Source organism: Mus caroli, unplaced genomic scaffold, assembly GCF_978045245.1.
Source record: "Mus caroli unplaced genomic scaffold, Mus_caroli_1 scaffold_9, whole genome shotgun sequence".
NCBI lineage: Eukaryota > Metazoa > Chordata > Mammalia > Rodentia > Muridae > Mus > Mus caroli.
This window is the reverse complement of record NW_028227264.1, coordinates 68,457,739-68,601,917: the sequence shown is the minus strand read 5'-3', so window position 1 is coordinate 68,601,917 and position 144,179 is coordinate 68,457,739. Positions and strand designations below refer to the sequence as shown.

At 45.4% G+C, this 144,179-nt stretch overlaps 3 protein-coding genes and 1 pseudogene across 9 annotated transcripts in view; 1 reads left to right on the top strand and 3 right to left on the bottom strand.

Moving 5' to 3' along the window:
* Positions 1 to 40,925: 40,925 nt before the first annotated feature.
* Slc16a9 (solute carrier family 16 member 9) lies at positions 40,926 to 82,903 on the bottom strand. Of its 3 annotated transcripts, none has more exons than XM_021174718.3 (6): positions 82,616 to 82,903; positions 71,852 to 72,084; positions 61,102 to 61,245; positions 51,699 to 51,794; positions 43,689 to 44,597; positions 40,926 to 43,012 (listed from the first exon to the last, which is right to left on the bottom strand). In XM_021174718.3, exons 2-6 carry the CDS (start codon positions 72,045 to 72,047, stop codon positions 42,831 to 42,833), a joined length of 1,527 nt encoding a protein of 508 aa, XP_021030377.1. In that variant the 5' UTR covers positions 72,048 to 72,084; positions 82,616 to 82,903; the 3' UTR covers positions 40,926 to 42,830. The 3 variants fall into 3 exon arrangements, with proteins under 3 accessions (XP_021030377.1, XP_029338754.1, XP_085698996.1); XM_029482894.2 differs by lacking the exon at positions 82,616 to 82,903 and adding an exon at positions 81,470 to 81,509; XM_085842870.1 differs by lacking the exon at positions 82,616 to 82,903 and adding an exon at positions 72,156 to 72,199 and having other exon boundaries at positions 71,852 to 72,035.
* A 27,359-nt stretch (positions 82,904 to 110,262) lies between these two features.
* Mrln (myoregulin) lies at positions 110,263 to 125,583 on the bottom strand. Of its 3 annotated transcripts, none has more exons than XM_029482178.2 (3): positions 125,158 to 125,583; positions 112,695 to 112,921; positions 110,263 to 110,492 (listed from the first exon to the last, which is right to left on the bottom strand). In XM_029482178.2, exons 2-3 carry the CDS (start codon positions 112,913 to 112,915, stop codon positions 110,333 to 110,335), a joined length of 381 nt encoding a protein of 126 aa, XP_029338038.1. In that variant the 5' UTR covers positions 112,916 to 112,921; positions 125,158 to 125,583; the 3' UTR covers positions 110,263 to 110,332. The 3 variants fall into 3 exon arrangements, with proteins under 3 accessions (XP_029338038.1, XP_021029205.1, XP_085699482.1); XM_021173546.2 differs by having other exon boundaries at positions 112,695 to 112,810; XM_085843356.1 differs by lacking the exon at positions 125,158 to 125,583 and adding an exon at positions 113,068 to 113,130 and having other exon boundaries at positions 112,695 to 112,810.
* Positions 125,584 to 134,561: 8,978 nt separating this feature from the next.
* On the top strand, positions 134,562 to 134,882 carry LOC147002668 (signal recognition particle RNA; annotated as a pseudogene).
* A 1,652-nt stretch (positions 134,883 to 136,534) lies between these two features.
* Ccdc6 (coiled-coil domain containing 6) overlaps positions 136,535 to 144,179 on the bottom strand; it is a 95,497-nt gene continuing 87,852 nt past the window's right edge. For 2 of the 3 annotated variants that reach the window (XM_021174832.3, XM_021174833.3), the window contains exons 8-9: positions 141,947 to 142,071; positions 136,535 to 140,662 (exon numbers count right to left, since the gene is read on the bottom strand). In XM_021174832.3, coding sequence (XP_021030491.1) covers positions 140,462 to 140,662; positions 141,947 to 142,071 — 326 coding nt within the window. In that variant the 3' untranslated portion in view covers positions 136,535 to 140,461. Of the gene's footprint in view, positions 140,663 to 141,583; positions 141,825 to 141,946; positions 142,072 to 144,179 lie in introns of those variants that run through there. The other variant, XM_029482560.2, reaches the window with a different exon arrangement.

The following is a 144,179-nucleotide window of genomic DNA, read 5'->3' as shown; positions in this document are numbered from 1 at the left end:
AGGTTAAGGCCCCGTTCTTCTAGAAGACCTGAATTTGGTTAACATTATCACGTTGTGGGGTGCCCACAGCTTTCTGCAGGAATTGGGTCCCTAAAAGTTTCCTAACAACTTCACCATATTTGCCTGATGGCTGTGTGATTCACACTATGCCGTGGTTTGAATATGCTTGACCCAATATTAGGAGGTATAGCCTTGTTGGAGGAAGTGTGTCACTGTGGGGGCTGGGCTTTAAGACCCTCATCCTAGCTGCCTAGAAGTCAGTCTTCTCCTGTTTGCCTTCAAAACAAGACGTAGAACTCTCAGCTCCTCCAGCAAGTGCCATGCCTGCCTGGATGCTGCCATGACTGAACCTCAGAACCTATAAGCCAGCCCCAGTTAAATGTTGTCCTTATAAGAGTTGTCTTGGTCATAGAGTCTGCTCACAGCAGTAAAACCCTAACTAAGACACACTTTTAACTAATTATTTACATTGTTCCTTGAGCTCCCTACCTCCAAAAAAAATTTAAAAAAAAAAAAAAAAGGGGGTTTTGGTTTTGGTTTGATTTTTTTTTCTTTTTCTTTTTCTTTTTCTTTCTTTCTTTCTTTCTTTCTTTTTTTTTTTTTTTTTTTTTGAGACAGGTCTTACTATGTAGCTTGACTGGCCTGGAACTCTGCTAGGTAGCCAAGCTGGCCTCACACTTAAACAGATCGATCTGCCTCTGCTGCCTAAGAGCTGAAATTAAAGGTGTAAGTCACCACAGCCCCCCAAAAGTTTATAAAGTGTAACCCTCCACCTTTGAATTATGATGACATTATAATGATAATCAGGGTAAGTGAACGGCAGTGGTTTGGGGGTAAGTTTCCTGACAATAATAATCTTGGAGGAAGCTGGGTGTGGTGGCGTACACCTTTAATCCCAGCACTTGGGAGGCACAGGCAGGCGGATTTCTGAGTTCAAGGCCAGCCTTGTGTACAGAGTGAGTTCCAGGACAGCCAGGGCTACACAGAGAAACCCTGTCTCAAAAATCATCATCATCATCATCATCATCTTGGAGGAAACTGATGTTTCCAGTGTGAGGCCCCCAATCTCCCTTCAGAAACCACTTGGTATGATTCAGTCACATCTTGGAACCACCCTGAAAAACCTGAGTCAATTTTGCAAAGTTGTGCACGTACCTCAGTGCTAAGCACGCTGTGTCTGGGAAGTGCAATGGCTGACATGCCATGCTGTAATCTGTTTCTGAAGACATTGGTGTTTGATGGAAGGTAACGGCCCAGTATCCAAGTATGCTTTCTATCCCTGTGATAAGCACCATGACCATCAGCAACTTACAGAGGAAAAGGTTTATTTCATCCAACAACTTACAGTCTATCATGAAGAGAAGACAGGGCAAGAACTCTATGGAGTGTCCAAGGCAGGAAGTAGAGCCGAGGATATGGAGGAACACGGCTTACTGCCTTGCTCCATAAGCTCACATGTGGACACTTCCCTTAAACTTTCCAGGACTTTCCCAGAGGTGGCACTACCCTCAGCAGGCTGGTCCCTCACACATCAACCATCAATCAACAAAATGCTCCCAAGGACTTGCCCACAGGCCAATCCGATTGAGGTGTTTTCTTTTAAATTGAAGTTGCCTTGTTTCAGATGATTCTAGTTTGTGTCAAGTTGACAAATTAACCAGACCACCCAATGTCTTAGTTAGAGTTCAAGTGCTATGAAGAGAGGCCATGATCACAGCAACTCATAAAGGAAAGCATTGAACGGGGGTTGGCTTACAGTTCAGAGGTTTAGTCCATTGTCATCGTCGGCACATACAGATCTGGAAACGTAGCTGGGACATTAACTTCCAGATTGGCAGGGAGCAGGAAAGAGACACTCTGGGCCTGACTTGAGCATTTGGAACCCCAAACCCACTCCCAGTGAAATGCAGGCCAATCCAATTGAGGTGTTTTCTTCTCAGTTGAGGTTTCTACTCCTCAGACAACTCTAACTTGAATCCAACAAGACCACACCCCACTCCAATAAGGACACAAGTTGAAATAGTCCCAACCTATGAGCCTGTGGGAACCATTTTCATTCAGACCACCACGCTCACTAAACGTAAATGCTCAGTCTTTCTGGGGAGCGCCAACTGAAAGCCTGGCTTCTCAGTTCCCAATGCCAGCTATTTGCACCCAACTGTATGGCCTCGGACAAAGTAACTGGTTGTTGTGTGTAGCCTCCCTCAGCCTTGAAGCAGGCTGATCCAGACTTTGACCTTGCTGCCACTAAGAAGGAGATTAGAGCCTTCTGACCTAGATGGCTCTATTGTTCTGTCACCTGCAAGTTTCTGTCAAAACTCGTGGGCCTTGAGCAGAGAAATTTTTGTCTTGGCTTCATTATCTTTTCTCACAGTCTAAGTCTCTTTCAGTCCCAGCCTGCCTTCCAGAAATACCCGGTTCATGTAAGTCACAGGCCGGTTTACAACAGTTGTGCTGAAAGAACCTAGTGGGGAAACCCCTACTCAACTCCCTATTCGGGGTGCACCCAAGAATCATGAACAAACAGACCCTCTTGATGTAAAAACATGAGGTAGTTGAATGGCGTAGCTCAGGTTCGAAACGTATCTCACACAGGAGACAGTGGGTTCGACCATAAGACTTGGAAGCTAGGGATTTTTATAGAAAGAGGGGCTGGGACTGGGGGAGGAATTGGCGTGGTTTCACATGATTGGTCCATTTAAACATCAGCAGACTGTACATGCAGATAACATTTAACTTAGGTCAGAAGGGCTGGAGATAGGGAGGCGCCAGGCCAGTCCGGACATGTCATTCTCTTTATCTTTATGACCAAGCAGCCTCAGGAATGTCTTAATGACGGGCCTGCCCAGGCATGTCCTGGACTGTTCTGCTATGTTCTCAGCCCCAGGTTTCAAAGCTCACAAACAACTCTTTGGGCTATTTAACATAAATTGCATGAATCACAGGTCTCAAGTTTTATTTTCTTTCAGTGCTTCTAAGTTTTGCCACTCTGAGTCATGGGGGATTGAAAAGTTTCTCTAACATTCCTTCCATCTCTACAGCTGTCCATAATCCCAAACAAAAAAACTGATCTTGCCAGCCTGGTCTACAGAGTAAGGTTCAAGGATAGCCAGAGCTATACAGAGAAACCCTGTCTCAAAACAAAACAAGAACAAAAACAAAAAGAGGAAGAGGAGGAGAAGAAGGAACCAACGAGAGAGAGAGAGAGAGAGAGAGAGAGAGAGAGAGAGAGAGAGAGTAATCTTTTATGAATGCAGAACACAGAGTAAGGGAAGCCTACAGGTGATGGTTTCATGGACTAGAATGGTTATTGTCACATGAAACGCATGGCCCTGTTGGAGTTGAGGCTCTCCCTTCCTCCAGCCTTCATGTCTTTGTAGCCACAGCCTTCTGGTCTAAGAATTTACATCTTTGTCACATTAGTCAAGATGCCCATTGTGCCTTTCCCCCAGCCTTGAGTAGGCCAAACAAATCCAGGATGGTTTTACAATCTAGCTGGAGTGGCCTGGACTCCCTGCATTTGCAATTTCCTACAGGAGCTTTGAGGAGCTGACCACCTGCTGAGCTTGCTTTGCAACTCAATCCAGCTGAAACAAAGGATGGGTCTGTGGGCTATTCCTATATAAACCCAGTGCTAAATATTAAACTTAGAGCCTTGATCAGAAACTTTGTCTTGGCTTCATCCTTCTCTTCTCTCCCCCCACGCCCCCAATCCTTTTTCATTTCCAGCCTCCCTTTCAGGTACCCAGTTCATCCTCAGCTGCTGGACAGCAACACCCCAACCTAAGTATGTTGGCTTTTTATTTCGAAATTGTACTTGCTGAGGCTTGACTTCCTATAATGCTCTCCTCACCAACAACTCAGATGCCCTCAACCCATATGATGACTGATCCAAGGACCCTTCCTGACCAGACATAATTTCTTGCACTGAGGGTAGAATGGCCAGGTAGTGAGAACTGTGCCCATGTGACTAATACAACTTTCTCATTAGTCCAAAGTGAACGACACAGGGACCTGGAATTTCAGCCATATTTTCTGAGGATTCCTATTGCAACCTAAAAATGAGGAATCTAAGGTCACCTGCATATCCTGAACCCTAAAGCTCTCCACTATGAAGGTCTTTCCCTTCAACAATCAATTACTACAGAGAGTTGTACTTCATGCATGTGGTTCCTTACCCAGCCCTTACCTTCTCCATGGTCACATCGTCAACAGTGTCCTCACATCTAAATATTACCTCACTTCCTATCAAGTTCTGCACAATCACAGCCCCCTAACCCACTACCATCCCACCTCCAAAGCTATGACCGCTATTTTTAACACCCACCATGATCACCCTCCTGCTGCCTGCTTGTCTCTGAGACACACCTGAAGGTGTCACGTAAGCTCTGACTTGGGACCTCCCTGCTGCCCCTGGGCCATCAAGACTTCCAGCCCTTAAACAGAAAAGGAGGAATTGTCACAGACTCTCATCCCACGGTTGACATATAGAAGTGAAGGGACAGCCTATGAGGAATCCACAACTCTGCTGACTGCCTTTGTCCTAAACTTCATTGGCTCCTGTTTGCAGACATAGTATACTTTCTGCTAAAAAACGACACCTGTATGATGACGTCAGCAATCAGATATCTGTACTTACCTCATATGGCTCCTGTTTGCAGACATAGTATACTTTCTGCTAAAAAACGACACCTGTATGATGACGTCAGCAATCAGATATCTGTACTTACCTCATAGAAGCTGGTGGAGACCCTCATGCATCTGACCCTCAGCTGCCTTTAGGGACAATCATGTGGCCTTCAGAGAACATTACATTGTCCAGATGATTTTGAACTTAAGAGGAATTGTGCTCAGTGGTTAAAAGCACTGATTACTCTTCCAAAGTTTCTGAGATTAAATCCCAGCAACCACGTGGTGGCTCCCAACCATCCATAATGAGATCTGATGCCCTCTTCTGGTGTGTCTGAAGACAGCTACAGTATACTTACATATAATAATAAATAAATCTTTGGGCTAGAGTGAGCAGGGCTGGAGCAAGCAGAGGTCCTGTGTTCAATTCCCAGCAACCACGTAATGGCTCACAACCATCTGTATAGCTACAGTGTACTCATATACATAAAATAAATAAATCTTTATTTTTTTTAAAAAGAGGAATTGTGCTTTTGTTTAAGCATCAGTTGAACCTGAGCACAAGAGAGTCATCACACACACACACACACACACACACACACACACATGCACGCACCAGAAATGAAGACCACAGGAATCCAGCCAGGCAGAAGATCTAGAAACTGAGAACACAAGCTATCTAAGAATTGTTTGGGGTGACCTTGCTCTGATTTACAGGTCAAGTTCGGCATGAAGAATGCTTTCCATCTTCAGGTACTTCTGAGAAGACAGAGAATAATGACTTTGCCCCACCCCTATCAGGGAGGGGACATTTATAAAGCATAGAGCCAGTATTTTTCTTGGTCCCCAAGGTCAGAGCCTTTCCAGGGCTCTGCAAGCCTCTAGGTAGAAGACTGTGATTTGCTCTCTGCTCCAGAACTTCCATTTGTTCTCTTAGAGAGGAGGAAGGTCAAAGGCAGCTGTCTTCTGTTCACAAGGCTCATGCCTCAGTAACATCTGGATGTGCTGACCCACCCTGCAGCTCTCTGACCATTTTCTTGTGGCAGTTTGGGATACATGAAGGAACAATGTGAATAGACCTAGATTTCTGGCAGACGCAGGGTATTGAGAGGGGAGACCAGGAAAACTTCCAGGTTTGTTATGTTGGGATTCCCATACCAAGGTGTGATGGTTTGTATATGCTTGGGCCAAGGAATGGCACTAATAGGAGGTGTGGCCTTGTTGAAGTAGGTGTGTTACTATAGATGTGGGCTTTAAGATCCTAGTGCTAGCTGCCTGGAAATGAGCATTCTGCTAGCAGCCTTCAGATGAAGATGTAGAACTCTCAGCTCTGCCTGCACCATGCCTACCTGGATGCTGCCATGCTCCTGCCTTGATAATGGACTGAACCTCTGAACCTTTAAGGCAGCCCCAATTAAACGTTGTCTTTTATAAGACTTGCCATGGTCATGGTGTCTGATCACAGCAGTAAAACCCTAACAAGACACAAGGTTAACCCTGAGAAGTGATGAGTGCTGTCTCCCCTCCATCTGCAACCCATTTCCATGGAAGTTGGTGACTTACCTACCATGGTTCCCTCTAAACCAATGGTTCTCACCCTACGGGTCTAGACACCCTTGGCGGGTATCAAACTACCCCTTCATAGGGGGTTGCCTAACAGGGTCCTGCATATCAGATATTTACACTGTGATTCCTAACAGTAGCAAAATTACAGTTATGAAATAGCAACAAGAATAATGTTATAGTTTGGGGTCACCACAACATTAGAAATTATACTAAAGGGCCACATCACAGAGAAGGTTGAGAACCACTGCACTAAGCCAACACAAAGTAGGGAAATGAGCAGAAGAAGGTCAGGTCCAGGAGCACAAAGAGATAGAGAAGGGAAGCTGAAGTCAGTCCCTCATCATAAACAGCTATATCGGTTCTAGGATACAATGTAGCTATGCCGAAGTGTGCCCCTTCCTGCTTCTGAACTACAACTACAGAGACAAATGAAGTTAAATATCTCTTGGGTCCTGATTCGGCCAGTTTTGCTTTTGGTGAAACTGGCACGAAATAAGTTGGACACACAGAGGGTGTTTTTAAAACCAAGCAGTCTCAGACCCCCTTAGGAACCTTTAGCATTGAAGGAACAAGCACCTTGCCAACCAGCTGTCTGACCTTGAAAACTGGCAGAGGTGGGGATCTTGACAGGCACCTGTGAGCATCAAAATCACTGGGAAGAAATGGTTTTCAGAAATGTTTTAAGATACTTGCTTTATAGGTCCTTCCTTCCAGGGTCCCTTTTTTTTTTTTTTATGAACATTGGCACCTGTGGTGGTTTGAGTATGCTTAGCCCATGGGAAGTGCCACTGTTAGGAGGTGTGGCCTTGTTGGAGTAGGTGTGGCCTTGTTGGAGTGCTACTGTGGGCTTGGGCTTTAAGACCCTCATCCTAGCTGCCTGGAAGCCAGTCTGCTTCTGTTTGCCTTCGGAACAAGATGTAGAATTCTCAGCTCCTGCTGCACCATGCTTGTCTGAATGCTGCCATGCTCCTGCCTTGATGATAATGGACTGAACCTCTGAACCTGTAAGCCAGCCCCAATTAAATGTTGTCTTTATGTTGTTTTTTTTATGAAGAGTTGCCTTGGTCATGGTGTCTGCTCACAGCAGTAAAACCTTAACTAAGACACCACACCATTGATTCTTTTCCTCTGTGTGTGTTTAAGAGAGAGAGAGAAAGAATACAAAGTTAGGTAGGCAGGGAGGATCTGGGGGGAGCTGGGAGAGGGGAAAGACTATGATCTAAATATATTGTATGGAAAACATTTTAAAGGCAATGAAAATCAGGATTGGTATGGCACATACTTTTAATTCCGGCACTCAGAAGGCAGAGGCAGGCAGATCTCTCTTTGAGTTTGAGGATAGCCTGATCTACATAGCAAATTCCAGGACAGCCAGGACTATATACTGAGACCCTGTCTCAAAAACAACAACAACAAAGACATGCTGCATATCAGAAAAGAGATTCAGTTTTATGATGCACGTTTCCCTCTGGGTAAGTTTATATCAACACTAAATACTCACTGTTTATTAAATTACCTATTTGATAAATATACCATAATCTTGCTTTGGGGCCTTTCAAGCTCAGTGAATTGATTTGTCAGTTTCTTCTGTAGAGTCCAGGAGAGGTTGTTGGATCCCATAAAGCTGAAATTACAAGGTAGCCAGTGTGGCTGCTGAGACCTGAACTCGGGTCCTCTGCCTCAGCAGTATGAACTCATAAACACTGAGCCATCTGTCCTGCCCAGCATTGTTGGCTGTAGGCACAATACTCTGGGCTTCAGGCATCTCCTGCCTCACTGGGGACCATCTTCCTGGTATAAAATGTTTCTTCATTGGCATCTCAATGCTTCAGGTGTTAGGAGACTCCACACATGCCTTCCATCTTTTATCTGCCCTATTTTTATCTTTCATATTTATATTTCATATCTTTTCTATTTCAGCATGTGAAGCTGGGATCATAGTGGAAGATAAGGGCTTACCTCAATACTTCCCCGCCAGAAGGGTGAGGGGCTGGGGTCCTGGCTCCATTCAGTGGCCTGCTTCATTAGCACCAAGTACTTGCAGTGAACATTGATGCTCCAAAGGAGAGACATCTCTTTAACATGGGGAAGAGGAAGAAATCCAGGCTGGCTGACATTCATCCTCTTCCAATACCCTTCCTGTGGAGGGCAAGGGGGACCTCATTATCTTCAGCCTAGTGAGAAGGAAGTAAATCTAATAATAAATAGCCATTTTTTTAAGATTTATTTATTATTATACATAAGTACACTGTAGCTATCTTCAGACACACCAGAAGAGGGCATCAGATCTCATTATGAATGGTTGTGAGCCACCATGTGGTTACTGGGGTTTGAACTCAGGACCTTCAGAAAAGCAGTCAGTGCTCTTAACCTCTGAGCCATCTCTCCAGCCCCCTAGTTATCCATTGTTAAGTAAGCATTTTATTTCATGACCTTTGTCCCTTAGCATTAACAGGGAAAGAACACCTAAATTGTTCTTGTTTGTGCCTTGTTCAAAGTCACATTAATCACCAGAATAGAAGGAACTAGAATACAAATCCTCTGATTTATGGCTCATTTTGGCTTTCCTTCCTTGTGCCCTGTTTGCATTTTTTTTTTCAATGTAAGGGCACATTTTGGTTCCTTCTCCCAACCTTGTTTTGCAGGAATAAGGTCTTGGTTATTAGAAAGCTTTACAATATGAGTTATTCATAATGTCATGGCTTTAACTATGCATAAGGGTTAGCCCCTTACAGTTCCACCTTCTTCTCCCTACACTTCAGAGACTGCTCTGTTTATCTTCTATACAATGCCCAGGGCCTGGGATGCATTTAATAGTTAGGTGAGAGGCATGGGCTCACCCCATGCCTGAACAGAAGACCTTATGGTCCACTGTTTAAATGCTGAGTCCACCCTCCACCTTTCTCTGTCACTCTGTATCCATGGGGCATTAGCTAATTCGCTATCGCTGTGATAAAACACTATGGCAAAGGTAATGTATAGAAGGAGTTTATTTGGGCTTACAGTTCTTCTATCAGCTTAGAGCCTGCAATGGCAGAGTGAAATCATGGAGGTGGGACCAGAAAGCTGAAGAAGGCTCACATCTTGAACCACAAGCATGAAGCGAAGATGACAAATTCAAGATGGCATGAGTCCTTTACACTCTCAAAGACCACCACCTTCCTCCAACTACTTCCTCCAACAAGGAACAAGAATACAAATCTTCTGGTTTGTGGCTCACTTTAGCCTTCCTTCCTCTAGAATCATTCTTTATTATAGACCCCAACAGTTCAAGTGTTTATTTGATACTGGCGGCTCAACTGGTGTTTGAAGCTGGCTTCAACTCAAAAAGTTTAAGAAGTGCTCACATATGAAGCCCCCACCTCTCATCTCTTTTTTTTTTTTTTTGCTAAGGCCCAAGAGGCAAGATTTTCTTCTGTCTTCCCAGGAAACTCTTATGTGCAGTCAAGGAGAGTAACCCCTGGTTTTTATCTTCTTCTATGTAAAATAATTAGATGTAATATAAAGTTTCAGTGGGCTTTGCTGGTCATGATGAGGAGAAATCACTGGAGATAAACACTGTCTGGCTCCTTCACAGCAATGCCCCAGTCCCAGTTGTGTGGATTCTAAGGTGCGGGTGCTTTGTTGCTTCCCCAATGCATTTATGACGAAGGAAAGGTTCAGAACGGGTTCAAGGGAGAGTGATAACGGATTGGCCAGCAAGTCCTATACAAGTGAGTTTGCAGTTACCAAATGGAGAGAGAAGCAGACAGACTGGGCTCAAGCCTTTGATTTTTATCACTGTGGTCATTGCTACAAGACCACAGCAGCAATCAGGAACACAACACTGACCCCTAGTGGCAGAAAATGTAATTCTACATTCTGTGTTCCCCAGAAGTGAGAGAGCTGTGACAGGAGGGAACAAAACCACAGGGCTCTGAAGAGATCAAGCAGTCTATTGCCGTCATCATCTTTGATGAGTCTGATACAATAGAGCTGGCTAACCAGGGGGGTGGCTGCCTTCACCTCAATATCCCACAAGGCCCCCTGCCCACCACCAAAGCAGGTCTCATGATCAAAGCATGTGAATGAGTCATCATTTTTAGCTTAGATGGAGGTGATCTGAATAGTCTGGGGGTAGGAGATAGAGAAGCGCAGTCATCGGCCCTAGACATTTTTACCAAAGTACTATAAAGAGAGTTTTGTAATTGGACTCAAAATTTTTTTCTGGTTTAGACTTTGAGACTAGGTGTTGAAAAGGCGAATAGAAGACATGAAAGAAATCCTGAAGATCTAGACTCTTCCCGAGGTGCCTCTCCATCACCTCTTGGCCTCCTAAATATGTTCGCTTACTGCTGTGGCTGATGAGATTTCAGTGCTGCGGTGCTGGAAGTCATGCAAGATGCAGGATAGCTCAGACTCGGAGCAATGCAGACTGGGGGAATCCCCGAGGAACCACAGAATTTCCATCCTCTGAGACTAAGGCTTTGAAGTAGAGGATGACAGGTAGGGAGACTGAGTCTGTTTAGCTATGGGCACAGGGAGCACAAAGGAAGGCAGAGTACCAACAAGGGCAGACTTCCAGGCCTTTGAGCCCCACCCCCATCCCTCATTCCCCCCAGTTCTCCAATCATCTTAAAACCGCAATTCTGGTTTGGCCCCCTTGGAATATTCTTGCCTATTATCAATATTCCTACTTAAAATATCCTCTTGTCTCTTTCTATCTGGGTTATTTTATAATCACTTGAAAATATTCGTTTGCACCAGACCTCTTGCCAACCACCCCTGGTTTCCTAGGAAATAAATGACGGGCTCTGTAGCTGCGCTTGCACCGATAGAAAAGTGCCCTTTGCTGCGATTTTATTTTTTAATTGCTCCTTGTACTTAACTCAGTTTAAATTAACTAGGGCTTGATTTTCAAATTAATTTCTCAAGAGGAAATGTATCACATCATGGTTTTTTTTCCCTTAGAAAACCACAAGATCCACATTACCATCTCAACAGCCATTCGGATACTAAGTGGTAACTTGTGCCTGAATCCAGGCCAATGACAAGGGAGGAGAACCTTCTTTACAACCCTAGCCACAGTGGTGACTTCACCTACCCTGTCACGGCCTGGGCCTATCTTCTGACAGTGTTGGGAACAGCCATTCAGGTGCCACCCACATAGCTATGACCTCGTTGGGCCGGCAGGATCCAGACTCTGACCCCAGACATCACCAGTACCAGCATGGCGCTTCCTGCCGTTGATATTTCGGATTGGCGTGTGCCTCCTCAGTTTAAAATGAGTGTCTCTCTTATTTGGGGAACAGATTGGCTCGGGGAAGTATTTGGGATGGGGAGCTATGCGGAGGCTTCTGGGTGAGAATGGTGCTCCCCTAAATTCAAACGCTGGGAATGTAATCCCTCTGCAGTAGCGTGGAAATCTTTGGGAGATGTTTGTATTGTCGATGGATTAATACCATGTGGGAACAGGACTGAGGACAGGGGTGGGGCTAGAGGTGACAGAATCACATGACAGATGCCAGGAATCCGACTCCCGAGACCAGCAACAGGGTGCAGATCTGAGTTAACTGCACAGCACATAAACTCATATACAGTGTTGGAGCCAATCCCAAGCCCTTAAATCTTCAGCCAATCGATTCTCACCACACAATCACCATGCTCCAATGAAAGCCCTGCCTGATGAGGTAACTCAGAAGGAGCAAGGGGGTGGGACTTCCGTGAAGATGGGGAGGGTAACCATCGCCCTGGTCTCCATTCCTTTTTGCTGTCCCCACCCCACCCCCACCCCACCCCCACACCCTGTGTTCCAGAAGCTATCTTAGATCGAATGCCGTGTACAGCAGATCAGGACTCTTGGAGGACTCTCAGGAGCCTATAGCACCTCGTTCTCCATCCCAATTTTTCCTGCGCAAAGTTTATCTCATACAATACCATTATAAAATGGCTCGATAACGAAGCCAGCCCACTTCCTTGACTTTCACCTTCCACCATGTGAAAAAACAAAACAACAACAACAAAAAAAAACCTGAAGGATTCTCTAAAGCTAGGATACACATGCGGTTGCATACATACACATACAGGCCATACACATACAACGTAAGAATTCTTAAAACGGTGGTCGCGTTTCAGTGGTCACCAGAGGCTCCACCTGTTCCTTACTTACAGATGGAAGAATTATGAACTTCAAGAGACCTATGAGCTTGAAGGGATCTTGAAGCCTGGGGGCTATAAGGGAAGAGGAAGGGATGGAGGGACGGACGGCAGGAGGCCAGGAAGCAGATCTTTAAAGTCGACCTGCGCAGATCTTGTCTGCTGAACTTGGGCGCTGAGGACCTGAAAGAGTCTGATGCTGTAGTATATGTGAATGTAACAATTAATGATTCAAGGAAGGTTGTTTTGACTTCAGAAAAAAATATCAGAAAAACATGTAAATAAATGCCAATAAGCAGATGCTAAATATTAACAGAGCAACCCTTTCCCAGAACTTTCTCGGGACAACCTAGTTTAAACACAATTGTCTGGCACACAGGATAGACTACACCCAGAAATGCACAAAAGCAAGGCAGAAGGCCATATCCAGATTCAGGGTACACTGAGCAGACTGGGCACCCACCTCAGGAGCCAGGGACAAACTCTGCGCAAGAAGAAAGGGCATTGGCCACCATGGCTCCAGACAGGAAGATGCGCAGGAAGTATGAGGTGGCATCTAGTTCCGCTTCTAAAAGAATATTCTCATCCGAGGGAGGCGTGGGCAGTACGTTTTTAATATTATTGGAAGTGTCAGAATGTTCTCATAAAACTTGAAGATGTGTGCCGCCAGGGCCCGCAGAGAACATACTGTGCCTGTTTGGACTATCAGTCCTCCTTAGGGGACAGTAGGGAGGGTGATCCTTCTGGCTGGGCTCCTCTCCCTTGGCTTTTCTAAGCTGCCTTCAGGAGGTACTGTCTCACACCCTTCACATCCCATACCCAGTTTGATTCCTGGCAGCTGATGCCACTACCTGCCCATACACTAACAAGCCATGCCCCTGGTTCTCCTCCATCCCACAAGATTTAAAGGGGCGCGTGTCCACAGTTGCTCTGTCTAAAGAGCTTGCCTCCCTAGTAAGCTGACAATCTGAACCCCCTTTAGGACTGGTTAACAGATGTGAAGGAGGCAACGCTAGCCTGAAGTCTGGGAACAAAATATCAGCAGCTATAAATAGTATGTAATTGTTTGACACAAGAGGCACAAATTGCATACAGGTCAATCACCTATCTCCTTCCCCCGCCCCCTCCACTTCCTTTTCAGCAGTCCCAAACTCGCCCTTGCTTGACTCAGCAACTTGCCTGCCTTAGTCTATCCTAAGAAGCCAAGGCTCTTCGAACCGCAGGCAGCAGGTAGCAGCTCAGCAGCCTGACTCCTGACACCTGGCCTTCTGCAGATCCAACCGAGCCTCACTTGAAAACATTCTAGAAATGGTCCTCTCTCCTCCCATCCCTGCTGAGAACACAGGGCGCCCTGAAGTTGTTGAGACAAGACAGTCCACTAACCCAGCACAACATTGGGACACCCGATCCGCTCCAGTTCCCACTCATGGCCTGCCTTTGTCAATTTGTCATTTTGCATGACGCTGCCAGAGAAAGTCCGTTTTCTTTTTGTATCAGCGTTAGAAGAACTTGGGAGATAGACATCCAAAGTCTCCTCTGATAGAATTTTACCCCGTCCTTTCACGTCCTTCGACAGTATCATTAATACCAATTTATTGTTCGCACCCAACAAAAAGATTTCCAGTATGCCCCTTCGCTGTAGAACCTGAAGCTTACAGGGAAGAAAGTGGGAAGGAAATGGACGTAAGGACAGAAGGGAAGACACACCGACTGCTTTTAATTAATTTTTACCTACTCAGTGGGTACCATTTAGGTGGTCCCTAACCTGTGATTGGGACACTATTGATCCTAGGAGAGGATCCTGAGACAGAATAGATCCACAATGAAGCCAAGACAGCAAGTGATGGGCTGGCATTATCACCCTCCCCAAGGACTCTGCGTGCCCCCTCCTCTCCCCCCACCCCACCCCCACCCTACCCCCACCCCTGCCGAGGCTGCAGGAACTCTTTGCCTTCTCCATAGCCTCCATGGGCACCCAGGAATCTCAGCATTCACAAGAGGGCTCTGGCCCCCAAACCAGGAAACATTAGTGAGAGAGACTGCAAGCAGACAACTCTATCTAGCTCAGGGCGTCTTGACCCAGAAGGCAAACTCACATCTCCTGGATTCATGGGTTAAAAATGGACACCAAGCCTTACTGGGTTCCCGTCCCCCCACCCCACCCCCGAGAAAATGCAGAGGTCCTCTGGTTCCTTGTCCGCTGGTCTCTTGTGACACAGATCGCCTGAGCCATCTTCGTTCAATTTATTGCTACATTAGTCCCAAACCTGGTGAGGGAAACCCATTAACTTTTAATAACACGCCTTTGATGAGTGTAGAAAGCCATCCCTGCCAGCTCCTTCCCAGTGTTTATCCTTAAAAATCGGGGAGAGTGGGCAGAAGGGCACATTAAATCCTGTGTCCTCTGCAGCTGATAGAAAGGAGAAATCCAGAATCCATGAAGGGACTTAAAAATACATATTTAGTGTTTGGTGATCTGCTGGAAGCATGGGGTAGTGAGCAGCTTGGTGTTAGCAGCCTTCGGAGACTAGGTATAGATTTACGCAAAACCTCAGGAAGCCAGGAAAGGACTTCTCTCAGGATTCCTTTGGGAACTACTCCTCCGGATCATAACTTGGCTTTCCAAGGTAGGGAGCAATTTTTGTTTTGTTGCTGTAATAAACCTGAAATCAATTCAAAATCTAATCATACCAAGAACTTGGAGAACCCACCCATCATCAACAACAAATGTTGGCAAGGCATCTAGGACACCAGATGCTGGCAGGGCCAAGAAGTCTGGGCACGTCTTCCCTCTCCAGAGGGAAGAGAAAGGCAGGAAGAGGGGGCAACATGGGACAGGTATGGGGACCACTGCCTAGAGGGCACAATGCTAGCGAAGGAGGCTCCAGAGGCAGGAGCATATACTTCTGAAAGAGGAGCAGTTTGCAGCAATGGGAGCTAGTGGGCTGCTATCGTGTCTGCTAGGACTAGGGTGTCATCAAAGGTTCTAGAGCGAGGGATGACAAGGCAGAACACATCTAGGAAGACCTCTGTGGGCATGCACAGTGGAAGACTGGACAGCATGAAGACAGAGAGTCTCTTAGAAAACGGTCCCTGGGATACTAAGGTGGGGAGATACAGATGCCAGACTTTGCCTTTGGGATTATGAAGTCAGGGAGGGACATTGTAGACAACAACAAAAGAAATGAGATGCCCACCCTTCCCCTATGCACACCTCCCCAATTCTTGGCAATCTGCTGCTTCTCTTCCTACCGATGACAATATACTGACAGGCCAGAGGGGGAACGCTCCACCTTTCTCTCCTGACTTCTCCCCTTGACAATAACTGTCTTCTGTTTTGTTTTTTGCTTGTTTGTTGTTTGTTTGAATTTTCTACCATGGAGAGCTCATTAGCTTCTTTACATTTTATCAGTTTACATTTTATAATAGTCAGGGTTTCATTGTTCCGATCAAACACCATGACCAAAAAGCGAGTTGAGGAGGAAAGCCTTTACCCTGCCAGATCACAATTGGGGGAAGTCAGGACAGGAACTCAAGCAGAGCTGGAACCTGGAGGCAGGAGCTGATGCCGAGACCATGGAGGGGTGCTGCTTACTGCCTTGCTACCCTGGCTTTTTTATAGAACCCAAGACCACCAGCCCAGGAATGGTATTACCCACAACAGGGTGGGTGGAGTGGGGTGGGGTGGGGTGGGGTGGGGTGGGGTGGTCCCTCCTCCCCCTTTGATGAGCAAATGCCTTACAGTTGGATCTCAAGGAGGCATTTCCTCCATGGAGGCTCCTTCCTCTCTGATGACTTTAGCTTGTGTCAAGTTGACACACAAACCCAGTCAGTAAGTACATCCACGTTGGTGAATTGGGAAACTTTGGACACTCTCATTTCAACACGACACCTCCTCCAAGGAACTTTGTAATGTTGGGGGTATCACTCAAGTGTTGGGATTTTTGTGAAGAAAGACGTAGAGGACAGAAGACCATAAAGGCAAGGCTGTTTCTAGATGTCATGAAGCTGGTATGGATCTCCTGAACGGGCAACCAGAATGGCTACCGTTGGGCATCTGAGAAAATGGCTGACACTAGACATCCAGGGGCCCCAGAAACAAACAGAGATGTAATCGGTTCATAACTGTTCCTGGTAGAATGCTACTTTTGTGTGATTCTCTAGAAATATGCCCTTGAGATCAGATGTGAATGTCTTTGCCTGTGTCTGCAGGTGTGCCCAATGTGTGCCTATGTGTGCCCTGTGTGTGCCTGTGTGTGCCCTGTGTGTGCCTGTGTGTGCCCTGTATGTGCCTGTGTATGCCCTGTGTGTGCCTGTGTGTGCCCTGTGTGTCCTATGTGTGCCTGTGTGTGCCCTGTGTGTGCCTGTATGTGCCCTGTGTGTGCCCTGTGTGTGTCCTGTGTGTGCCTGTGTGTGCCCTGTGTGTGCCTGTGTGTGCTTGTGTATGCCTGTGTGTGCCCTGTGTGTGCCTGTGTATGCCTTGTCTGTGCCCTGTGTGTGCCTATGTGTGCCCTGTGTGTGCCTAATGTCTGCCACTGAAAGCCCAAACCTACTCCATCTTGGGACCTGTTTCCATCTTAAAAGAAAAAGAAAAAAAAAAAAAAAAGCCTGAGAACTTGACCTTCAGCTGCACCCAAGATGTATCCAAATACCAGGAAGGACGCCATGGCTTGTCCTTGTCCCATACCCTTCATAAGAGTTACTCCTTAGACAGTTGTTTCAGATGTACTTCCAGACCTCTGTGATTGTTCCTGGTCTTACTTCAGAGACCTTACCAGTCTACTTACAATAGTCATTCTAATAGATGCTTGCCAGGCTGGGCACCCCCTCACTTGCTCCCAATTCCTATAAAACCCTGTTCCAGTGAGGGTTCGGGGCTGCTTCACCAAACTGTCCTGTGGGTGAGTAAGCCCAAACTTGAGTTTGTAATAAAGAGGTCCTAATGTGATTACATCAGAGTCAGCTCCTTGGTGGTCTTTGGGGGCTCACAAACACTTCCCAGCACACCACCACATCTGTCTGCTCAGTGGCCTCTGTCCCTGTGAATTTGGTATGACCTATGTGCCTGTGACTCCGGATTCTAAACCTCCTGGTCTCCTGTGACCCTCTTCCATTCCTATCATTGGAGCTTGGACCTCACAGATGCTGCCTCGGGAGCACTGAGCACTGCCCCAGCAGGCTTTGTTGGTGCTGTTTGCAGCACACTCATAGCCTGACCCCTTCTCACTAGCACAGTTGTCTCCAGCCAGCTTTTCTACAACCACCCGAGGTTTTTCTTGGTTAGCCTTCCATGTCTTAGTTAGGATTTCCATTTACAAACCATCATAACCAGGGCACCTCTTAGAGAGGCTAATATTTAATTGGGGCTTGCTTACAGTTCAGAGGTTTAGTCCATTATCATCATGGTGGGAAGCATGGCAGCATTCAGCAGGCATGGTGCTGGATGAGCCAAGAGTACTACATCTTGATCCAAAGGCAGCCAGGGGGAGATTGAGTTTGTTTCACACTGGGAATAGCTTGAGCATTTAAGACCTCAAAGACCCAACTCCATAATGAAAAACTTGTGGTAACAAAGCCACACTTCCTAACAGTGCCACTCCCTAAGGGCCAAGCATTCAAACACATCAGTCTATGGGGACTGAACCTATTCAAACCACCACATCCCATCTCTTTTTCTACCAAAAAACCAGAGAACCTTCTAACTCTCTGCAGGGCAAGGAACTCTTCTGTTCAAAGCCCTCTCTGTTGAGCCATGTCCCTCAAAGTGGAGGAGACCCAAAGTCCTTACCACAGACTTGTCATCGTATTCTTCATCCTAGTTAGTCTGCTCAGTTGAGGAGTTGTCTAGATCGGATTAACCTGTAGACATGTCAGTGGGATAGTTTTTTGATTGTTAATTGAGGTAGGAGGGCCTGCCCACTGTGGGCGTCACCGTCCCTAGGCAGGTGGTCTTGAAAGCTAGCTGAGTATGAGCTGACCTAGAAGCCACCTGGCAATCATCATTCATCAGGATTCCTGCTTTACTTTGGGATCTGTGAAGTGAGTTCTCCAATCAGAGGTAATATCATGTGGTAATAGCAAGTGGAGCCACCTTCAGGTTCCTGCCTTGACTTGCCTCAGAGATAGACTACAGTCTGAAAGTACACACCGAAATAAATCATTTCCTTCCCAAAGTTACTGTTGATTATGGTATTTTTCACAGTAATGGAATGAAACTAGATTAGTATCTCTTCCTAGTCCCTACTTTGGGGATCACCCCAACCCACATTTTGAATAGTAGGAATCAGGTCCGATTTCTATCCTCCATTCCACGAGAAACCTACCTTCTGGAACCTCGGGTGTAGTGACTGACATGAGTTTTGGAATTTTCTGAACCGTGGACATCTGAATTTGTGCACCGGTTATGCTTGCTGCTAACTGACAAGCAGCAGCTTAAGAGGTGAATGGTTTGTATTGGCTTACAGTTTGTAGAAGGGTAAGGTTCATCGTGGGGGCAGAGAGAGACTCGGCACAGGAGAGTGAAGCATTGGTCACATTTGGTCTGTAGCCCAGGATCGCAGAGCAGGAAATGGAGCAGAGCTATAAACCTCAAGGCTCACCCCCAGTGACACATTTCCTCCAGTAAAACCCCAACTCCCAAAGGTTCTGCAACCTTCTAAAGCAGGTCTGACAGCAGGGACCGAGCACCTATGCATATAGATATATAGTTTAAAAGTTTATAACTGGAGGCTTTTTGTTCTTGCAAAGGACCTGAGTTCAATTCCCAGCACCCATATAGGGGCTCACTCTTTCCTCAGGCACCAAGCATGCATGTAGCACACAGATAGATATGCAGGCAAAACACTCAACTACACAAAATAAAATAATACTTATTTTTTTTAAGGCTGGGCAGTGGCACACCCCTTTAATCCCAGCACTGGGGAGGCAGAGGCAGGTAGATCTCTGAGTTCAAGCCCAGCCTGGGCTACAGAGTGACTTCTACGACAGCCAGGGCTACACAGAGAAACCCTGTCTCCCCCTCCCCTCTTACCCCCCAAAAATAAATGTCTAACAACTGAAAAATGAACATTGTTAGGAATATTAGGAAATGCATCCATCCATACTTACACATCATACATCATAAAATATATACTAACCCAACTAACAAATTTGCCTTTTGTTGTCTTAATTTTCACAGAGAAACCCATAAAAATTAACTTTCCATGAATTGACTCAAAATGAAATGTTTCAGTTCTGTCAGAATTCATTCCAAAGAAGAGATGAGTGAATCTGTAGGTACTCTTCCTGTCAGGAACTCTCTCCAGACTTTCTCCATCATGGTGTTTTCATCCCGATAGCCTCGTATAGAGGACCACGCTAACGCACAAAGACATTGATTTGCTTGGTGAAGGTTACCCAAGTGCAGGGATGCAGAAGAAGAAATCTTTAGATTCCAAAGCGACAAAGTCATAATCATTGTGGGATTTCAATTCACCAATCATAATTCAAAACAAATGGGCTGTTGGCTGACCTTGAAAAATGTTTTACAATAAAGACAGTTCGTGCGGTGCTCTTTGGTAAAACGGAAGGAATAAATTACTATCCGGGGGCGGCTTATTAATAAATAGCTGCAAATCACCAACCAGAAAAGACCCACAGTGAGATGACATTTTAAAAATTGAAAGCTTGCGGGTGGAAGGAAAGATAACATTTCCTTTTTTTTTGGCTCCTTGTTTGTTCTAGGTCACAATAACCATTGTATTGCCTCTTCCAGGGACAGAGACGCAGTGCCAAGGGACCACCAGAGAAATAGGTGTTCATTCCGCTGCTATTTTGCTTCTGTCTGCTGTGTCTGTAAGCATTGTTGCTATGCTGCTCGGAAAGGTGAAGCAAAGATTGCTGAGGGGGAATTGAAATCACCAATAGATAAGGAAATGGTGAACAGGAGCTTGGCCGCTTCTAAATGAGTTTCAAGCCTGGACAAAGAACGAATCCAGGGGACGCAGTGAAAGCTGCCGAAAGCAAGGTGGTCTTTGAGGAATAGGGGCGTACAATTACAGACCCCATCCTCACAGAATAAAGGAGTGACTGCGTGTCTGCTACCGTGCCTGGAGTTTAAAGGAACAAAGAGAGAGTCTAAGGAATACTTAATGCCATCTAGAGAGGGTAGTGGTGCTGTGGCCGCCTGGGAGGTAGCACAGGAAATGAGCCAGTTCCTGCTCTCGTCCAGTGAAGAGCACTTCCCTGCTTAAAGTAATAAGGAAATAACTCTTCACCTTGTGGTTTGTTTTTTGAGGGGGTGGGGGGGAGATCCAGCACTTTGAAGCAATAATCCATTGATCCATGAAATGGCCTGGGTGGAGGCCCTGAGGTCCTATGGAAAGCGTATCCTATGCACTCAGACTAACTGAAAGGGAGGAGGGTCTAGACTGTGCTCAGACAGGAATAAAAGAGGTGAGAGTCCCAATCCCATCCCAGGCATGGATATAGAGACTTGAGTGGGAGGCGGCTGGGGCAGGGACAGCATGCAACACCAGAGGAGGCTCGGTAGTAGCACAGATGTTCCCCAAATCGTCCCAGCTTGGGAGTGCATCTCCAGACACATCGGCAAAGACCATGGATCCATCCCTCCAAAATTCTGGCACGTAGAAGAAAATCACTGCTGTAATGCGCCGAGCGTCTAGTGTGCACCAGGTGCTACGTCTGATACAAGCTCCCTTAAGCGTCCGTTGTACAAAGAAGCCAATCCCTAGAAAGCTAGCCAACCTGCTCCACAAAATACAACTGGTTAATTCCAGTCAGGATGTGAACCCTGCTCCACATGGCCCCCTCAGTGAGTACTGCGTCCCTTACATTTGATGAGACTTTTTGACAAATCGTTATCTTGTCTCTACCTGTGGCCCATCTTTGAGTCAGTAGACAATGAGGGAGGACCCTAAAGGTGGAATTAACACCGTGGTTAAAGATAGAGTGGGGTGTGGTGGGGTGGGGGTGGGTTCCTGCATTCAGAGGCAGAGGCAGAGGCAGGTGGATGTTGTGAGGTCCAGGAAAACCTGGTCTATACAGTGAGTTACAGGCTAGCCGGGGGAACATAATGAGTCCTTGCCTAAGAAAAGAAAGAAAGAAGGAAAAGGTGGGGATCAATGTGTATGCATCTGTGTGTGTCTGTATGTGTGTCTGTTTGTATGTCTGTATCTGTGTGTCTGTGTTTGTGTATCTCTGTGTGTGTCTGTGTCTGTATCTGTGTGTGTGTCTGTATGTGTATCTGTGTATGTGTGTATCAGTGTGTGTCTGTCTGTATGTCTGTTTGTGTCTCTGTGTGTATCTGTGTCTGTGTGTCTATGTATGTTTATATCTATGAGTGTGTGTGTGTCTGAATGTATGTCTATGTCTGTGTGTGTGGACAAGCTGTCTCCCTCCCTCCTCTCTCCTCTCCCCCATGTTGGCATATAACTAAGAGGCAGGGCTCCCTATGACCTGGTCATGCTGGCTTTTCTAAATTCAGATGTCCAGCCTCTAGATCAGTAAGAAAACCCTTCCTGTTGCTGCAGCCACATCCTTCGAGGTACTCTTCTGGCAGCCTGGACTGATTACGATTACAATGGTCTATTGAAGACCCAACACAGCCCTAGAGAAACAGATGCAGTCACTGGGCAGCTTACAACACAATCTTAGGCTTGCTAACTGGTAGGCTATTCCTTCTTGGGAAAATTCCCCTCCTGCCTCTCGCCTATCCGTTTTTTATTAAGGTCATTTAGCCTCAGGGTGTCCCCATCCCAGGCAGGGAGAAATGAAAATGTTCTGTTCTTCTGAAATGTGCACTGAATTTTTTGGGCAAGATGGTGTGGTTTCTGGGCTTTGCATCAAAATAATCTGAGGAAGCTGGGGCAGGAACTGCTAATATTTACTATAAGTCTTAATCAGTGTCTTAGTCAGGGTTTCTATTCCTGCACAAAACATCATGACCAAGAAGCAAGTTGGGGAGGAGAGGGTTTATTCAGTTTAAACTTCCACATGGCTATTGATCACTAAAGGAGGTCAGGACTGGAACTCAAGCAGGTCAAGAAGCAGGAGCTGATGCAGAGGCCATGGAGGGATGTTCCTTACTGGCTTGCTTCCCCTGGCTTGCTCAGCTTGCTTTCTTATAGAGCCCAAGACTACCAGCCCAGGGATGGCACCACCCACAATGAGTCCTCCCCTCTTGATCACTAATTGAGAAAATGCCCCACAGCTGGATCTCATGGAGGCATTTCCTCAACTGAAGCTCCTTTCTCTGTGATAACTCCACCTTGTGTCAAGTTGACACACAAAACTAGCCAGTACAATCAGCATTAGAGCTAAATAGATAGCTATCCTCTATGCTATTAGAATCAACTTTTTTATCGCTAACCCCAAATTAATACTTACTACTTACTATATTTTATCTGGGCTTCTCTTAACTCCAATTGGCCAGCCCTCAGCGCCACATCTTCTTCTTCCTCCTCCTCCTTCTTCTTCCCCTTGGGGGTTCACCTCTGACCCCTAGACCAGGAATTTTAAACCCTGCCTATGTTTCTTCTGCCCACCTGTTGGCTATCAGCATCTTTATTCATCAATCAAAAATAATTTGGGGACAAGGTCACTCAGTATCACTTGGGTCTACATGCAAATTTTCTCCTCTCAGGGGCAACCATGTCTTGGGGGCCCAATATTAGCATTAGAATACAAGCAGCTTCAGATCACAGCAGCAGGGGGAGCCATGAGTTCCTGAGACTATAGGATGAAGTTGTTCTATTTAACTGCTTGAAATTCTCTGTTGCTCTTATAACATCTTCATTTGAGTTTGTGGGAAGCCGCAAACGCCATTACAAGATGGCGCTGGCTACCACTGGCCACCACCCATGATTATGGGTAAACAACCAATGTGCGCATGTGCATAAGAGTTTTTTGCCAAGTCACTGCCTGGCCCAAGGCATATTAATGAGGTAATGGTAGCATAACCAATCAGGTATGGACACTTCACTCCTAGGCCTATATAAGCAGCGCCATTTCTGGGCTCGGGGTCTTTTCGCCTCTGTAATTGAGCTCTCCCAATAAACGTGTGCAGAAGGATCCTATTGTGGCGTCGTTCTTGCTGGCGAGTCGGGCGCTCACATGAGTTAAAACTTTTAAATTGAATTAAATTAAAAAATAAATTTCAATAAAAATTAAAATTATTAAATAAATAAAATTTAACAAAAGCACTAATACTTATTAAGTAAATAGAGTTTGTATTAAATACATCTTAAATTTTGATAAAAATTAATATGGTATTAAATAAAAATTAATAAAAACACTATTCATTAACAGATAACACTAAGATTTCCATTTTCATTATAAGTAAAATTTAATCAAAATTAAAGTTTTATTAAATAAAAATTTAACAGAAATTTGATTCAAATAAAGACGTTATAACAGCAGCAGAGAGTATGGAGAAGTAAGAAGTACAAGGTGCCCTAAAACTCACAACAGGGAGACCAACCTTAAGCAGGGAATTCATATGGCCACCCTGAGTTGGGGACACACTAAGGCTAAATGACCTTAGTGACATGTGAGGGAGAGAGTGTTTATCTAGAAGGAAAATATTTGAAGGCCCAGAGACAAAAAAGGGAATGCACTGTTCAAGGGACAGAAGGAACTCTGTCTTGAGTGATGGGCACAAGATGGAGACTCTGCCAGGAGCCTCCGACCTGCGCTGAGGGCCACTTCATACAGGACAATGGGGTGCTGCTAACTCAGGACTGCCACCTCTGTCCAGATGAGGGGTGCAGCTTGGCCTAGAAAGATGGTTTGGGGTGAGTGGAATAGCCCGTGAATTCAAGAGACTCCGAGGTGGCAGAAACTATAGAAATAAGCGAAGGATTGTGTGGAGGGGGATGGGAAGGGAGCTCTGAGCGTCTATGTCTTCCCCGAACGCAGATGACAGGCCTTTGAGAGAGAGTACACTGTATGTAAATATACACGTTTAGTTGAATCCACTCTCACCTTTCTACCATATAGGTTTCGGGATCTGATTTCCCATCATTGGGCTTCATAGCAAGCGCCTCTGCCCCACTAAGCCATCTTGTTGACCCCCCAGCCACACTTCTGAGCGTTGTGATGTTGTGCCTGTTATCAGCCTCTGTGCCTTCCCCCTCATTCTGTGGGTGTTTGAGGCTCAGGCATGCATGTGTGCGTGTATGGTCTCCTATCTGAGTACGGCATGTAAGCACGTCTTTAGATCACAGATTATGAAATAGCCCCTTCTCTCCCTCCTGGGCCCTCTTGGGAGAGATTACCAAAGCATACAGGGGCCTAACTTAAAAGAAAGATTAGATTGTCTTTAGGTGTCTCTCTACCTGAAGGCTACCCAATGGTTGGAAGCCAGAAAAATGTATTTAGACTTACTGTAAGGAAGACGTTTCCATCGCCCCCTTCTGACCTCCAGGGGTACTGCATGCACATGATACACAGATACTTGCAGTTGATGCTCATATACATTAATTAATATTTAAAAAGGAAAGAAATGTGATCTTCATGACTGAGTTAAGGATGGAATCAAGTAGTGACCTCGAGTCTGTTGTCTCCCAGCTCCTATGACATCAGCATGAGTTAGGTAAGATCTAAATATTGTTATAGTTTGATTTTAAAAGAATAGTAGCAGCCGGATGGTGGTGGCACACACCTTTAATCCCAGCACTCGGGAGGCAGAGGCAGGCGGATTTCTGAGTTCGAGGCCAGCCTGGTCTACAAAGTGAGTTCCAGGACAGCCAGGGCAATACAGAGAAACCCTGTCTGGAAACAACCCCCTCCCCCCTCCAAAAAAAAAAGAATAGTAGCAACAAGCTCATAGATGCACTGTAAACTTCAGGGAGACCGCTGGGCCTCTTGGGACTATTTTGTCTTACACGCTACCTCAGAGGACCATGTAAAAGGTTGCTGATATTTGAGTAATGGAGAATTAAACTCTTATGCCCACCATCCAAAGGAGTTTAGCTCTGATGACACAAATATGCTCGCTGCAGAAAGGAAAATAAATGTCGCATTAAAAGTGACTTTTTCAGTGGTCTCTTTATTCTGCTCAGAAATGAAGGATTAGGCTTATAAATGACTGTGTGTAGTTCTAGAAGGGAGGCCCCATTTCTCTCGTCACCTTAGATCACACAGTTATAAAGCTTTTATCTCTCTGTGGTGAAGAGACAATATATAGGTTCAGAGGCCTAATCTTTTTTTTTTTTTTTGTGGTTTTTGGTTTTTCGAGATAGGGTTTTTCTGTATAGCCCTGGCTGTTCTGGAACTCATTTTGTAGACCAGGCTGGCCTCGAACTCAGCAATCTGCCTGCCTCTGCCTCCCAAGTGCTGGGATTAAAGGTGTGCACCACCACCGCCCGGCGAGAGGCCTAATCTTAAACTCCAGTATGACATTTGTGTGTTCTTTGCCTCTCAAGTCCCTCTGCAAGGTATAAAGAGCAGCACCCCTCACAGGACTAGAAGGTCAATGCGGTGACAAAGGAAACTGTTGGAGTAGTGTTTGACACAGGTGTTTTACACACTGGGCAGGCAGAGAAGTTAGCAACACACACATACATATACATCATTTAAAGCTAATAAACCTTGGTGGTGAACGTTGGCACCCACCATTAATCCTAGCATTTGAAGGCAGAGGCAGGAGGCTCTCTGAGTTCAAGGACAACCTAATCTACATGGTGAGTTCTAAGCCAGTCTACAGAGTGAAACCCCGTCTGAAATAACAGTAATAAATAAAAGAGAGCATTTCCCCTAAGGTGCCCATGGTTTGGACAGAAGCCCCGGCCTTGTGTAGGCCCTTGTCTCTGTCACACCCGAGGTAGTCCTTAGCTCAGTGCCATTCCCAAGAAAGAGGAAGAAGCTATGCTTGCCCCTACAACTGGACTTGATTTTGACCTAACAAGATTCCATAAAAGCACATTTTCAACTCTTAGTCTATTACTCCAAAACATACATGTCTTTTGAATGCAGAAAATGACCTTTGCAGGGAAACAAAATGCTCCCAGAGGAGCAGAGCTATCATAAGCAGAGACAGTGGCTGGCCTTTCTGTCCTTCCCCTGCCTGGCATCAGAGATGATAATTAAACAGGGAGTGAACTCAAGAGTCAACAAATTCATTACAGGAAAAACACTCAATTATGCACACAGGGAAAGGGTTTTGCGTCAAAAGAACACCTTGGTGGAGGAATGCTGCAGAAAATCATACCATGCCTCAGACCCCATGCAGGAGATTTATTGGGGACGGGAGAAGCAAAAGGCAGCCTCTGAGCAGGGCTGGGGAAAGAGAGAGACCAGGAGGTCAGAGCATGCACACAGGGAAAATACAGGAAGGTAGAAACCCATCACATTGATGGTTAAAGGCAGAGTGGGGGATGGGGGAGCTGCTGGTCCTGGAATGTGGGAGGTTCCTAGTTAACTAATACCCAGAGGCCGGTGTCCCTTGTCCTCTGCGTAGCTCCCTGTCCTTAAATACAAACAACCCTGGCTTCAGTATTCTTGGGAAGAGATGAGGGAGGCTCTTCCCTCTAACTCCTAACAAGAATCACATCCTGGAGCTGGAGAGATGGCTCAGTGGTTAAGAGCACTGACTGCTCTTCCAGAGGTCCTGAGTTTGATTCCCAGCAACCACGTGGTGGCTCACAACCATCTGTCATGGGATCTGATGCCCTTTTCTGATGTGTCTGAAGACAGTTATAGTGTACTCATATACATAAAATTAAAAAAAAATCTACACACAAAAAAGTCACATCCTTTATGCTTTAAAGGGAAGTTCTGAGGTTTCAAAACACATTTCTGGAACCTTGCTAAGATGGTTTGAAAGAGAAGGGCCTCCACGGGCTCATACATTTAAATGCTTGGTCCCTAGTTGGGATGGTTTGGGAAGGATTAGGAGGTGTGGCTTTGTTGAAGAAGGTGTGTCACCGGGGCGGGCTTTGAGGTTTCAGAAGCCAACACTACTCCTAGTTAGTTCTCTTCTTCTTCTTCTTCTTCTTCTTCTTCTTCTTCTTCTTCTTCTTCTTCTTCTTCTTCTTCTTCTTCTTCTTCTTCTTCTCCTTCTTCTTCTCCTTCTCCTTCTCCTTCTCCTTCTCCTTCTCCTTCTCCTTCTCCTTCTCCTTCTTCTTCTTCTTCCCCTTCCCCTTCCCCTCCCCCTCCCCCTCCTTCTCCTTCTCCTCCTCCTCCTCCCCCTCCACCTCCACCTCCCCTTCCTCCTCCTCCTCTTCTTCTTCTTCTTCTTTCTCTCTCTGTGTCTCTGTCTCTCTCTCTGTCTCTCTGTCTCTGTCTCTCTCTGTCTCTCTCTATGTCTCTCTCTGTCTCTCTGCTCTCTCTCTCTGTTTCTCTGTCTCTCTGTCTCTCTGTCTCTCTCTCTCTCTGTGTCTCTCTCTCTCTCTGTCTCTCTCTCTCTGTCTCTCTCTCTCTGTCTCTCTCTCTGTCTCTCTCTCTGTCTCTCTCTCTCTCTCTCTCTCTCTCTCTCTCTCTCTCTCTCTCTCTCTCTCCTTCCTGCCCATGGATTAAATGTAACTCTCAGTTGCTGCTCCAGAGCCTTGTCTGGCTGCCTGCTGACCTGTTCCCCTTCAAAATAGCCATGGACTCACCATCTGGAACTGTATACCCCAAACTAGATGGTTTCTTTTATAAATTGTCTTGGTCATGGTGTTTTGTCATATGATAGAAAAGTACCTAAGATACCTACCAAAAAAATACCACTGCTGGGAGGGGGCCATAGATAAAGACTGGGTGACCATCACAGAGGACACATAGGCTGCAGCTTGGCACAGCCTGCACCACTGCTTCTGCAGTGGAAGGGGAGGAATGAGCAATGTAGCTGTCCTTCAAGACTGTGCCCTTTGAGCCAGACTGCAGGAAAACTGACAGCCAGCCCACTCTCTCCCATTTTTGTGTGTTCAGTTCAACAACAACCAAACTGATATCCTAGGAAGGGAATAGAGTAGAAAACAGTAAAATACAAATAAGTTATTTTCTCCCATGTGGCCTCAAAATGTCCTTGGGCTAGTTTGTTTGAAGCCAAGATCTCACCACAGAAAATGATGCTATCTTTAATATCGATTTTCTCTCTTCCTTTTTCAATCTAGTTCAGCCCTCAGGGTACGTGAGAGTGACAGCCTTAGTGATCCCAGAGAACATTACCCATGGCCAGAAATGTCTTTGTTGCTCTGTGGTATACCATTTTTTAACTATTCTGTTGCAGCAGATGTTTAGTCTATCCAGATGTGGTGGATCGCACCTGTAATTCCAGGACTCAGAAGGCTGAGGCAGGAGGTTGGGATTCCAAGGTCAGCCTGGAAGAAGACTACATTAAAAAAAAAAAATCCTATCTTAGAGGAAATGACAAGTTCACATTCCATACTTCAAGGGTTCAAGTTGTACCACATCAAGAGTTGTGCAGTGTTTAGCGGTCAAAGATAGCACACCCACATCCTGTTACTATGCCCTGTGGGAGTTTGAGATTTCCCCTTCAGCTGCAAAAGATTTTTAACCATAAATTGACCCAGGAAGGACTGGAGTGACACTGTTTTTTTTTTAATGATCCCCAAAGGCGTGTTTTTCTATGTCTTTCTTTAAATTCTCTGTCCCCCTCTGAGCCTCCCAGCTGACCATAGACACTTTCCTTAACCCTCTGGCTAAGATAGCTGTGTAGGACGGCACAGCCTTCCACCTTGTGCTATGAAGGATGTAGGGAGCATGATCGGGCCACCTCTCCATGAACAGTCGCCTCCATGTCTGTGTGCCTTAGGAGGGTGCTATTTGAAAGGGTAGCATGTGAAAACCCGGGAGATAGATGAATACCTTCCTACATAGGATCGTGAAACCAGCCTAGGTCAGATGGTTGTGAATGGTCACATGGGTGCTGGGAACCAACCCTGGGTCCTCTGGAAGAGCAGCAAGTGCTCTTAACTGCAGGGCCATCCACCCTGCCCCACCTCCACCTGTCCCAGCTCCCTCTGTGAGGAGGCCTTACTTTCCAGTGCTGAGTTCTGTGAGTCACTGGCTGATGCTGCCTCTGAGTCTGCTCCCACACCAGGATGGGAACTTGCATGTCCCGAGTTAGACATCTCAGCTCCCAACTTCTCTCCTGATGCCAGGACTAACAGAAGATCTTATGTACTGTTCAGAAGCTCAATACCTTCTGCCCATAAACCTCTAACCTCTGTCCCTCAGACATACGTGTGTAGACATATAGATGCATAAAGCTACAGATGGTGCACAGACATCTGACCTCCTGAAGTGCCTCACGCTGACATACCCTCGCAGAGAAAGGACCAAATTCCATCACTGGCTCCCATTGATGAACATCTCCCATAGAACCCACATAATGAGAGCTTTTATGCTAAGGTTGGGACGTCAGATAAAAGCTTAAATTGCTTTCCTACAAAATTGGACTTTTAAGGCTTTTGATGCCTTAACAGAAATGAGAAATACACTTAAGAACTCTAAGTGCTGGGGCCACCGGGTGGGAAGGACTTTTTATTTCTGAGGTACTCTATTTACCAAGGCCTCCCAAAGCCACCGTGGCCATGGGGAAACTTCTGCTCTGGCAGCCATAAGCCTCAGTAAAAACTTGAAGCAAAGAGCAGACTCAGCTTCACAGGGTCATCTCTCCTGCAAGACCCGGCAAAGTCAGGGTCTGGGGCTGATTTTATTTCCAGTCTGAAATTGCAGGTGGCTTATGACTCGGGGGACAGGGGTATGCAGCATACAGAAAAATCATTATTGAGGAAGAAGGAGGGGGCATGCGTTGCCCAGCTCTGTTGATGAAAACCACTGTTCCTGTCCCTGGTTGGAACACAATTGAAGAGCTTTCTGGCTTTCACACCTGTCTGTGTGTTCACATGTGTGTCCCCATGCATAGAAGCCAGAGGACAACTTTGGGTGTCATTACACAAGTGCCATCCATCCACCTTGTCTTCAGAGACAGGGACTCTCCTTGGCCTGGAACTCACCAAGTAAACTAGAGTGGAATCGGCTTGTCTAAACCAACCCAGAGTTGGGATTACAAAAATGTCCCCATCCCCAGTGTGAGTTCTGTGGTTCAAACTCAGGTTCCCCAGCTGCAAGGCTTGACTGACTGAGCCATCTCCCTAGCCCTCACACACCTTCCTTGATATCAGGGATTTCCAAGCATATATGGCTTGGAATAAGACAATATTATTATATTGTCAAGCATAGTAGGCTGCAACCACCAGCCTCATCAGACTTTATTATCTTTATTTACATATTTGCTTATTTATTTTTGTTGTTTGTTAGTTTTGAACTGGTCGTGGCCAGAGCTATCTCCAATAGACAGACAACATTAAGGCCACATACATTTAGGCTTAGTTCAGGATTCTGTCTAAACGACAGAGGAGCAGCCTGGAATTTATGCTTCCTCTTAGTTCCGGCTGTAGCCACTACAAGCGTCTGAACTCTCCGCAGGCAGCTCGACCCCTAGGAGACGGTGTATATTCAGTAACAAATCTCATTTCCTCTCAGACTAAAGGCGATTACAAGAGCTAGCTGGTCCTTCCAGGCTGTTCGGCAAGGTGAGACCTAGATGCGGGAGGCCATTTTCGGATTTTTCTCCTGCACCACAGGGTGGCGCAAGAGTACAGGGAATAACTCTTATGCGACCAGGGCTCGCCCTATGGAGAAGACGGAAGGAAAGAAGCCCCCATCTCAGGTGGCTCGAAAAGGGGCCTGGGTAAGGCCTCAGCTCACCACGCATCTCAGCCTATCCTCAGGAACCCAATGGCGCCTGTGTTCTGGAGCTCAAGGGTGCAAGTAAACTATGCCTGAGTCTTCAAGGAAGCTTTAAAGAGGAGTAAGGCTCAGCTTCCATGGCCAAGGCAGGGCTAATAGGCCAGGTAACCAATATAATTGCACCGAGAGCTGAGCCAGCTAATATGATTTTGGCACAACCTGCACATGTTAAAGGCTGGGAAGGTTGACAGATGAGATGGGTGGGGCGGGAGTTGGGGGGCGGGGCACCAACAGACAAATCCAACAGGAAGTTTCCAGAAAAGAGGGTGGCTGCTGCTCCCAAATCCCCAGAAAGCTGGGGAGGGGAGAATGAGAGAGAGAGAGAGAGAGAGAGAGAGAGAGAGAGAGAGAGAGAGAGAGAGAGAGAGAGAGACCTTCCTCATAGGCCTGTGGGGAGGGGTCACCACATGTGGCCTCTCTGTGCTCTCTGGATTTTGAGATAGACTAAAAAAGTCAAAGTCTCTCATTAATCATCAATCTCATTAATTAGTCATATACTGATTACATGTTTAGCATTTTGTGCCTCCCGAGCAAGATGAAACAGCAAAATTAATTTCTCCTGTTTCCTTTTTTCTAAAAAATGTCTCGCTGTATATTTGGTACATGTATCTTCTTCAGATGCTGCCATTCAATGGTGCTTGAGAAATACTGAAGTGCTTCTTGTCCACTGAGGAAAAATATAGTCTTTAGTCCCTTGGCTCCTGTGTCCCGACTGCCTGCCTGAAGTCCTATCCAGCTAGGTTGGGGGCCTCTTGGTTCCCTGTGCCCATTCCAAGGTGCCCACAATGTCCTGGACCCCAAAGAGGTTGACATTCTTTTTATTTGGGGGGGGGGGTGTTTCAAGACAGGGTTTCTCTGTATAGCCCTGGCTGTCCTGGAGCTCACTTTGTAGACCAGGCTGGCCTGGAACTCAGAAATCTGCTTGCCTCTGCCTCCCGAGTGCTGGGATTAAAGGCGTGCGCCACCATGCCCGGCTGAGGTTGACATTCTTGGTGGTGGCAGCAGAGCCCTGAAGACAAATGTCAGGCTCTTGTTTGGGACACCTTCCTTAATCTCCGAGACTACGGCAGAGGTAGTGGTCAGCTTTTCCTTGCTGGGATGAGATTCCTGAGAGAAACAAGTTGGTAGCCTAACAGTTTCAGTGCCCTTGGCACCCTCCCTCAGATTTCACAGGGCACCCCTGGAGTGCACACTGCATTCTGGGACTCCACACAAAGCCCACCTCCATCCCCAACCTCTGCCTGGCACTCTTGGACTCCTGGACTCTGCTAACCTCTCAAATTCAGAACGGCTTTCTCCAAGGAATACTGAGATGAGTGTCCTGGTCCTCGGGTTCCCCACCAGCAGCAACACCTTCAGGTTAGGCTACAGAATGCAGAAACGGTAACAAGGATCCCAAAGCTCATTTTGACACACACACACACTTCCTTCAAGACCACACCTCCTAATAGCACCACTCCCTATGAGTTTATGCGGGCCCTTTCAATCCACCACACAGAGCAGTGGGTGAGGTGTTATAGACGTGAGCATGGATAACCTTAAAGGAGCCATGCCTGAAAGCCTATATCCAGCAGGGATGCTGGCTTTCCCTCTGCTGCATAGATAGAACCCCTCCTCTCATCCTTGACTTCAGTTAGGGCAGAACTGGATACAGCCGGCTGAGAGGCAAGGCCCAAGCTCCCGTGACCTCCCCTACCCTCTCCTAACACACCCAGCTGTGATGACCTTCTCCCAGCAGACCCAGCTGAATTCCTGAAGCTATACAACAATATACACTTGTCTGTATTTCTGCCTCCAGGAAGGAATAGGAGACGGGAGAGAGATTTGGTGAGCTAGAGGTTTTCAGTGTTGGCCCTGAGTCCTTATGGGAGTTGGATACTTTCCCAGCTAAGCTCCAAGTGCAGCCTCTTCCTCCAGGCAGGCACCTACACCTTCAGGCTCTTGGCTCCCGCATCATAGGCCTGCCCTTAGATTTCTAGGAAGCAAGGTAGACAAGAGGAGCTTGTGGGTAGATTTCTGAGAGACAGATGGCAAGACAAGTGGAAAGGCAGGTCACTCAGGAGAAGCTGACCTAGGGAGCAATTCAGTGAGCCCCCCCCCCCCGCTGGCACTTCAGGGTCCCTTAATGGTCCCAACTTAGAGGAAGGGTCTGAGCATGAATGTGCTGGGCCCCAGGTAACCCAAGGCAATTCACAGTGGGAGGACACAATTGCTATTCCCAGGCACTGAAGAGAAGATCAGGGCAGAGCAGCCCCACAGGTGCCATGGCTTCCCATTGCTGCTGGTATCCAAGTGTGGGACCTGCCCCACCCACCCTGTATTCACAGTCCACCCTTGATGTCATAGTCTCTGATGTCACAGTTACCTGCTCAGGGGTAAATTCTGTTTCTAGACAAGATCCTGACTCACAAAGACACCCTCACATGCACTCTCATATATACCTCTCTCTCTCTCTCTCTCTCTCTCTCTCTCTCTCTCTCTCTCTCTCTCCACCCACACACACACACCCACACACACACACACTTCCCTTAATCTATCTTAAGCACAATCTGTATTTACCACATCCCCCAATTTCTCCTGTTTTCCTCATGGACTCTTCAGCAGCTTTAAAGGCATGTGACACCATCATGGCCATTTATCTATCATGTTTCTTGGGTCTTAGGTTAGTGGAAACTGGTGGTCTGCTAAGTTAAACGCTTCTGAGAGTTTTGTTTTGGAGTTTTGTCTGTCTGCCTATTGTTTGTTTGCTTTTGGTTTGGTTTGGTTTGGTTTTTCCAGACAGGGTTTCTCTGTGTAGCCTTGGTTGTCCTGAAACTCACTCTGTAAACCAGGCTAGCCCTGAACTCACAGAACTCCAACCTACCTCTGCCTTCAGAGAGTACTGGGAATAAAGGTGTGCGCTGCCACTGCTCAGTCTCTAGAGGTTTTTATTTACTAACACGGGGTGTTAGTTCAGACACAGAATGGGGCAAGAAGTGGCTGTCCCAGAAGGCTAAAACTAATAAGATAAAGTAGCCTCTGAATCTACAAAACTCCAGTTTCTACACACTACTGAGATTCCAATTGGTCCATCAGTCTCTGCTGACGTGGGGGTGGGAGGGGTGGTGGTGGGGTTGGCTTGATTTGCTCACAGCCAAACACATAACTTCTTTTCAAGAATTTTTATTCACACCTATGAGCACAAACTGAAATCCTATCTGTTAGGATGCTATGTCATTTCATCTAACTCTTTGATCTCTTGATTTTAAAGGGAGCCACATTTGATTCTAATAGACCTGGTTAGGATCCAGTATCATTCGGTAATAGTTACAGTTAAATCTTAGACAAATCTGAGGTATAGCCTGAGGAAAACAAACAACCAGAAGAGATCAAAATGAAGAGACAGAGAGAGCTCAGACTGACTGGGCGGGGTGAAGCTGCCCAGGGCTGTTGACTACCTCAGACCGAGCCAAACATCTTTTCCCTTCCTGTTCCGAGAAAGACTCTTCTCGGCAAAGCCAGTCCCAGCCACTGCTCTCTGGAGCTAAAGGCACCGGGGCTGCACCCGCCTCCGAACTGAACAGTCTTCCCAGCAGGAGACAGGAGGAGACCAGGAGGCAGTCCCTTAGACACAGGAATCTTTAGTTTCCTTCTGTGTTTCCTCCAGGGGAAGAAGGGTGGTAGCATCATCTGCTTAGTCTCTGTCAAGGTTGCTATGGAGACCAGATGAGAGAATGGATAAGAAAGTGCTTCCTGGACCAGACCAGTCAGAATCCAAGGGGCTGTTTGTTTCTCTAGGCCCTCTTTGACAAGTGGCCTCCTGGCAGATCCAACTGTAATCCCTTACCCATTTGACTCCAAGCCCAGAAGGCATTTTCCATAGGATAAAAAGGCCAGAGACCCCTAACCAGTCAGTCTTATCTGGGAATGAATTTATAACTGTCTGTCTACACTCTCCCAGGCCAACCCCAGCGGTGGGTACCATGGGTGGTCAACATCAGGAATTTTTTTTTAGTCAGAAGCCAAACAAGCAAATGGCCCCGGAATTTAAATCTCAAAATATCTCAGCAGATAAAGGACCTGGCATAGGAAACTGTATGTCATTACCTGGTCACCGGAAGCCAATGTTGGAGCCTGCTCCTGACCCACCGGGACTGGGCAGGGAAATGAGTCAGATGATCATGGATTAGCAGTGACCCCCACTAATGCCTAGCAAGGGCTCTAGGAGGGAGCCCCAGGCTCCCACTCGCTAACCGTCACCCGGGAGGGTGCCATTTCCCTTCCTCAATGCACTGCTGTCTTCTTGGTCAGCCTGTTGACCTACCGTGCCTGCCGGCCACTCTGTCCGCCAGTGTACCCCAACTCTAAGTCATTTCTAAGCACCAGCATGGATGAAGGTAGAGGGCTGGCGGGCTGGTGTCGCAGGAGGGTAAGCTTCTGTGTGGAGGTAGCGCCCTCTCCACAAGCATCTTTAGAGGAGAGTGGCTGCGTTTAGGATTACCGAATCGCAGCAGCACAATGGCAGGAAATACAAAGGATTGTGGGGTAACCCCGGGTGCTTTCCAGGAGGCAAGTGTGCCGGTTAGATTTTATTGCCAACAGCGCCACCTAACTCGGGAGGAGGGAACTTAAGGAACTGCCAAGATCAAATTGGCCTATGGCCACTTTCTGAGTTTTGTTTGGTGATGGATGTAAGAGGTCCCAGCCCACTGTGGGTGGCACAACTCCCTAGGTCTGGGCTGTATAGGAAGGCTAACTGAGCATGTGCCTGCAACCCAGCCAATGAGTGACCAGTAAGTAGCTTTCTTCCGGGATCCTGCTTGAGCTCTTGCCCTGACTTCCTTTTGTAACAGACTGTGACCTGGAAATATAAACCAAGTAAACCCTTTCTTCCCAAGTTGCTTTGATGACGATGTTTGTTCCAGCAACGGATAGGAAACTAGATCACCACAGTCCTGATCATCTTTAACCATTTTTAACTCTTGTCCCCGGGGGATTTGATACCCTCTTTTGGCTTCTGTAGGTACCAGGCAGGCACAGAATCCACAGACATATAGGAAGATGCAGACCATAGATAGATAGATAGATAGATAGATAGATAGATAGATAGATAGATAGATAGATAATTTAAAAAATCAAAGGCTTCAGTAAATAAAAGCTGTTGAAATGCAAACCTGTCAACCCGAGTTCAATCCCCAGAGCCCACAGTGGAAGAAGAGACCTAATTTCTAAAATTGTTTTATAGCATCTACATAATGTGTACATGTGTTCGCACACAAACACACAGGGATCAATTCAATTATCCCTAACTGCCTACAAGAAAAAAAGAAGATTCGGTGCTCAACTGTAATAGAAGAAATATCCTATAAGGAAATCACGATAACACAAATACACTTAAGTGGCAGGAAGTGAGTGGCTTTGTCACGCAGACGGCCTATTTTCAAAGATGCAAACCAAATCCGGTCAGGTCATGCTAGGGACATATGTGCTACAAAGAAGTGTTTTGCAATCATGCCTCCAGAAATAATGGTAATGTTACTTTTCTAATGCTACAATCTGGGCACAGTAAGACAAACAAATATGTCACTGTCGTTAGACAGGTGAGACTTTAAGTCACAGAGAGTTTTGGTGTAAAGTCAAGTATATCAAATGTGAATTATGTCAATTAGAAATGACCAGAAGGAAATAACCCATTATGACTTCTGTTTAAAAAAACAAAAAGTACGAGTTGTTAAAAAACAAAACAAAGCCGGGCGTGGTGGCGCATGTCTTTAATCCCAGCACTTGGGAGGCAGAGGCAGGATTTCTGAGTTCGAGGCCAGCCTGGTCTACAAAGTGAGTTCCAGGACAGCCAGGGTTATACAGAGAAACCCTGTCTCGAAAAAACAAAAACAAATCAAACAAACAAACAACAAAAAACCAAAAAGTACTTACTATACAGAAGCATCCCCCAATGGATTGTCAGTATCTTTAGCATCCACTAATGGTCCAAGAACCACGCCCAGGAGATTCTGGGAGGAATGGCTAACTCCAGATCTGTCCGAGAACACACACAAATGAGCCTAAAATATCTTATCGGGAACTAGGGAAATAATTTGAGATTGCTAGATTCCTGTCTTTAGTGAGGTCTTCTGGCGAGAAACAACCCATCAAACAGCTTGCCCACAGGAACTGTGAGCACCATTCTCCTTTATAGCTGGGGTCCTGAGTCACCTGTGGACAGCATCCCATTAAAGCTGAAGATCTTCAGGATTTTTCTGAGCCCAGCCTTGGAAATAGCAACTTCTATTATCATTGTCAAGAACATTCCACAGGAAGAGGAGCCAGGGGTGCCTTTTATTGAAAGAGATTGCATAGTAAAGCATTCAGAATACAGCTTAGAGAAGAAAAAAAATAATGAAGGGTTTAAAAATATTTATTTCTATTATACTTCTCAGATTTATTCGTTTTTAAATGTTTTATGTGTATGTTTGGAGGTGTGTAGGTGTGAGTTAATGAACCCCGTGTTGGTGCAGATGACAGCAGAGACCCGAAAAGGGTATTGGATCCCCGGGAACTGATAGGCAGCTGTGGATAAGAACCAAATCGACCGCCCCTTCCAGGGGAGCACGTGCTCCTAACCGCTCAGCCATCTCTCCAGCCCCCTTTTTTTCTTCTTAAAAGGAGGAAGTATAAGATAAATGAGTTTGACAAGCAATGTATGTGGTAGGAAGCAAACTCAGGCTGCTGAGAGATAAATGAATCCCAAAAGTCCTGGCCTAGAGCTATACTCACTCCCTCAACAGTAAATCACAAGGCGTCCTGGAAAGGAATAAAGGAATGGTGTGTGTGTGTGTGTGTGTGTGTGTGTGTGTGTGTGTGTGTGTGTAGGTGCTGTGTTTTATAAAAAGAAAGCAGGGTATATTTTGTAGAGGTGCGGTATGGTGAGAGGGTGCCCCTGCGGGCCCATGCTGAGGTATCCCTTCCCCCTGAGGTACCAGCCATAAGACCATGACATATGACATATAGTAGAGAACAGAGTTTATTTAGTACATGGGAAGGGGAGTTGAGAAAGGACAGATGGGGGAGGGGGGAGAAGTGGGGGGGGAGAGAGGAGGAGAAAGAGGAGGAGGAGGAAGGGGGGAAGCGCTGACCAGGTACTCATGGAGAGAGAGGGAGCCAAACTGTTAGCATTCTGTCTAAGCTCCTCCCACAGTTACCTAGCAACAGCCAGGTAGGTCTGGTTCACTATAAAAGGGGCTGCTTGCCCCTTGCTCTCTTGCCTCTCTCCCTATTCCCTTCCCGCCTCTCTTCACGTGGTCGTTGCCGGCCTCTACTTCTCTACTTTCTCTCTCTTTCTCTGCCTTTCTCTCTGCCTCGACTACCCTCTTAACTCCCCTCCCCATGCCCTGAATAAACTCTATTCTATACTATACCAACGTGTGGCTGGTGCCTCATGGGGAAGGGATTGCCTTGGCATGGGCCCGCTGAGGCACCTCCTTCCCCCACCTCCCCATAGAACATATTCCCCTTCTCTCTTTGGCTTTTTATAAAACACATCACAAACAGCCCCTTTATTGTAAGCCAGGCCCATTGGGCTGTCCCCAGGTAACTGATGGGCGGAGCTTAGAAGGAATGCCAACAGTAGGGACAGAGCTGAAGGCAATTAGCTCTCATAAACACTCAGATCATTTTCCTCTCTGCCCAGTTCCGGGCCCACCTTCCGGGCAGCTGGCATGAAGGCTTTCGAAGAAAAATAAATAGAAGTCCAGGCTCCCACAGCCATTCAGCTTACACAGCGGATCCAGTTTGATTCTGGGAGGAACGGCCTTTGGTTTGGTTTTCTTTGCTTTGACGTGTGTCAGATCTCCTGAATGGCAACGCCAGGGAAATGTGCTGAGTCACAGTTCCCTTCTATGGAGGATTTTGACCAGAGCAAGCTTGGGGGAGGGCGAGAGCTGCGGCAGTTCTACAAACAGGGGACAATAGAAGGCTCCTTGTCCCTTTTCCAAGTGAAACTGCAGCATAAACATTACTCACCTGTACCCAGGGACCCTGGCTGCCTCCCACAGGAGGAGCCACACTCTTGAGAATAGACACAGAAAGAATAGACATAGTGAGCAGTAACGGGCATCTAGGGCTTGCCAGTCACCTCCATGTGTTCTCTCCTTTCTCAGGATTGCCCTGAGATGGAGTCATTTATAAAAGTGGGAAGCAGTCTCTGGAGAAGCCAATAATGCGCTCATGGTCACCCAGACACAGAGGCAGAGCTAGACTGAGCATGTGCCATCTGGTCATGGACGATAAGGATGTAGACGGTACCCCAAATGTTATCCCGTGTCCACTGACTTCTGGTTCCTTTCATTGGCTGCCTGCCTCAAAGAGGGATCTCAGAGGTGGCATCCTTCAAACCCAAGGACTAGATGACAAAAGATACCGAGAGGCAGTGATTATATCCGAGAAAATGCACTGTGGATGTTGACTGCGCCCCTCAGGCACTCCTAAGGGAGGCATTCTCTTCTTCAAAATGGATCTCTCCTTCATTCTCCAAGCCTCCAGTCTAAGGATAATCCTGTGCTGATTGGTGGCAGCTAAGACTCTCTGAGGTGACAGATCTTCTACACACACACTCACACACTCTCTCTCTCTCTCTCTCTCTCTCTCTCTCTCTCTCTCTCTCTCTCTCACACACACACACACACACTGGGCTATGACCTCACTGTGTTGTTTCTTAGGGGTTGTTCCTCACCAGTACTTTGAACACTGGAGACTGAAGCATCCCTCCTGATAACAGGACTCCCTGGAGAGAATTAGGTCAGCACCTGACTCCTCTGAGAAAGCAAAGGTGAAGACTTGCAAAACACTACTAGGAGGTGCATAGCAGGCAAATTCCCCGGGTCCACACCCGTCCCACCTCAGCTCTTGGCATTTCTAGTATCCAGGAATCTATCTCCAGTCACAGAAGACTTGCTTCTGGTCGGTGTCAACTTATTAAGTTCATTTTTAATGCTCATTCTTGCCGGGTGTTCCTATTTATATAACTTCTCTGCTGAGACCTTTGACTTGGCAGAGACTCTCCTGACTAGACACCTTTTCCCATCCGAGTTAGGAATCAAAGGGACAGCTTTGGTCTCTTCAAAGAGAGACCTCTTTGGAAATTTTTGCTCTTGGAAATTACCTTCCTGTGCTTTTATGCGAGAGTGATCATGTCGGGACAGTTGCATTTTGTATTATAAAATCAGAGTCGTGGTTACCACATCACAGGATTGTGAGAAATGGGATAAGCTTGGAATGCTTTGAGCATTCTACAAAGGATGAAGCTGGACATAGTGGTACCCACATACCAACCACCTCAACTATTGCACAGACCAGCCTTGGAGTGCAGACCAGCCTGAGCAACATAGCAAGACCCCAACTCAAAAGGAAAAGTTCTGTATGGTTGGTGAAGTCATTACTGTGACTCCTCCTTCCTCAAGGCCAGGCTCCTGCAGTACTGACACACTAGCTCTGCTAACCCAGGGGTTAAGGTAGTTCAATATGTTGACTTTTAAGTCTGCTTTGGTCCAATCTAGACCTAAACTATATCCAATAACTTATATATTTAAATTCATCTGGAGTGTTACTGTATCAGGGAAGAAAAACAATAAGTTGAGAAAAAAAAAACTAAGCCAAAATATTTCATCATAACTTAAAACCCATTCCCTAGACAATGGCTCATGCACACATGCGAAATATCGATGAGAAAGGACACCTCCACATTGATTGTCAACATTGATGGCTGCAGGCATGTCAGCAAAATCAAACCTCTCAAGTCACCAGGAATTTTGGACACACTATTGACTAAAACAAGACTTGGAATACAAACGAGTATAATTTTTATTTATTTATTTGGCTTAAAAAAATCATAGCTCTAAATTTTAAAGACATCTTTTTATTTTTATTTATGTGTGGGAGTATATATATAATATATATATATATATATATATATATATATATGTATATATATATATATATATTCCACCAATACACAGGTGGCTGTGTGGGGGACAGAAGAGGGTGTCGGATCCCCTGGAGCTGGAGTTAGGCTTTACTTACTAACTTTGATAGACTGAAGAATGAGGTACAAAGAACTTTCCAGAAGTCTGAGTGTAGAACACAAGTCTCATGTGCTTGGAGCCCCATTATTGCATTGTCACAGGACTGACTATGCGATGGAATCTTTCTACTTGATGACACAGGATGCAGTTGCACCTCTGGGAGGTGCTATCGGGGATGTGTAATAAAGTGCTTCAGGTGTCCCCAAAGGAAGGCAATGTAGTCCTGCAAAATCATTTCACATATTTAAAAAAAAAAAAAAAGGACAATTTTGGCACAACAGAAAGGGAGCCCTTACTTAAAGAACCCTTGGCTGTTTGTTTTATAATACCTGACTTCATGGTTTATCTTTTTTTTTTTTTTCCTTTCATTCAAGAAAAACATAGTACTAGCCAGGAAAGGTGCTCCTACCTTTAGTCCCAGAACTTGGGATGCAGCCGCAGGTAGATCTGAGTTCAAGGCCAGACTGGTCTATACTGCAAGTTCAGGTCAGCTAAGGCTATGCAGAAGAAACCCTGTCTCAAAAAAAATAACGCAAAGGAAAGCAGCATAGTAGCACACATTTAAGTTTCCACAGGGGATTTTCAGCCATACCAAACTTGAAACCCATTTCTATAGAGGAAAAAAAAAAGCCCATTTATTAAACATTATTTTTCACCCTCAAACATTGTTCTTGGGATTAAATACGGTTGGGTGAGAGTAGCGAGTTCTCTTTACCTTGTCCTTTCCCACATCTTATGGACCGAGAGCATCTTTTTTTTTTTTTAGCACTGTCCACAAATCGAAACGCAGTAGTGGAAAAGCCCAAGAGAAACCACCACGGACTTCATTTGGAAGACATGCAAGCAAGGCCTTGCAACCCATTCTCGAGGTGCTCAAAGCAAATGGGCGCTTCCCATTGGCCAGATTTCGGAATGGTTCAAAGGTCTATTTCCAAGGCGGAAACCGGCAAACCAGCAGCTCTTAGGAGCCATCAGCAGAGTGGATGCCAGTCAACACCAGCGAGCGAGGTCCAAGGAGCCGGCCATGCAGGCGGACTGCTGGAGGAATCGAGCGAGTTCGTAGGCAGTGGACACCAAACACAGTACTTCATCGAGCACAGTAAAACAGAAAATGGACGTTAGACATCTGCGATTTAAACTATCTTGTCTAAGGTCTTCGACGGCTCAGTGATGTTGCAACCGCTTTCGTTTCCGGAAATGAAACGGCTTGGTGTCTTCTCTGGACTTGCAGGTCTGACATCGAGGAGACAGTCATTACTCCTTCACACAAATCCAATTGTGAGGAGCGCACAGTTTAAGACAGGACCCACTGAACACCTTAGAGAACTCACGGGGAAAGCAGAGACTTTAAATTTCATCCAGAGAAAACTGTGTGAGGCTAATCCTGAACTCATGAGCAACAAACAACCATGAAACATAACAGAACAGTCCCACTTCTCAAGGGGTGGGGGAGGGGAAGACAAGGGATCAAGGTTATACAAGGCACACAAAAGACAGAGTGTGCATTGTCCTTCAGAGTCAGCCAGAGAAGTTTTGCTATAAGATCGTGACTCTAGAACCTGCCTAACAATTTGTTATATACGTATATTCATACATACATACATACATACATACATACATATATACACATATTGCTGTATGGTATAAAGTAGAAAAATAGAGAAAATAAGGCCTTTTAATGTCCCTCTAAACATTAGAGGCAACTTTGTAGAAAAAGGTGGTTGGCACTGCTGGCTTGGGTAGTCTTTTGTTGCACATATCCCAACAGGGCAAGATGGCGAGCAGCAGGATGAATCCCCCCAGCAGGACACAGAAGCCACTGAAATAAAAGGCGATGTCATAGGTCTGGGTCCAGTCATAGAACCAACCTGAGGAGAGAGTGGTTAAAACAATGTAAGTTTCACAGAAGCCGGGCACATGCTCCCCGCCCGCTTCCAACATGGCTGCCAGTGGTTTAAGAGAGAAATCTGTTAAATAGTTGAAGCAGGTATTTTTAGTTTCTTCCAATTAAAGAATAGGCACAAAGTCAGAGGAGGTAGATCCACTTATTTGTCTCTATTGCAGGGTGTGTGCTGAGTGTGCATACACGTGTGTCCACATGCATGTGTGTGTGTGCATGCATGTTTGTACATCTGTGCACACATGCATGCATACATGTGTGCTCGTGCATGTGTGTGTGTGCAAATGCATGTGCATGTGTGCATGCATGTGTGCGCATGTGTGTGTGTGCTGGCCTAAAACTCACCATATACCAAACATGAGCTTCAACTTCACCCTTTAGACCCTCCCAAAGTGCTAGGATTACCTAGCTACCACACCTGGTTTTAGACAGAACTGGAGAATAGACCAAGGGCTTCCTGCATGCCAAGCAAACACTCTATTGACTGGGCTACATCCCCAGTCCTACCAAAAATCATCTTGAATAACTACCGGGAAGTAATCCATTTTACTTTGAGCGGATCTATGCTACCACTGAGAACTTCTCTATCTGGAAATTTCACAGAGAGGAACGAGGAACTGAGCTGACTTGAGTGAGCACCTTACCAACTATGGGTGGCCCAAGGCTGTTCCCAAGTCCAGCAAAGAACATGAGTATTCCATAGGCGTGGGCTAATTTGTCAATCCCCACAGTCTTCGTGGTCACATAGGGAAAGATGGACCAGTTACCAGTAAGAAAACCCAAGATGCCAGAAAGGATGGCCAGCGTGACATAACTCTTGGCAAGGGGGATTGCGCACAAGGCCAGGCCAGTGATGATCAGGGTAGCTACGTAGAGATACAGGGTGTTGATCCACTTGAAGTCAGCCAGGATGCCCAAAAGAAGCTTGCCCACGGCTGTCATGATGCCGAAAATGGAGATGAGAGGCATGGTAAGATCCTCTTCCCTCACGTGGTAACTTCTCGCGACATCCTCCATGAGCAGCGATGGTGGAAATCCTCCGATGTCAAAAAGCAAGATGGCGATGAAAAGCGCAGAGAAGACTTTGTTTTTAAAAAGAGAAGCGGTCTCTCCGCAGTAGTTCCTATACAGCTGCCATTTCCTCTTGGCAAGTTGCTTGCAAAAATTAGTCTGTTCCACGACCTTCTTTTTGTACGTCTCGGGCTCCTTGGTGTGTGCAGCGATGGCAGGGCTTTTAGGAAGGGAAGTCTCCCGTCCCCAGTCTCCACTGGGCAAGCATTTATCTTCACTACTGTAGCCCTTGTCTTGGAAGTTCATAGTCTCTTCCTGGTTCTTCTCTTTCTCGTTATACATGGAGTATCTGTCTGGAACATTCTCTGGAGTTGACTTTTCAGGAAAAGGACAGTCGGAGGTTTGCAAGGGCCTCATCAGGCTGCCACAGGCTAGGATGTTTAAAGCTAAAGCACCAACGATGAGCAGGCACCCATCTAGGCCATAGAATTCAATCAGCATCTTCTGCAGAGCTGCGTAGATGAATAGACCCACACTCGAACCTGCGAAAGAGTGAGACTGTTCAGTCTTGATCCCTTTTTTTTTATTTAGGTATTTTCTTCATTTACATTTCAAATGCTATCCCAAAAGTCCCCCATACCCTCCCACTCCCCTTGATCCCTTTTTATAACCTTAGAACATGTATTGGTGGAATTATTATTATTATTATTTAAAAGATTTATTTATTATATACATGAGCACACCAACATTGCTCCCTTCAGACATACACCAGAAGAGGGCACCAGACTCCATTACAGAAGGTTGTGAGCCACCATGTGGTTGCTGGGAATTGAACTCAGGACCTCTGATAGAGCAGTTGATGCTCTTAACCACTGAGCCATCTCTCCAGTCCCAGTCATGCTTATTATTTACACGGGTGTTCACGGGGTCTTTATATTAGTGTCACAAGAACACTCAGATGACAGACATCACATCAGAAAGGACAGGACACCCTTCTTCAGCCTGATGTTCAAAGACCTTGTTTGCATTTAGGACTTAGTTTATTTTTTTAAAGGATTTTTAAATTTTTATTTTATGTGTATGCATGTTTTTCTTGCATGGTCATATGTGTGCCACGCATATACAGAGCGTAAGGGGGCCAATAGAAGGTACTGAATCCCCTGGAACTGGAGTTTATAGACAGTTGTTAGCTGTCGTATGTGTGTGTGTGTGTGTGTGTGTGTGTGTTGGGAACCAAAGTCAGATTGTCTGCAAGAACAGTGCTCGTAACCACTGAGCATCTCTGCAGCCCCATTATTTGTGAGTGACGTGTGTGCATGTGTCTCTGTGGAGTGGGTGCCCACAAAGGCCAGATGAGGGCATCAGATCCCAGGGGCTGGAATTATAGGTGGCTGCGAGCTGCCTGATGCAGATACTGTGAAAGCCATTAATGCTTTTTACCTGCTGAGTCAGCTTCCCAGCTCCCTGTTGGGCACTTTGGATACTCAATCTTCTTTATCATTTTCAGTGGTCCTATTGAGAGCATCCTACTATAACCCCCAATCCACAGAGGAAGTGAGGAAGGGCTTGAGAGCTTGAGATTTTTACCACAGATTTCAGAGCTGTATACAAGACAAGCAAGACTCTAGCCAGCCAGCCTGACTCCAGGAACCCATGGAGTTTATTTTTTTAATTTTAAAATAACATTTGTTTGTGTAGTGTGGATTTTTATATGGCCGTGCACTTTCCAGAGTGTGAATGTGAGTATGTGTGTCTGCCTGTCTGTCTGTCTGTCTCTATGTATGTCTGTATCTTTGTGTGTGTGTGTTTGTTGTATGTTAGTGTGTCATTGTGTTTGTAAGTATATTTATATGTGTGTTTCTGTGTCTGTCTCTATGTGTATCTGTCTCTGTGTGTGTGTTTGTATGTATGTATGTGTTAGTGTGTCTCTGTGTCTGTCTCTTTGTGTGTGTGTGTCTGTTTCTATGTATGTCTGTGTCTCTTCGTGTGTGTTAGTGTGTGTATATGTGTCTGTGACCGTGTCTGTCTCTATGTGTATCTGTCTCTGTGTATGTGTTTGTGTGTGTGCATTAGTGTGTCTGTATGTGGGGGTGGGAGGGTGTCTGTCTGTCTCTATGTCTGTCTCTTTATGTGTCAGTGTTTCTTTGTGTGTGTTAGTGTGTGTATGTGTGTGTGTGTTTGTCTCTATGTGTGTCTGGTCTGTCTCTGTGTGTGTGTGTGTATGTCTGTCTCTTTGTGTGTGTGTGTCTGTCTCTGTGTGTCTGGTTTGTCTGTGTGTGTGTGTATATGTCTGTCTCTTTGTGTGTGTGTGTGTCTGTCTGTCTCTATGTGTGTCTGGTCTGTCTCTGTGTGTATGCATATATGTCTATCTCTTTGTGTGTGTGTGTGTGTGTGTGTCTGTCTCTATGTGTGTCTGGTCTGTCTCTGTGTGTGTGTATATGTCTGTCTCTTTGTGTGTGTGTGTCTGTCTCTATGTGTGTCTGGTTTGTCTCTCTGTGTGTATATATATGTCTATCTCTTTGTGTGTGTGTGTCTGTCTCTATGTGTGTCTGGTCTGTCTCTGTGTGTGTGTGTGTATATGTCTGTCTCTTTGTGTGTGTGTGTCTGTCTCTATGTGTGTCTGGTTTGTCTCTCTGTGTGTATATATATGTCTATCTCTTTGTGTGTGTGTGTCTGTCTCTATGTGTGTCTGGTCTGTCTCTGTGTGTGTATATATATGTCTGTCTCTTTGTGTGTGTGCCTGTCTCTATGTGTGTCTGGTCTGTCTCTGTGTGTGCATGTATGTCTGTGTGTGTGTGTGTCTGTGTGTGTCTGTCTGTCTGTCTGTCTCTATGTGTGTCTGGTCTGTCTCTGTGTGTGCATGTATGTGTGTGTGCGTGTATGTGTGTGTGTGTGCATGTATGTGTGTGTGCGTGTGTGTGTGTGTAGGTCAGAGGACAACTTTTAGGAGTCAGTTCTTTCCTTCTATTATGAGAGTCTCAGGACTTAAACTCAGTAAAGTGCATTTACCCACTGAGTCATCTTGCTGGCTCTTATATTCTTAGCAAAAATCTTTGACTGCATTTTGCATTTAGTATGTAGTGAGCTCCAAGCTACATTTTATAGCCTTTGTAAAAGCAAATTTTTACATTTCATCTTGAGGATGACTGCTATTGGGTTAATGTTGGGATATTTATATTGGTTTGATCACTTAAATTCACTGCAGACTCACCAGAACATGTGATTTATATTCTTAATGCATTAATACAAGTATTAGAAAAGGCTGAAATGAGATTTTATGGAGTATTTCAATTATAGTATACATCACACAGGGGCACAATGCCCCCTCTTCAGCATCCATCTCCCTAAGCTCACTGCAATGCTGTTTAATTTATGTTTTGTGTATGGGTGTTTTGCTTACATGCCTGTCTGTGTACCACATGCATGTCTGATTCCAGGAGAGGCCAAAGGAAGCCTTGGATCCTCTAGAACTGCTGTTACATATGGGCTCTGCCCTCCCACGTAGATGCTTGGAACTGAAAGAAAAATAGCCATCCATGTTCTTAACCACTGAGCCATGTCTCTAGCCCCTCAGACATGTTCTCAATGTTTTCAAGTTCTGTCTTGGGGGCAGAGAGATGGATCGGCACAGCTGAGGCTCTGACTTGAATACCTGTGCCTCACATGGTAGAAGGGAGACATGTTCAGCACGCTTTCCTATGACAACCGTGTGATTTGTGTGTGGCAAGTAAGGGTCCATTACTTACCTGTGAATGCATGCAGTGGATGCATGCCGTGAATTTGTGCACATATACACACACACACACAATCACACACAGGTACACACGTACACACGGATAAAGAAATACAAGTTAAAAGTTCCAAGTTCTGCTCTGCTCTTAAGTTGAAAAAGAATTGCCAAATACTAGCAAATACTATTAACTGCTACAATGTACCGTGTGACCACGCAGGCCAAATTCGGTATCTCAGCCTGTATCTCATGAGAACACCATGGTGACTTAGAGAAGATCCGGGAATTCTTTGGGGCGACAGGAACCGATCTCAGGGTTTTCTCGTGGAGTTTTGGAAAATGCAAAGCTCTAATTTTTAATCGTCTACAGGAACATCTTAATTGAAAAATAGTCGATGTATAAGAGCAAAGTGAGAGAACACAGTAATTACGCTTTCATAGGAGTCTAGATCTTACACGGCTACAGACAGGAAAAATAATTGGTGTTTAGGGGACCTCGAACAGTAAGAGGCACGCATGTGCATTAATTAGCTCAATACCAATTGCTTCAGGCTTTTCCTTAAGAGGCCAGAGAATAAATATTTACGACATTAGTCATCGAATGCCGGTCTGTCCTCAGTACTGAATTCTCCCGGAAAACACGGAGGCACCAGACAGCCAGATATTTTTGGACACTCATCACTTGGTTTCCCCCAATGTTTACACACCATGAAATGTTATTTTCACTTTTTAAAATATGGCTGAAAAGAGAAAGGCCAAGCTTATACAATGCATGAGAACAGAGAGTAAAGCAGACTAGACCAGAGGCCAGTTTCCTAACCTCTGTTCACTACTGAGGAAGATCACAGCCCACCAACGTCGTGGTTTTGCGGCTGTTTGTTTTGATACAGGCTCCACCCAGGTACCCAGAGCTGAGCTTGAACTGGAATTTGCATTTATGCTTATATGTCTACATTTTACCCTTCTCAACCGGGTGGTCATGTTTCAAGAAATGGGCTCGTGGTTTTTCCTTTGAAAAATTCTGACTGTGACTCTGTTTTGCTGAGATGTCCTCAGAGGAAGGAGAATCATGCCCGGCTTTGGAACTCACTCTGTAGACCAGGTTGGCCTCGAACTCAGAAATCCACCTGCTTCTGCCTCCCTAGTGCTGGGATTAAAGGCGTGCGCCACCACTGACTGGTCCCCAGCTTTACTTTCAAATTACCTGCCTCCCGTAGGTTCAAACTGAAAACCCCTTTTGGATTTGCTGTGCTACAGTGCAGGTTCTCTGCCCTGCCCTCTCCGTGGAGGGCAAAACGAGAGCCACACAATGGCAGGATATCTTCAGTAACTTTAGCATCGGTGAATTTGAACAGGATGGGATATTTTGATCACAACTACAATCGCTGGCTCTCCTACAGTCTATGTACGACTTTACAGTCCCCAAAACCAAGCGCTGTGTCTGATATTACTATTCCCATTTTACAGTTCGGAAAATGGGGGCCAAGAGCAGAGAAGTATCATGTCCAACACCAACCAGGGAATGACAGAAGTCTAGCTTCAGGGGGCAGCTAAAAACACTTCCTTCAGCACCAAGAGAGGAAGTGGAACAAGCCACGCCCCCACCTAGCAACACCCCCACCCCCTAGCTCTAGCTCCAATAGATAACCACTTGCAAAAGAAGAATTAGTGTTCTCTAGCAGATGGCCAACACAAAACAAACTCAGTAGTACTTTTGGAGGAGTTTCCAGGTGATTTCTATGCACACTAATGCGTGTGTCTCTGAGTCTATATATGTTTCTTGGGCTCTTTTTTTTGGTTCTTTGATTTTTGACTTGTCATATTCAGGGTTACTTGCTTTTATTTGATCTTATTTTATGATTTTTTATTTATTTATTTTCTTGGATGCCTGTTTGTTTTCTAATGAGAAAGGGTGTGGATTTGGGTGGGTGGGGAGGCAGGGAGACTTGAGGAGGAGTTGAGGGAGGAAGAAGCCATCATAAAAATATATTGTAAAAAAAAAATCCATTTTCAATTTGAAATAAAACACTTTCTGCTCTTGCAGAAGCCTTGTGTTTTCAAGTTTGTGGAGAACTTATGGGCTCTTCCTGCTCCAGGGGAATCTGACGCCCTCTACTGGCATCTGAGGGTACCTGCACTCACATGCACAAACCCACACCCAGAGAAGTCTTTAAGAAGTCTGGCTCCAGGATGTGTGATACCGTGATACCTGCTTTTTAACTACACACACACACACACATACACACACACACTCACACACTCACATACACACCCTGAGGTAAGGCCTTTCCTTTATCCTTCAGGTTCCTGAACCACAATTACTTCCCACTTCTGGGTGATAGTGACAGGTGTTTTAAACTCCATCCCCACTGCTCTGGATTCCCAATCATCTGCTTTTGTGTTCCTTCTCTGATTTCCGTCTCAGCCATCTGCTCGGGGTCTACCCTCATCTCCTCCTGGACCACAGCTCACACTTCCTACCTAGTACCTGGGCTTCCTTAGACAAGCTGGGTCAGTATCCAACGTAGTTCTTGGTTCTCTTGTGGCCCCTGGCTAGCCTCATGAACAGGTGTTTCTGTAGATCCGAGTGCCCCTTCATGGCTGAGGTCTGGCAGCTTGGCTGAGCTAGACCTGCCTCCCCTCAACTCTCCCTTCTCCAACAACCAGCTTGGGTAAACTGATACTTGTTGCTAACTTAGCAGCTCATCCCCTAAACCATTGGTTCTCAACCTTCCTAATGAGGCAACCCTTTAACACCACCTCCTGAGGTGGTGACCCCTCCCCCAACCATAAAACGGTTGTCATTGACACTTCATAACTATAATTTTGCTACTGTTATGAATCATAATGAAAATACCTGATACACAGGATATCTGATCTATGGCCCCTTTAAAAGGTAGGTTGAGCCCCCAAAGGAGTCACATCACGACCCCCATTGGTTGAGAACCTCTGCCCTAACTAGACAGATAAAATACTGGCCACAGAAATTGATACTACCCTAACTTTCTTTTTTAAAATCCATCTAAAACATGATATCTAGAGGGGCCCAGAAATTATATTAAATCTTATATATATTTTTCTCTGTTTGAGATAGGTTCTCTCTACATATAGCCCAGACTGGCTTCATGGTCACAAATCTTCCACACCAAACACAAGTGTGAAATGAAAGAGATGTTTGGTGCTATCTCACCCTGGCTTAAGATTTATATCTAATGCCTTGGGGATCATCTGTTAGCTAGGAGTGTGTGTTGCTTGGTGTGTAGCTAAATCAGTGAGTAAGCTCTGGTTAGGGATCAAGCCCTTAGCAGGTTGTGAGTTCCACATCAGGTGGCAAGGCTGCCCTCAGACTCTCAGACAGTGGCTTTGGGGAATCTTTGTTCCATGTCCTTCCAATCCTTCCTTCTTCTCAGAGCAGGATTCTCTGCTCTTCATCCAAGCCCTTTCCTGAATATAGTTGCCAACACCCTAGGCCTGGAAGTTTCCTCTACGTACATCACACTGAAGTCAAGTACTCAGATTCGCCATTTACAGATCTTGGCAGCAGATGTGTGTGTGTGTGTGTGTGTGTGTGTGTTGGGGGTATGGGGTTGTTTTTCTAAGACAGGGTTTCTGTACCTCTGGCTGTCCCTGAACTTGCTCTGTACACCAGGATGGCCTCAAACTCAAAGAGATTTACCTGTCTCTGCCTGGGATTGAAGCCACCAGCTCCCAGCTTGGCTCTTGGGGTTTCTGAAAGCTAGTCCCATAGTTACAGTAGAAAATAAAACTTTCCTTCTAGAAGTACTGTAAAAGCCATTTTGGTTTCTGGTTGGCAGATGGCTAGAGGTTGGTTTATACATATGTGACTTATACCTCTTCACCTGGTTTAGAGCATTAGCTTGGGACAATAGTCTGCTCATTTTTGAAAAGGTACCTGTTGAAATCAGGCCGAGGGCGAGGCCTCTGCGGCTGTCAAAATACTGGCATGTGATGGTCACCGTCGCTGTGTACAGTAAGCCACATCCAAGACCTGCACACGAGAAGATAGCGGGAATTCAGACAGGTGCACAATTTCAATGCAAAAGAAGAGAACGCAGGAGTCCCTGTAAGAAGCTGTGGAACTGGCTGCCTAAACTTCAGGGTCCTGAGACGCCACCATGTCAACATTGTGAACTGAACAGACATTTGGAATAGCATCCATTTGGGGAAAAAAAATCATTTTTACCCACCCCACATTAACATCAGGGTTTTAAAAAATATCCCAGTTTCTGAAGTATACAAGAATAATTCATGTGTGACTGGAGACGCAAGGAGGAGACAGGACATGGTGAAGCCATCCCCCGTATATCAAAACTTAATTGTGACCACCGTAGGTCAGCTCTCCACCTTATAAGAATGATTCTGTTCTTCCTCCACAGCCTCTACACACACACACACACACAAAACTTACTTTTATTTATGCGTATGCACCCAAGCCCTTTCCTGAATATAGTTGCACCTGTGTGCAAGTGCCCATGGAGGCCAAAAGAGAGAACTGGATTCCCCTGGAGCTGGGGTTGTAGGTGGCTGTGAGTTACCCAACATGGGTGCTGAGAATGGAGCCCAGGTCCTCTGGAGGAGCAGCCTAGAGCTGTTAACCACTGAGCCATCTCCTTAGCCATCCTTGAACAACTTAAGTTCCTCCCTTCTTGCCCCAAGCTATTCTGCTGGAGTTTTTCTTTTTTCTTTTCCTTTCTCTCTCTCTTTCTCTCTTTTTTTTTTTTTTTTTTTTAAGACAGGGTTGTCTGTGTAGCCTGGCTGTCCTGGAACTCACTTTGTAGACCAGGCTGGCCTCGAACTCAGAAATCCGCCTGCCTCTGCCTCCCAAGTGCTGGATTAAGGGCATGCGCCACCACTGCAAGGTTGGAGTTTATCTTTCACACATCAGCCACCAAAACAAAGGCTCTGGAGGGGATTGGCTGAGATCTCAATCAGCTCCACAAGGCGTTTTTTATCTATAAATCCCTGTGTTTAGAGATGCTCAGTGGCCTATTTAACAGCAAAATACAAGTGACTGCTTAGTTTCAACTAAAGTAACTCTCAAGAAGGAAAAAAAAAAAGGACACAAATTAATTAAGCTACCCGCCCCCCAAGTCTCAGGCACGTGGGTCTCTGCAATGATATTCTTACAATGAAAATCTTCCTTTTTTCTGTAAATTTGAAATTTTCCATGATCAAAATCAGTCTTGCGGCTACCTTTGTTTCCTTGACTTCTCTTGTGGTCGTTTCTAGCTTGTTGGCTCTGTTGCTTAATTTCTATCGTTACTGGGAAACTCTGGCCCACTCTGCTTGTTTCCCATTAGCATCTCATTCGGCTTCCAGGTATTTACTTCTTACCTTTCTCTTTCCACTCTAGGAATAACACATGTATTGGCTGGTTTTGTGTCAACTTGACATGAGTGGGAGTTCTCACAGAGAAAAGAGTCTCCCTTGAGGAAATACCTCCATGAAATCTAGCTGTAAGGCATTTTCTCAATTAGAAATCAAGGGTGGGAGGGCCCATAGTAGGTGGTGCCCTCCCTGGGCTGGTAGTCCTGGGTTCTATAAGAAAGCAAGCTGAGCAAGCCAGGGGAAGCAAGCCAGTAAGGAACATCCCTCCATGGCCTCTGCATCAGCTCCTGCTTTCTGACCTGTTTGAGTTCCAGTCCTGACTTCCTTGGTGATGAACAGCAGAATGGAAGTGTAAGCCGAATAAACCCTTTCCTCCCCAACTTGCTTCTTGGTCATGATGTTTTGTGCAGGGATAGAAACCCTGACTAGGACAACACATAAAGCCACTCACCAAAAATAAGCCACAGGTTTATAGAGTGCACTGAGATGATTTTCATTACGTAACTGGAGTGGCACTGTTTGGAGGTGTGGCCTTGTTGGAGGAAGTGTATCTCTGTGGGTGTGGGCTTTAAAACCCTCCTCCCAGATGCCTGAAAGTCAGTCTTCCACTAGCAGCCTTCAGATGATGTAGACCTCTCAACTCCTCCTGCACCATGCCTGCCTGGATGCTGCCATGCTACTGCCTTGATAATAATGGACTGAACCTCTGAACCTGTAAACCAGCCCTAACTAAATGTTCTTATAAGAGTTGCCTTGGTCACGGTGTCTGCTCACAGCAGTAAAACCCTGACTAAGAGAGATGGCATGGTTTTAACAAACATACATATAAGCACTTTGGGAACTCAGTGCTCAGCCACACATTTCAAGACTCGGTCTGGCCTCAAACTTTCAATCTTCCTGTTGGAGTTCCGAGTCGTGTCCTCAAAGTTCCAATCCTCCTGAGTTCTGGCACAGCCAATACACACTGCCCTACCCACTGAGTTGGTGACAATAATAAAAATGGCTTTGAGCGATTTATCATAAAATGTGTTAGCGTTTTAAGGTTCTTTTATTTATTAGAGAACCAATATTTTTCAAACAAGCAATGTATGGTGTTATAGAATCAGGTCTGGATATAGATCTTCTCCACGCACAGAATAAACCAATGGATCCCACAGCACAAAAGATGGAAATATGCCTACCCGGCGTCAGGTTCTGCATTACAGTGAATCTGTCTCCTACCAAGTTTTGCTGCAGCATCAAAGACAAAGATCTATATTAACTTGAAAAAAATAACCTTTTTCCTGAGGCTGGAGAGATGGTTCAGCTGTTAAGACAGCACACTGCTCTTGCAGAGGACCTGGGTCCAGTTCTCAGCCTACAACTGCCCAACTCAGTCTGCAAAGCATCTTACTCTCTCTGCTACTCACTGTGGGTACCTCCACTCACATGCACAAAATCACATACAGATGTGTGTGTGTGTGTGTGTATGTGTGTGTATGTGTGTGTATGTGTGTGTATGTGTGTGTAAAATATGTGTATGTGTGTGGTATGTGTATGTGTTTGGTATGAGTGTGTGTGGTATGTGTTCATGTATGTATGTGTGTGTATGTGTGTGGTATGTGTGTGTATGTGTGGTGTATGTGTGGGGTGTGTGTGTATGTGTGTAATATGTGTATGTGTGTGGTATGTGTGTGGTGTGTGTTTGTGTGGTGTATGTGTGTGGTATGTGTGTGGTGTGTGTAATAGCTGTATATGTATAATATGTGTATGTGTGGTATGTGTTTGTATGTGTGGTGTATGTGTGTGGTGTGTGTATATGTGTGGTGTGTGTGTATATGTCCATATTTTCCTCCCATGCTTCAAAAGTACTCCCTGCAGCAGGCTGAGTAAAGACAGACTCAGGAGAACACATGTCTTTTAGGAAGCCAGACTCAGGAGGTGAATCCTGACTCTCAATTTGATTGCAATCTGAAGCACCCAAGGGAATAGTAACGCCCACCTCTGGGCATGGCTGTGTGGGCCTTTCCTGAAGGAAGACCCAGCCTGAATGTGGTGGCACACTCATAGCTGGCCATCAGATGGGAACAAAAGGAAAGAGTTAGGAAAGTCACTGACAGAGAATGCGCTCTCTGCTTTCTGGTCTCTCCAACCAGGATGGGCTGACACCTCTGAAGATGGGAGCCAGAGGGAATCCTCCCCTGTCTGTGATGCTCAGACGTTTGTCACAACTGTGATAAACTAAAGTAGTTTGTGAACACAAGGACAAGACCACTCGTCTCGTGGATAGGAGATAACTTCCTTAGCGTACATGCATGGGGCTACATTCAACTCTGGCACCCCCAAAACCCTTCACACAATACAAACACTACTGTCACTAAATTTGTTTTGTTTCAAGAAATAGAATTACTTTTTGCAATAAATCTGTTACCATACACTGTCAACATACACTGAGTCTGTGACCTTTAAGTGGACTGCTAAACAAATGCTTTTCGATTTGTCTTTTAAGTGGGTAGAGAGATAGATGATTCAGTGGTTAAGCACTTTAGTGCTTTCACAGAGGACCTGGGTATGGCTCCCAGCAGCCCCATCAGACAGCTCACTCTAATTACAGGGAAGTTGACACCCTCGGGCCACCACAGGCACCTGCTCACAATAAAGACAAATAAATAGCCGGGTGTGGTGGTGCACGCCTTTCATCCCAGCACTTAGGAGACAGAGGCAGGCAGAGCTCTGTGATTTCAAGGACAGCCTGGTCTACAGAGTGAGTTTTAGAACAACTGGGGCTATATAGAGAGACCCTGTCTGGAAAAAAAATAACCTTTTTTAAATGAATTTATCATTTAAATTTGTATTTCTTAGTTGTTAACATTTATTTTATTTTAAATGTATGTGTATTGTGTGTGTTTGTGGTCTCTATGTTGGTATATGGTGGTAATGCTATGTCTGTATAACTGCCTGAACCCTGTTGTCTGTGGAGGACAGAAGAGGGCAGCCAATCCCTTGGAGGTGGAGTTACTACAGGCAGTTGTGAGCTGCCTGCTGAGAGCGTTGGGAGCTAAAGGTGGGCCTTCTGCATGAGTAACGTGTACTCTTAAATGCTGGGGCATCTGTCTCCTCAGCCCTGAATTTATCATATTTCATATGTAGTATATTAAAGCATGATATAATATGTAAATATATAATCCATACCATCTAAAGTTCCTTAGAGGTCTAAGTAAGAAAATTAAAAAGTCCTAAAGGTTCTAAACTATTATCTTAAAGCACTCTCTGGTGGTCGATCAGCTTTGATCAAATTCTAGCAGTGAAAAATGTCTAAGACACAAAATACTTTTAACACCAGATAACCATATTTAGGCAAAGTCAGCTGATGTCAGGAGCATCGTGTTTTCTCTCAACTGTGGCATCTAGACTCTAGAGGGTCTAGGAGACTAATGGGAGGCAGAGGGGAGGGGCAAGGGAGAGGAGGTTGAAAGGACTGCATAATGTGTGTGTATGTATACACATATACACATATGCTGTGTGAAAGTGGAGTCCAAATAGAGTCATTTTTATCTAGCCATAAAACAAAACAAAAATACACACATACATATATACATTCATACAAATATACATGCACACATATACACACATACATATACATATATATACATGCACACATATACACACATATATATACATATATATACATGCATATATACAGTCATATAGACAGACAAACAGCCAGACATCCAGACAGCGAGAAGCTGTGAAAAAACAAGATCTCAGGCATATGTCCCCAAAAGTGAAAGCTGTCAAGAGCCTTTTGCAAATGACTCTACAAACCATGACTTGCACAAAAGCCACTGTAAACACACACACACACACACACACACACACACACACTTCCAACAAGGCCTTCTGCCAAGCTACAGTTTCATTTTGGACCAAGGCCACCTTAGAATAATAGGTCAGTGTGGCCAAGGATGTTTGTTTCAATACACCTTATATAGTTCTCTTTATCTCACCTTTACAGACTTTAAACACACCCATCATTCCCTAAGGTGTGTACTCAATGTACTCTCTTCAATTGTTCAAAAAGATGTAGATGATCTCTGAAAACGCTCCAGTCGTTATTCAGTGAGCTCTGTAACTCAGCCAGACGCTAAGCTCCACTTCACACCCACTGCAGCTCCCAGTTTACCTCAGCATTTTTCTCTGACCTCCTGAGGTCATGGCAACTCTGACTTCCTCGTAGCTCCCTGAACCTTTAGCACAGTTCCTGTCTATCTAAACTGCGGTGTGCACCGCTCCAAGTTTCTGCAAGAAAAAATGACAGAAGATGCAACATTCCCCCAACAGGCTGCATCTATCAGATGCTTTGACATATCTGCAGACTCTCAGATGACACGTGTATTTCTTTTAAAAATAAATATGTAGGGAAAGGCTGCTGCTTGGGACTGGCACTTTGCTGCTCTACTGGGGCTCCTGAATTTGGTTCCTAGTACCCACGCTAGCAGGGGCTATGACGCCCTCTTCTGGCCTCTGCAGGTATTGTATGCATGCATGCACGCATGCACGCATGCACGCACGCACGCACGCACGCACGCACGCACGCACCCATCTACCTACGCACGCACGCTATCCACCGTATCCCTTTCTGAGTGTTTGGCTCTGTGCGTCCTCCGCTACCCTCCTTTCTCTTCTGGTCTACATCCACGGGCCACAGCCCACCTGTGCTTAAAGGTCACACAGCAATTCCTCAGCCAGGCTCTGCACACATACCCATAGCTCACCAGCACGGGGCACTGGTTTCACTTCGCCATTAGCCTCACTTCTGCTGTGTGGCAACTTACACATTTATCAGCCTGTCCTTCTACCTAGATGACCAGCAACTTGACTCACTGATTCTCACTTCTGACCTTTAACACAATCACATAGGATTTAAAGACATTAAAGGTGTAAGTATGCATTATCTATATACAGTATATAATACTGAAAACAGCCCTGGTCTTGGTATTAGCTCTTATTTCTCATCTGAGTCTATGGCTTATATATTACAGATGCAGACTTAATTTAAGTATGATTAAATTAAGTATGATTAAATTATGATGCAGACTTAATTTAAGATAAACCAGAGTAGTCGAACTATGAGAAAAGTTAAGTGACAAAATATAGATGTAATAATTAGATAACATTCAAAGTAAGCAAAGACAAAGAAGAAGAACAAAAAGATATATATATAAAGAGAGAGACATTATATGAGATCTCTATTACAGTTAGGAAACAAGAGCAAAGAGAGATAAATGACAAAGACTACACTTGCTAATAATGCTAGCACTTAGAAATGATCTGTAAGAAATAGGGAGCCAGAAAAATTTTTAAAGAAAGATAAGAGAAATAAAATGCTGGCCACAAAAGTCAGGGAAACTAGAAAACTTAGTACCTGGCAACAAAAGAAAGCTTTTAGCTAAAGCCAAGGTTCAGAGTGCCAAAAGCAATAGTGTCAGATAATGGCCCTGCTTTGTTGCCCAGGTAAGTCAGGGTGTGGCCAAGTATTTAGAGGTCAAATAAAAATTACATTGTGTGTATAGACCTCAGAACTCAGGACAGATAAAAAATTAGTTTAAAACTCTAAGACAGACCTTGACAAAATTAATCGTGGAGACTGGCACAGACTTGGTGTTCCTTCCCTATGCCCTATTTAAACGTACTAGAAATACTCCCTCTTGATTCAGTTTTACTCTTTTTAAGATCCTTTATGAGACTCCTATGCCCATCATAGTCTTAAATGATGTGTTTAAACCTATGTTGTTATAATAATGATCTGTATGCTAAGTTAAAAGGCTTGCAGGTGGTCTGGTCACAACTGGAAAGGATCGGACTGAGTACGTGGACGACATCGCGCCAGGGATCCCAACAGCCGAGACAGTGAGCGAGCTGGGTACCCCAAGGACATCTCACCAGTTCCAGCCAGAGATCTGATCTACGTGCACCTACATCATGCCCAGACCCTCAAGCCTCGCTAAAAGGGCCCCTGCCTAGTTCTGTTTACTAATGCTTCTTATTCTGTTTTTGTTCCCATGTTAAAATAGAGTAAATGCAGTATTCTCCGCATAAAAATATAGACTTCTGAAATTCTAAGATTAGAATTACTCACTAGAAGGAGTGGGGAATGAAAGAGGAAAATTACTGGACACCTGAACTCTTCAACTCATAGTCCTCCTACCCCTCCCATCTAGAGATTGTTCCCGGAACACTCCTGAACTTTTTACCCCAGAGTACATTCCTGAACTCTTCACCCCAGAGTCTGACCCCCTCCCAAATGAAAACTGTTCCAGGAACATTTTTTAGATAAGGGTCTCCTGGAACAAACCTAGTCCTACCCCTCCTAACTGAAGACTGTTCCAAGAACATTTTTGAGATAGGGGCCTCCTGGTACTACCCCAGAATGTTCCAATAGATCGGGTACATTGCCAAAATATAGGACACGACCCCTTGGTGACGTAAAACTTGTACTTTTCCCCTGGCTTTTTCCTATAAAAGCCTGTGAAAAATTTGGGCCGGGCGTCGATTCTCCTCTACACCATGCTGGGTGTATGAGTTTCGACCCCAGAGCTCTGGTTTATGTGCTTTTTATGTGCTTTCTTGTTGTTACTTTATTAAATCTTACTCTCTACATCTTAAGTTCGGTCTCAGTGTCTTCTTGGGTGCGCGGCTGTCCCGAGGCTTGAGTGAGTGTCTGCCCTCCGGGGGTCTTTCAATAGCCAGACATAGAGAAGCGTACGTGCAATCCCCAAAGTGGGGAAACTGAGCCAGGAAGATCGAGAGTTCAGGGCCAGGCTGGGCCATATTAGGAGACGCTGTTTCAAAACAAAACAAAACCAACCCCAAATCACAGCTGCTTAGCACAAATGTACATCCATGAGAATCAAGATCGTCTTTGGTTGAAACTAGTGACAGATACCTTTAATCCCAGCACTCGGGCGGCAGCCCATCCAAGGCTTTATAGCAAGGGCCTATCTCAAAGTGTGTGGGGGTGGGGAGTAGGGAAGGGATAACTATTTTTGATAACAAAACTATTTAAATAGGGGCTGAGGGAGACGCTATGACACTGCTCTTTCCAAGGTGAGTGTACAGGAAATGATCGTTGTTTAGTTTGCATAATTAAAGTAAACAGGACCTGATAGAAACTCGTCTAACTGTCGTCTAGTGATTTTTAGCATCGAACACATTTAAATACAGTATAGTACACAGGAATTTTCAGGGTTAAGACTCTACTCTTCGCACATCAAGCATCCCCAGTATGCTGCCGTCCTAACTCTCGTGCCTTAGTTTTAAAATCCACTTTGTGCATCCACTCGAACTTCTGGATTAGGGGCTAGCAATAAACTGAAACTCTGTCCACTGTTGCTGAAGGTCCCAGTAGCAAACGGACAAGTGTCCAACGTCAAGAACGCCCGAGCTTACGTTTTCCTGCCTCAGTTTCCCTTGCCGGAGCTAGGTAGAGATGAGAGCTTGACATAGCTTCCTTGAAGTGCCCCCTTGAAGAGGGCATAAAGGAACTGTCGAAATGTGCTCATCCCGTGCTAGAGAGATGGATCTTATCGCTGAGCCATCTCTCTCACTGGCTGCTCTTCCGGAAGACCTGGGTTAATTTCCCAGCATGCACTTGGCAGCTCATCACTGTAACCCCAGTTCCAAGTGGTTCCTTTAGCGTCTTCCAACTTCCAAGAGTGTCAGGCATACGCATGGTACACGGACATCCAGGCAGGAGAAACACTCATACACATAAAATCATTAAAGAACCACAACAAAAAATGAATGTGCCTAGCTCTTCTGGCCCTTGGGTTTGTTGGACCTTTCCTAGAGCAACAACTTTGAGAGAGGTGGCCACGGAAAGGAAGATAGCAAGAAACATCCTCACTCCTCAGATTAATTTAAGAATAAACATCAGTGAACTGATGTGGACCTGGGGTTAGAATACTCACGGAGACCCGGCTCCTTACCTACAACGATGCCATAGGAAAAAAACAGAAAGTAGATATTGGGGGCAAGACTGCTCAGCATTAGACCGCCAGCCACCAGGAAGCCACTGAAGATTGTGACGGGTCTTGCTCCGAAAGATGAGACGAAGAGACTGCACACAGGACCTAGAAGAAATTGAGACCTTCATTTATGTAGCAGTGACCCCTTTCTTATAACCACACGATCTATCCATCGTTTGTTCGAGAAGATTCCATCACAACGCCGAAAGGCCCGGTTTATAGTTCTGAGCATGCGCTGTGCGCTAGCTCGTACAACAGACACTCCATTTAACAACCGTGCTCCACGTCCATCTTACTGCAGTCCTGGGATGTAGATGCTCTTATTTCCATTTCTTGAAAAGAAATTAAAGAACGGTGAGTTCACTGTGGAGAAAATTGAGTGTCTGGAGTCAGACTTGGCTCGGTTTTGGCTTTCCCTTTTACTGAGTTGTCGGGTCTCTGGCTTAGTTTCCTCATCTGAATATTGAGATCAAACACTTGGCACCTCTGGGAGCTGTGAGCTAGCACTTGCTCACTTACCAGTCGGAGTGATTCGTGCCTGAATTTGTTCAGCCCAAGAAACCACTGGATATGAAACGGGTCTTGAGACAGATTGTGTCTCAGGGGCGCTCTGCCAGGGGAAGTGTCCAGAGAAAGTACCCAGAATCACGGAACCCAGCAAATTGGAAAGAAAGGGTGTTGGGTTACTTGGCCCAATAAACTGATTTCACATGGAAGGATCTACCTATTAGATATTCACATTAAGATCCATAACAGTAGCAATGAATTAAAATCCATGACAGTTATGAATTAGCAACGGAAATAATTTTATGGTTGGGAGGGGGGCGTCACCACAACACGAGGAACATGAGGAGTCCAGTATTAGGAAGGTTGAGAACCACCGCAATAAATGGAGATCTAAACGTGATGGGGCCTTGAAGGCGACATGGGGCTTCCCTTTAAAACCTGGAGAGGCGGTTCATTAGGGGGGAGGGGAAGGAAGAGGGAGAGGGAGGGAGTCAGAGGGGGAAAGAGGAAGGGGAGAGGGGAGGGGGAGGGGGAATGGGAGAGATAGCAGTCAATACTATGAGGACATGGGAGGCCAGAGAAGCCTCTTTAGAAAGCAGCTTCCAAGGTTAACTCCCCAAGTCAATTCACCTGTGGCCTCTGGGACCAATCTGTTCAACACAAAAAGAGATCTGACTTTTTATGGCCTCTTGTGGGTGGCGGGAAGATTTCACATGGCATGATTTTAGTTCAGTATAGCTTATGCGACAAAGGCCATGGAGGAGCCAGGTACCGGTTAAGACCATAAGTCAGGGGCTGCTGTTAAGTCACCTCTTGGACAGCTTCTTAATTCTGTGTCCCAAGGAGAACTACCGGAAGGACAGGCCTGATGCCTTCAAGCTGTGGGAATTTGGCTTTTTTTTTTTTTTTTTTTGGTAATCACTGTCTTTTAGGGTAGGCCCTTGTTCTAACAGGTTTCAGTCCATGGTCGGCTGGCTCAGTGAGACACAGCATTATAGCAGAGGGCATGGGAGACAGAGCCAATTACCTCACAACAGCTGGAGAGTAGAAACAGAACGGGACAGAGAGAGGGAGAGACAGAGTGAGAGAGCGAGAGCAAGAGCGAGAGAGCAAGCATCCAAGGGCAGGATACCCTTGAAGGCATGGCTCCACTGACCTCATTCCCTCTCCTAAGGCACCCCCCTTCAAATCTCACATGTACCCCAAAATAGACCCCTTCACCTAGAGACCAATCCTTTAAGATGTGAGCTTGTAACCTTTCAAATCCAAACCATGGTAGGTAAGCCCAGTGGTGAGTGCCTTTAATCACTGTACTCTGGATGTGAATTGCTGTGAGGCAGGCAGATCACAATGAACTTGAGGGCAGCCTGGGCTACATAACAAGTTCCAGGCCAGCTAAGGCTACCTTGTGAGACTCAGTCTCAAAAAAACCTAAAACTAAAAACAAACCAATAAACAAATAGAATATATAGCTTTAAGAAAGAAATTATGCCCCTTGGGGAAAATGGTCATTATATTTCTCTCCTGGCATCGCTTGCTCCTAAAATATTTCTGAGGACCCAAGAACCAAGGCCGGCCAGGTCTGCTACATCAAAGCCATAAGTTAGCCAGCATACAATGAGAAATAATACCATGGTAAATGGGTAGACCCTGTGTGCAAGGAGAATTTCCTACTAGAAGGATGTGAGTGTCATGTGAGTGTCTTGAGTCTTCCTCAGTAGGTAGGAGTCTAGTGTGGCTGGCTCCTCCCTCTTTGCTGCAGCTGACATCACGGATCTCAAACTCACTCGAAGAAAGACAACCTTTGATCATATAAGTATTGGTTGACTTTTGCTGGCTGGTTGCTTTCAGGTATTTGTACATAATGGTATGTGTGGGGGTGGGGGGGGGCAATAACCAAAACCCATTTAGTGCCAGTCCAAAAAGGCCTGGCACATGGGAACTCGCCTATGCCACAGACTCCCACTGAAGGATGCAAGTCAGTCCTCAAAGGAGTTAAGGGTACTTTGCAGCTCAGGGCTAATTCTTATCTGCAGCCCTGGCAGCGTTCAAAACACGTTGAGCCAGGGGACCTGCCTGCAGCGATTTCGTTGGCTACTGACTCATGGTGGCACATGGAAAGCTAGAGGAATGAAAACCAAAACTGGGAGGTAGGGGGACTGCTAAGTCTGCCTTGAACCTCAAACTAGAGGACCAGAGAGTCCCCCATTGTTTCAGTAACAAAGTTGGCTCCATTCCCCTCCTTGTATTTGGAGAATGGCATGTGGACAGGGTAGGGGGTTGGGGAGGGTGGAGGGTGGGAGTTGGAGACTTGGGGGGCTGCTTAAGCACATCTCAGAGTTCTTCTGGCCATGGCAGTCATCTGCTTCAGCAACCTACTACCTGTTCTGTGCTCCTCTGAATCAACCAACTGCAGAAACAAAACCGACAGGAAACACACTGGGAAATGTATTGCAAGGGCTCTGTGGGCTAAGGGCCATGAGATGCTTGCCTAGGTAAGCAAATCTAAGATCAGCAGGGCAAGCCACCAGGAGAGGCAAGCTGGGACTCTCAGGCAGAGCTGCTTTTTTTTTTTTTTTTCTGGGAAAGTTCCATTCTTCTCTGGAGTCCACCCAGATTAGGATAAGCTCTTTCTCTGAAAGCCGATTGCATTCTTAAAGTCCTCAGCAAACCCAGCTCTGCCAAGTTCAGGACTTAAGTAACCAGAGAAGGAATGTAGCTTAGTCAATTTGACAAAGAAAGCTAACCATCTCCTCTCCCAGCATAAGCCTTCTTCTTCAGTCAAACTCATCTCACCAGAAGGTGTCATGAACCGTGCACACTCTGGGTCTGAGCCATCCAAAGATTCTTCAAGGCCTGCTGGCTCCCTGCCTGCCTACCCATGACAACCCACCTTCCTGTCAGCCCACCTCAGACGATCTCAATAAAACCAGTCAGGAAAAAAAAATGGAAATAACAACTGATGCGGTCATTCCGTTGATAAAGTACTTGCTTTGCACGAAGACCTGAGCTCCTCTCCAGAACCTTCTAGAAAGAAGGGTTTGGTGATCTAGGCTGGAATCTCATTGCTGGGAGATAGGGGACTGGAGGTTCCCTGAGGAGTTCCCCAGGACTCACTGTCTGGGTAACCTCGCTGAATCTGACAGCCGGAGGTGTTGTGACACCTGAGGAAGGACTTAAGGTTGATCTCTAGTCTCTTATCTACATGTGCCCAGATGCGCATGCACTAATGCACACACACACACACACACACACAGAGCTCTGGGGGAAGACACTGAAAATAGAGGGGGTAGGCTGACATCAATCACACTACAGGTAACACCCGTACACAGTGGAACTTTTGAACAAGCTCAGACACACTCACCTCAGTTACACACGAACCTTCCAAATACTGTGAAGCTTATCTGACCTTCAGTACAATGGACCCCCCTCCCTACGAAGGACCCAGACTTTGCCTTTCTTTCTAGACAGCCTGATTGTCCGTCCCCCACCCCCCACCTCTGCACTAATCAGAACGCCTGACTCAGAAGTCACACAACTTCTAAGCCCTTTGCTATGAATAAAGCTGCATTCTGGGAAACCCCGGAGCTTATGTGTAAGGCTGTCTTAGGCCTGCCTGCTCGGATTACAAGCTCATTAAGCTTCCAAATAAATACAACTTTCTTGGGTTTTGTCTTGGTTAATTTTATCCAGGAATCTCCAGAGATGACCCCACTCCTGCCAGTAACCTTGGTATTTAAGAGGTGTGAGCTCTCCAGTTTGCATGTCTACACCCTGAGACTACAAGACCTATAGTAGGCATGTATTTTGTAAACTCTCTTGGCATGCCCGCGGGGATGGGCTGTGTCCTGTTCTACAGGACTTGACTCCACCCTGTATAGTCATCTTGCTTTGGCCCCAAGTGACTCCTTATAAAACCGAAATTTGCTCCATCTCCAGGGCAAATGCTGAGAATGGATTCTACATCTTGTTTGTGCGGGCCAACAAAACCCCATCCACTCCCTTACAAGTTAACCCAGCTGAGTCAGGCACAGGAAGCTCGATCGAGATCACCCCAGATAAACCATTCCTGTAACGTAAAAGTGAAGGTCACCAAATTTGGGGGTATAGAGGCACACACTGACATGTCATCAGACAGCAGGTGTGGGTCATAAGATCAACTGTGTCCCCCCTGCAGCCTCAACTACTCAGTGTGTTCCCTCTGCTTGAGGCAGCCCCACTTGAACTGCTATTTACCCAGGCAGGCCCAGCTCTGCACCTTGATACAGCTGGGTGCCTTGAACTAATTGTACGAGCAACTTTGTACTCTCAGGACAGCTCCATGACAGGGTTCATAGGTTAATAGCCACTCACCTGCAGGCACTCTGTGTGTGTGTGTGTGTGTGTGTGTGTGTGTGTGTGTGTGTTGGCTCTCTGCTCTCGATTTCAGTGAGGATTCAGAATTCTATAGCTTCTTGAAACACCCCTCCCCCTTTTTAGAATTACTTAGTTATTTTATGTATGTGAGTACACTGTCACTGCCTTCAGACATACCAGAAGAGGGCATCGGATCCCATTACAGATGGTTGTGAGCCTCCATGTGGTTGCTGGGAATTGAACCCAGGACCTCTGCAAGAGCAATCAGTGCTCTTAACTGTCAACCAGTTAACTGACAGTGCTGAGCCAATTCTCCAGCCCTTTCTTGAACCTCTTTTCAGCCATACTGGCTACTGGCAGATAGAAAAGTAGAGAGACAGACAGACAGACAGACAGACAACTGTGTGACATGCAATGTGTCATCTAAGAGGTAATATTAGCCTAAGTAAGACCAGAATGTAAGACTCCATGCTTGCCCACAGCAGCAACTACTGAGTGAAATCAGTCTTGTATGGATAATTAAAGCCAATGAAACACACGCACTTTGCGAACTTGTCATTCAGTAAGATCTGAGATCATGGAAACCATGGACATGAGCATCTGTGCTTCCAGTCTAGCTTGCTCACGCCATCACCCGCACAGACGGGACACCATGATTGAATCATGGCACTGAGTTCATTTGTGTCTTGTAACCAAGGAAGGAAGAACTAGCCAGCTGGAGACTTCTGAATTAATTAATGGTGAACAATTCATTCAGGCAAGTTGGAGAAGTAGTTTGAGAGATACTGTTTCGAAAACTGTTTATGAATATATATGCAGTCCATCTTTTAGTAAAAGATGTATGAATTATGTAAAATTATACACACATGTTTGAATTCATCTTTACCAAAAGAACACCAAGATGCTTATTTATTTGGGTAGGATTTGGACCACAAGAGCCATACCAGAATCAGAGTCGTATGATTTCTCATGATCTAGTGGTATAAGCAAAGTCATGACAAAGCAAGAACTTACAGTACAGTCCATCTTACAAAAAAAACCCATGATCAAGCAAATTACACATCATGGTTATTTCACAAGTGCAAGATTAAAATCTAAATAGATCTCAGCATGGTGGTGCAGGCCTTTAATCCCAGCACTCCAGATGCAAAGGCAGTCGAAGATCTCTGGGAACTAGAGGCCAGCCTTGTGTAAGTTCCAGGACAGCCAGAGCTACATAGAGAAACCTTGTTAAACAAACAAAGAAACAAAATTCCAACAAAATAACAACAATAATAACAATAAATAAAATAAACTCTAAATCCAAAGGGCTCACAGAAGTGGTGGTTCCTAATTTAAACTCACTTGTGAGACCTCAGGGGGAACAATCCTTTGGCTGCAGGTAGCAGGTGTTGCATTATGCAGCATGCACAAAGAATGACCTAGGTTTAAACCTGTCAAATTAAAGAAAAGGAACAAAAACAAAGCAAAAAATCCTGAGTCTGGGCCTCCTCTCAGGGAAACTTAATTGGAATACCTGAGAGTCAACAGCTAAGCAATTATATGCTATCATGATTCAAATTATCTCCCTAAGTCACCAACCAGTCCCAAGATCATGACATAGAGCTTGGCTGTCAGATACAGTGAGACCAAGGCAAACAGCAGGAGAATAAACAAGAAGAGAAATCAAAACATCCAGAAATGGCTTCGGGTTGAAGGACAGTGAGCTGCAACTGCAGGCTGCATGTATAGCCTTCTGATTTCTGATTTGCACCACAATATGACAAATGTCACATTGTGCTCCTTGTCAAGCCCAATTAATGTCATACTTCACACACACACACACACACACACACACACACAGATTTAGCAAGAGAGAAGGCTATAAGGCAGGGCTATCTAGGAAGCCCACCCTGCCTCTTGAGTGTATAGTTCTATTCTGTAATAAGACCTCCCAGACCATTGTGGAGTGGTACAAACCTTTAATCCCAGAACTCTGGAAGTAGGCAGATCAGCTCTCTGTGAGTTCAAGGCTAGCCTGGCCTATACAATGAGTTCCAGTATAGCCAGAGCTACATAGTGAGACCCCGTCTCAAAATGTGTATACATGTGTGTATATATAATATAACATGTATTATACAATATAAATATATAATTATATATAATATAAGCTACTTATAAATATCTATGATATTAAAATATATAATTTTAGTATATGTAAATATTATATAAAAATTACAATTCGTATATATGTAACCTCCCCAGGATGATTTCTCAATACTAACAAAAACCGGGAAACACTAGGTCTCTGTTTGGCTTCTCTATATCTGAGACCTCCCAGCCTTCTCTAGCAACAAAAGATATGCCAGCTGATTTTCCCAGAACAAAGGCACACAGGCAGGTGGATGTGGTTCTGCAGTGAGTACTGTGCACATACACACACACACACACACACACATAAATACACACATTCACACACACATATACACACACATTCACACACACACATACACATTCACACACACACATACATACACACAAACACACACACATATACCCACACACATTCACACACACACATACACACATACATTCTCACACACATACACACATTCACACACACACACACTTCCAGAAGTATTTGCTCTCCCTCTCTTCCACCATGTCTTTTTAATGAGTTCCTCACTAAAATGCTCTCAGCTCTTCTCCTTTTTTATGCTCATTCTCAAGAGCTTTGAGCTGCAGGTTCAAACGCCTCCTCATCTGGTAGCTGGTGTCAGGCTCCAAGAAGATGCATGGCCTGCCCAAGGCTGCCTGCCTAAAGTATGGTTGAGCCAGGACTTGAGTTTGACTCAGGCTATCCCAAGCGCCTTTGAGTACAGGTTTTCATCCTAATTTTGTTAATGTTTCTAATTCCATATATTTTAGGTTTTTCTTTTTCTGTTTTTCTTTTTCTTTTTCTTTGCTGGAAGAAAAGTCCATTGATCTAAAAAGCCAGCAATTTGAAGCCGCCTCATTTAGAACACGTATGCACTTTTACTTTGATAGTCCCTTACATTTATGGTATCTGAAGAATGTGCAGTATCAGCCCTTCAGCTTACACTTAAACATTAATGAGAAAATGTATTATCGGTGCTCTCAAGAACAACAAAGGAGGTTAGAGAGATGTGTGGGAAATGAGTTGACACCGCCAAAGTGGCTTCCGAATAGGATACACTCGGGATTTCCTGGAAGCACTGTGAGATGTAATTTGTTCTGCACAGACAATGTAGTTGCTAGCCAAAATTTTACCTCTACAAAAAGTGAAGTTCATAGCCGTTTTGGTGTTTTCTTTTTAAATGACCTCATACTTGGGAAACATAAGCATTTGAAAGAAAAATCGAAAATTGGGTCAGATAACTAATATTCAATTATAGTTGGTGCTTAACTTTTCCAAAGGCCAGCTAGCCTACTGTGACTCTTCCTTCTCCATGTTGTTCCGATTATGATGTGAACATTGACATAGGTTATCAAAATGCTACATTCAAGCACATCCAGAATTCTTGCCATTCTTAAACATATTAAGGGATGTAGAAGGGCAGGTCCAACATCACATAAGTCCAGACCTGAAGGACCGCTAAGGTCTGGCATGAGTAGGTATCAGTAGAGATCAGATTAGATTATGTGTCAAAGCGATCCCATGGTTCCAAGGGGGAAAACATGAAGATGAATTACCTACTTTGCCTCTGGGTAACAGTGTTTCCAAACTTACCCTTTATAATTCCAACTTTTCCCAGAAGTCCACTTACGTCCGTATCTCGAGTTCACCTGAACCACGCTGGTTTCTTAGACTAGATAAGTAAGGCCCAGTTTTTAGGGCCATGGTCTTCTGTCATTGTCATGAAACACTTAGTAATTCTTAAGCAAGGATTCTTCTTTCACATTGTTCTGGGGTTGATAAATTATGTAGACAGTCCTATTAAAATGAAGATGGCTTACCCTCACCCTTGAGACAAATGTGGCTGGCCTAGGAACATGGAGATGTTAACCTAGGGACATGGAGATGTTGGCCTAGGGACATGGAGATGTTGACTTAGGCACATGGAGATATTGGGGGGCAGAGTTATTTTTTAAGGAACACCAACTTCAGCTTCTATGCCTGTGTCTCTGCTCCACATCCCAGATGCCACGTATCTTCTCCTCCCACCTGAACTAATTCTGGGACAAGCCTTGTTCTCCTACCATGTGCTAAGGGGCATAGCATTACAATTATCCTTGGACCCTTTTCTGGGATCCCTGATAATCACTGATCTGTCTAAGAATTTACTAATAGAAATGATGAAATAAAGGAACACACTATAAAACCAAAAACAAAACAAAAAAACTCCTCTCCATACCAGGTTGTTCTCCAGAAAGCCATATGTTCAAATCTCTTTATGAATTTAGTTCAGACCTCTTTATGAATATATCAGTTACTAGCCGCTTGCACTTTGGCAATTTTACAAGCAATCTTGTTTTAATTTTACAGTAGAGTGTGTGTGTGTGTGTGTGTGTGTGTGAGCACACACACATGTGCCTGCCTGCCTGAGTGTATGCATTGCACCATGTACATGCAGGTACCCACAGAGTCCAGAGGTCATTGGATCCCCAGGAACTGGGGACAGTTGTGAACCACCTAACTGGTAGGAAGCATCTCTAAGAACAGCAAATATTATTAACCACTGAGCTGTCTCTCCAGCCTTGCAGTAATTGTTTAAAAACTCTTTCAAACAGATCCTGGGCAAACTTCCTGTTTCTCTTGACTCTGCAACATCAAGATTTCTCCACTTGTTTAGTCATGCTTAGTTTCTTATCTAAGAAGGTCAGAGGAGCCTGCCGGGTTTCCCCCACACCTACGTATCCTGTTTTGGATTTACCAACTGGATACCACTGCCATTCGTCCACAGCAACCCCTTTAATAGCCAAGAGGCAGACATATCTTTAAAAAGGAATGACTAATTCTGGGTTATTTTAAGCAGACTTTCATAAACCCATTTTAAAACTCAAAAACACCTTATGAATCACTGCACCCCATGTGCTGAGTTTCTCCGCAGGGCAGAGATCGGTTTTGCTCCTGGAATCACGATAAGTTTATAGGACACAGGAAGACTCTCTGTGTACCAATTCCACCCATGCCTATCTTAGTATACAGGAAGAAACCCTATGTGTACCCTCCTGTGCCTGTCTTAGCCCACTTGGTGCTTAAATAGTGCCATAGGACAGAGCGAAAGTCATTAAAATCACTGCAGAACTCAAAACCATGACTCAAGACACTGAAGTGGTACATGATATTCATGGTCAAAAGGTTAGCAAGAAAAAATCCTTCCCTGTTTGCTGTAAGCAGAGCCACCACTACCACACCACATACAACTGTTTATCAAAATAGATCTTCATATAACCCCTGCAAAAAGCCCAAAGAGTGTCACCCCGTGAGCTATGACTGCCTTGCTGTGGGATATTTTTCTGAGGAGGTTTCTGTGATTGGCGGGCGTGTGCAAACTGACCCTAGTGCCGAGTCAGAGGAGGAGTCAGAGGTTGGAAAACACAGAAATCACCAGCATACTGTGGATATCCCAGCACATTGTAGACATTCTGTACTTACCATATCCATGGGAATATGTGTGTTCCTCGTTAGAGGGTGAGGTGTGTGTGTTCTCACATGTGTATGTGGGTGCCCACTGGGGGCAGAAGAGTGTGTCTCATCCCCTGGAGCAGTCTCAAAGGCAAGCAGAAAAATACATACTATGTTTAAAACGTGTAAAAGCCTTCCATGCTCTGTACGGTGTCGATGACACGGCAAACATAATTAAACGCTTAAAGAGTAAAAAACCATACAAACATATCCACTTACTTGCAAGCAAGCCGACTCCGCTCGCCAGGGATCCCACCCAAGCTGTTTTTCCTTTTCCTTCACCGAAGGCATCCAGCCATTCTACGTACAAGACCCCAACAGCTAACGGGGATCCGTAAGAGAGGAACTGGGTGAAGAAGGAGACGACCACAATCACCCAGCCCCACCCTCCGTCAGGTGACTTCTGAAATTCCATTGTGAGATGAAATCAATGCGGCGGTTCGCCGAAGGCTCTAGAAAACAACCAGAAAAGAGTAAAAAAGCCTTTAGGGGGTGGTGGGTACAGAGTTCGGGGTAAAAATACCTCTTTCTGGGATGGAGAGATGGCTGAGCCGTTCTTGCAGAAGACCCCAATTTGGTTGCTGGGACCCATATTGGGTGGCTCACAGCTGCTGATAACTGTTACAGCTTTAGGAGTTCTAACGCCCTCTTCTGGACTCTGCAGGCACTTCACTTACCTCTCTCTCTCTCTCTCTCTCTCACACACACACACACACACACACACACACACACACACACACACACACACGTACGTGCACACACACACTTTGAATAAATCTTAAAATATAAATAAAAATTAAATATCTTTTCCTGACTTAAAGAAAATTCTCTAAACACATAACATGGATAACTATACAATATGACTGCCTTATCAAGTTTACATCTTCACTTAGAATCTGCATAAATCACACGACCACTACAACACTTCTTTGAATTATAAGAAGGCAGATCGCGAAATGGCTTCCTCAACCATCTCCATCACCTGGCTCTCTCCTTTTCGCTATCATAAGAAACCATTGATTTTAGTCTCCAAGCCTTTTCATTTCTGAGACCGACCAGGAAATGGTGGATTAATAAGAAGAGCGCAATAGGAGTGTTCTTGGGTCAGAACAAAGAGGCTTGAATCAGGTCTTCTGGCTTGGAGACAGGTACCCTAAACTGCTAAGCCACCTCCTCAAATGCAGTTTCCCTGGAACCCACACGGGGGAAGACACGCTTTCACACACACACACACACACACACACACACACACACACACACACACACGCTGTGCTATGCGCATGCCTGCCCCCATAATAAATAAGTAACGTGGAACTTTTGTAAAGGAAGAGGCTTAAGACACTTAGGAAGTGTTTTTAGTCCAGCCCTGGGGCTGGCCCATATACCACCAGTACTGCCCACTCCTCATGACCATAGGAAGCCATGGTAACTTCTGGTGTGGCACTCCCATCCCCGAGGGCTGTCAGCCGAAGGCCTTTTTCCAACTGTGATTCCTGAGCTGCAGCAAGGATGCATTCATTGGCTTCTGGAGTCTGAAGGGGAGCTGATGGCACATCTCCATCTTTGGTAGCCTGAGCATAGTCCCAGGGCTACCTCACTGTACTGGCTGATTTCGTGTGTCAGCTTGCCACAGCTGGGGTTATCACAGAGGAAGGAGCCTCCCTTGAGGAAATGCCTCCATGAGATGGAGCTGTAAGGCATTTTCTCAATTAGTGATCAAGGGTGGGAGGGCCCATTGTGGGTGGTGCCATCCCTGGGCTGATAGTCTTGGGTTCTATAATAAATCAAGCTGAGTAAGCCAGGGGAAGCAAGCCAGTAAGTAACATCCTTTCATGGCCTCTGCATCAGCTCCTGCTTCCTGACCTGCTTGAGTTCCAGTCCTGACTTCCTGTGGTGATGAACAGAAATGTGGAAAGTGTAATCTAAATAAACCCTTTCCTCCCCAACTTGCTTCTTGGTCATGATGTTTGTGCAGGAATACAAACCCTAACTAAGACACACACATTCAAGTAAGCAAAACTGAGCATGCATTCTTATAAATTTTTTTGACAAAAAAAAATCACCATTTGGACATTTTATTGTTTCCTGTAACAGCCTTTGAGGTTGCATATGATCCTAGTCTCTTTTAAAATCAGCACACGGCTGCTCACCATGGGACTATCTGCTTACTCCTGCACTATTTATGTGCTGATTAAGGGTTTTTTTTTTAAAGTGTTTTTGCAATGGTTCAAAATTGAAAAAAAAGTTTAGATGTTCATCCTCTTTTATGTCTATTATTTTATTTTATTACTTTTTTTTATCATTTGTGTCTCTGTATGTACACCTGCATGTGTGCCCACAGCACATGTGTGGACATCGGTCGGACAATCTGTGCAAGTCCTTTCTTTTCTTGCAGCGTGTGTGCAGAGAGTCGAACTCGGGTCACAAGCCTTGGTGACAAGCACCTTTGCCTGCCATCTCGCTAGTCCCTAATTCATCTTTTGGAGGCACAGTCTTCCACTGGCATAGAATTGTTCATTTAAGCCAAGCTGGCTGGTTGGTGCGGCTCACAGATTCACCTGTCTCCTCCCACCCCACCCTCAGTGCTCCTGTTATAAGCATGGGCCACCAACCTGCCTTATTTATGTGGGTGCTGGAATCGAATTCAGGTCTTTGTGCTTCTCTGGTAAACACATTATTATCTCCCCATCTATCCCCTGAGCCTCTCTAAGGACCTATCCTGACAATTCCTGCTCAGAATCCCATTTAAGGAAAAGATAGTTTTAATTCCCCAAACCTGGAACGGGAGCAACCAAACATCTTATTGAATGGACAGGTTCTGTAAAGACAAATGCCAATTAAGAGCCAACTTCATTTAAATCCCCAAATTATAACACTTTGGGAAAGTGCAGGCATGGATTTTCAGGAAGGTAAGAGTCAAGACTGTGTCCCTCTTAATAGCTAAGAAGCTCTTTTTGTCAGTGACTACCCTTCCACCTTGTTGCAGGTGATATTTCAACACGCAGTACAAGAATAGGGTAATTTCTCACAGTAAGTGTCCGGGATAGCAAATCTTTAGCAAAGGAAGTGCCTATTAAGCTATTAACTGTGGCTTGGTAGACAAGTTTTCGTGGTGTTGACTGACACCTGGTCACTGATCCATCACCATCCCCCAATTTACACGATCGTCATCCTGTCTCTCAAGGGGACCAACAGGACGGAGATGGACAGAGATGTAATGATTTCCTGTGCGTTCCTTCATGTCTTAGCTACCTTTAGCCTGCTGAAGTGCTAAAAAGGTCAACACATCAGAGTATCCAGTATAGCAGAGCCCCCTGCCAGGAGCTAGCAAAGGTGACAAGGAGGGTGACAGGTGAAGGAAGACAGGCTAGACAATAGCGACCAAAATCCAGTTAAGGCAGGATTCATCCTAATGTTTAGCATTATAGGGTAACTGCAGTTTTGTTTTGTTTGTCGAGACAGGGTTTCTCTGTGTAGCCCTGGCTGTCCTGGAACTCACTCTGTAGACCAGGCTGGCCTCAAACTCAGAAATCCCCTTGCCTCTGCCTCCCAAGTGCTGGGATTAAAGGCTTGCGCCACCACTGCCCGGCTGGGTAACTGCATTTAGGAACATTTCATTACGTATTTCAAGGTAACTGAAAGAGACATACGATAATAAATATCGGAAGCAATAGAAATCATTAATGACCCTGATTTGACTTTCCACTGTTACACTGTATACACAAATTTAAGTATCACACAGAATACTATGTAAAAAAATACTATGTCAATTAAAAAATAAGATTCAAATAAATGCTAAAGTTACATATTTGGTGGAGACAGCTGCCATATTCACTAAAGTGCAAGTCAGGGCTGACTTATTAGGGCTCCAGCATAAGAGCTGTGGGTTTGTACAGTAGTGTCAAACCCTCTGTGTATTCTCTCCAGGCCAGCTCAGGCACATAAGGTCTACAGCCTCTCTAAATGCACTGGTCTCGTTCTGTTTGTTCAAATGGGTTCTTCTCTTCATCCATGTCTGCCCTGAAGTTCAAGCTACACCCAGACCCACTTGTTTATAAAATAGGCTGTTGACATGAATCAAGGAACACACACAAGCCTGTCCAATCCCAGAATCCATTTCTGAAAATACTCTGCAGCTGGAAAGGGTGCCACATGCCTTTCATCCAGTGCTGGGGAGAGGTAGAACTATGTGGAACTCAATTAGTTTGAAGTCAGCCTTGTTTTTTAGATAGATAATCTAGCCAAGGCTACAAAGTGAGACCCTGTCTTGATAGATAGATAGATAGATAGATAGATAGATAGATAGATAGATAGATAGATAGATAGGTAGGTAGGTAGGTAGGTAGATAGATAGATAGATAGATAGATAGATAGATAGATAGATAGATGAATAGATAGAATTTTAAAAAATTAAAATGCAGCTCAGTTAAAGAAGTCCATTGCACAATTCCCTTTGGAATCGTTAAGGAATCCCATAATGCTGTTTTCCTTTCCCTTTTGGACTCAGATAAATGCACTATAAAACAATCTAAACTGCTATCATGATTCAACTCACAAGAGCAAAATTCAAGGAGAGCCCCAGGTTGTTCTAAGTTTACTGAGGGACTGGCACCACGATGTCACCACCCCTTTAATCCCAGCACTTGGGAGGAAGGGGTAGGCAGATCATCATGAGTCTCAGGCCAGCTAGACGTATAGAGTAAGGTCCTATCTCAAAAGGAGGGGGAGGAGGGGAGGAGGAAGAGGAGGAGGAAGAGAAGGGAGAAAAGGGGGAAGAAGGGGGGGGGAGAGAACAGAGTGAATGTATGGGCAAATCTTGCAGCACAAAGGCAATGCAGAGTTCCAAGCATCTTGAGTTGGCCTCTAAATACACCTTGACCAAGAGAAAGCCAGTTTACTATGTCTCACTGAGATGGAGCCCAGAACAGCAGCAAGGAGAGTACTCAGAGAAATTCCTCTGGATTCTGGAACTCAGCCGTACTAAATGTCACTGGCAGGAACAATTAGCAGAAGTCATTAGTGGCTGAAGTTTCTGCTGTGATATACAGCAGGGTCATAAGCAAATAAATGCCCTTTGACCTTCAAGCTTGGTAGCTGTCTGAAGCTGAATCTGATGACCTGTCAATTTGATACAGTCTGGAATCACTGGAGAGGGGAATTACAGAGAGAGAGAGAGAGAGAGACAGAGACAGAGACAGAGACAGAGACAGAGACAGAGACAGAGACAGAGACAGAGACAGAGACAGAGACAGAGAGACAGAGACAGAGAGAACCAACCTGGATCAGAGTGTCCCGTGGACATATCTGTGGGGTTTTTCCTGATTAACAATTGTTGTAAGAAGGTCCAGACTATTATTTCCTGGGAAAGTGGTGCTGGGCTGGATAAGAACACCCCTGCAAGAGGGCCAACAAGCTGCACTGTTTCTGCTTCAAGTTCCTGTTATTCTGCCGTGGCTTTCCTTGGTAATAGACCTTAACCTGGAAATGTGAGCTAAATCAATCATTTCCTTCCCTAAGTTGCTTTTGGGTGGTGTTTGATCACAGCAACCGAGCGAACACCAGAGCAGCCTAGCACTTGCCAGAAATCGCCATCAAAGGGGCAGTGACATTCTAACAAGGAAGAGGCCAACTATGAGTCAGTGGACTCAGGCTAAGGTCACTGCATCACACATGGCCGATGTTAAGGCCAAATCTGGCCCCAAGATGGTTTGGTTTGACCCCGCTCAGTGAGGGAACTTTTGTTCTTGTTTTTGGGTGGATTTGAATGAACTGCCAATGCTTCAAAAACTGGAAGGCTACCCATAAAATTCCGAATTTCTGGGTTCCTCTCCCCCAAAAAAGAAAACAGAAAGTCTATCAACACTGGGCCCTTATTTTTATGTAATAATTAGCTGGACCTGAGTAACTCTGGCCCTGGTTGGATGAATCTCTCTCCGGTTTCTTCTACTCTCTAATAAGTTCTTGAGTCTGGATGAAATGCTAAGCGCACTGAATGGCTTAGTGTCTCCCGGGCACACGCATCCCCCCGCCCCCATCCCCGAAGCCTTCTTTGTTCATCCAGGGTCTGTCCCACCTGGAACCATTGACTTTGCTCAACAAGCCGGTGAATAGCCACCTAGCTTAAGTCCTGTCCAACATCAAAGATATCAAGCAGGATGTGTGAACTATCGGGCGCCAAAAGGTTTAACAGAATACAAACACGCAGCCACCACGCCCAGATCTACACACATTTGGCAAGATCCGGGCTCTGGGTCCTGCCCTCACCATGTTCTTTGTGCTGCTGAGATCTTGCTACATTTGTTCCGTGTAGCCCAGCCTAGAGCTTGGCTGGGGAGTGTTCTGGCAAAGATGTCCACTGTGAGACTGCACTTGTGTCTCATGTGCTTGTACAACTTACATGTGATTATTTAGAACCCAATCTGACATCTGAATTCCCCATTCGATATGACCCCAAGTTGTGCACCAGAATTAAGCAGCCTCCCTTTCACCAGCCCACCAAGAATCTGTCACCGGGATGAGAAAAGCAAAGTCAGGCCGGCCTCAAAGGAGATGCTGACAGGGTTACCAGATACGATGTATCATCTTTTCTCTTCTCTCTGCTCCTCTCTCCCCTCTCTCTGTGTGTCTGTCTCTGTCTTCCCCCGTCTCTTTCTGTCTCTTTGTCTATCTGTGTGTGTGTCTCTCTCTCTCTGTCTCTTTCCCTGTCTCTCTGTTCTCTCTGTCTCTGTCTTTCTCTGTCTGTGTGTTTCTGTCCTTCTCTGTCTCTCTGTCTCTCTCTGCCTCTTTCTGTCTCTGTCTCTGTGTCTCTGTCTCTCTCTGTTTCTCTTTCTCTCTCTCTTTCTCTTTCTCTCTGTCTTAGGTTTTTCGAGATAGGGTTTATCTGTGTAAACCAGTCTGCCTGGAATTCGCCTTGTAGACCAGACTGGCCTCGAACTCAAGAGATTTGTCTGCTCTTACCTCTGTGTGCACCACCACTGCCCAGCTCTGATATTTTCTTTCTCCTTGGAATATAGTACATTTGCTACTTAAACTCTCCTTATACATCTCACCAAATAAATGCTGTATTTTACAAAGTAACTAAACGAATCTAAAGAGTATCTACCGTTCTATACGATTTTTTCCCCCACCATGATGGCCAAATAGCACAGGTGACTTAAGAGAGAAACAGAGAGATTCTCAGAAATAATGAGAGCCTTGGGGATCATGGGTCCCTCAGAAACTCTGGCTACTCTCATCTTCATATTTAAGGCTGTCAAGTTTGCTAACATTTTCCTGACTTCGTATTCCACGTCTGCTCAGGATTAAGAATTTCTTTTAAAGCACAACATGATGTACTAGGGTGTGTTGGTTTGTTTAAGGGAGATTTTTCACTGTGGAGCTGGGCTGGCCTCCAAAATACAATCCTCCTTCCCACATCATCCTGCATGCTGGTATTAGAGGTGTGAGCCACCACACCCACCTCTGTAGAACAGTCTTAGAGGGAACAAAGACACTGAAATGTGCCCCAGAACAGAGTGTGTAGAACAGTGTTAATCGCACTGATGGGGATAAGGATGGTAAGAGAGGGCTCCCCCTCCCCTGCAGGAGCCATCCAAGGATGCAAAGCCATAGCTCAAAGGACAGGCTCTGACAGTGGGAAGCTTAGGTTCAAATGTTGGGTCGGCTGGGTTTTTTTTTCTTTTAAGGAATTATTTTTATTATTTTTATTATTTTTAATTGTATGCGTGTGTGTGTGTGTGTGTGTGTGTGTGTGTGTACACGCATGACTCCTGGTGCCCGGGAGGTCAGAGGTTTCTTTCTATCCCCTTGGAGCTAGAGAGGGAGGGAGAGGCAGTTGTGAGCGATCTAAGTGGGTGCTGGGAACTACTGAACTTGGGTTCTCTTCATGTTCTTCACAACTGGGCTATCTCGCTAGCCCCAAGATGGACTAGTTCCTTAGTTGAGTGATGAAAATTCTCAGTCTATAATAAAAATTGGGTGGCTCTTCATGACTATAGGTTGGACAAGCACCAGTAGTTACTAAGATGATGAATAACTGAAATAAGATAGTGTATTGTTACCCTATTGGCCCAGGTGGGTCTAGAGACAATCGCAACCGGATGTGAAAGGCTATTAGAGTCATTAGTTGTCATCCCCCCACCCACACACACCTCCCAGCAATGTGGATGGGAAATGAACATGGGCCTTTAATCCTTTACTGATTTTAGAGGCAACTCAGAAGACCAAACTGGAGGCCAAAAACCTATTCAAGGACACCTAGGTGGTTACCACACAGCCCAAGGGCAACATTCAAACTCGAGTCAGTGTGTTAGCATCAGCTATACCATTTATTGCCACCTTATCTGCCAGCCTCCTCAGCTAGTGTAAATTCCAAGGCCCAGTCATTCCCAGCAGCTGTGTTTCCTCGGAACACAGCCCGCTCCCCCCACCTGTGCTAGGCTCTCATTCAATAGGACCCTTTTCCACCAGGGAGACTCCTCTCTCCATTCCAGTCTTGGCTGAGACCCTGAACCCACCATAAACGTTTGCCTGTAGTCCTCTAGGTTCTTGTTATTTAATAATAGTAAATATTAGTCTTGCTGCCTTTGGACTCCTTCCTCCCTGACATCTTACACCATACATATGCAGAAGCATGCTGTCTTTCCTACCAGACTAAATAGAGGACACACCTTTTATTTTTTATTTTTGGACTCAATAATTAATTATAGTTTAACCCTTTTGTCCACAAAGAATCATTTGGTGTAAAACAAAAACAACCCTAAACATAAACACTAAGCTGGCTTAGAATACCAGCTTCTCTTCTTTGACAATCCTGAATTAAAATTGAATGATACTTCTCGCTAGATGATTCTTTTCCAGAGAGCTATGGTCCCTCAAAAAAAGACCCTGATTCCTGTCTCCTTAACCCCTCTTCTTCTTCACACAACAGCAGTCTATCTGTACAAGTTGGGGGAAGTTTTAATGTAGAAAAGGACCACAAAAAAAAGGAGGGTTCAAAAGTGGAAGAAGGGAATAAAGATGGCAAATCTGATGTCCTCTATCTAAGCATTAGCCTCTTGGTCTAGTCCAACGGTTCCCAACGTGTGGGCCGCGACCCTTTGGGGTACAACGACCCTTTCACAGGGGTCGAATATCAGATATCCTACATATCCTTTATTTACGTTATGATCCTTAACAGCAAAACTACAGTTATGAAATAGAAATGAAAATAATTTTATGGCTGGGGGGGGGGGGAGGTTGTCACCACAACATGATGAACTGTATTAAAGGGTCGCAGCATTAGGAAGGTTGAAAACCTTTGCTCTAGGCAGTGGCCTGCTGTACCTGAAGCCTAGGACCTGCTGGGACATTCAGACACCAGCCACTCCCCACTGTCATAGCTGGTATTGCAGAGCCAAGCAAAGAAAATACTGCTGAGCAGTGGTGTCACACGTCTTTAATCCCAACACTTGTGAGGCAGAGGCAGGTGGATTTCTGAGTTCGAGGCCAGTCTGGTTTACAGATTGAGGACAGCCAGGACTACGCAGAGAAACCCTGTCTCAAAAAAACAAAACAAAACAAAACAAAACAAAACAAACAAAAAAAAAAACAAGAAGAAGAAGAGGAAGAGGAAGAGGAGGAGGAGGAGGGGGGAGGGGGAGGAGGAGGAAAGAAAGAAAGAAAGAAAGAAAGAGAGAAGAGAAGAGAAGAGAAGAGAAGAGAAGAGAAGAGAAGAGAAGAGAAGAGAAAAATCCAGTCCAGAGTTCCTAATGTCACTCTTTGCCATCTTACCACGCCCCTGGCCCTTTCTATAGAATCTTCATTAGAGACGACTAGGATCCCTGTCTCTCCACTTACCCAAACACAGAAGGATGGGAAACAAGGAAACCTGCTCTTCGGACATCGGTGGTGCTGAATATACAAGTTATTGCCAGTTGGCAGGTGAAAAGATTTTATTGTCAAATTTCTATTTGCTAGTCGAGAGTGGTTAATGGGTACCGACACTACTCTTTGTGCTCACAAAGTGTTTAACGGAGGCTGTAACCAATCGGCACACCCTTTCTTTCTCCAACCTAGCTCACTCCGTCTGTTGCCTAAGAGTATGTGAGTGGCCTCTGCTCTGCTCTGCTCTAGGTGAACATGCCAATCTGGGCAATTCAAGATGTCTAACTATTACCACTGAGCTGTAGCCCATCAGATGGGCCCAATGAGGCAAGTAAGATATCAACATAAATAATATGTAAATAATATCTGTAGTGTAAACACTGCCTAAACTTTCCGGATCATTTGTGCTGCATAGACCTGACATTCCAAGAACGAAGTAAAATCCTGACCTGATTGATGGTCAAGTTCCATGGCTTGCTGTTTTCCCTGAAGCCTCTGTGTGCATGGCTAAAACCAAAGTAGGGTTCCCTAGGCGAACCAGAGCTGAGGCATGCGCACCAAAATCCTTCTAAGTTTTGTTCAGGTGGCGGAGGAGCCGCCTGGCCGTTAGGCTCCTACACCCTGGAGCGCAGCCCGGGTGCTGCCCTGCCTGGAACCCGGCAGGACCTGCCCGCAACGTGAGCTGCTGTCCTTGCAGTTTACCAAACCTATGCGCCCCAGCCTGGATTCTCCCCAGCACCTGAGCCCACCTCCTCGGGAGAGGCCCTCTGGGAAGTGAGGACCCACTTGGGTCACACGCCTCTTTCTGATCTGCCACCAGCACCCGCAGAAGGTATCCCGGGAGACTCATCCGGTGGCACCCGCCTACTTCCGAGCTCTCATCTCCCCCATTCTCCCTGCAAAAGGCAACAGTGCGAGTATTTTTGCAGAGGCAATTATTCTTTCTAGAAGAGGGTGCAGAGCGCTCCGCGGCGCTCTCAGGGCGCTTTCAGCCCGGGCAGACCAGAAGCCGGCCGATAGCTGTGCGCCCGCGGGTGACAGCACCGCCTCCTTTCGGTGCAGTTTGCAGGGTGAGGGGACAGCTCCCGCCTGGACCTTCCCAGTTCCTGGGGTTTTTACCTGAGTCCCGGCCTCGGCTGGGGCCGCGGGCGCAGCTCCGGCCGCAGCTACTGATCCGGGCCCTGCGCTGGGCGAGCAGTCCCGCTGCGCGCAATATACGGCCGCCGCCCTCTGCCCTCGGGACACATGGAGTGCAGCCCGGCCGGCCGGCTCCACCTTCCCCACCCCCACCGCCCACCCCGGGAAGTCACTCCCGGGGTGGTCCCACTCTCAGATCTCTTCTGCAGGGGCACCCTGGCCAGTCTGAACCGGCTGAGACTGCACGCCCGCTGGGGGAAGGAAGAGGAGGCGGAGGAGGAGGAGATGGAGGCGGTGGAAAAGCCGGCGGTAGGGGCGCTGCGTCTACACCGGTAGCTTAAGGCCCGGCTAGGAGTGGGGGGAGGGCCGGACCCGAGTCCCCTTGGTCCCCCGAAGCTCTCCCGCATGCCCCCCGCCAAGCACCGTGTGCATTTGCGAGGAGCCTGTGTGGAAATCAATACAAGGGTCGCCTGCTCTCCCTGGCTTCCCGGGGTCGCTGGGAGCCTCCTGGCCAGAGCTGCAGCGATCCCAGAGGAAAGCGAACTAGAAACCTAGAACTTTGTGAAGTTGGTACTCTTTGGCAGTGGGGAGTATAAGATGCCAAGGGCTTTCCTTTGGGACAACTCCGCGGGAAATGTGGGTGTCCAGGAGGTCGAAGAGGGAGGGAGAAGTTGTGTGAAGACCGTCAGGTGTCCTGAAGTAGAACCAGGCTGTCACTAGCTTGTGGTGCAAAGCAACTCAAGCCGGAGCTACCTACCATGCATGGCTCTCTGCGCTGTCACCGAAGCCCACTGCAGAAAACTTTAGGGTTCCAGGGGCTAACGAATGTGTGGACACCGTTCGCTCCAGGGATATGTCTGCAATGTGGCGTGTGCTCACCCTCTGCCCCATTCACATTCTGTCTGTTGAATTCTTGAAGAGAACTATGCCTATCTAACAGCTTGAAAATTCCCTTCATACCACGCAAAGCCTGCGTTCTAACTTAGGCGGCAAGGACTACCTCCTGCAAAGTTAAGAGTTGAGCCGCCTAGCCCTTTTCAGCTTATTTCTTTATCGATGACATTTTCAGAATCTTGCCTGCATCGTGGAGAGTGTGGGAGGGTTGAGAAGTCAGAAAAGGTGCAGAATCTGGCCATGTCCACCACCCTGAGAAGTGGCTTTAGCGCTTCTCTCCCACACCCCCTTTCTATTCAGGTTATGGAGACGTCCCCTCAGACATATTATACTTGCCATCCCCAGCACCCAGGTATAACTAAGCATGTCTGCAGCTGCTGTCAAAACCATAGCACCAAAGAGGTAGAGGCTACCCTTATTAGAAAGCTCCGGGTCTCACTTAGAGACCCTCTCTTTAAAACCAAGGTGGACTGTTGCTGAGAAACACACACACACACACTCAAAGTGGAAGAAAAAATCAGAAAAATACCTAATAGTAATAGTAGCCCACTGTGTTGACTCACACCGATACCCAATTGAAGAGGCAGATCTCTGGGAGTTCAGGTCCACCCTGGGCTACATAATGAATTTTAGGCTAGCCTGGGCTACAGAGACTTCATCTGAAAAGAAACCCTACCAATTAAAAACAATAACAAAACAATGCCCATGGAAGGCAGGTAGTATCCAAACAAACAAACAAAAACCTTATGGGAGGAAAAAGAAAGGAAAACGAAAGCTGTCAGCATCCTAAAAATGTGCTTGTGAAGAAGAAAGGGGCTCTGTATCCATCCACTCCCGATGGCGGTCTCATTTAGAATGGATGACTTGTGTTCACTCACGGTATCTACAGCTGCCTGAAAACCTATCTCGTCTCCCCCTCTGTGCTTCAGGAACAGGTCCTTTGGAAAGCTTTCCTTGATCTGCATAGATTCCAGCCGCCAGGGTACAAGCCGATGCCATCACTTGTGCAGATCAAACCAGTTACTGTCTGTGAAACTGGGAAACCCTGCTATTTGCATCCTCAGCTGTGTGAAATCAGCACAGGCTGTTTGTTCCCTTCTGCTCCCAGTGTCTCTTAACAGTAAGTGGGAGGGGCCTGTCTACTCAGGCCAGTTCATGCCCGGCCATACAGAATGAAGGAGTGTCCTTACGCAATGGCAAGGTTCCTGCTTTACTGTGAAACAGAACCCTGGGGGCTAGACTCAAGCAATTGCAAGGCCCGGCTTGTTCAATGAGTGAGGTGGCTACAAGGTTGCTCTAACGCTTGGAGGCCAGCTCCAGGAATAAAGGGCATGCCACCAGGATGCCATTGGAAAGTTGCCACCGGCCCCCATCCCTTGAGGTCCTCTGTTTAGCCACTCTGTGGTGGAACAAGCAAGAGAACCCAGTGATCTAGGCCAGCCCTGCCCTTGTATCTACAAATAGAATTTGACCCAGAGCAGCCCGAGGAGTCCCTCCCCCACCACACTGGGTCTGGAAGTGCAGAGAGACTGGAGGAAAGGAAACTAAAACCATCTCCTCCTCCTTGTGTCCCCAGTGTTTTCAGGGGACATGAAGAGCCAGAGACTGTAGACTCAGCTGGGGCTCTTGGCCCAGAGGTCAATATACTTTTAACCTGTCAGAGGGAGAGAACATGGCAGGCTGGTGAATTTAAATGAGCCTGCCCTGGCAAGAAAATAATTTGAAGCAAAGTTTTTGGAGGCATGCTCAAGAGGGCATATAGGCAATGCCCCAAACTGATAGGTTTGCTCTTTGCCTAATATTGCTACCACCATCAAACATTTTGTTTAGGAAGGGCTTTGTAAATATTCTCAGGGGCCCCAGTTCTATGTGCTGCACCAGTCATTGAGAGAATAAGATGGAGGTCCCAGCTTGATTGTCATCTCAGGAAAGCGGCAGAAACCAAAAGAAAAGAATTCAGAGGGTTGGGAGGACACATCAGAGGATGCGTCCTCAGAGGATGCTTGGGTGGATGTATCGGACTGGCACAGGAGTCTTAGCAGGAAGACCAACACCCTGATCCACTACTCAGCCTGCTGACACAGCTCTTCTTCCTGACTTATGAAGAACCAGCAGGCTTCTTTCTTTCTTTCTTTCTTTCTTTCTTTCTTTCTTTCTTTCTTTCTTCCTTCCTTCCTTCCTTCCTTCCTTCCTTTCTTCCTTCCCTCCCTCCCTCTTTTCTTTCTTTCTTCCTTCCTTTCTTCCTTTCTTTCTTCCTTCCTTTCTTTCTTTCTTTCTTTCTTTCTTTCTTTCTTTCTTTCTTCCTTCCTTCCTTCCTTCCTTCCTTCCTTCCTTCCTTCCTTTCTTTCTTTCTTTCTTTCTTTCTTTCTTTCTTTCTTTCTTTCTTTCTAAGGGCGGTTTTCTGTCGACACGTTTATCCCCTGTTTATAAATGACAGCATAGTTGCAAAGACCCTGCACTTTGAAATGACAATAACTAAAGAAAACACAGTTTAGGGTTTTGTTCGGTTTCCTGAGAGACCTGTCAATCATTAAGTGAATTCTACTTCCTTTTTACACACCAATTAACAGCAGAAAATAACGAAAGTAGGTAAAGACATTTTCTCTTAGGCACACGCAGTGTTTGTTTAAAGTCAAATGTTTTAGGTTTATGTATTTTTATTTTAAGGGTATGAGTATTTTGCCTGCAAGCATGTCGGCACACCACATGCGTGCCTTGTGCCTGAGGAGACCAGAAGAGGGCATAGGATCCCCAGGAACTGGGGTTACTGATAGTTGGGTGCTGGGAGTTAAACTCAGTTCCCTGGAAGAGGAATCAGTGCTCTTAACTGCTGAGCCATCTTCTCTGGGCCTTAAAATAGTTTTTATTGTTGCAAATAACTTTGAAGATTCATTACATGACATTTTACTCCTTTCTCCAGATTTACATTTCAATCTTTTTATACTCTCCACACAAATGATTTGAAGATTAAAGGATGAAGGACAAGAAATAAATATCATTCTCTGAAAGTCCGTTGATTCCCCAGAACTCTGACATCTTCTTTGTTCTCAGAGCCATCTCCTATGGTTAAACATTCTTGTCTCTACTTACGAATGAGGATATAGGCATTCGGAGGGGCTCTGGCTGGTTGGATCTCCTGTTGGGTCTGTGATGGAGGAGACCCATATTCCTTCCACTGCCTTAGGAAAAAAGAAAATGATGTGAGACACAAACCCTGACTTTACACATTGAGGACCCACAGTTCCTCTGAGCCAACTCATCTCAGAGCAACAGTTTTAAACACGCAGAACCCATAACTCATGGGAGTCTACTCACCTGAGACCACGATTTAAACACCCGGGACCCACAGCTCATATCATGAGAGACCAATGCCGTTTAAACTCTCCTATGGCTTCCCAAGAAACCTGAGCGTGTTTTGTTGATAATGAAAGCGAGCTTAAAGAATGGCTAAGCCCTTGGCCCTGGTCCCAGTAAGTGGGAAATGAGCTGAGGTTTCCCTGTGGGGAGTCTGGGTACAGAGAATGAAGCTCTGAACATCTACTCCCCATTGTCATGAGAGGTGAAGTCAGGAGTGAAGTTATACATGGCTCTAGTGCCCAGGAATGTGTGTGTTTTCTGTCTTGAGACCCTTGGGCTTGCAGTGGATGGTTTCAAAGCCAACTGGAACAACCTACTTCTCAGTGGCTTGAGTTCAGAGCACGTGACCATACATGTCCCCATTGAAGACCCGCAGTGCTCACAGTTGCTCTTCATGTAAACGCGCTTATCATCTCTCTACACAGCAGAATGGTATACTTCTCAGAGCGAGTGGGAAGCAGCCTGCTCCTCACCGCTCCCCACAACATGGTGGCCGAGCAGAGCCGAAACCTGCTTAGAGATCGTCAAATGGACAACCAACTGGATGACCAAGGGGTGGAACAAATAAATGAACCATCAACGTTAGCAACTTTAGCCATGTGGAGTTGAAATTCCTTAGCAGCTGTGCTCCTCCACGCTCTGTTCTAAGTATTTAATCCTCTAAAGCAAATTCTGTAACTTTTATTCATTTTCTACAGAAGGGAAACTGTGAAGGTTTGGAGTGACGCCAACAGGTTCGGATGTTGAGCCCTTAATCCTCAGTTATTTAGCCTTGAAGCTTTGAGAGAGTACGGCATATTTAGCAGGATGGGTCACTAGCTAGGAATGGGTCTTCCTGTAATATATATATATATATTTTTTCTTCTTGTTCTAGCCCCACTCTCTCCAGCCCCCTGTTCTCTCTGGTCCAAAGATTTATTTATTTATTATATGTAAGTACACTGTAGCTGTCTTCAGATATACCAGAAGCGGACATCAGATCTAATTACGGAGGGTTGTGAGCCACCATGTGTTTGCTGGGATTTGAACTCAGAACTTCTGGAAGAGCAGTCAGTGCTCTTAACCACTGAGCCATCTCTCCAGCCCAGATATTTGTGTGTGTGTGCGTGTGTGTGTGTGTGTGTGTCCATGTGTGGGCAGGTGCCATGTAGATCAGAAAAGGGTATTAACTTTGCTGGACCTGGAGTTACAGATGGTTTGATCCACCCAGTGTGGCTGCTGGGAACTAAACTAGGTCCTCTCCTTCACCACTGAGCCATCTCTCCAGCCCCATGGGAGAAGCCTTTGAAGTTACACTAGCTTCTACTTCCAGCTTGCCTTCTCTTCTTGTCTGTTACCATACGAAAAAACCACTTCCCAATCTTCCCCCTGCCACTGAAAGATCCTCTCTGTCCACCCCACCTTCCCTCAGCAATGGACTAAAATCTCTGTGGAACTTTGAGCTGTTCTTTCTGTTAGTGTTCTGGTTGCACAGATATAAAAAAATAACCAATACAGAAAACAAGTCACCGTGAAGTTGAATGGACTTTTCAGAGTGAGAGGGTATCACTGTGGCAAAGACAGCCACAAAACAAAACCCCAAACCAAACGAAATAGAAGACAAAAAACAAACAGGCAGTGATGCATACAGTATGTGACCTCCACATTCATGTGGTGCACATGCTCACAGCTCACCCCATGTAGTGAGAGACTGTCCTGCAAGCTCCACCATTGTGGTCTGTCGAAAGGGCAAGCCCTTCACTGCCTCCCACCCAAATAATAAAGCCAATTGGCCTTGTACTAAAGAGCCAGCTGGTCTTACCCCTTCTCCCTGTTTCCCCGCCTGTCATCCAAAATTACGAAGAAATATCAACTCAGTGTTATTCTAAATTTGTTCGGTCAAACTTAGCCAGGGTTCCAACGCCCTACTTAAAATACAACCAGGTAGTTACCTATTCAGCACTAATTAACATTATAAAGTCAGAGCCTACAGCCCAGCACTATTCTGTTAGTGGTTTACTAGGATAATAAGGACAGTCTTAGCCAGATACAGTTTACCATTAGAAAAGTTAGGGAATCCCACAGAAACAGGTTTTTTTCTTTAGTCCTAAGAACTCAGACAGAACTATTGCGCATAGATAATTTTTCTGCCTCAGGCCAGCCTTTTCTTTTTTTCTTTTTTTTTTTTTTGTTAACTAATGGGAGGAGATGTGGTCTCCCTTCCCCCACCTGCTTGAACCTGCTTGCTCAAGGGTGGAGCTACCTGCTCATTCGTCCTGCCACGCCTACTGCTGGACCCTGCCGCTTTGTTGCTTAGAGGCACACACACGTTCGTCCTGCTACTGGACCCCGAGATTGTTTGGTGGGAATTCGGGTTCCCTCCCCTTTCCTTTATAACTGAGTGTCTGGAAATAGTAAAATTGAGCTTTGATCAGAATGTTGTCTTAGCTTCATTCCCTTCTCTCGCCGCCTAGCCCCTCTTCTCTTCCAGGTTTCCAAAATGCCTTTCCAGGCTAAAACCCAGGCTGTGATCTGCTGGCCGGACACAACAGTGGTCTTAGCCATGTAGTCAGAGAAGCTGTCATCATGGGCAAGTGACCCTCAAGACTGGGCCTGTTGATGTTCCCTCTTCTATGAGGGACCCTTAGACTCCTTGTCTGTGATTCCAACCTCTCCTTCCCTGCTTCATGTAGTGCTGTCTCAGCTCCGTGTGGGTCTTGGAAAGCACTAGTATACCCAGGAGGTGGGTTAGCTGAAGGGGTGGGTACCTCCATCGGTGCAGATATGGGAGGTCATCACACTGGGGTCAGACCTCTTAAAGATGTAATTATGCTGGGGTTATGCATACTCTTGTAAGTAACCACTTAGCCATGGGGCTGGCAAGATGGCTCAGCAGTTAAGAGCACTGACTGCTCTTCCAGAGGTCCTGAGTTCAAATCCCAGCAGCCACATGGTGGCTCACAACCACCCATAACGAGATCGGATGCCCTCTTCTGGAGCTTCTAAAGACAGCTACAGTGTACTCATATATAATAATAAATAAATAAATCTTTAAAAAAAAAGATTGCAAACACTGCAGGCTACATACAAGCAGGCTGCCATATAATAAATGTTTGTTGTTTTTTGGTTTTTGTTTTTTTAAGTAACCACTTAGTCATGCCCCTGTAGGTGTGTGCCAGTTCTCACTGGGTCACCACACCAGGCTTGAGAAGAGCCATCTCTTTGGTCTGTCATTGGTGACTTATCTGAGGTAAGTGAAAGTTTGCCCACGTCCCCTCTAAGAAAACTTAATGCAGCATGCCAGGATCCAATCCTTGGTGCACAATGGGTTCTCAGATGGGAACATAAAGTCCAGTATCTAGGATAGTTCATGGTCATTCCCCACATGGACTGCATACATTCAGTTGACATAACCATACAGTACAGTTTTGTGAGATAATACACTTGGAGCAAAGGGCTTTGCCTCCCAGAGACAAGCTGCTGGGTGCAAGTGTACCAAAGGATCTGCTTTCTTCTTGGAAAAATATAGGTGGGATTAATGGATATTATTTTAAAACAAACATTAAGACCAGTGAACTGGATCTTTCTCCTCAACAGTGCCAACCCCTTCAAATGAGCCTCTACCTCAGATTCAGACTTCCAGGCATTTTATAACAAGCTGAGAACTGCCAAGTACGTTCTCAGTTCAAAGTGTCATGTTAGAGAGAGAGAGAGAGAGAGAGAGAGAGAGAGAGAGAGAGAGAGAGAGAGAGAGAGAGAATATGATCTATACTCTATATACAAAGTCCAGACAAACCCACGTTTGTGGTCAGTTCAAAGGCTTGACTCTAGGTCTTCAGCAGGTAAAAGCCTTGGAACTGCTAAACTGCAACCATTTTAACTTTTGGGGTCTAACTGAGATGAGACCACTACCTTGTGAGATGAAACAGAGAAGCTGGGCTGTAACTGTGAATAGAGTCTCAATTGATATGGACCAGACCTAAAGGTGAACAAAGTATCCACTCTATCTTAGTTAGGGTTTTGCTGCTGTGAACAGACACCATAATCAAGGTAACTCTTATAAGGACAACATTTCATTGGAGCTGGCTTACAGGTTCAGAGGTTCAGTCTGTTATCATCAAGGTGGGAGCATGGCAGTATCCAGGCAGCACAGTGCTGGAGGAGCTGAGAGTTCTACATCTTGTTCTGAAGGCAGCAAGGAGGAGACTGACTTCCAGGCAACTAAGACTAGGGTCTTAAGGCCACGCCCACAGTGACACACCCACTCCAACAAGGCCACACCCCAAATAGTGCTACTCCCTGGGCCAAACGTATTCAAACCACCACATAATCCCTTACTACAAACATCAAAATACTTTCTAATTTTTATCCCTAAGACCCACCATATGGTTGAAATTCTTGTGATCTCGTTTGTTTTCCTCAGTGCTGGGGGCCAAGCCTAGCACCTTGCTCTTTCTAGGTAAGTGCTCTACCACTGAGCTAAACTCCTAATCCCTATGCTATAGAAGGTCTTACATTTTTCTATCACAGTGCTTGTCTTAGGGTTTCTATTACTGCAATGAAGCACCATGACCAAAAGCAACTTGAGGAGGAAAGAGTTCATGTCATTTCCAGTTCCTCATCACAGTTCATCATCTAAGACAGCCAGGGCCAGAACTCAAAGAAGACAGGAACTTGGAGGGAGGAAACGATGCAGAAACCATGAAGGAGTGATGCCTACTGGCTTGCTTCTCAGGGTTTGCTCAGCCTGCCTTCTTATAGCACCTATGACCACCAGCCCAGGGGTAGCACTAGCCACAGTGAACGGCTCCATGATCAGTTATCAATCAAGAAAATAGAGTACAGCCTAGTCCACAAGCCAGTCAAGTGATAAGGTTTTCTTAAGTGAGGTTTCATCTTCCAAAACAACTCTTAGCTTGTATCAACTTGACATACAACTAGCTAGGATAGTACTTGAGAGTTATTGAAACTATAGGCAAAAGAGCCTTCTGAATGCAGAATGTGGCCTCTGCCTTATTTGGAAGATAATGAAGATAATCCTGGAAGACATAGTGACCCTGGAAGAAGATGCAGATGACCCTAGTAGAAGATGAAGATGATGATGACCCTAGAAAAAGATTCAGATGACCTTGGAAGAAGATGCAGATGTCTCTAGAAGGTGAAGATGACTCAAAAGATGGAGATGATCCTGGAAGAAGATGCAGACGACCTTGGAAGAAGATGCAGATGTCTCTGGAAGAAGACACAGATTACCCCGCCTTCAGTTCAATAGGCATATGCATCATGTTATACTATTTACTATTAATATTTGTTTTATTTCTAGAGTTATCTCAATAACCATGCTAATACTACTAATGATATGATACTATAACCATAGCTGACATCATTAGACAATTAATAGCCATAGAGTTAGGATCAAAGCAAGAAACAAAATATATTGCAAACAGTCAAATGAAAGGAGTTTGAAGGGCAGAAGGGAAATCAAGAACTATAAAACTTCTAAGGGTCTAAAGTGACAAAGGTCAGACCTAGTGCTCCCAGTGCTTGAGAGCATAGCTCTTGTAAGGAGAACCTGGTGGTTTTTCTTGGTTGTCAACTTGACCACATTTGGAATTAACTAAAACCCAAATGACCAGGCACGCCTGTGAGGGGTTTTTTTTCCATAATTAAATCATTTGAAGTGGGAAGATCTTCTTCTAATTTGGATCTCTGATGTGAGAAGATACTCCTTTAATCCAATTTTTTTGAGGTGGGTAAGACATGGAAGAGGGAGGCATGTTTTCTTTGCCTACTTGTTCTCCCTGGCAAATCTATCCTTCACTGGCATTAGAGCCTATTTCTTCAGGATTCCCATGTATACCAAAGACCAGGTGAGATATCAGCCTCACGGACTGAACAACTGGATTCTTGGACCTTCTGTGGATAGACAGTCATTGTTGGGTTAGCTGGACCACAGCCTGGAAGCCAGCCTGATAGATTCTATATGTTCTCTATATAGTCTATACATGATTCTATAAGTTCTGTTAGTCAAAATCAGGGATGCCATTTCATGGCTAGATAAAATGCCAAGGTAGATGTAGCTCTGTTCAAAAGAAAGTACCCAGCAGTGGGCAAACCCAAGCAGAAGCCTGGCACTGATGAAGTAAAGGAACTTTTGCCTATGGAAGCCCACCTCCCAGGAATACAGGGACAGAGGAGGGCAGTTATTGGTTTGAAAACATCTCATCCTGGAGAAAGGCTTTTAAGACTCAGGAAGTCTTGTGACTCCAGAGTCCCAAGATGGCCAAGTAAGGGCTACTGAAGAGAAGTCTTTCCAACCCGTACAGCTACTAGTAAGCTGGGCAGAGCTCAGAGTTCCAGCCATCACCCGGATTGCATGAGCTTTCATGATATAGCTGCCTTTGAAGCATTCATGTGTCTTTAACCCCCGCCCACACTCTTGTAAGTAAAAAACCCTTTGATTCACCAACCTAGGTTTCAAGAGATAAGAGTTCACCAAGGACTACTGGCAAAGTATGGAGGTATATATCACATAATTGCAAACCAGTTCAGAAGACAGCCAACTCACAGCAACCCATTGTTTCCACAGCTCACAAAGCATCCCATGGGGCTTCAGCATTGCAGAGTCCAAAAAAACCCAAACCCCAGACCACAAAACCAAACCAAAACTCCAAGATTCTCATCTCTGATTCAGTTTCCTGACCTGTGTGGTTTTAAACATGAGATCATAGATGAGCCAGCAGATGCAACAGAAGTGGAAATTAGCAAAGTTACTCTACCCTAGAAGAGGTTGAAAATGGTACCTGTGTGGTGGTTTGAATATGCTTGGCCCAGAGAGTGGTAATACTAGGAGGTGTGGCCTTGTTGGAGGAAGTGTGTCATTGTGGGGGTGGGGTTTGAGATCCTCCTCCTACCTACCTGGAAAGTCTTCTCCCAACTGCCTTTGGAGTTTCAGTCCATTATCAGCATGACAGTGTCCAGGCAGACATACTGTTACAGCAGGAGCCAAGAGTTCTACATCTTGATCCAAAGGCAGTAGGAAGAAGACTTTCCAGGTTCCCATAGCTAGGAGGAGGTTCCCATAGAACGTGGTATCCTTGGAAGAACAAGGAGGCTGCTTCTGGGTGGCTTGATTCTTAGAATACTTCCTTGACTTTCTCTTCTCCCCAACCCCCACCCCACCCTCACTTCCCAGGGTCTCTTTCTGTAGCTCATGCTGTGACTCTGCTACAGCTTCCCAAGTACTGAGTTTGCAGGTGTGTGGCATCTCATCTAGCTTTATGTGAGTTTCTGGATTTATTGATTTGGCAAGACTGAATGGAATTCGAAGCTTAGAAGTAGAAGCTATCCTGGAGACTGACACGCTCCATCAGCACACACAGTGCTCCAACTCCACGAGGAATTTTACCTGCCAAATGATTTAGGTGAAGAAACAGAAGTCCCGAGGAGTTGAGTGTAGAGGCAGAGGGCACAGAGGACAAAAAAACCAGGATGCTAAAGGCACAACTGCCTCTTAGCTTTATGACCTCTGTTGGTTTTTCTACCTACTGTGTCCTGTTCCTTCATTTCTAACACATTATTCACATTGTAACTGGGAGGCTTGCAATTGTATCAGAAAAGGTACATTTTACAGCCTAACACCAAGAAGCACAGCAAGCACCTACCTGTGTGCACCAAAGAGTTCCATCACAACTTTCAATCTGGTCTGCCTCTGCTATACAATAGAGGACACATCCACTACAGTGACCATGAACAGAATCTGTGTATAAAAGCCTTCAAGGTACAACATCAACAGTAGCTGTCAACATTCACTCAAGAAGTCTCTGTATTCTCAAACCTCCATGGCAACGAGCTCAAATAATCAACATTGACCAAAGACCAATAGAGTCTTAAAACTGGCCTTAAAAAACACACTTCTAATCCTCTACTCAGGAGGCAGACTCAGGTGAATCTCTGTGAGATTGAGGCCAACTCTGGCTACATAGTAAGACCCTGTTTAGAAAACAGCAGCAGCAATAACAAAAATAGCCTCACGGTTAGTGACTTAAGTAGACCTGAACCCCTGCTTGGGCATCACCGTGGTCCCACATCTTGCCAGTATCTCCTACAGCTCTGTATATCTTCTGTCAACTGTCTCCTAAATGATGTAGAGAGCTGGGTTCTGACTTAACTGTGATTCTTGGAAAGCCCACTAGTTCAACTTTTCTTTGGCAGGTCATGAGTATTCTTCACTAGACTCTGCAGCCAGTAGTGTTACACTCTGCTATTTAATAAATCAAGAAATGAACATTACCATGGAGTAGAAAAAGAAACGCCTAACACGGCTGGTAACTGTAATTTAAAATCAGTTTGACAGAGTGTAGCCACAACAGTGTAATTTGTGAGAATAATTTCATAGCTAATGAACAATAAAAAGCTAAACCTTTTGGTGATCAGAGGTTCTGCTTATAAAAAAAAAATCAGCCATTGGAACAATGTTTTCTAACCCTCTGCTAATCAAATGAGCCTCTTTCAATATGTAACCTATGAAACTAATATGCAATGTATAATGGAGAGACCTGCAATCTGTCATCATATTATACATTATAAATTATAGAGTAATATACTTTGTCTTATATTTCATACTTCAACATACTTCAATTTATATTTCACATAAATATACAAACACATATTAACATAGGTATGAATATTTCATAATTCCCCTTCTCTTTCTTAAAGTGAAACTTACAGATAATACGACTTACAAACGCTCCAAATTTGGTACTGGAATCTAATCATCATTGATAAAAAAAAATATATATATATATCTTAGGAGACCTTAGCCGGGGACCAGCCCAAGGTGCTTGAAGGTAATGTGAAGGAATTCAAGTATCTACCGTTTCTGGGTGTCATTAAAAACTGGTGAAAAATTCAAAGAAAAAATTCAAAGAAAATTAATAAGATGAAGATAAAGGCTTTAATTTTCACCCTTTTAAAAATGACCCTTCTAGGTATTAGCTAGTTCCAAAGGAATAGAACTGATAAATTATATAATTATATATGTATATATAAATATATATATATATACATATATACACATATACACATATATACTACACACATATACACATACACACACATATATACATATACATGTACATATGTACATATATGTGTTTGTGTGTTTCTTATATATTATATATAACATAATATTATAAATATGTACACACACATATATATGTATGTATATATATGTATATATATATACACACATATACATATAAAAAATAAGATGTGGTCCAGGTAGTCTAACACTGCCTAACTCACACTGGAGAGGCTGAGAATTCAGTAGTTGTTCAGTCCACACGACTGGATGTCTCAGCAGTCCCACTCTGGCGCTGAAGGCCTGGAGGATTTCTGAGGAGCTGCTGCTCTGCACTTCACATTTGAATCCCAGAGAAATTTGTTGTAAACTGAGAGGAGGAATGCCACAGCAACAGGATAGATGAGCTCGCTAGCAAGAGTGATGGCAAGCAGGCAAAAAGCAACCATTTTCTTCCAGGTCCTTTTGTCTGAGCTGCCCTCGGAGGGCAAGACCCCAATTTAAGGTGAGTCTTTCTACTTCAGATAATCAGATTAAGAAAATAATTTATAACTGGGCATGATGGCGTACGCCTTTAATCCTAGCACTCTGGAGGCAGAGGCAGGCAGGTTTCTGAGTTCGAGGCCAGCCTGGTCTACAAAGTGAGTTCCAGGACAGCCAGAGCTATGTAGAGAAACCCTGTCTCGAAAAACCAAAAAAAAAAAAAAAAAATTTATAAAAGTCTAACAGCTCTTCTATTGCTCAAAGCCAGACTCAGCAAGTTATTAAAAAAAGACATGAAGTGGGAAGAAGATCTGGGAGGGTTTGTAGAACAGGAAGTGGGTAATATAAGAGACACATATGTATGTATATATTTCAAATCAATAAAACATTTTTAAAAGGGTAAATTTTAGCCAACATTAGTGTGTATGTATATATACATATAAATACATATACACATATACATCTTTAACATTTCCATGTAGAATTTATGAGAAATATGCAGACATTCTGGAAAAAAAGCTGTTTTCTCCAAAATAATTATGAATTTGGGATGTTTTAATAAAAAAACTTATATGTTGAATACTTATGACAAGTGATTGTGTGTGCACTGTTTTGTGAATATGTTCTCAATCCATCCCTTCAAAGAAGAAATTTCCATAGAATTAAACTATAGTTACCACTACCAACTCCAACATCTTCAAAACTCAGAGCAGGACACTAGTGTTAGAAGAGGAGATGTAAATTATTATGATTTAATTGTTTTGAAACTTTTTAAAAAATCTTTTAAAAATGAAGAAAGATCAATTATTTAGTCTGGATTGCTTTTTTTAATGGCTAAAAAAGGCAGGGTTTGCATATATCTTTACGTGCATTAATTGCAGTCTGGAAGATTTGGTTAAGATAAATGAAAATTTATACAAAGATTTATATATAAACGTTGTTTACAGTAGCCAAAAATGTGAACAATCTAAGTGTCCATGGATTTATGAATAAACAGACAAACAAACAAACACACAGTCTAGCCATACAATTAATACTTTTCTGCCATGAGAAAATGCTGATGCCTACGATTCCATGATGAACTTTGTTAAGGGAAAGAACCAAGTAGAAACAACAACAACAACAAAAAAGACCACAAATGACATCATTGCATTCACATCAAATGTGCAGAATAAGGCTGCTGTATGGAAAGATGGCTTAGCCACTGAGAAAGCTAGAAAGGGGACCAATTTCTAATTGGGGTGATAAAGATATTCCCAAATGATCTGTGCTGGCATATGATCGTAGGCTGCACATGTAAACTGCATGTAAGGCATACATCTGTGGGGTCAGCTGACCAAGGACATGCACCAGCACCTACATAGCCACGTGTTCTATCTTCTGCCCTGGAGACATCTCCCACCATGGCTGTAGAGCAACTAGCGGTGACAAAGCGGGGGTTTCTCAACCCAGAAGCATTATCTTCCCATCTTTACCAGGGTGTCTATGCTTTAGTGCATTCTGCAGATCCCGGGGTCTTTGGACCTGCTGTTCTCTGAGCCCCTATTCTTCTTCCATGTCTCTACGTACCTAGCCCTTCATCAGTCAAACCTCTACTCCAACATCATTTCTCAGGAAAGGATTCTTCCTTGAGTTAGAATAGCCTCCTCTACATTAATTTTGTTTGTAGTTTTACTATACTGCTCTATTTTATTCTCACACAACTCATGAGATCTTCCTGTGCTTATTAGTTTTTTTATGACAGACTACCATTATTAGTTAGTTTAGGAGAAAGCCAGCTTGATGGGAATGGGAACTCTTTTTGCTTTGTTCTTCAATCTGTGCCTGTATCTACCACACCGTGACAGTATGTATTGAGTGCATAATCTCTAAATAGAAAGGTCATTTCATAAACATGGCTGTGAAAAGTGAAACTGTGTGTCCCAAGAGCCCACTGCCCCTACATTTCTGGGGCATGACACACAGGAGGTTCAGTGGTAGCCACCTCCTGGCTGGAAGAACACATGACTTTACACTGGAAACCCAGTTGGCAATAACGGACTTCTCATACTTCACGTTAATCTCCCCTAACCTCAGTCCCAGGTCACACAGCAGGGCATGCTTGAGCCCTGTCCTGTGGTTTATAAATAAGTCAGAGCTTGCAGCTGGTCTTGGACTGATCCACATGGCCTCTTGCCCAAAGTCTCTTCAGTAGACAGGACTGCTCCTGGTAAGATCATCAACCATACAAACCATAACTTAGAACAATAACAGGGGTACGAGCCACCACACAAACATCAAACACTGCCAGCTTTTCCTCAAACGTGGTCTCCAGCTTCAGCAGAAGTGGTTTATCCCAAGCACACCGCCCGTGGGACGGGACTAGGGATTGTACGCACTTCCTGCAGCAGCTCTGTGGCGTATTGCTCTTAGGGATACTTCAAGAGGGCACTCAACATTAGACCATACCAACCTTATTACTGAGTGCTTGATAGTGCCGGTCACCCAGAAGGATTCCTAAACTCAGACAAGCAGCCTATGTTCCAGAGGGTTATCTTTGAAACCTTTGGAAACAAACTGCTCGGAATAAAATTAGAGACGTCTCAGTGACATGTATTTAAATTTTCATATAAAAATACTTTTTTGTTTGTTTTTTTGAGACTTTTTTTTTCTCTGTAGCCCTGGCTGTCCTGGAACTCACTTTGTAGATCAGACTGGATTCGAACTCAGATTCACCTGCCTCTGCTGGGATCAAAAGTGCACCACCACTCCCCAACAAAGTCTTGCTTGTCTTTTTTTTTCTTTCTTTCTTTTTCTTTCTTTCTTTCTTTCTTTCTTTCTTTCTTTCTTTCTTTCTTTCTTCCTTCCTTCCTTCCTTCCTTCCTTCCTTCCTTCCTCCCTCCCTCCCTCCCTCCCTCTCTTCCTCTTTCTTCCTTCCTTTCTTTCTTTCTTTCTTTCTTTCTTTCTTTCTTTCTTTCTTTCTTTCTTTCTGTTCATCTGTCTGTCTGTCTTTTTATTTTGTGTGTCCGAGTGTTTTATTTGTACCACATGTATGCTTGGTGCTTGAAGAAGTGATGAATCTCCATGTGGGTCCTGGGAATTGAAACCAGGTCCTTCGCAAGAGCAGCAAGTGCTCTCAACCACTGGACCAACTCTCCATTCCCCCCCCCCTAATATTTTTATATTAAAGACGAGAGGATAGTAGAACACAGGTGGCATGAAGGGAAGAAGACTAATAATGGAGATGAAGGTTTAAGTGAGGATGTGATGGGAGGGAAGGGGAGAGAGGGAAGGGAGAGGTATGGGAAGGGTTGGGGAAAGGGATTAGAGGGATAGCTAACACTAAGGATGCCTGAAGCAGCTGTATGGAAACCTATGTTTATACCCTTCATATATGTGTGAGTTTAGTGGGAGTTACCCTACATAAGAGATACTGTTATGCAAGAAGCCATAGGCTACCAAACAAAAAGCCTCATGCCAGGAGTAAGGCGGTGCTTCCCCTTTGCTGTGTGACCTGGGACTGAGGTTAGGGGAGTTTTGTTCAGGGGTATCACAAGCCTCCAGCCCCCTCCCTCCCCCAAACCAATACAAGCCACGGTGATTGCTCTCAGTGACTGTGATGACTAACCTCGGTTGTCAATTCGACTGTATCTAGAAGCAACTGAAAGTGCAGCCTGCTGGGATGCCTGTGAGGACCGGTTAGTCACTATTCTATCTCTGTGGCAAAACATCAAAAGGAATTCGTGGAAGAAAGAGTTGATTTGGCTGATGGTTCCAGAGACATAAGAATCCGTGCTGGGGAGGCATGGCAGCCGTATTAGGAAGCCGAACTAGCCTATCCTCAAAGGGAACCATCAAGCGCAGAGCAAACTAGAAGTGACATAAGGATTTAAACTCTCAAAGCCCACCCCCATGATATAGTTCCGATCTGCAAGGACACACCTTCTAAACCTCCTCAAATACCTCAGATATTACCACCAACTGGAGACCAATCATTCAACTACTCAAGCCCATGGAGGAACAGAGCTCATTCAGACCACTACAGAGGTGTCCAGTCCACGAATGGAGCCATCTGAGATTTCTGAGAACTCGTGAGAAATCTCCAAGTAAGCAAGACAAGAGACTTGTAACCTCTGTTTCTCCACAACACAAATTTGTTCCTGGAATGTGCTTCTGTGCCCCTCCCGCGCATAGTAAAGAAGAATGTGTTTTGCCTCTGAACATTGCTGCTTGTTTTCGTTATCCAAAAAATGTTTCTAAGCACGAGCCGGGCTGCCCTTGTGACTGTATTACAGCAGAAACTCATACGACCCTGCCTAATCCTCAGACTACCCTCCGAACATAAATTGTCTGATGCCTGTGGGATAAAATTGGCTATTGCATGAGACTTTAGTCAGACTTAATTTTAGGGTCCACTCTCTCAGGTTCATGATGCCAGTTAGAATGGTAACATCTGTTGATTAACAGTGGTACTTTTTGTTGGGTAAATCCCCACAGAAGGATTTTCCTGGTCATATTATTTAAAACGGGAAGGTCCCACCTGCCACCCTACTTTAAGGCACGTGGCACTTTCTGGTAGCTTCCCAGAGGAAGGACTTGACTATGGAAGAAGGAACATTGATTGTTGCCTGTTTGTCCTCACTTTTAGTGACAATTTCATCCATCCTGTCGCTAGGATGTTTCTTTGTTGTATTAGAACCAACTTCTTCTTCTTCTTCTTCTTCTCCTTCTTCTTCTTCTTCTTCTTCTTCTTCTTCTTCTTCTTCTTCTTCTTCTTCTTCTTCTTCCTCTTCCTCTTCCTCTTTTTAAAAAAAGATTTATTATTTATACGTAAGTACACTGTAGCTGTCTTCAGACACAATAGTAGAGGGCATCAACTTCTTTGGGGTTCCAACATAGACTGAAGACAGCAGCTCTCTGTGAATTCTCTAGGCCTCCAGCATCAGCTTGGTCCTTCTGGGATGTCTAAACTTGTGGACTAAGCAACTGCCAGATTCTTAGACTCAACTGTGTAAGAAAGACAGCCACTGTTGAACTAACCAGGTCATATCCTGGTCAAATAAACCCCTTTTAATTATATATATATATATATATATATATATATATATATATATATATATATATATATATTCGTTAGCTCTGTTCCTTTGGAGATTCCCTAACTAGTAACCACTGTATATCAGAAATTCAAGGAAAGACCCTGTTGCTGAAAACGCCATACACTTTGGCCCCAGGACATAGAAAAATCAAGTTGGTACTGACTGGAAAGCTTCCTCTAAACTGGCTAGTTTTCATAGTACTGCAAGGTGTTGTGCAGGCTGCTGGGGAGAAGACAGAGGGGATCATAAACAGTCTTACATAACTATGAACCCTGTGAGTTACAGTAATGACCAGTTTGGCAAGATATGTCCCCGGATACAATAGTAACATGAATGCGGTGTGGCAAGATATGCCCACGGGTGTGGTAGTGGCATGGCCGTTACGGGGACAACCAACCACTTTCTGACTGGATTTAAGGATTGCTCCACAGGAGGAAACACATGGTTGGTATTGTTGATCTGATCAAGAATCCATGACTGGGAGCTTCCAACTCCCAGGGGTGACCCTACTATTGTTCCTCTGTTAAATGGACATAGTTCCTAGGTTTATATCTCTATAGCCATAGCTTAGTGCAGCTCCCAGACCTTGTTAGAGTAGTCTCTTGGCACTGGCTGGTCATTAACACAGAAACTCATAACTGGCCAAAGAACACAGAGAACAAATGTCAGAGGACTGTTATACCACAAATGGGACATTTCTATCATACCCATCCCCCACGACAGAAGGGAACAGAAAGACTGTAAAAGCCAAAGGTCTGGGAGTTCCAGAGGGAAACAGTGTCTGATGGACATGAGAGGACTGTTGTACTCAGGAACTCACAGCAGCTGTGATTGCTTATGCACAGTCAATCCAGACAACATTCTAGCCTGGCTAGGAAGAAGTTCACAAGCTATAGACAGTTTATGATTTCTGGAAAGGAGAGAATATTGTGTGACACACCCTTCTTAGGGAGAGAGATGTAACATCCTCTCTCTCTCTCTCTCTCTCTCTCTCTCTCTCTCTCTCTCTCTCTCTCTCTCTCTCTCTCTCTCTCTCATGCATGAACATAAATACTCAGTGTGTCTTCTCATTCCAGAAAGGGAGGCCTTATCAATTGCACCAAAGTCCAATTTGGTGAATTAATAAATTTTTATTGAGGTTATTAATAAGCATATGGGGGCTAGAGAGATGGCTCAGTGGTTAAGAGCACTGACTGTTCTTCCAGAGGTCCAGAGTTCAATTCCCAGCAACCACCTGGTGGCTCGCAACCATCTGCAATGGGATTCGATGCCCTCTATTGGTGTGTCTGAAGACAGCAACAGTGTACTCACATACATAAAATAAATAACGGAGGCTGGAGAGATAGCTCAGTGGTTAAGAGCACTGACTGCTCTTCCAGAGGTCCTGAGTTCAAATTCCAGCAACTGCATGGTGGCTCACAAGCATCTGTAATGGGATCTGACGCCCTCTTCTGGTGTGTCTGAAGACAACTTCAGAGTACTCAGAGACATTAAAGTAAATAAATAATTCACATACAAACAAACAAACAAACAAACAAGCAAGCATACGGTTGAAAGATTACTTCTAGGAACAGTAATACATCCAACTGCATCGCCCAAGCCACCACCTCAACGTGAATAACCAAAAAGCTGCATCCCTGTCTCTCCGCAGATCGTCCAACAGCTCCACAGCCTGAAAAATCTCTGCTCTGCAGCTAGAGTGATCCGAGCCTCTTCCCGTAAAATCCTTTGATAGTCTAGGAGGGTTTTTGAGGCTCTTCCAAGTTTCTGCTGCCCCAGACATGTGACCACTTGTTTTGCTCTCCTGTCTCATGAACTTCCCTGACCTGTGGAGGGAATGTTTATATTTGGAGGAAGCTGCTACCCAACAGAGAGCCAATTTTCTTTAAGTGTGAGACCCCAGTAGGTCAGCCAACACTCCAGTGGATGGCCCTGTATTCATGAATATATTAGTAACGGAAATTGAAACCAGTGGGCTCTTAAAAAGACAAGAAAATTGGAAGGGATGAGGGGTGGATCTGGGAGGACTTTGGTTGGAGGAGTTGGGATGAATATGATAAAAATATATTCTATGCATGTATGAAATTTTCAGAGAATAAAAATATTTTAAAAATTGTTTTATGGCTACTTGTTTTTATTCAATGAAGAACCGAGGCATCTATCTTCAAGGCCTTACTGCATACTGACAGACACAAGGCAACAGAGCTTGAGGACTGGAGAATATGCATGTCACTTCATCATGGCCTGAAGCCACAGCTTCTGAAGAGGCTGGAACAGGCAGTCAGTGTGTGGCAGGTTCTCACTCCTCTGATCCTTGAGTTTAGGGTTAAGACCCTTCATTACTATACCAAGCTCTTGTCTTCCAAGTGGGGAATCAGAAAGCTTGTCTGGGGCTTGATGTTGGGCAGTCATGATGGTTAGGAGTGTGGCTCAGGGAAGTGGTCCTGGGGTCCTGGTAAACCATCAGGAGCAGGATTCCACAGTGGGCGGTCTGTAGCTGAGTCTTGGTTTTTGTCATCTTCTGGCTTCACTACCACCACAAGTCCTGTGGGAACTTGAGCCTTTAACTTAATCCCTTTGGGCAGGTGTTTTCTCCCTTATGAAATGGGAACTCCTCATTGACTGGTTTGTATGTATTAAACTTCATGAAGTATGTAAAACACACACAACACGGGACACTCCAGTTGTAGACACGGGCACTGGGGAGTAAGAAAGATTTCACAGGCTAGGCATGGTGGCACCTGCCTTTAATCCCAGCACTTAGGAGGCAGAGGCAGAGGCAAGTGGATTTCTGTGACTTCAAAGCCATCCTGGTATATGATGGTCCCAGATATTCAGAGCTATATAGTGGGATCCTGTCTCAAAAAAGAAAAAAAAAGTTTCCGAAAACTTCTCAAATTGAAGACAGCGAGAAACAGAACTGGGAAAGACACAAGGTCACTTGGATCAGTACCAGGAGATTACACAATGAACAGGACCTTGATAACTATGCTTAGTCATGACACTTCATCCTTCTTGGTGGCAAGTCAAAGAACACTGTCTGCTTCAATCCAGGCTTCATTACAACCACATGGGTGGATGCTAAGTTCTACAGACCACCATAGAAATCCACACCAGAGAACAACATGTTACCCAGTCCAGATTGCACACATACGTTTATGTCACAGATACTGGGGTAATTCATGGAGACAGTTCTTCCCTGGTGCTAGTGATGGGAACTGAAGGAACCTGATCTCACACGGCTGTTCTGTTTTATGGTTTTCTGTGTGTGTGTGTGTGTGTGTGTGTGTGTGTGTGTGTGTGTGTATGTGTGTGTGTGTATCTGTGCATGTCTGCATGTATGTGTGTACATCTGTATATTTTATCATGCATATGCTGGCCTACAGTTGCTATCCGTAATCCCCCTCAGCCTCTCTTCACCCTATTCATTGAGACAGGGTCTCTCAGTCAAAGCCAGGGCTCACTGATACAGCTAGTCTGCCTAGCCAGATTGCGCTTGGAATCTCCTCTGTCTGCTTTCCAAAGCCGAAATTACAGGTGGGCTGCCACACCCACCTGGCATGTATGTGGGCTCCAGGGATCCAAGATCCAGTCCTGACACTTGGCCAGCAAGTGCTTTAACCACTGAGCCATCTCCCCAGTGATTCATCAATGGCTTAAGTGGATTGTTACCACATTATGTTGCTCAGTTTTAAGTAAGTTTCAGCCTTGTTTACCTGGTATTCATGGAATGTACAAGATATACAGAATTTACTATCCATGGTTTGTACATGATATACAACATTAAGGAGCCATGGTATATACAATATATACCAAGCAGATGTTATTAATGGCTCTTCTTCCTCCCTCTTTCCCTCCCCTTCTTCCTTCCTCTGCCCCTTTCCTTCCTTCCTTTCTCCCTCCCTTCCTTCTTTGTCAAACATGAGAAAAGTATGAGACTCAGAGTGGTTAAGCCTCCTCCCCAGAGGTACTGTTGCTGCCCAGAAGTGAGAACAACTCAATCCACTTGCTACACACACACACACACACACACACACACACACACACACACAGAGGGACAGACACACACAGAGAGATAGACACACAGAGATAGACAGACACACAGAGAAACAGACAGACATGCACAGAGAGAAAGAGACAGATACACAGACACAGAGACAGACACACAGAGAAACAGAAAGGCACACAGAGAGACACAGAGACAGAGAGACAGAGAGACACACACATACAGAGACACACAGACACACACACAGACACACACACAGAGAGACAGACACAGAGAGACAGACAGACACATACAGAGACAGACAGAGTGAGAGACAGAGAGACAGACACACAGAGAGACACATGAAGAGACAGAAAGACAGACACATACAGAGACACATAGAGACAGACAGACAGACAGACACACATACACATACACACACACACACACACACACACACACACACACACACACACACACACTGAGGGTCCTTTTACAGTCCAGGTTCAGGATTCATGGGGATTCAGAGAATCTAGGGTTAGGCGGATCTAACTGGAAGCTCCTGCGGATGCCACCAGTGAGTCCCCTGAGTAGTCCCCACAGTGTTTCCCTTACACTGTGACTGTACATTTCCTAACAGTCCCCAGTCGCTGCTCTGCTGAGTCTTCATCCTGTTGCCCCTCTAGACTATGAAATCCACGAGAGCAAGCATGTGCCTTATTCATTACATTGACCCGGCTGCCCAGCCCCACACCCAGCAGAAAGAACGGGACTGTTTGGAGTGAGGGAGAGTGACCCTCGCACAGTGGCACAGCTTACTTGTGACACTACTTGCTGATATGGAGTGCTTCTCACGCATATTTTCTTCTCCAAAGGCACAGGGGGATACCTACTTGCTAGGTCCAGAGATGGCTGATTAAAGAAAGTATTAGAGCCAACCTACTGCTATGCCCAAGTCGCAGGGACCCCAAAGACCACCGAGAAGCCAATCCCCATGTACTGATTTATAAATACCCATGTGCAGGGTATTTATTGTAATTACAGCAAGCTTGGGAAAACTCCACATAGGTCAGCAAGTTAATAATTTTGTTTGTTTGTTTGTTTGTTTTCGAGACAGGGTTTCTCTATATAGCCCTAGCTGTCCTGGAACTCACTTTGTAGACCAGACTGGCCACGATCTCAGAAATCCACCTGCCTCTGCCTCCCAAGTGCTGGGATTAAAGGCATGCGCCATCACCACCAGGCAGCAAGTTAATATTTTTAAAACTGCATTTCTGGTGTAATTTTCAAGAACGGAACATGGGAGCAAAACCACCCAACAAACAGGATGGCTAGGTTATCTGTTCTCTGTAGCATGTCTTAGGTTAGCTATATGTTCCTTGACCCTGCTGTTGTAGCCTGACTGGCTAGGGGGGCTAGGTGGGATGCTGTGGAGGGGATTGCCATAGGATGTTCGCTCAAGTGGACTTTGTGGTTCTCCTTCTGGAATTGGAGTTAAGCCTCTGAAGCTTCAAAAAACACCTGAGTCGGTTGGGCTTTACACCTAAGACTCAGGAGGTCACTTTGAATATAGGGAGAAGATGGAGCAGCCAAGGTGACGAAGGCTCGCAGGAGCACAAATCACTTCTCTCACTAGAGCAGTGGTTCTCAACCTTCCTAACACTGTGACCCTCTACTACCATTCCTCATGTTGCGGTGACCCCCACCCAGAACCATAAAATTTGTTTTCTTACCACTTCATAACTGTAACTTTGCTACTGTTATGAATCTCAATGTACATATCTGATATGTAGGATAGTCAATACGTGACCTCTGTAGGGGTCACAACCACAGTTGAGAACTGCTGCGCTACAGGATAGCAGTGACCACCCCTGAACAAACAATCTTACCTTAGGCCAGACACTGTGCTAAGAAAGAACCCTTAGCATTTAATTTTCTCCACAAACTCGGGACATAGGAACTTACATATACCTCAGGACAGAAGCTGAGACCTGGGTAATCAAACCTTAACAAATAGCCTACAGCAGAGGTGATCCCAGGGATAGGGCATCGGTGCTTGAACATAGGCACAGCTTTACTTAGCTGTCAGTGACCTGATAGAGGCTCTGAGGAACCCCAGATAGATAGGGTGAGGAAACTTATATTTCGAAGAGCCCTCATATTCAGGAGCCCTCATATGCAGAAGACCAAAGCAGCCCTTATATGCAAGAGGCCCTTTATACACAGATGCAGGCTTTATATGCAGGAAGAAACCTTATATAAAGAGTTCTGAAAATATGGTTTTGAGAAAAATTCAGACCTTTTAAGTTTTCATTTTACGCTCAGTTTGACCCTATTTATCCCCAGGTTAAACATCCAACATCCCAGAAAGTTTAGGTAAGAGGTGGGGGGTAGAGCATGATGTCTCAAAGGTCCAATTCCTTTCATACTTCGTTAGGCCTCTTAAGACACTTTGAATTAAAGACTGGACCAAATCCAGAGGACAGCCAGGCCTTGGAAGAAATCACAGTTTGGTTAAGGATGTGTATCTAATAACAACAACAACAACACCCAAAACAACAGCAACAACATCGGATCTAAAGGACAGACCTTTGTTTTTTCAAAAGCTTTTAAAAAGCAACTTAGTGGTTATAATTTAACACCAATGGTTAGAAAATGTGGGAGTTAAGAAAACAGGGAAAAAGAATGCATTGCCAGATGGGACACGGAATAGGGGTAAATTTCATCTTTCTTCTTGATGAAGAATTTTCAAATGGGCAGTGGGACAATAGATCAGGGCAATAATAAATACAGCAACAGACCAGAGTGGAGCAGTATGGGAAAAAACAAACAAACAAACAGACAGACAAAAAACAAAAAACAAGCACAGATTGGGTTTTAGCAAGCTTACCTTATTAATGTACTTTTATTATACTATTGGAGGGAATGTGATATTGTGGATGAAGGCTTTGCCTTGCTCTGTCCTTGCTTTGGTCTCAGGTTGGAACGCACGCATACTTCGAGACTCGCTTTCTTCATTGGTCTCTCTCTCTCTCTCTCTTTCTCTCTCTCTCTCTAGCATTTCTCTTTTATTCTGTTGAGCTTTGTTTTGTTTTGTTTTTTTCAAGACAGCATTTCACTGTGTAGCCCTGGAACTCACTCTGTAGACCAGGCTGTCCTGAAGCTCACTCTGTAGACCAGACTGGCCCCGAACTCACAGAGATCTGCCTCTGCCTCCTGAATGCTAGGATCAAAAGGGTGCCCCAGCTCCCCTAAAGAATTTCTAATCCTAGCCCTTCTGTATAGGTTGGAAGAAATATTTCTTATTTAATTGTACAGTGTTAAGAAAAACAATTTTCCTATACATTCATAAGTATGTGTAAGAGTGTGTGGATTTATCGCTCTCTCTCTCTCTCTTTTTTTTTTTTTTGGTTTGGTTTTGTTTTGTTTTTTTTTGAGACAGGGTTTCTCTGTGTAGCCCTGGCCATCCTGGAACTCACTCTGTAGACCAGGCTGGTCTTGAACTCAGAAATTCGCCTGCCTCTGCCTCCCAAGTGCTGGGATTAAAGGCATGCGGTACCATGCCCGGCTTATCTCTTTTTTTAATGGATCTAGTTTGTTGTTATATTTGCACAGAACGGCGATACTTCTGGGATGTTAAGCTAAAGCTTGTTGTTTTTAAAATAATTAATGACAAACTATTTCTTTTGTACAATATACAGCACAATGATAAATACAGCAACAAACCAGAGTGGTGCATACCACAGTCAAGGCAACTTACAGGAGGAAGGGTTGGCTTGCTTTAAGCCATCATGGGTGACAGGACAGCAGGCAGGTATAAGCGATGGGAGAAAGAAGCTAAGAGATCAAATAAAGATCTTTAAAATCTTCAAGTAAGACCACGAAGATCTTCAGAGAGCAGAGGCAAAGCTGGGAGAAATTCTGTATATTACCCTTGGCAACCCCAGAAACCAGTGCCACCAACTGGGTACTAAGTGTTCCAATTCCCAGGCCTCGGGGACATATTTCTCACTCAAACCATCATATAGGGCCCAGGAAGAAGATTCAATGTTAAATGGCTTGCTGTGCAAACATGAGAATCTAAGATGCCAGGACCCACATAGTAGACATGTCTATGATCCCAGTGTTGGGGGGAGGGGGTGAAAACCAGAGGACCCTGGACAACTCTCTGAGTAGTCAGATTAGCAAAAGAGGGAGCACCCAGGATCAATGAGAGATACTGTCTCAAAAACACAAGATGGGGATAGAGCAAAACTCCTCCAGCTAGCATCTGGGTTCCAGGCTCAGTGTGCCCACTGCCCACACCCATGCACACACACCCCAAATAGAACCATATAAATCCTTATAAATACAACTTCACTTGTAATTTTACCTACCAGGTTTACTCTGTATTCTGAATAACAATAACATTTAAAGAAAAAAATGAATATTTTATTCTTTTTGGGGGTTGGGGCTGGAGTGAGACTAAGTCTCCCTATGAAGCACTGCGTGTCCTGGAACTCACTACGTAGACCAGGCTAGCTTTTAACTCACAGAAATCCCCCTGTCTCTGTCTCCTCCTCCTAAGTGCTATGATTAAGGATGTGCACTACCATGCCTGGCTAATGGTTTTCCTTGTAACTGTGTGAAGGCTGCACAACAGAAAGAAATCCCACTTCAATTTAGGTGAATCCTATTTGGAAAACGGTAATGAACTAAGAAACTTATTTATCGCGTGTCTAGTTTCTAGAATAAATGGGCGATGTGATCCAACTCCATGCCACACATCAGATTAAAATGTAGATCTTTATTTGCTGGCATTTGGTTTGAAATTTACACACGGAGTAAAGGAAGTCAGGTTGCTAGGACGTTATGACGACATACATAATGGACATTAAGTCAACGAACAAAACGAAGAGAATTTTCAGAAGCCGTCCCAGAATCTCATCTTCCAGGCTCTGGGGCGAAGTCGTAGAGATCAGTACCCAGCTCTTGCCACTCATGTTCAGATTCTCCTGCTCCCTAGAAAACAGGATGAGGGCAGTAAGCGTCGTGCAGGAAGCACGTGTCGATGCCTTATTTCTTTGGGTGAAGACAAGCCTTCCAGGGAATGTTCCATCTATTTACAGCCAATCAGCAAACTAAGAGATTTTAACTCACTTTGGCGACTTTATGCCATAGTCATTAGCTTTATTATTGTTATTATTGATTTTTAATTTATGCATGTCTGTGTTTGGGTATCTGAACATGAGGGCAGTATCCTCAGAGGCCAAAGAAAGATTTGGATCCCCAGTAGTAGCTAAGGTTACACACAGTTGTGAAGCACCTGATGTCGTGCTGGGAACTGAACTCTGGTCCTCTGCAATAGCAGTATTTGCTCTTAGTTTACTGCTCTGAACAGACAGCACAACCAAGGACGGGATTTAATTGGGGCTGGCTTACAGGTTCAGAGGTTCAGTCCAATATCATCAAGGCAGGGAACATGGCAGTGTCCAGGCAGGCATGGTACTGGAGGAGCTGAGAGTGCCACCTCTTGTATGAAGGCAGCTAGGAGAAGACTGGCTTCCAGGCAGCTAGGACAAGGGTCTTAAAGCCCACACCCACGGTGACACACCTACTCCAACAAGGACACACCCACTCCAAGGGGGCCACACCTACTAAAAGAGTTACTCCCAGGGCTAAGCATATAAAAACCACCACAGCCATCTCCAGTCATTTGTTTTTCCATGTGTTAAACTTGCCTTTCTTTCTACAAGGAATGGGTCAAGAGACTTCCACCATGATCATTCTCTTTTTAGCTGTCTACCTTGCCAAATGGAGCTCCCATGAAAGAAGCATATGAAGTCACAGGAGATTCAAGTCATGACAGTATCCTTCAGTGATGAATGACACAGGGTCTTCCTGACTTCTCTAACTTTCCTCAGGACCACTCTTCCGTGTTCTGGCCACTGAGTAGAACATCACCAAACATACCTTCCTCCATGTCTCTGGGTTGTAGAAACTTTTATTTTATTTTGTTTTGTTTTGAACAGCTGGAATCTTAAGCACCCCTAATCTGTGATTGGCTTTCCACATTGCAGAAACTTTTTTTTTTAAAAATTTATATGTTTATTTATTTATTATATGTAAGTATACTGTAGTTGTCTTCAGACACACCAGAAGAGGGTGTCAGATCTCGTTACAGATGGTTGTGAGTCACCATGTGGTTGCTGGGATTTGAACTCGGGACCTTTGGAAGAGCAGTCAGTGCTCTTAACCACTGAGCCACCTCTCCAGCCCCTGGCAAGAACTTTTTAACTGAACTGTCTAGTAGGGGGTTAACAGCATTCTTAACTTCCTTTCCAGAAAATGAGCAGGTAAATGGACCCTTTCCCAAGCCTTCAACTGAGAGTCTGTATGTATATCCTCTTAAATGACCACGGATACCTTACTTAACAAGGTGGCAAGATTTGCACTGTGAACCACTGCATCTGACATTCTTCACTCAAACAGAGAAAATGCAAGGTGAGGGCTAAGAGAGACAGAGGAAGACTGCTCAAATGTCCTCCCACTTTGAGGAAATCTTCATTGCTTTCTGTAACAACTGGCTCCATTCTCCAATCTCACAACAACCACTGCAAAGCAAGTTCCTAGAGTCTTTTCTACACTCAACAACTCTTTTTGCCTGGGTTCAGCCAAAGGGGAGGGGGAGAGAGAGGGGGAGGGGAAGTGGGGGAGCTCAGGAATGACACACAGGTTGGTAAGCAACCTTCCTTCCATCCTGTAGCTTCAGCCTTCAGTCTTGGCGCCCTCAGTTATAGCGCCCTTGGGGTCCTTTCCATTCTCTCTGTGGTGGTTTGAATATGCTTGGCCCAGGGAGTGGCACTATTGGGAGGTGTGGCCTTGTTGAAGGAAGTGTGTCACTGTGGGCATGGGCTTTGAAGCTCCACCCAGTGTGGATGAGACAGTCTGTACCTGATTTCCTTTGGATGAAGATGTAGAACTCTCAGCTCCTCCTGCACCACGCCTGCCTAGACGCTGTCATGCTTCCTGCCTTGATAATGGACTGAACCTCTGAACCTGAAAGCCAGCCCCAATTAAATGTTGTCCTTTATAAGAGTTGCCATGGTCACAGCGTCTCTTCACAGAAATGGAAACCCTAACTAAGACACTCTCCAAAAGCAGGAAAATAAGAGCAACAGAGAAGTAGTGGAGACAGGGATGGCAAGAGAAACCGGTTCTCACCTGAGAGCCTCAGGAGGTAGCAGGTAGCACAGCTCTACCAGTTTCCAGCTCTCCTCTCCTGCCCTTGCTGGACCAAAGTGCTGGGGGCACAGGTGTTCTCCTAGCAACCTTGGTTCCTGCCTCAAAGCAGATCGAAGGTTTAATTGGACTCCAAAGTAGTCCAGCAAACAGAGGCACATCGCCCTGCTCTGGAAACAGCTACAGGGCTTTAAAGAACACATGGAAGGCTGTTGAAGAAGGGAGAACAGGACAGTTCCAATTTATTTTAAGACAGAATTAGGTGGCTTAAAAACTAAAATCTTAACAGAAGTATTAAACCAAACTCAAGGATTTTCCTTGTAGGGCAAACTTCCAGTATACTTTCTAAGGAAACAATTTCTTTGAAATTGTAGTTGAACAAATGTTTCAATACCTTTACTGAATAATATAAATACATCTCTATGTAAGAGATTACAGCTCCCAAGACTACAGGGTTGGTATTTAAATATTATGAACTTTACAGAGTAGAAAATAATGGGGTAGATTTATAACAACAACAACAACAACTAGGCTATAAATATGGCTGCTATACCCCTCAACCATGGAATTAACCTTTGTGCACTGTGGTGGTCATTTTTTTTTCAAAAGTCTGAGGCTCTGGGGTCCTTGACATGGCCACATTCATGTCAACAGTACACATCCACTCAGGGCTCTCTGTGCTCCCTACAGCTTGGGGGACAGAGGTAAGTGGTAGCCTCGATCTAAAATGGAATGTCATACTATGATAGAAAATTTAAACAACAGCAATAGGTAAAACTAGGATGGACCTTACACAGACAAAATCGAATCTCACTAAGCAAGGCACAAAAGCAAACACTCAGCATCAACTTGAAGACATTTACATAAGGTAGAATGTTTGGGCTCTGTGTCCTATTGACTACATGCACGGACAGTAATGGGTTAAAGGGCAATGGATGAAGAACGGAATGGATACTGAATTAATGTTCTCCTTGGAACAATGTATGTGACAAGAAGCAACCTGAGGAGGTGGGGTTTATCTGAGGGGGCAGGGTTTATCTGAGCTCATGGTCTGAGGGGATACAGTCCCTCGTGATGAAGCAGGAGCCTGAAGCAGCTGGTCACACTGCAACTGCAGTCAAGAAGCAAAGAGAGATGAATCCTGGTCTTCAATTCACTTCTCCTTTGCATTCACTCCATGGGCTATGGCCATTCCTATTCAGGGTGGGTCACCTCTCCTCAGTTAAACCTCTTGGAAAGCATCCTCCAATATACATCCAGAGGTATGTTCCCAGGGTGGTTCCAAATGCAGTCCTGTTAAAAAGATCAACGTCACCCATCACAGGGCAGAGGTGACTAAGGGGGACAGGAAAGAGCCTCCAGCCAGGTTTCATTTCTTGTCAATACATCCACAATTACCTTCAAACCCTGTGTTAGCCTGTACATAGAGTGTGGTATGGCATGTGCCTGTCATCTCAGCAGGCTGGGGAAGGAAAATCGTGAATCTGAGGTTAGTTTGGGCTACATAGTAGGCTCCAGCCCAGCCTGGGCTATATAGCTAGACCTCTTCTCTAAGTCTAAAGTGGAAACAAAACAAAATCAATCTCCTCAAAAGAAATAAGGAAACACTGTACATATGAGGTTTGTAAGTTCTTCTGTATCCACGATGAAGTATTGATATTGGGGAAAGAGGCATGAAACAAATATGCATGCTGACAGCGGTCAGCACATCTGTGGCTGGGTGGGAGGCCTGTGCGAGATTCCCATCTCCCCTGCTGCTTCCACTTCTCAGGCCCTTTTAGTCAGAAGGCTCTTGGTCTTACAATCTTAGGTAACCAGAAAAGGTCATGTTGCTGACAGCCTTTTCCCTGCTCTATTTATTAAATTAAAAGTCATCTACAGTGACCGGTTTGGTTAAAGCTGTCCTTATAATGAATAGGAACCCAAAGAACATGATTTTTTTTTCCTTAAAATTTTCTCATGAAGATATATCATTGATAAGATGGTTTAGGGGAAGCAGACATGTTCCCGTTTCATCCAAAGCACCATGACGAACGGGAACTTGGCTGTGTCCTGTTTGTCTCTTCCCCTTGGTTTCTAGATCTGAATCTTCAGTAGAAGGATGTCCCAATGTTGTCCCAGCAGCCACTGTGCCAGTGTAAACACACGTAGGTTTTACTGTGGATTAAAACATTTGAATATCATGATCCTCCAATATTATTTTTTTTCTACTTTGAAATATAATGCGTATTCCTGGGTGGTAAGCTATTTAGTAGCGTCCATTTTCAGGAAAAGCATTTCCTAGTTGTTGTTTTCAATCCATGAGGTTTTTTTTTTTTTTTAAACTTGTTGACTTATGTGAGCATGTGTATTTTTGCAGCATGTCTTATCAACCTACCCAGACCTTGTTCTTATCACAAATCCGTTTCAAAAAAAAAAAATCACGAGACAGGACCTTTGATTTCTGGCGGGACACACTAGGTTAGTTGGGGTCAAGTTCATTTCACACGGAAGCACAAAAATATAACCCCTCCTCCCACACGGATGCTTCTGCTGGTCTGTTCCCCGTTTTCAGAGGCCAGGGGAGTCTGTGAAGCATCTTATAGACTGTTATATTAGAAACAGAATAGATGTTAGCATCCAGTCTTATAAACTTCAAAGTTTCTCTTTGACTCCGTCAAGATATTGGTACAAAGAATGTCATTCATCTCCAGGCTCGTTTGTTGGCCGGACAGCTCGACAGGAAGCATCATCCTCAGAGTGAGATGTAGAGAAAGGATACAGGTCTTGGTTCCCATGCTTAGTTTTCTGCTCTTTCCTGCTGCTCTCCGATTGCAAGCCCTTGCTTGCTTCTAAGACAATGGATACCTTTTTCTCTTTTTCAATAATTCTTTTTTAATTCACTTTACATCCCAATCACAGGCCCCCTCCCCCCTCTCCTCCCAGTCTCACCCTCACTTACACCTCCCTCCATCACCCCTTCCTCCTGTTCTCCTCAGAGAATGGAAAGCCCCCTTGGGTACCACCCCTACCCCCCACCCGGGAGATCTAGCCTCAGCAGGACTATGTGCATCCTCTCCTCCTGAGGCCCAACCAGAAAACTCAGGTAGGGGAAGGGGTGATGGCAGGGAGATGAAATAGCCCCTGCCATATGGAAATAAATACTGACTCCTGGGACCAGACCACAAGTATAGTGTATTTTCTAACTGCTTTGGTCCCCCAGCAAAGAAAAAAAAAAAAAAAGCAAGCAAACAAAAACCTTCTATTACACAACAGCATTTGTAGTTTGAAGGAAGATAAAATATTGTAACTTGTGAGTTGTTTAGGAGCCCACTGCCCCGGCCTGGGACTGAGAACAAAGCAGAACAGCCCCCAGGCATGCCAGGGCAGGGCTATTGTTAAGGCATTCCTAAGAACATCTTGACTGTAAAGATGAAAAGGTATGCAAGGACCAGCAGGGCTATATTATCTGAGTCAACACCACCTGGCTGGAACCTCCCCTCTGTCTATTGCCCCTTGACGCCATCAACTGGTTGCTATGTGAACAAAGATAAGCCCCCAGCCCACAGAACAAAGTCCTGATCTTTGTAATCTTTCTGTTAATGTTTGAATAAGCCAATAGTGTGTAGCTATGCTGAATTTCACACCCCTAAGCCCCTTACCCCATAAAAACCCCTAGCTTTCAAGCCTCAGTGGCAGACATCCGTTATCTCCTGTGTGGGATGCATGTCGGTCTGGAGCTCCGTAATTAAACGTCCTCATGTAATTACATCAAGAGATGGTCCTTCCTGATTTTTTGGGTGCACGCCGAATCGGGAAATGGGTGGGGGTTTCCCCACTAGATCTAACAAGTTCTTTTCTAGTTCTCTTACACTTTCCCTTCCCTTAGGTGTGGATTTTTTCTCTTTTTTTTCTTTTCAGTCAAGGCAAAGGACAGAGCGTGCTTTGTGAGTCTCTTTTACAATCAAATGAAAATGGTTTTCCTTGGATTCAGTGAAGAGTCTTAAACACGAAAGTCACGCTTTAAAAAAAATTTTTTTTTTTATTTTTGGACAAACCTCTTTATCAACATCTAACGGTTAAGATAATATTCACAGAAGTTCCCTTCAGACGCATGTTGCAGAGCGAGACCACTGAAAAATACACTGCAGTAAGTCTGCGGGGAGGTGGGCCCTTCCCGTGTCCTGTGGGCAGTTCCAGCAAACTGAGTGGCCCGCAGCTGCCAGCCTCCTGGGGGTGGATCCAGACACACCCAGAACTCTCCCTTCCGGATGCCACACTTGCAAGCCTGGGTAGTGCTTTTGGATGAGAAGTTGAACTCGGGAGGCAGAGGCAGGCAGATTTCTGAGTTCGAGGCCAGCCTGGTCTACAAAGTGAGTTCCAGGACAGCCAGGACTATACAGAGAAACCCTGTCTCGAAAACCCCCCTCCCCCCAAAAAAGAGAGAGAAGTTGTTTCAGGACAGGTTGTAATTGCAGGGCACCCTGGTCGTGCGGGATGACGCTAATAGGCGAGTTCCCTGGCCGGAGCAGGTTCCGCTCCATCCATATGAGAATGGCCCGTGGGATGATGGTGCGCACTGGGAGCCTGACAACCCTGATTTTTCCAGAATATTCTCTCTCTCTTTTCTTTTTAAGATTTATTTATTTTATGTATATGAGTACACTGTAGCTGTTACATGTGGTTACATGAGCCTTCATGTGGTAGTTGGGAGTTGAATTTAGGACCTCTGCTCGCTCCCTTCAACCCCGCTCCCTCTGGCCCAAAGATTTGTTTATTATTATAAATAAGTACACCGTGGCTGTCTTCAGACGCACCAGAAGAGGGCGTCAGATCTCATTACGGGTGGTTGTGAGCCACCATGTGGTTGCTGGGATTTGAACTCAGGACCTTCGGAAGAACAGTCAGTGCTCTTACCCGCTGAGCCACCTTGCCAACCCTCTCCAGCATAGTCTAACAGCAGCGAATAGTTGTTTCACTTTAGGAAATCTGCCCTCAGCCAGTGGGACATTCCCCAGACCACAGGATCAAAAGCACAGTCTCACGAGGAAGTCTGACGGTGAATTGTTTTGTTTGGCTTGGTCTCACCTTGCTGTCCAGACTTGTCTTGGACTTTAAATGTGATCCAAGCTGGCCTTAAAGTGACAATCTTCCCTTACCTCCCAAACGGTAGGATTCATGAATATGCCTCCCATTGCAGTATATGTTAATCTGTATCTATTGTCCCTTATAACTGATTGTTTTCCTCCTTGGTCCTCTCCTGAACATTCACTAGCCATAAGGGAATGATGGTAGGTTATGGTGGTTTCGAGACCTGAATTCAGACCGGCAAGATTTGAACATCAGATCTACTGGTTACCGTGGGACCTCAGCCACTCACTGACTCCCTGCTATCAGCTAACATGTTTGCAACGTAAGATGATGAGAGCATCTTTCTTTTAGGATGGTGAGAGAATTCCATGGATACCTGTGTCTAGAAAGTCAACATTTAATGCACAGTAGCAAGAATTGGCTACAGACTAGCATGTGGCCCTTCAGCGAATCAATCCCCTGCAGAGTCCTTCAGAACTAAATACACAAAACTGTCAAGACTCTTAATCACCCTGAGACTGAGCATTGCTTCTTCTGAGATCCGCCCTGAGCTCAGGCAGAACTGTGCTTGCATTTATCAGACATATCACAAGTCATGCCATATAATAGATGTCACCTGCCTGTCCTCACCTGTCACCTGAATGGCCCTATCTGTCAGTCACCTGCCTGGCTCCACCTGTCAGCTGCCCGGTCCCATCTGTCAGTCACCTGCATGATCCCGTAGGCAGCAGGTTCAGGTTCCTGGAAGGTGGGGCTGGGTGAGAGGCCCGACAAGTCAGCGACACTAACTGGTTTTCAAAAAGCATTGACTTATAATTATGTTTAGAATAGATGCATTCTTGGAAGTCTCAATGGTCTTGTTCAAATGGAAAGCACAATGAGAAAAACATGGACTAATTTTCTCAGAAAACTCTTTCAACAAGGAGACCTCAAAGCTGAGCACTTTCAGCTTGTCACTTTGGAAAGTGCTTTGCGCTCCAGCAAGGGTTCTGTTCATTAACATTCTCTTCTTGAACTTGACGGATTCTATGAATGTTCTGACAAGATGGCTTTGCTCTTTTTTTTTTTTTTTCAATGCTTGCTTGTAATGGGGGAGCTGAGTCGAGTTGCTGGCAGGTCACAGACATTGGGCACAGGACTGTTAGGACCCGAGGTTGTTTATATTTGAAGTAACTGAGGGGCCCGAATTTAAGTGATTTGGGAATTAACTGAAAATCTGTGCGCTTTCAACAGTAAATAGATTTTTGTATGCTCTATACACATCTGAACTGCCAGCTCAAGTTATATTTTCTGGGCTAAGGAAAGTCTCACTCAATGTTGCCCAGAGTCAAATCTCATCAGGAAGGGAGCCTAATACCGAGTAAAGATAGGCACCGTGGTTGAGAGGAGATGTTTGAAGTAAAGGAATCACCCGTGCTGTTAATATGATTATAGTCCTGATTGCCGTAACCTGCTTACTGATTACGACATAATGTCAAGGTGAGTCTCCTCCTCCTGGCAAAGAGAATTAATTAGTACTGAAAGTGTTTAGGAGCTGCAGAGCTAGAAAGAGTTTTTTTTTTTTCTCCGAGACAGGGTTTCTCTCTGTAGCCTTGGCTGTCCTGGAACTCACTTTGTACACCAGGCTGGCCTCAAACTCAGAAATCCACCTGCCTCTGCCTCCCACATGCTGGGATTCAAGGTGTGCGCCACCACCGCCCGGCTAATGTGTATCCCAGGCTGACCTCAAACTCCAGATACTCCTGCCTCTGCCTCCTTCAGCAAATCCTACTGGCTAGAGCCAGCTTTTTTTTTTTTTTTTTTCCTACCATCTTCTCCTTTGACACCTGAGGTTTCAAGAGGTACAGACTCGGTCAGAGTCACTGCTCATTGTTTTCAGAGCTGGGAGTCAGAAGTGCTTAGCACCTTTTGAACATTTAAAATAGTTGGTCTGTGTTTCACCAGAGTTCATTATTTGTAAAGAATCCTCTCTCTCCCTCTCCTCCCGCCCCCCTCTCTCTCACACACACACACAAATACACACATACACACACACACACACACCCCAGCCCAGCATCTTCGATTTAGGCTAACATATAACCAGAAAGTTCCAAGTAATGTAAACCACGAAGGGACATGGGAAAATATCTGTCAGGTCAGGGCTACATGACAAACTTGATAGGACAAACTTCAATTGAAATCAAAGACATATTTGGCCACATTTGGGCAGTGAACAAGGAGAAGGCAAGAGAGTAGGATCTGGAGCTGGATGGAACTGGTTTCCTTCCTGGCTAACTCTCTGGTCCTTGGAGGAGGGATATTACTTTATCTGGCAAACAGAGACAAAAACATCTGTCTGGCAGGAGTCTTGAATGTCTTGATTCACCGCTAGAGTTAATTTACCCTCCACCCTTTGATGTTAGACTCATGAAACACCAGCAGTTGGAAATTAACACCATCTTCTCTCAGTCGGAGAGACCAAAGCCCAGGGAAGATCAATAGTCTATCCAAGGTCATATGCTGAACAAGCTGTGACTTGGGAACTGGAAAGAAATCTGTTGGACACCAAAGCCTCAGGCTTAACCGTTGTGGCGTCTCAGAACTGATAACAAAAGCCAAGAGCCTAGCGTGCTCCCTTGTGCTCAATAAACACTGAGATGAATAATCAGAGCCATGGAGTCATCTGAAAGTCAGCCCTCCTCTCTACCCAACCAGGAGAAGAATGCTCCTTATTCCAAACCATCTCTGCCCATTTTCTTCCCCCAATTGTACTGGCTGGGTTTGTGTCAACTTGACACAAGCTGGAGTTATCACAGAGAAAGGAGCCTCCCTTGAAGAAATGCCTCCGTGAGATCCAGCTGTAAGGAATCTTCTCAATTAGTGATCAAGGGGGGAGGGTTCCTTGTGGATGGTGCCATCCCTGGGCTGGTAGTCTTGGGTCTGAAGAGAGCAAGCTGAGCAAGCCAGGGGAAGCAAGCCAGTAAATAACATCCCTCCATGGCCTCTGCATCAGCTCCTGCTTCCTGATCTGCTTGAGTTCCAGTCCTGACTTCCTTTGGTGATGAACAGCAATGGAGAAAGTGTAAGCTGAATAAATCCTTTCCTCCCCAACTTGCTTCTTGGTCATGATGTTTGTGCAGGAATAGAAACCCTAAGATACCCCACTCCACCTGTACTTCTTTCTTCTCTTGTCACTGCCATGCCCCATACATCTATGGCCATGCGTGTCTCCCACCCACCCATAGCTATGCATGTCTCAGATGCTTGAAAGTCAGCATCCTGGCCCTCAAATGAACCTTTTCTGTTCTCAGGAACAAAAGCATCCTCTTGGGCTAGAGAGATGGCTCACCGGTTAAGAGCACTGACTGCTCTTCCAGAGCTTCTGAGTTCACTTCCCAGCGACCACATGGTAGTTCACAACCATCTGTAATGGGGCTCAATGCCCTCTTCTGGTGTGTCTGAAGACAGCTACAGTGTACTCATCATATATATAAAATAAATAAAAATCTTAAAGAAAAGTGTCCTCTTCCTCATCTACTCCTGGGGCTCCTGAAGGCTGAGGGTTTTAGCTACCACATTCTCACCACTAAATAAGCTGTACATTGACCCTTAAATTACGTAGGTATAGGGGAGCGGTATTAGGGATCTTCTGCAATCCAAATGGTCAAAATGTTATCATCCACTAAGTTTCTACCTTCTCCATGATTGACACAGAGAGCACACTCTTACAAGGCCTAGCAAAATGCCCAGAGCCTTGGTTCAGTACTCTTTGTACCAGGCTTGGCAAGAGAGCCCCAATATGCAACAGCTCCCAACTGCTATCCTTCAGACGAGTTGAAGAAAGATGAATGGGAGTTTGAATGGACTGGATGGTAGTGGCCGTGAGGGTTTCTATGCGGGACTTAGCTGCTCAAATGAGCGTCATTCCTGGGTTGGGAATGAGGGGAGGAGAGTGGAGAATCCTTGAAACTGAGCATGCAAAAAGCATTTGGTAAAAGCTTGAGACCCGTGGATCTCAACTTGTAGGTCATGACCCCCTTTAAGGGTTAAGTGATCCTTTCACAGGGGTTACCTGAAGCCATTGGAAAACACAGATATTTACATTATGATTCATAACAATAGCAAAATTACAGTTATGAAGTAGCAGTTGTTGGGCTATCAGCACAACAGTTCGTATTAAAGGGTCGCAGCCCTGGGAAGGTTGAGAGCCACCACTGTTACTGTAAATCGCTTTTCAGCATATGTATAATTTCTGGGATCTTCTGGGTGTTCTTTGGCGGCAAGTTTAGCTAAGAATGCAGGAGGCCTGGTTGGAGAAGACCAGTTTATGTTTAAACAAAACCATGATTTCCTTCAGAGAAGGCATGAAACTGGGCAGCAATTATTTTGGTGGCTAAAGGAATGGTGAGGTATATCTTTGTGTGCATGTATGTGGGGGTTATATATACGGACATGGTTTATGAGCATGTACCAATGTGTATGCATATGTGTGCATGGATGCATGCATATGTGTATGCATGTGTGCATGTATGTGTGCATACATGTATGCATCCACATGTGTGTGCATGTATGGAGGCCAGATGTTGCTATCAGGTGGCTGGTTTTCCTCTTTCACTGTCCACCTTGATTTATTTTGGAAATACAGTCTCTTACTGAGCCCAGAACTCACTGATTGGCTGGTCTGGCTGGCCTGTGATCTCCTGGGATCTGTTTCTCACCACAGGCTCTCTTATCACTATGGTTACAGGCATGCACCACCCACCACACAACTTTAAATTTTAAAAAATTATGTGTATATGGGTGTTGGGTTTGGTGTGTCCTGCGTCGGCTCAGGACCCGGGCCGCTTGGGAGGGGGGACGTGGTAAGTTTTGACTGTGCTTACCCCATCGGTGTCAGACTGTGGGAAGCCACTGAACACCTCTCCGGGGATGTGGGAGTGCAGTCTTAGATCCCTGGGGACCACTGGAGCTGGCTCAGGGGTCCCTGGACCTCTAAGGAGGCTGGAGCCATCTGGTTCTCAGGCTCTTGGACCGAGGGGGAAAGGGTAGGGTTGGGGGAGGGGGGTTTCGGCTGGGTCCCGCGGGGAGAAGAGTCCTTGGCTTATCGGCGCAGGGGAGTAGGCATGTGTGGCTTGGTGGTCGTGGCTGGGAGATTAGGCGGCCAACTCTTTCAGAGAAAGCCTTCTCCATTGCTTCTCAGGGCGGATCCCAATGAAAAGAGGCGATCCATGGTTTTTAAGAGATTTATGGACACGTTTTTATGGGGTTTCAAGCCTGTGCTCCACCAAGAGCCAGGCTGCCTTTCATGGTCCACTGCCACATATGGGTGTTCTGTCTACATGTATGTCTGTGTACCAAGTACATGCTTAGCGCGCATGGAGGCCAAAAGAGGGCACTGGATCCCTGGAACTGAAATTACAGATGGTTGTGAGCCATCACGTGGGGGTGTCAGGAACTGAACCCCAGTCTTCTGAAAGAGCAGCAAGTGATCTTAACCACTGAGCCATCTCTTCAGCCTCCCAAACTCAGGTTTTCTGTGGATGCTGGAGATGTCAGCGCAGGGCCTCACCCATGCGCATGCGCACCAAGCATTTTGCCACCACCGCCCTAACCCAGCGAGGTTTATCTTTATGCCATTTTTTTTTCTAAGTTCATTCAGCTATTATGAAGATTACAAATACTGAGGTTGGAGTCCCCCAGGAGTTCTGAATCATGAAGAAGCCTGCTCTCTTATAGGAGTTACTCATAAAATCACCATACTCTCCTGCCACATGAATGGCTTATGGGCTGTTCTGGCCCAGGGCCATGGCTGTACACAGCAGATATTCCATACACCTTTGCACAGTGTAGGCTTATAGAGCAAACCACAGATCCCATCCTGGAGGCCCAGAGTCACACTGTGGAAAGCAAGTGTTCTCTGACAACCTTCCTTTCTAGTCTGTGTAAGCAAAGAGAGCCACAGAAGGGCACAAGAAAGGGAGAGAGGGGCGTGCTGGGTATACCAGACCGGGGGGCTCAGGGGTAGGACTGCCCCATCATCACAGATCCTAGCTGCAGCCCTTTTCAAGTCTTGGGTGGTGAGCGAGATAGCCCACAATGGTGGCATGCACCATTCTGAAAACGAAGACATTAAAGACTTTAAATGTGGCACCATTTAATAGGAGCTTGTTTCTCAGACTAATATTTCCCATTGAGCATCGTGTTTGCAGCCTCTGCAACCGAACTGGAAATGGCAGATGATTCTCAAGATTAAATCCGTTGAATGAAGGATTTTTATAGATGACATTTAAATTTCTGTCAGTACTCACAGCCACTTATATTACACTATTGTCAAATACCCAAACCCCTGCAAGATAGGTAATAATTAATTTCACCAGTGAGGAAGCTGAGGTTCAGAGAGACTGAGGCCCTGTGTACAGCCTCACAACCACTCCTACCCAGCCCACTTCTGTGTCGCTGGGATTCACTTTAATGCCTCTGTCAAGATTACACCGATGCTGGGCAGTGTTGGCACACAGATGTAGTCACTCCTAGCACTCAGGAGGCAGAGGCAGGTGGATCTCTGAATTTGAGGCCAGCCTGGTCTACCGACTGAGTTCCAGTACAGCCAGGGCTGCACAGGGAAACCCTGTCTCACAAAACCAACCAAACAAAAAAAGTTTCTAAACAACAACAAAAAACGTTTGTATTTAGAAATGTACGCATGCCCAGGAATGAGACTCACACAGCCAAAGCAGAGAGCTATGCTAATATATGGCCTTGAAGAGGGACTGGGATATCAAGTGTCAGTTTTGCCCAGGACGACTGGGCAAGGCATCTGGCTCTCTGAATTCCAGGGTCCTCCCTTGCCAGACAGAAAACACAGTGACCTACTTCTCAGGCCTCTGAGAAGTGACCATGTCAAAGAGGCTGCAGAGACAGGGCCGTTGGTTACAAAGCTAGTAAGCAATGCGATGGGTCCCTCTACCCCAAACCCAGAACAGGGGATAACAACAGGGCATCATGCCTCCCCCAGCTCTCCCACTTGGATTCCTGTAAGTAAAAACTCCCTTTCAAAACACTGGGATTCTATCTGGAGAAGGAAACACAGGGAGATGGGTCAAGCTGCAAGCCCAGGGCTCAGCCGAGCAATTTATATCCAGCGTTATTAATCACCTGCTCCTCCTGCTGTGAGCCAGAACCAAAAAGGAAGGAGTAGGGTTCTGATTCACTAATCTCCCTTATCATCAGCCTCGTAAGGGCTAATGGGAGGGATGTTGAAATGCAGGCAGTGGAAACCAGCTTGGGGAGTCAGCAACTTTTAGCCTTCATTATTTCTAATGAGAGGCAACAAGAGTTTCGTTCGCCTCTCCCTGTGTCAACACTACTTAAAAATATAAACGCAAGCAACACTTACCGTTCAGGGGTGCAACGGAGCCAAGTCCAAAGTCCCGGGAATGGCTGCCCTTCCTTTCAAAAACACCATCTGCTCTCCATGGACGAAAAGCTCACTGGGCTGTTATTAGTAACTGGCTCGGAGTGTTAGGCAGAAACCTGAGCCAGAATGTCATGGGGAGGAGGCAAGAGAAACTGACAGACACAGGTGGGATAGAGTCTAACAAAATAGATTTACATTGAAGTCAAGCAAGCCGCTAGGCAGGGATGCCTTAAGTCCCCATGGTAGCTGTTCTAAAATATCAGCAAGCAGCAACAAATCTCCTCCACGGTGAGAACACAGCCCTTTCTCTTCTGCTCACTCCTTTTCTGCAGGGAGCTTGGCTTTTAAAAACTGTTTTAGTTTTATTTCTGTGTGTGTGTCTGTGTGTGTAATGTCATGTGTTTGTGTGTGTGGGGGTGGTGGCAGGGGTGTTTAAGGAGGGCAATTAGGAATATCAGCCTGCTGGAGCTATAGTTACAGGTGGGTGACTACTTGTGAATTCTGGAAACTCAACCCAGGCCCTCTGTGAGAGCAACGTGTGGTCTTAACTGCTGATCCACCTTTCCAGTCTGTTTGCTTGCCTGTCTTTCTTTCTTTCTTTCTTTCTCTCTCTCTCTCTCTCTCTCTCTCTCTTTCTTTCTTTCTTTCTTTCTTTCTTTCTCTCTTCCTTCCTTCTTTCCTTCCTTTCTCTCTCTTTCTTTTCTCTCTTCCTTTCCCTCCTTCTTTCTCTTTCTTCCTCTTTCTTCCTTTCTTTCTTTCTTCCTTCCTTCCTTTCTTTCTTTCTTTCCTTTCTTTTCTCTCTCTCTGCCTTTCCTTCCTTCTCTTCTGTCTACCTTTCCTTCCTTCCTTCTTTCTCTTCCTTCCTTTCTTTTCTCTTTCTTTCTTCCTTTCTCTCTCTGCCTTTCCTTCCTTCTCTTCTGTCTACCTTTCCTTCCTTCTTTCTCTTTCTTTCTTTCTTTCTTTCTTTATTTCTTTCTTCCTTCCTTCCTTTCTTTCTTTCTTCCTTTCTTTCTTTCTTCTTTCTTTCTTCCTTTTTCTCTCTCTCTGTCTTTCCTTCCTTCTCTTCTGTCTGCCCTTCCTTCTCTTTCTTTCTTCCTTTCTTTCTTTCTTTTTTAAGATTTATCTATTTATTTCATGGGAGTACGCTGTTGCTCTCTTCAGACACACCAGAAGAGAGCATCAGATATCGCTATAGATGGTTGTGAGCCACCATGGGGTTGCTGAGAATTGAACTCAGGACCTCTGGAAGAACAATCAGTGCTTTTAACCACTGAGCCATCTCTCCAGCCCTGCAGCCCACTTTCTGATATCTGAATATCTTTTTGTGTTTATGAATTTAACCTAGTCTATTTTGATTCTCCCGTTTTCAAAATATATCAATGAGTGGATTTTACAACGTCTACTGTTGATTTTGGGTACAAGTCTGTGTGCAGTTGGGTGGGGGAGGGTGTGCAAGTTAGGTATGTGTTTCATTCCTTAGAAGACTGTTTCTGAATGTGTGGGTCATGGCCCCTTTGGGGGAGGGTCATGTTTCAGATAACCTGCATATCAGATATTTACATTGCGATTCATAACAGTAGCAAATTTACAGTCATGAAGGAGCAATAAAATAATTTTATGGTTGGAGGTCACCACAACATGAGACATTGTATTAAAGGGGTGGAGCATTAGGAAAGTTGAGAACCATTGTTTTAGACACTGTCCACTACTTTTGAGACTACGTCTCTTACTGACCTGGGACCTGACAAGTGTCCCAGGATGGCTACAGAGTCTCAGTGATCCACATGTCTCTGCCTCCCCAGTGCTGGGAATACACACACTGCTTCCATCCCTGGCTTGTTCATGTGTAGTCTAGAGACTGAACCTCAGGCCACCAAGCTCACATTGCAAGCAATCCATTGACTCAGCCATCTCTCCAGTTCTGGTACGGATTGCTTGAAGTTTGTTTAACTCTCCCATCAGGATCCCTAAACAATCTTAAAAGCCTATCAGAGTAGTTTAGGGGTGAGGGAAGTGGATCTTGCGAGGTGACACTGCATCTGCAGAGCAACCTGTAGAACTGATGTGGTCAGATGGAAACAGATAGGGTATGGCTTCTGGCTTGAGAGATTCTCTTCTGAAAAATCTATACTTCAAAAATGTCCAGATGGCCCCTCTAAGTCCCTCACTCACAGTGGATATCAGATCGTTCAGATCAACCCAAGTTCCGTTGAACACAATTGTTTTCTTAAGTGATAAGGAGAACTTGCATTTACCTAACAATTTCTGGAGTGTGTTACTGCACTGTGTCCATCTTTGGTGCAGCGCACATTAGCTGCCTTATTCTGAAGGTTCCAGTTGTCTATCCTAGCTCAGACCCCAGAGACAGCGACTCTTCTGTTATCAATTTGACTGTACTTAGAGCAACCTAGAAAACACACTTCTGGGCATGGCTATGAGGGAGTCTCTAGAGAGGTTAAACTAAGGTGGAAAGAACCATACGTAATGTGAAAAATACCATACTGTGATAGTTTGTATATGTTTGGTCCAGGGAGTGGAAATATTAAGAAGTGTGGCCTTGTTGGAGTAGGTGTGTCACTGTGGGTGTAGGCTTAAGACCCTCACCCTAGCTGCCTATAAGTTAGTCTTCTACTAGCAGCCTTCAGATACAGATGTAGAACTCTCAGATCCTCCTGCACCATACCTGCCTAAATGCTGCCATGCTCCTGCCTTGATAATAATGGGACTGAACCTCTGAATCTGTAAGCCAGCCCCAATTAAATGTTGTCTTTTATAAGACTTGCATTAGTCATGGTGTCTGTTCACAGCGGTAACACCCTAACTAAGACACGTACCATGGGCAGGGCACACTGGACTGGAGATCAAGGGAAAAGAGCAGGCTGAGCACAGGCATTCAACTCTGGGCTTCATAATGGTGTAGCCACTGTTTATTGTGGCCAGTCATTTCATGCCCCTGTTGCCCTGACTTCCTACCCTCTGTGAGAAACAAAAGAGACACAAGCTTTCCTTAAATTGCTTTTGCTGAGTAGTCTTTCTTTCTTTTTCCAAACAAAGCCTTCCCCATCAACTAGACACTAAGCCGGGACAGGTGGATACCTGACTACAAACAACTCAGTGATAGCTGTTGGTAGACACGTATGGGCTCTGAGGTTTCAAGTTTTCACGCTATGATCAATTTACCATTTATGAGTATCCATTGAATGTTATGTATAAACAGCTGTGTGTTCACAAAAGATGAGGTACATTGTCAGGAGATTCTGTTGCCAGCATACGTGTCAGAAATAGCACTAACAAACCTGACTGGGATGGGCCAGTCACTCCATATAGTCTCTAGATTTCTCAGCAAACGTACATTTTGCCTCTAGCATTCACTATTGTTACCAGGGACAGCTCTCTCATTTTTTCCTTAACCCCACCCCCACCCAAAGGAGTATCAGGAATACCGAGAATTATGTGCAATTAAGGATGAAAGCCATTTCCAGTGATTTCCCCCTCAGTCGCCTAACGAAGTTAATTACGCAGTAATAAGCTCCGTGAATATTGAATGAGTCAGCGAACCACCCAAGCAAATCCTCAGGAAAATTTGAGACCCAAGCCAGTCCTTCCTCCTTTCAGGTCCCTCAGACTGGCTAAGAGAAAGCTCCCATGGCTGCCCCCCCCCCAACAGCGGTGTCAGACCTGGAGGTTTAGTTTGTTGTCTCCTTAGCCGAACTCTCCTGAGCCTGTGCAGACGCCTGTTTGAGGAAGAGACAGGCCTCCTGCAGGAAGATGATTAGCAAAATATGTAAATGAATGCCTTTCACAATAATATTTACCAGGAAACCAACTTCCTGTCCTTAACCAACCTGATCCTATATATACATTTTATAGAGATAGGATCGTCTTTGGGATGTCGGGGACACAGTAGAGGAATTAAGGAAGAAGTCCAATGGAAGGCTGTCCCTGCTCCCTTCTGTCTTGTTTGGCTCAATCTGGGTCCCATTATGATGTCTGTGCCCATGGGGAGGGGGAGACGATCTTCTATGGCTGAGGGAAATAGGGGCCTCAGAGATGAAGTGTTCTGGTCAGTCAGTTGCTAAACCTGAACGACAGCCATCCCATCTGTATAGTGGGGACTTGGCAAGTTAATCTTAAGGCATCCCACAGATGACACAGACAAATAAATAGCATGCTGTCTTCTTTTCTGCTTTTTTCCTTTTATGGGGCGGAGTCTTACTATGCAGCCTTGGCTGACCTCAAACTTTCCATCCTCCTGCCTCAGTTTTCCAAGGTCTGGGATTACAGATGTATACCCCTGTGCACATCCCAAAATGAAAAAATATTTTCTTTGTACAGACAAGTGTACTTATGGTTGCCAATGCCAACCTTAGCTCACAATTCTTCTGCCTCTATGAATCAATATTCTTGCTGTTTTATCAATAACATCTTTTTTAAAAAGAAGCTGAGTACTTGAATTACACTCAGCAACTGTTTTTTTTTTAAGATTTATTTATTTTCATTTATATGAGTACACTAGAGCTGTCTTCAGGCACACTAGAAGAGGGCATTGGATCCCCATTACAGATGGTTGTAAGCCACCATGTGGTTGCTGGGAACTGAATTCAGGGCCTCTGGAGGAGCAGTCAGGACTCTTAACCACGGAGTCATCTCTCCAGCCCCCAAGAACATCTTTCAAAAGAATAGAAGGGAGCTTTCTGGGCTCTTATTCGAAAGGTGAGTATTGTCCAATCATGGAGGCTATGTCATGGGCACAGGCACGTGCAGTGGCTGGTCACACTGTGCCCACAATCAGGAAGCCAGGACAGATGCCCACTGGCATTTCACTTCCTCTTTTAAAAAAAAAAACTTTTTTTAAAGATATATTTATTATTATATGTAAGTACACTGTAGCTGTCTTCAGACACCCCAGAAGAGGGCATCAGATCTCATTATGGATGGTTGTGAACCACCATGTGGTTGCTGGGATTTGAACTCAGGACCTTCAGAAGAGCAGTGAGTGCCATCTCTCTAGCCCTCACTTCCTCTTTTTAACTCAGTTCAGGCCCTCAGCCCGCAGAACCCTGCCAGCTTTATTTAAGATAGGTCTCTTTTCAGTTAAATCCTTCTGGAATCACCCCGACAGACACACCCAGAAGCTTGTTTCCATGGCAACTCTAGATCCTCCCAACAGTGAGAGTTCCCAAGTGTTGAGATTACAGGTGTGCACCATGGTACCCAGTAGAAAAAGACAGGAAAAGTCTTAAAAAGTGCTACTATTAATCTCCCCTGCAATATTCCTATGCCAGTGCCAGGAACATCAGGACACTGTTGAAGAATACAACTTCATGTTTCTTTGCGACTTCATTAAAATTGAAAACAGAGATTTAAGTCACACACACACACACACACACACAGAGTCCTCAGCTCCAGTCTGACAGAGTGTTACTTGGGGGTGACACACATATCCTTGCACAGCCTGGAGGAGAAGACAAAAAAAGATTCAGGATGGGTACATTGCTCATCCAAAGATGAGTATCAAGGATCAGTGTTGGACGTCACATGCGCCTTTGGTTTCGGACCAGGACAAGGGACTGAGGTGCATTCTTCTTAACATAGTAAAGCAGATCTGGCCTGTGGATTCTCCCAGCATCCCTCACTCCCTACCTGGCATTCCCTGCTCCCAACCCTGAACTTTCCAACCATGGGGCTGGGTTACCCTTCCCCCTAGAGGCTCCTCCCTGTATAATCCAGACATTCTGATCTTTTCCTCCTTCTCTCTCTTCTTCTCTTCAATCCCCTTCTTTCTCTCCTCTATTCCCTGTCCCCATGGCGACTCTGTTGGCCCTCAGAGGCCAGAAAGGGCGTTCAAGAACAGTTGCCCAATAAACTTGCCTTTAATATAATCTAATCTGGCTTGAATTGGCTTACTTCACCGGCAGAGAAATAACCTATCAGTTCTGGTAGCAGACATTCTGGTTGCAAGACCACATTCTGAAGCCTGGGCTCTCCGAATACACAGGTGTGTCTGTGGCAAAAGCATACATCTTGATAAGATAGAAGGGGGAAAGGGAAGGCAGGGAGGCAGGGAGCCAAATGAGCTGTGTATTCGGTGTTTCTGGAAAAAATTACTAAGGATACCAGTTCCTGCTGAAATCAAAGTCTCAAAAACCTGACTCAGTGCCCAGACTGAATGGAAGGCACTTTCCTTTAGACACACAACTAGGCCAGTCCAAGCTTGACGAGAAATCCATGGATTCTCCAAAAACAGACAAAATATAACTCAGGGCCCAGGCTCATACACATTCCAGGTCAAGCCTGGGACCCCCTCCCCTGCTCTAGTCTCAGAAGGAGAGGGGGGAGGGGCTCTCTGTAGAAAGTGGCCTGATAATATAAATGAATAGCCTTTGCTCTCTCTGAATGGCAACGAAACCTGTTCGCCCACCGAGGACCTCATTGCCTATTAAAACAACCGGTTTTTCCTAAAGCACACACAGTCTAGCATAAAAACCATGTTTACTTTTTAACTGTTGGACAGGCCCATCTGCTCCTTCCTGCTTGGGCTGTTTGACTTGCCCTCCCTTTAAAACAGTACTGAGGTGCTGGGTGGAGCAAGGTTCTAAAAGCAAGGAAAACCAACGACTTTTCTACAGATGGTGAGGCAGAGAATGTGACCCAAGAATTCGGCCGGGTACTTTGAGAACCCAAAATCTTCCCTCTGATGTGTCAGGCGTCAAAAACAAAGCCCAACACAGTCTGCCCCTGTGGACATTGAGAATGGCAGAGACTGGGGGGGGGGTCAGAGGGGGTCTCTGCACCTCAGAGTTCTCTGGCTTTCAGTTAGCTAAGCCATTGGGTTCAAGGATGAAAGGTCACTTGATCCACACAGAACAGGGGGCTCAGGGTGTCAGAGATGTCCTGCCATGAGCTGAGGGAAGTAGTCCATTGGGGACAGTGCTTCCTGTTTTGAGTGTTAAGGAACTGAGCTTGGAGTCCCCAAACACAGAAGAGTCTGTCTGTCTGTGTGGCTCCAATATTCCACTGAAAAGATGTGAGGCAGGGAAGAGATCTGTGAGCGCTCCCAAGAAAACTAGCTAGGATACAGAGTGGAGGGGAAGATTTAAAGGAACATGCTGCTGATATAATGTGACCAGTTAGCAAACATTTGAAGTACTGCCCTAGGGTTGCTAGCAAGAAGGTGGAAGATACTACAAGTGTCTGATGCAGCCAGCAGGACACCAAGTGTACCTCAGAGCCACAGCATCAGAGGACCAACCCCTCACCCTGCATCTCACCCAGACTGGTTTTCTTGTGGGGTTTATTTTGCTCATGAAATGGCTACGATCACACGTTTCTGGAACTGTACCCGAGAGAGACATTTCCCACAGGGTCCTGAGACTCCCCAGGGAGTGCCAGTTTGCTGTGTGTCCTCTGTCACATTCATTTCCAGGCTTGCTCCAGGTCCGGAGCTGTGCTTGGGTGATGTGAGCTTCCCACAAAAACCACTGCCTCCACCTGGCAGTGTCCAGAGAGAATCACCAAGCACCAAGGGTTACTGCATGTCCAGACTTCGTTAACACCACGGTGTCCCTCGGTCATCTGCGAAGTTTACGCTTGAGAACAGCACGGTGAAGACACAAACCAACCAGCCACTCCCCCAGTTGCAAAAACATCAAGCTCAAAGAAGTTTTAAGATTTTTCTGTTGGGCCTTTCTCAGGCTCCTGCGGTCACATGTAGACGGTGGGCCAAGAGACAGACATGCTTGCTGGACAGCGGAGCCTCTACTGACAGGCCAGATGTGCTGGGGCAAAGCTCATGAGAGCCAACAGTTGACATCCAGGAACACAGTGATCTGGTTATAGAACACAGACACTTAAAAATGAAATTATATGGGGCTGGAGAGATAGCTCAGCGGTTAAGAGCACTGACTGCTCTTCCAAAGGTCCTGAGTTTAAATCCCAGCAACCACATGGTGGCTCATGGGTATCTATAATGGGATCTGATGCCCTCTTCTAGTGTGTCTGAAGACAGCTACAGTGAGTGTACTTATATGTAATAATTAATAAATCTTTAGACCTGAGCAAGTGGGGTCAACCGGAGTGAGCAGAGGTCCTGAATTCAACTCCCAGCAACCACATGATGGTTCACAACCATCTGTACAGCTACAGTGTACTCATATACATAAAATAAATAAATCTTTAAAAAATTAAATTATAGGACAAAAATCACATACGAGATGAAGATGATCCTCAAACACAACACTTTTTAAAAAAAATTATTCTTTTATTTTCTTTGAGACGGCGTCTCCTCTATTCCAGGGTGGCCTTCCATACACCAAGTACTGACCTTCTTGCCCCTCTCGTCTTCTAGTGCTGGAACTGCAGACAAGCACCAACCACTTCTGGATTGGGGGTGGGGAGAGAACCCAAGGCTGTGGGCACCCTAGATAAGTGCTCTACCACTAAACTACATCCCCAGCGTCTGTCTCTTCTCCTGTTCACCAGGATATTTATAGTGTAGGGAGCCACACGGTAAATAAAACTATGGAACGTGCAGCTTGAAGTCTCTCCTGAATTACACAGAAGAAATTGGCAGGCAGTACAAATCAGGGTCGTTCTTACAGAGGTAACACTGAGATGGGGGGGGGGGGGGCGTGGGGCGTGGGGCGGTTTCCTCCCTGCACAGCCCTAGCTGGCCTGGAACTCACAGATGATCCTTTTGTCGCTGCCTCCCTCTAGTGCTGGGATTAAAGGTGTGCACTAGGAAACTCTGGAGAACTAGGACTTTTAAACAAGCTGGAGTTTGGATTTCTCTATAGAGCTAGACTCGTCTCAGTTCAGCCTTCTAAACACATACTAAGAGACCCATCTTGTAGACACATGGAACACATTAGACCAGTGGTTTTCAACCTTCCTAATGCTAAAACACTTAAATTCAGTTCATGATGTGGTGACCTGTGCTTTCTGATGGTTGCTCTGAAGGGGCTGCGGCCCATAAAACAGCTAACAGAACTCAGCAGCACTGGTCCTACTTTGTAACTTGAGGCTCATTTATCAAGGTCCCCAGGGTACATTTAACTTTCTTATTATCTGTACCAGTACGGGAACTTCTGGTATATGCCTCTCTCCAAGCCAGACTTTAACTTCTATTCCTCTTTTCTGTGAACAAACACAAGAACTAGCTGTGCTGGGCTTCCGGTATTTATCACATGCCCTCTCCAAATAGGTCACAAACTCAAAAGCCTACAGGGCCATGCTTTAGCAACTACAGTGGTGAACAGATGGGCTCGGAAGAGGATCAGGCACAAAGTCCAGGATGACCGCACAGCCTTCCAGCACCAAACTTTTTCTAAAGAAACCAGGAGTCTTTGTTTTGTTTTGTCTTATTATTTGAATTTAAAAATGCAGCAGGGCGTGGTGGCGCACGCCTGTAATCCCAGCTACGTGAGAGACTGAGACAGGAGGATCTCGAGTGCAGAAGTTTGGGCAGTAGCGCGCTATGCGGATTGGGTGTCCGAACTAAGTTTAGCATCAATATGGCGACCGACCTCCTGGGAGCAGGAGACCACCAGGTTGTCTAAGGTGTGTGTGTGTGTGTGTGTGTGTGTGTGTGTGTGTGTGTGTGAGAACCGGTCCAGGTAGGAAACGGAGCAGGTCAAAACTCCTGTACTGATCAGTAGTGGGATTGTGCCAGCCTGGGGGGCAACATAGCGAGACCCCTGTCTCTTAAAAAAAAAAGAAAAATGCCTTCTAATTCTCCATCAATGCTCCTGGCCAAGTCAAGGGATGATTGATGGCTACCCGACACCCCAACTATCTGACTTTTTATGGTCATTTGCCAGAATCCCTCACGAAGCATTGCCAGCTCACAGGACTCTGGAAACACAGCACAGAGAACCTGGATGTGGACGAAGAAACCTTCTGTCCAGTCACCTTTCTCCAACGGGTCAAAGGACCAGGTGGCTCTGCAGCGTCATTGGCAGGTAGGACAATCCTGAAGCTTGACTAAAGTCTCCCTTGGGAATCCCCACTGGGTACACACCACATAAGCAGCCAACTCGCTTTCCCTGTGCCAACTTCCTTTCCGCCACTGACCACTCCCTGGAGCCCCTCCCCCATCCAACTTGTGAAATTGGGACAGGAGACTCCAACCATCTGTTCTAAACCCTGCCTAAAGGTCAATTCCTTTAGAACTCTTCTCTGACCCAAGGCAAATCCTCGAATTTAAAAAAATGGGGGGCAGAGGTGGATTTAAACGACTTGACTCACTGAAATGGTTATCAGGAATTCCTGAAGGCCATATTCCTTAAAGGATTCCACTCCTGTGTCCTGCCAACCGCAGCCTTACCAAAACGCAGAGGACAAGCCACACACCCAACACATGGACACTGACCCCAAATATCCCTACACAGATCATTCCAGATATTATTTTCCTGACCTACTGAAGCAATGCAGACGTGAGTTGTATCAAGGTAGCCGCTGCTGCCATGCAAGCTGTCTTAAGAATAATTGCATTACGTTTTACTGATTTTGTGTATGTATGTACAGAAGGGCTGTGGAGGTCAGGCCACCTGCAGGAGTTGGCTCTCTCCTATCACAAGTCCAAGGCTTCAAACTCAGGTTGTCAGGCCTGCAACAGACACATTTACTCTCTGGGAAATTTTAGTAGCCCAAGAGTAAACTTTTCAATAAGTAGGAATACATTTTAAAATTTACCAATTACTACGTATGAATGATGATGTTTACACAAGGTTGATGTCAAAGGCTGATCCATACCAGGCTACGTACATGACCAACTACAGCATTTCATGACAGCCTTGCTGCCAAGGTCACTGTAATCCTCCGGGACTCATCGTCATCCCTGAAATGTCCTATGGCACATGCCAGTGCATATTGGTCCACGTGAGACATTTTGGGAGTGTAGCTTCCATTTTATAACCCCTTGGGTTTAACCGTTTGAATCTAAAAACACAGTTCAATTACAAGTTCAGCATCAGGGTGGGCAGCCAGGGGACCAGGGTTCAATTCCCAGCATCCACATGATAACTCACAACCACGTGTAATTGCAGGTGTGAGAGACCCAATGCCCTCTTCTGGCTACCGCAGGCACGTGTGCTGCATAGACAGACATGCAGGCAAAAACATCCATACATGTAGCTTTTTTTCTCCTAAGTATATTTAAAAAAAAAAAATAGAAAAAAGAAAAAGGAAAAATAGAAACCCACACTGGCCCTATTGATGCTACCTACAAGTACTTCCCCCGGATGCCGTTAAGAGTTTGTAATGGAATCTGGTTTTGTCTGTTGGTGCCAACACTAACCAACCATCATCCCCAACTCAAAGAACAGAAAAAACGAAACAAATTTGACAGTTCCAGGAGTACGTTTTAAAAAATTATCTTTATTTAGGTTTTTCTGATTCAGCACATGTATTAAAGACTGATCAACATAAAGTAAATAAGACATTAACTGGACGTCTTACATCTCTCTAAACTCCAACAGAGAATGTCAGGATGGCCACCGTTACCTGAACTCCAAGCTAGGTAAGCTGTAGATGAGCCTACACACCACACAGAGCACACGGATATGCAGAGGCAGAGGGCATGGTGGCATCTGGCTCTCCCCTCTTCCTTGTCGACATCTGCCCAAGTGACAGTCGGCTTTCTTTCCAAACAGAGTCCCAAATAAAGTCCGTGGAGACATCTCAGGGTCCATCTGAGCAGACGTTCTTCCAAAGGAATGCGTTCCAGCCTGTGCTGCCTGCAACCTTGTGGTTTTTTTGTTGTTTTTTTGTTTTTTTTTTTGTTTTTTACCAGAATGAAGTTCAGATCAGGATGCACAATACAATCTGATGCTGGTGAGGACCAAGTCAGACGGCAAAGCTGAGCAGTAACCCAAGTTAAGGCATGAATGCACACACGCACACGTGCACACACACAGCACCCATGCTAGCACGCACAGAGGATCCCGTTGATCACTCCAGAAGAGGTGACCTGGTGTGACCAGTAATCACAACTGCTGAGCATTCTGGGAAATGCTCCCCAACACATTAGGCTAACACATTTGTAATAAAAAATTTAGAAAGAGAGAGAAATTAAAACTTAAACAAACAAACGAACAAACAAACAAAAAAAAACCCCTAAGCATCTTTTAGTCTCTCACAATGGCTCCCAGGAAGAACCATGGAGCAGCATCAATGGCTGGCTCTTTAATAATTTGGAAACAGGAGGTTTACTATGCATGTCTTTGGTAGGCATCGCTACAAGCTCTCAGCACGGGTTAACTGATTAGACAAGTACTAGACAGAAGATCAAGTCACAAAGAAAACTTCCTTCTGTAGCTTAAAAAATAAACTTTCTGAAACACGCAACGGCCATGCTTCCTCCCGTTTTCCTGGTCAATCTCTACAAGCAGGGGACAGGCTCATGTCTACTTAACAATGGGGGATACAGTTTTCCTACAACTGAAGGATCAACACAAATTCACATTATCAATTATTTCTGGTTTGAATCAGAAGCCAATGATAAAAGGCACAGCAGCCTGAGCCATCAAAGCCACATTCCGGTCACCCCACGGTCATCGGTGTGTGTGTGTGGGGTGTCTCAGGATCTCAGAATCTAAAAGTCCTTCTGGGTCAACAAAGACATTTAAATAAAATCTTAAAACACTTCCGTGTCTGCCAAAGATCGAGAAATCTGTCTCGAATGCCAGCATGCTTGATGAGAGAAAGCAGTTCAGAGCCCAGAGGTGCTGTTGGGGTGCTGGGTGCGTGGACTTGGTTCTGTACAAAGGCAAGGTCACCGGGGAGCAGAACCCTGGCCCTATTAGCAGCACAGTGGTAGCCGAGGGTCTCTGTCAACAAGACAGGAAATGAAGCCACTGAAGGTACTGTTGCTCTCAACTGCTGAGGGTGGCTACTGACTGAACCTGTAGAAGCCACGCCCAGCCCACAGTCATGGGGCTCCTGTCCCTAGGGGCTCAACATCTGATTCTCTTACCTAACGCTACGTGCTTCAAAAGTGACACAATACACCCTACATTCAGATCCTCTAGTGTTTGTTCTCTTGGTTTTTAACCCCTGCAGGGACCGGGAACTGAATCGGACTGCGAAGCGCTTGTGGGAAGAGCTGGGTTTGAGGTGAACTGATGGGCCTACAGGAATCCCAGGTACACTTTATAGGTCAATGTCAAGAACCTACGTCTCAAAGGCTCCGCTCGCCATTCGCCGGTGCTTTTACACTTGTGCTTCTAGGAGGTAACTCAACTGATAAGACAGTGGAGGGAAGAACTTTCCAGAACGGACCTGTGTGCTGGAGAATAAAGCTGCTAGCCCGCAGTACTGAAATCTACAATCCCAGAAAAGATTTTGTAAACACATACCGTACTTCTCTCGAAAGGAAAAAAAAAAAATCAAGACTGTACCGTGAAGGAAGAATTTCCTCTGTCTATCCTCAGAATTTCCCTGGAATGGTCATGTACCAAGAGGGTTGGGGAGCTGGTGGAAAATGCCCGGGGTTTAGTCAGACACTGAAAAACCTAACGCCTTGACAGGAGATATCAGACTCCATCCCATGTCTGCTAACCGCACTACAGCCTACACATCACACACACTTTGTAAATAAAACTTTTATAGGCTGACAGTTTCTTCCCGGCTGCTGGAGATACAGCATTCTCAGTTTAGGGGTGGACGAGAAAGAAGAGTGAAAGTCCTATGGTTGTTCCTACTCTCAAGTTCTTAAAACGCTGTCAAACACTATTATCTGATAACACTTTTCCATTCTGTTAACTCTTAAATATGCATTCGAAGGCAAAAAAATGGCGGTTTCTAGACTGTACAATATTAATTATCTACAATGTCACCAGGGTTATGTTCCTTGTTCTCGGGAGTGTGTTCCATGAGGAGTTGCTGTTAAGAGATGGTTTGTCACAAACATGAACTCTTAAAAATTACTGATAAATTAATTTTTCAGTTCTCTGATTACAGCCAACAGAGTCACACTTCTCAGCATAAAATATACATTCTCTAGTAGTTATTTCCATCCAAGGCATATATAAATATGCAAACACAGGCAGGGGGGGCACTTGACTACTAAAGCACAAAGTAACCTCGGACAGACAGAGACGAAGGTCTACAAAAGAGCCACTTGGTGTCCCCACCCACCCCCACCCCCAGCTAAACGGAAGGATTTGTGCTGAAGGAATGGCGGATTGAGTTCAGAACCTTCTTGGTGCTCTCCTGGCTAAGTGAGCGCCCGTCAAGGCCAGAGAGCACTGCTTGCAACGCTTTAATCTGCCAAGCGCTCCTCAGCCATCATGCTAGGGTGTCTGTCGCCTACCCCTCAGACGTTATTTCCTAACAGCATTTTGCACCTGGAAAGTACCTGTTTGGACCCTCTGTCTCGGGACAACACAAAAGAATGGACAGGTTTAGCCGAGTTGGCTGTTACAATCTCACGGCCCACCTGTAGGTAGCAGGGATCTAAGCCTACATTCCAGTCAGCCATCGAGACCCTTGGTGGGAAAGCGTCTCTCCTCTCACGCTAGAGGGCGCTGGCTTAGGTGGATTAACATTTGAGAAAGGAAAATAAAAATCACATCTTAATAGGCAATAGTCCCCATCCCACGCACGTGGGGAGATACGGCTGTGTGATTTGTTTCTATAGGCTGTTTTACAAAGGACATGGTGGTCAATTTACATCAGAAAACAATCTGTAAAAAGTGTGTCTGTAGAAAGCTCTAGACTACATGTTGTGGGCACTGGTTCATCTAACTTCCAATCCTACAGTGAGTTAGGTCTGCGAAAGGTCTGAACTGTAGTGCTGAATTCTTGGTTATGTTCGGTAAACGTCACTGACCTGGAGAAGGAAGGTTTCTAAACAGCTCGGTAATTTTCCTGCAAATCCACAGAGAATAGTTATAAAAAAGATCTCCCTTCTTATTTTACAAACCTAAAAGCCAAGAAAAAAAGCAGCCCTGGGGCCCCCCCGAGGGGGGGGTTGGGGGGGTAGGGTTTGCACACCGCTGCTCATTACCAGATACCAGACAGCAACGTTCCAGCCAGGGAATGACAGACACGGAGATTCAAGTAAAACACTGGTGGAGAAAGTCGTCTGGTTAGTGTTGCGGACCCGCAACCTCGGCTGCGTTTCCGACGAACATTCACGACACGATGAGGAGGGAAAGGTAGATAGGTAACCTCAACGCAAACGCGTCAGATCCAAGTACGCCGGGAGAGGAGAAGCCTTTGGCGTTGAGAAGGTGGCTCCATCAGACGAGTCCCAACTGGAGATTCTGACTAAGCTCATGCATTAAGGCTGGGAGGAGGGGTGCACCGGATGCTGGGGCTGTGTGGGGGCGGGCTGTGTGGGGGCTGCCGAGGGGACCGCGGGCTGCATGGGAGGTGGTGGCGGCGGTGGAGGTGGTTGGACCGGGCTCTGTGTGTTGGGAGACGGAGGCGGCGTAGGCCGTTTAAACTTGTCAGGGCTGCTGCTTCTCCGTGGTGATGGCCTCTGCGGGGAAGACAGGGACACTGGGTCAGTTCTGACAAGGCATGAATCAGAGAGGGGAACTCACCCCGACACGGATAAGAGAGCCACAGGGCTCCTTCTCTGTCATCGGTGGTTTCTGAACTAGCAGGGGAAAGGAGGTTGTGTTCACACCCAAGCCTCTGAGGACGGAACACAAAATGAAAATGTATCCTTCACAGCCAATGATGATGATAAGTGATGTCACATTATCCCTACCAGTGTGTCCCCAATCTCCTCCATCATTCAGCTTGCCCTTCATTCTGAGGAAATATGATACGACGTTTTCTACCTTGACACCAGGTCCTTTGAACTTCAAGATTTACATGGGCACCCCAAGGAACGTCACGGAGCAAGGCTCTTCTGTGAGAACCGTTCTCCGTCCTTATTTCTACTCTTGCACGTCTTCCTGTTCTCTCAGCCAACGGCATGGTCAAGTGTGCATGGCAACCCTTCTGAGGGGACTTCTATGTATTTGTGTGTATGGGTATTTTGCCTGGCACAGATAATTGTATGTACCCTGTGCATGCCTGATGGGTTGGATGCCCTGGAACTGGAGTTACATGCGGTTATGAGCCATCATGTAGGTGTTGGAAACTGAGCCCGGGTTTCCTAGAGGACCACACAGTACTCTTATCGCTGAGCCATCTCTCCAGTCTCCCTGAGGAGACCTTGAGAGCTGGATGCCCTTGGCCCTCCTGGATTCAGGAGAGGAAATCAGGGATGGAAATAGAAGCCAAGGTTACTCTTAGGAAGGTCTACCAAGGAAAACTGAGCTGCAAAGGCAATTTTCAGATGCTATGGAAATCCCTGGTAATGCTTTATGGCAAATAGCTGGCCACAGTTCAGTGAAGACACCATCCAGACTTCAAATTACATTTCCTTTTTTTTTTTTTTTTAAAGACTTATTTATTTTATGTATGTGAGTACACTGTAGCTGTACAGCTGGTTGTGAGCCTTCATGTGGTTGTTGGGAATTGAATTTTTAGGACCTCTGCTTGCTCCGGTTGGCCACGCTCGCTCCGGTGGTCGCCCCACTCCAAATTACATTTCCTAGTGGGTAATTTCTGTAAGCGAACCCGAGTCTCGAGATCCCGGGACATTCAACACCAGAACTTCACGTTAAACGCGTGGGAACACTCCATAGCTAGAAGGAGAGGGGACCCCAAGACATGAGGTGGCAACAGTAGCAATCCTCAGCTCCCCCGAGAGACCAGCTAGTACAGGGTCAGAGGTGAGGTGCTGCCCGCTCCCGACAAGGACACTTACTGTGATGCCGTGGGAGGCCCCCATGTGCTGCACGTGGAGGCCCGGAGAGTTGTAGTAGGACATTCCAGCTCGAGTCAACGACGTTGGTGGTGTGAAGCCAACCGTGTGACTTGCGTACGAAAGACCTGAAACAGAAGGGCAGCAAGGTTCAGTACTATTTGTAGCCTGACCGTCTGAGATCTTCAGCCATCTAGGGAAGAAATCCCAAAGGCAGAGGGTCTCGGGTGCGCCAAAATAAAAACAGTCAAGCAGAGGAGAGGGGTGGGCCCACTCAGTGGCATGCTGGGTAGCAAGGGGCATAAAAATATCCATCATGCACTGGGGGAGCCAAGGACAGCTAAAAAGCAAAGCAAAACAGGAAGCTAGGATGTGAACCTGGTCATATTTCATCGGAAAACCCTTTAACACTGCTGACGAGAGATGAGGATAGACAGGAATGGTCTCTCCTCAATGGTGTCTGGAAAACTGCAAATCCACACGCAAAAACCAACCAACCAAACCCTTTTATGTGACACCAGACACACGCGTCAAATGGACTATAGGGCTGAAAAGAATATTTGAGTTCAACAGTGGGTAAAACCTGCAGTGTGTAAACGATGTAACTGCTGTGTGTGTACACACGTGTCTGTGTGTTCGTGCATGCATATGTCTGTATGCACCTGTGTCTGTACGTGCATATGTGTCTGTATGTATACCTGTGTCCATGTGTGCACATGCATGTATCTTATGTTGTAAGTATATGTGTGCATGCAAACTCTGCAACCTAATTCAATATAGGATACAAAAGCCCCACACAGGCCAAGGTTCTCTGAAAGGAGCCAAGAGTTAAGGGCAGTCAACCCTCTGCCCACTGCCATGTTTGGCGGGTTTCCCATAGGAAGCCAGCCTCATTCCCATGGTGCTTTGCAGTAACACCTATCAGTCAGTGAAGTTCTTCCTGCGCGTGCATGAGGATGATGTGAGCTTTATCCCATCAACCATAGACCGCGCCAGGAACGGTCCCTGGGACTTGCTGGTCAGCAAGCCTGGCTGGATTGGCAAATTGCAGGCCAATGAGAGACACTGTTTCAAAATCCAAGTTGGATGGCTCACTCCTGAGGAATGCTTGAGGCTGTCTTCTAGCTTCCAAGTACATGTGTACCCACCCACACATGTACACATCTACACACACACAGTCGTGCACACACATCACAGACACATCACAGGCCCAGGGTAGAGTCCAACGACCCATACTTGAAATACTCAGAAGTGAAGGCTGCACTGGTCTGGGCAACACTTACAGTGCATGAACCCAGCGCCTGACATCTTGGCCTCCTAGCATCAAACGGGAAAACCCGCAAGGACAGGTAGGCTCTGGCCATGGCTTCACCCGCCTCCATGACCACAGGTTCGGGTGCTTGAATCTCAAGTCTCCAGCAGATGGTGCTGTGTGGGAAAGCTGTGGAACCCTTAAGGGGTAGGGTGGGTCTCAGAAGTAAGTAGTTAGGCCTCACTTTAATGTGAGTAGCTAGCTGCCTTAGGTTCCCCTCTCCTGTCACCCGGACAAGACAAGCTGTAGGCCACTCTCTGCCCTTTCCTTAGATTGCTTCCTGTCAGGAGTTTGGTCACAGTATTAACTAATACAGAGCTATAAAAGTGGCTGAAGTGAAAACTAATAGAAAAAGGCTTGGTTGGAAAGGGACCAGAGTCATCTTCTTTTAAGGACCTGCAGGTGGTGAGTGGCCAAGCCGTACTGGCCATTTATTGTTGCCTCGAATTATATGGAAGCTTCGCTGTCCGTTTCCATACAGATATACTGAGTAAGTACCTCCTTAGAGGACTTTCCTGTGGCCTCGCACCAAATGCCGAGGACTTATCTCCAGACTTGATTACGTCAGTGGCGCTTTATGCGCGATACATTTCTTATTCCCAGTTGATTTTTTTTTTACTTGAGTTTATAAAGCGGGGCTCTGCTTCGAAACACCAGTCTCTGATACCAAGGTGGTCATTTAATGTGCTGTTTATTGATTAGCTGAGATTGGAGAGCTTGTCTTTAAATAACGGTCCGGGAGCAGGGTCCCTGCCTACTTGTGAGGAAAGTGAGGGTAAGGCTGGGGGTGGGGGGTGGTGGAAGGGTTGTCTACTGACCTGCACCAGGTCTGGCTTTGAACCCCACCACCAGGCAAAAGCAAAATGAAAAAGCACACACACATCTCACTCCTGAAAACCCAAGATGCATTTGTAAGAAAGTGAC

What these genes read in the sequence shown, in the direction of transcription:
- Slc16a9 (XM_021174718.3), bottom strand. Translation starts at nt 72,047, where the DNA reads ATGGAATTTCAGAAGTCACCTGACGGAGGGTGGGGCTGGGTGATTGTG. An exon ending in TTCCTATGGCATCGTTGTAG is followed by an intron (nt 51,795 to 61,101) that starts GTAAGGAGCCGG and finishes TCTCGTGTGCAG; the next exon opens with GTCTTGGATGTGGCTTACTG. An exon ending in CCTTGGGCCACCCATAGTTG is followed by an intron (nt 43,013 to 43,688) that starts GTAAGGTGCTCA and finishes CTCTCTCCTCAG; the next exon opens with GTTGGTTCTATGACTGGACC.
- Mrln (XM_029482178.2), bottom strand. Translation starts at nt 112,915, where the DNA reads ATGTGTTCTTTAAAGCCCTGTAGCTGTTTCCAGAGCAGGGCGATGTGC. An exon ending in CTACCTCCTGAGGCTCTCAG is followed by an intron (nt 110,493 to 112,694) that starts GTGAGAACCGGT and finishes CCTGTTTTCTAG; the next exon opens with GGAGCAGGAGAATCTGAACA.